Consider the following 105,781-nt stretch of genomic DNA (forward strand, 5'->3'; position numbering starts at 1 on the left):
CTCTGGACCTGGCGATGGGGGAGGTGCCATGCCGAGAAAGAATCCCCCAGCCCGCATGCCTTTACTGCAGTAGGGTTGGGTGCTGGCTGGGACCTGGCGATGGGGGAGGTGCCAATGTGGAATCCCCACCCTGCCTATACAGTCAGGTATGTGCTCTGGACCTGGAGGGAGTGGGGGAGCGCGTGTGCAGAATCCCGCAAGCTCGCCTTACAGTCAGGTTGGTGGCTGCTGGACCTGGCGATGGGGAGGTGCCATGCCAGTAATGCCTCAGCCGCTGCCTTACAGTCAGGTTGGTGCTCTGGAGCCGTGGCGATCGGGGGAGGTGCCAGAATCCCCAGCCCTGCTTACATGTAGGTTGGTGCTCTGGCCTGGCGATGAGGGAGGTGCCATGCCCAGAATCCCTGTCAGCCCTGCTTACAGTCAGGTTGGTGGCTCTTGCTGGCGATGGGGAGGTGCCATGCCAGAATCCCCGCCCTGCGCTTCCAGTCAGGTTGGTGCTCTGGACCTGGCGATGGGGGAGGTGCCATGCCAGAATCCCCAGCCCTTGCTTCCAGTCAGGTTGGTGCTCTGGACCTGGCGATGGGGGAAGGTGCCATGCCAGAATCCCCAATTTAGCCCTGCCTTCCAGTCAGGTTGGTTGCTCTGGACCTGGCGGATGGGGGAGGTGCCATGACCAGAATCCCCAGCCCTGCCTTCCAGTCAGGTTGGTGCTCCTGACCTGGTTCGATGGGGAGGTGGCCATGCAGAATCCCCAGCGCCTGCTTCCAGTCAGGTTTGGTGCTCTGGACCTGGCGATGGGGGAGGTGCCATGCCCAGATAACCCGCAGCCCTTGATTCCAGAGTTGGTGCTCTTGGACCTGCGATGGGGGAGGGCCATGCCAGAATCCCCGCCCTGCCTTCCAGTCAGGTTGGTGCTCTGGACGCTGGCGATGGGGGAGGTGCGCATGCCAGAATCGCCTCAGCCCTGCCTTCCAGCTCAGCGTGTGGTGATTTGGACCTGGCGATGGGGGAGGTGCCATGAGAATCCCCAGCCCTGCTTCCAGTCGGTTGGTGCTCTGGACCTGGCGATGGGGGATGGTGCCCCATGCCAGATATCTCCAGCCCTACCGCAGACTTCCAGTCATAGGTGTGGGTGCGCTTGTCTGGACTGTGGCTGGCGATGGGATGAGGTGCCATGCCAAGAATCGCCGCCAGCCCTTTTGTGCCTTCCAGTCAGGGTTTGGTGTTGCTGGAACCGCTTGGCGATGGGGGAGGGTTTGTGCCATGTGCCGAGGATAATTCAACCCCAGCTCCCCGGACCCTGCTTACAGTCAGTTGTTGGTGCTCTGGACCTGGCGATGGGGAGGAGGGATGCAGATATAACCCTACCCGCAGCCCTGCCTTCAGTCGGTTTGGTGCTGGTGGCGCTCTGGACCCTGGCGAATGAGGGTCGAATACCACCCAGCCTCCCTGCCTTACAGTCAGGAGGATTGGTGGCATCTGGACCTGGCGATCGGGGAGTGTGCCCTATGCCAGCCAGCCCTGCACTTACAGTTCAGTGTATGGGTGCTTGTGACTCTGCGATTTGGGGAGTGTCCATGCCTGAATCCCCACCAGTCAGGTGGTGCTCTGGAAGTTGGCGATGGGGGAGGTGCCATGCCCAGAATCCCAGCCCTGCCTTACAGTCAGGTTGGTGCTCTGGACCTCGATTGGCAGGGATGCCATGCCAAGAATCCGCCACGCCTGCTACTCTGCCGTCTGGGTGCTTTCTCGCCGGGCGATGGGGGAGGTGCCTAATGCCAGAATCCGCGCAGCCCGGTGCCTCGCATGGTCTTAGTTGTGTCAGGTTGGTGCTCTAATTCGTGGACCTGGCGAATGGGGAGGCTGTCCTGCCATGCCATGAATCTCCAGCCTGCTGCCCCTTCTATCAGTCAGGTTGAGTGTAGCTCTGGAACGCTGAGGCGTGATGGGGGGTTCCATGTCCAGGAGGGCTAGTCCCATGCCATGTAAGCTCGGGGGCCCAGCCCTGCGCTTCCAAGTGTTCAGTAGGTTGGTTGCTCTGGACCTGGCGATGGGGGGAGGTGCCATGCCAGAATCGCCCAGCCTATGCCTTCCAGTCAGGTTGGTGCATTTCTGGACCTGGAGATGGGGGAGTGGGGAGGTGCCATAGCCAGAGATCCCCCAGCCTCTGCTTGTGCCTTCAGTCGGTTGGTGCTCTGGACCTGAGTGGCGATGGGGAAGTGCCATCCGCAAAAAATAAAAAGATCCCTCAGCTCTCTGCCCTGCTTCCAGTCAGGTTGGTCGCTCTGGAAAACCTGGCGACTTGGGGGGAGGTGCCATGCCCAGAATCCCGTGCAAGCCCTGCACATTGCCACGTGTCTCAGGTTGGGTAGACCCCTGGCCGATGGCGGGAGGTGCCAAGCCAGAATCCCAGCCTGGCGTAGGTTGGTGTCAAGGTGCATTGCCAGGAATCCCCATGCTAGATTACCATCGAGTGCACCACCATGCTTTACCTGAGTCAGGTTGGTGCTCTGGACTGGCGACATGGGGGAGGTGCCTATGACGTCAGAATCCCCATGTGCACTTCCAGTAGTAGATCCCCAGAACCCACCCTGCTTCCAGTCAGGTTGGTGCTCTGACCTGGCCGATGGGGGAGGTGCCATGCAGAATCCCCAGCCCGCCTTCCAGTTCAGGTTGGTGCTCTGGACCTGGCGATGGGGAGGTGCCATGCAGAATCCCCAGCCCTGGCCTTCCAGTCAGGTTGGTGCTCTGGACCTGGCGATGGGGAGGTGCCATGCCAGAATCCCCAGCCCTGCCTTCCAGTCAGGTTGGTGCTCTGGACCTGCGATGGGGGAGGTGCCATGCCAGAATCCCCAGCCCTGCCTTCCAGTCAGGTTGGTGCTCTGGACCTGGCGATGGGGGAGGTGCCATGCCAAATCGCCGATACTCTCCAGTGTGGTGCATCTGGACCTGGCGATGGGGGAGTGGTGCCATGCCAGAATCCCAGCCTGCCTTCCAGTCAGGTTGGTGCTCTGGACCTGGCGAGGGGAGGTGCCATGCCAGAATCCCCAGCCATGCCTTCAGTCAAGGATTCCTTGGTGCTCTGGACCTGGCGATGGGAGGTGCCATGCCAGAATCCCCAGCCCTGCCTTCATCAGGTTGGTGCTCTGGACTGGCGTGGGGAGGTGCCATGGAATCCCAGCCTGCCTTCCAGTCAGGTTGTGTCTGGACCTGGCGATGGGGGAGGTGCCATGCCAGAATCCCCAGCCCTGCCTTCCAGTCAGGTTGGTGCTCTGGACCTGGCGATGGGGGAGGTGCCATGCCAGAATCCCCAGCCCTGCCTTCCAGTCAGGTTTGGTGCTCTGGACCTGGCGATGGGGAGGTGCCAGCCAGAATCCCCAGCCCTGCCTTACAGTCAGGTTGGTGCTCTGGACCTGGCGATGGGGGAGGTGCCATGCCAGAATCCCCAGCCCTGCCTTCCAGTCAGGTTGGTGCTCTGGACCTGGCGATGGGGGAGGTGCCATGCCAGAATCCCCAGCCCTGCCTTCCAGTCAGGTTGGTGTGGAAGAGGGCGATTGCATGCCAGAATCCCCAGCCCTGCCTTACGTCAGGTTGGTGCTCTCTGCGATGGGGGAGGTGAGGCCCTCCTCTGGACGCGGATGGGGAGTGCCATGCCAGAATCCCCAGCCCTGGTCAGGTTTGGTGCTCTGGACCTGGCGATGGGGGAGGTGCCATGCCAGAATCCCCAGCCCTGCCTTACAGTCAGGTTGGTGCTCTGGACCTGGCGATGGGGGAGGTGCCATGCCAGATCAGCCCTGCCTTACGTCAGGTTGGTGCTCTGGACTGGCGATGGGGGAGGTGCCATGCCAGCAGCCCTGCCGCCAGTCAGGTTGGTGCTCTGGACCTGGCGATGGGGGAGGTGCCATGCCAGAATCCCCAGCCCTGCCTTCCAGTCAGGTTGGTGCTCTGGACCTGGCGATGGGGGAGGTGCCATGCCAGAATCCCCAGCTGCCTTCCAGTCAGGTTGGTGCTCTGGACCTGGCGATGGGGGAGGTGCCATGCCAGAACCCCCAGCCCTGCCTTCCAGTAGGGTGGTGCTCTGGACCTGGCGATGGGGAGGTGCCATGCCAGAACCCCCAGCCCTGCCTTCCAGTCAGGGTGGTGCTCTGGACCTGGCGATGGGGGAGGTGCCATGCCAGAACCCCCAGCCCTGCCTTCCAGTCAGGGTGGTGCTCTGGACCTGGCGATGGGGGAGGTGCCATGCCAGAACCCCCAGCCCTGCCTTCCAGTCAGGGTGGTGCTCTGGACCTGGCGATGGGGGAGGTGCCATGCCAGAATCCCCAGCCCTGCCTTCCAGTCAGTGGTGGTGCTGGTGCCGACCCACCCACCACCGCCTTTTCTTGCAGATTCGCTCTGTGGACATTTCTTTGTCATCAGGAACTTGATTTGTCATCGTTGCGTGTGGTGCGTTTGTGTATTACAACTGAAAACCAGTGTTGACTGTGACGATCATCCCTTGCACAATCATTTCAAATGATCGATTAGATATCGAAAATAGAAAAAATAATTATGATTAAATATCATTGTATCTGGTGTAATCGCTACTTCTTCTTTTAATAGAAAAGCTTCAGATTTAAAACGAAACGACCAGAAGACTAAATGAACAGAAAGTCATCTCGTCCATTCCTTAACTTTCCTGTTTGACATATTTGTGTAGTAAAAGTTACATCCTGATGCATCTTGTTAAAGATAACAAAAACAGACACATTAAAAAGTTAAAAGTAAGAGACTTACAATTTTTTTCTTACTTTTATAGGTTTAATTGTTTACATCTGTATCGAGAAAACCTTTGATTGCAAATAACGTACCTACCGAAGTCTAGAACGTGAAGACCATAAACCAAAGACAAGCTGTATTTTCAATGACAACATACACCAGCTCGGCACAGCAGTCAAGTGGTACAGATGCTAAAAGTTCTATCAAAAACAAGACCTTCCGCTAAACATTCCATTACGCAAAGTGAACCGTTACAGTCCGCTAGTCCTTATCACGTGACAGAGACGCTAGGTGTGGTCTGTAGGTAGAACAACGGGTAAAAATCTGCTTTAGTGTGAAAGTAAGGAATTTCACACGCTATACGTGTTAATTTGTCATTAAAAAGTTTCTTTACTAATCGATTGGCATTGTCGCCTGACTTTCCGTATGTCATTGGAGCATGGCCCTCCCTGCCATCAGCCCCTCGCCGCGTGGACAGCATTAAGAAAATCATAGTAAAGGGAAATTTTTGTGAAAATGTTAGCTAAACAGGCTGGACGTTAAACGGTAACCAGAGGATTCAACAATACCAACTGAGAATTCGTGTAGACAAACTTACAGTCATGTAGCGATACTGTCGATGAAGTGAGATTTGGAAAAATTAAGAACAATTATAAAATTCTGAGAGACTTCGAAAATATAGGGCTAGAGAATTACAAATATAGACAATAGATGCTATGATAGAATCTAGCGTAAAAGTAAGACTTAGAAAATAGGAATACGACATTGTGAATGTCAAGGATGTACGAAAATATACAAAAGAAAACGCATCCCTTTGCTGTCTTTGTGTCATGAAGTTCATACGCATTAAACCACTTGTCGCCGCTTACACACCCGCACAAACACACACCCGCACGAACATACACTCGCACGAACACACGAACACACCAGTAGGAACACACGAACACATCCGCACGAACACACACCCGCACGAACACAAACCCGCACAAACACACACCCGCACGAACACACACCCACGAACACATACTCACATGAACACACCCGCACACCCAGCCAGAGGCGGGCCGCTGATTTATTTTGCCGTCTGCCGTTCCAGGTGTAGCTGTCTTTTATGTACTGTATACTATGTAGTGGTTGAAACATTCTTCCATGGACACTCCTTTTCAGCAGGATAAACAATAATGTGAATCTATCAATACTGTCAAAGGCTTTCGAAAAATCTAAGAAAAGAGTGCAAAAGCGTCCACCTCGTCTTGTCAAATATTTCTGAATCAGGGATTGGAGACATAATAAACCGTCTGTTGCACGAGCTGTAACATTTGCGGAGACCTTCTCTCTGTGTGTGTGTAATGCGTGTGTGTGTTTGCCATGTGTGTGTGTGTTTGCTCTGTGTGTGTTGTGTGTGTGTGTGATATACGTTTACGTTTTAAGCGGCAACTTTATTTTGGAAGGAAGAGATAGTTTTATTCAGTCATGATCACGACTGTTTTCATTGCTTATATACTTTTAGCAGCATTTAAATGAAAAAACAGTTAACTTCAAGTTTTTGATTAGGTAACTGCGTCAGCAATAAAACAGCTGCTTTGCTATGATAATACTCTGAGTTACTGGGCTTGGCGTAAACTTTCTTTTCCTCTTCATCCTCCATTCATTAATCTCTTTCTCCAGCATTATTGTTGTTTTCCTTTATTATTTTCCGCCTCTGGTATCAAGACTGCCTCCCACTAGACTGACAAAAAACAATTACCCTGTCTTTAAACTAAGATAAATACTAGAAACGGAAAACAAATCAGTTTGTGAATGAATTTATATCAAAGCGGAAAGTGGGAAACCACTGCGTGTGCACATGTCCTGTTGACAAAGGACTGATTTATTGTTCTGTTTATTGTTTTCACTCAGCAAATCACGAGCAGAGGTCTGCGCCTTTACACCATCTTACACTGTATGTGGCCTCACTGTGTGAAGAACTACACTTGATGGGGACAGCCTGTCATCTCAACACCATGTATGATGTGTGTGTGTGTGTGGGGGGGGGGTGTTTCTCTAAAACTTCCGATGTCCTGTGTCGCCTGTCCTTGTCTTACTGACATACATGGAGGGCGTATTTAAGGATGTACACACAGTTTCCCTCTCAGTGCGAGTGTGAGCTACCACCATGAACTTCGTGAGGCTGGTGCTGCTGGTGCTTGCAGTGAGTGAAGTGGAGTTATTAGGTAACATAACCTGAAGCCTTCTTCTTCTCCTCTTTCTCTCTCTCTCTCTCTCTCTTTCTGTAGTTTTCTTACTCCAGTTACCCGGGATTTTACGAAAAATGTCTTTTTTCTCATTTTTTTCACAAATTGTAAATTTACTTAAGTACTTTATGCCAGATTATTGTTTTTAGTGCCTTTGTTTTGTAGTAATGAAGTTTTGCAGTTCCTTTTTTGTTATATAGGGGGCTAAATGTAAGAAAAATGCATTATCTTTGTTTATTCTTACCCTTGTGAATGTATGTTTATTCCTTGTAACCCTTCGAGGTGCATAGTGTGAGAACAACACCTTGCCAGCGGACCCGGTATAGGGCAGCCCCCTCAGTTGGGTTCATGTGGTTCCCACGTCCCTTGCTTCGCTCTCTACTGTTCTTTTACAAGTTTTCTTTGGTCTCCCAACTCTCCTCTTCCCCCGAGGGTTCCAGTCAAGTGCCTGCTTGGCAATGGTGTCAGCTGGCTTGTGCAGGGTGTGTCCTATCCAGCCCCATTTGTGCTTTTTGATGTCTTGACTAGTGGCATTGTGGTTGGTTCTTTTCCACAGGCTGCTGTTGGAGATCTTTTCAGGCCATCTTACTCGAGAGGCTATGAGACTAGTGTCATCTGCAAAGTCCAGGTTCTCTAGCTGTTTGGTGAACCGGTGTTGTTGTCTTGAGTCGTCTTGCACATAACCCTTGTAAACAGATAACCTTGTCTCTCTCTTTCTCTCTCTCCGGTTTATTCAGTCGATAGCCTCTCCCCCTGCTCGTGACGTGCGGGTGTCTGGCTGATGACCGAGGTTCCTGTTTCTTTTCACACTCTTTGATCTCATCATTCTGTGAGCTAAGATGTAAAATTATTTGTAGGGAGTTAAGGTGGCTGGTAGAGATGACGGGTCCAATACGGAAAAGACAAAAGAAGGATAGTAGACAAGTTGACAAGACCTCAGGCGACATCACTGACGGCTGCGCACCTGACGAAAATTTAAATGGCGCACGTGAAATAAACTTCACTGAAGGGTCCTTAAAGATGCATTTTAAATAGAGTGTTAGAAAAGACAAATGTTTCAGCGAGAACATTCAAGATTTTAAATTTATTAACATCCTGAGCACATTAATTGTGTCTCAGTGAGACATAAGCTAGACATAAGTGTATGTATGTTCACGGTGTGCAAGCGCACGTGCTTACGGACAAGATGGTGTGCATGAGTGTGCGAGGGTTTATGTTGGTTTATTTTATCATGCATGTAATATTTCCTTCCACCACTGTAATCATTGTCTACGTTACATGCGCACATATTATAACAGTAATTCTTTTAACTTTTAGTCATAGTGGAGTAATTACTTTAATGTTTAGTAATACTTAGGCAATACTTTTACTGTTTAGTAGTACTAGAGTTATACTTATTAATGTTTAGCTTGACAGAAATATCTTTGAAGAAGTTTTCAAATAAACCGATTTTATTTTTGCTGTTTGCTGCCTTCCTGCGACAGAAACCTGGAATTACGAATCAGGATCCAATGGTAAGACTGTGTCTGTGTTCTTCCATATCAATGTATTGCATGTGTGTGTGTTTGAGAGAGAGAGAGACGGAGAGAGAATGTGAACTCGGACATTAGTGCGTACTTACATATTTATGTTCAAGTTACAAACTATCGTAACAATGACATCCTCTTGACATCATACAAAATAATTCACCTGTTTACACATTTTTGACCTGTACATTACTTCTTGTCTGGTTGTATTGCGACTCACAAGCTATGGTCATGTAGGTGTGGACCACTGGGTCAACATGTTCGAGTCGTGTCACGGCCAGCGCCAGTCGCCCATCAACGTGGACACTCGCCAGGTGGCGCTGGACCGCAGTCTCACCGACTTCACCTTCAGCAACTTTCACACCGTCAGAGGTGTCAGGATCAGGATGACCAACGACGGACGCACAGGTGAAAAAAAGAGTTAATTTTTTACCCACCGCGATGTCTCACCGACAACCTTTTACATCATCCCTGACACTTCTCGCCCCACCAAACGCGCTTACGCAAGTGTTTTTGTAAGAAGTTCCTTGCCCTACCAGCTTGCATTAATTAGTAATGTATCCCAGCATGGGAAAGTATGATCGTGGTGGATTGTGTGTGTGTGTTTTTTTTTTATCTGCCCTCTTTCGCTGTCGCTCTTCTCTTCCTTGGGACTCTTCCTAGTGTTTTGAGTAGAAGTGATCAACTACTGACACCGGAGCTAGTTCCCGGTTTCGTCTTTCCTTTGGTCGTCTTGTTAGGGGACATCATTTCTTGAAACCAGAAGGCGAAGAACTATAAAAGTTAACGAGAGCTAACTCTATTATTAAGTGACCCTACAGCGGCGCTAAGGAACTACTGATGCAACATTTCCACAAAAAGTAGTTTAAAAGTATCAAGACTTTCACCTGTAGTTTTCCCTCATCAACACCACAGACTTGTTTCAGTGAAAGTGGTGTATGAGAACGGGAACCTCAGCCTGCACTCATCTGGGCTGGCTGGCGACAGTGAGTACCGGGTGGCCGACCTCCACTTCCACTGGGGCAGCACTGATGACGTGGGGTCAGAGCACACCATCGACGGCAGGGCCTTCCCCATGGAGGTAAGTGGTCGCCATTTTCCGCCTTCAACCCTTGCTGACAGGTATTACACAAACACAATGGTTCCATAATTAGTGTAGAATATATACGGAAACACACGCACACATTTATTTCATTCATACATCTATAAACACACAAATTAGTGAGAAGTTCTCATTAAAAGATATTAGCAAATACTTTGAACTATCGTTAAAAAGCAGCGTGTAACTAATATGACCACGGTTGTTGCAGATGCACGTGGTGTCATGGAAAACTGCATACCAAAGTTTCGAGACAGCAATGGCGCACCCTGACGGACTGGCAGTCCTGGCTTTCCTGTTCGAGGTGTGGACCATTACAACCCGCCATTTTCTTATTCTGTAAATTACGGAAAATGCGATCATCGTCTTCAGTCTGGTGTAATACTGACTCTAGTGTCTATGATGTACTGTGGACACTTGTTTGAAGAAATTAAGGAACGCAGGCTTTAGCTTGATGACAAAACTTAATGATGAACAGTTGGTGCGGACCGCTGGGTCCAAGTGTGATGCGGACGTTGGTCTCAAGTAGTGTGTAATGTGAGTCTAGTGTGGTGTAATGTGAGGCACTGGTGTAAAGTAATGTAAAGTGGGTATTGGTGTAATGTCATGTGACCACTGGCCTGTTGCAGATTCAAGGTAGCGATAACCCTTCACTCACCCCTCTCATCACTGAACTCTCATCGATTCGATATCCAGGTACACTACACAGTTTGCAGATCGGTTTTATGTTTTTAATTAGTTGTCATAAAAAGACAACTAACATTGTGTCCTTAGGAAAGTAAGCTCGTGATTATCATGTGAAAATCCTCTCGTTTGTTATTTACACGTTAGTTCTTCTGCTTTGCTTTACCTCCTCACCCTTTCCTGCTACCCGACAGTCTGCAGGTGGTTGTCCACTCCTTGTGCCCCGTGTTAGTGCCCTTGGTCATTTCTCCACTCGGTCCGCCAACCACGTCAACCGCTTGAGTAGCCTAGTCACGACTCACTAATTACCTCCCGACGCCACGCCCACCGGGTTCCACCGTTGAGACGTCGCCTCCACCACTGACGTCATTAACGTCTCTGCTGGGCTCGTTCTAGCCGTTAATTAAGGCCGTCTATGCTGAATAATGTTTGCTTAAACGCCTGTATACAAAACATTTTAAATAAGTGGTCTTTGGTTGAGGGCATGCGGTCAATTTTAATTTAGACCATTTGTGACTCGAGACAAAAAAGTTCCTCATGACAAAAGGTTTAGAACTATTATTGGTTTCGGTCATTTTTACCATCTTGTTAGTTAGGACTTGTTTTATCGCCAGACAATGATGAAGACATGCGGGCTTTCCCACTGACGAACATAATTCCCACCACAAGCAAGTACTACAGGTATGAAGGCGGACTGACCACACCTCCTTGTAGCGAGGTTGTCGAATGGGCAGTCTTCAATGACACCATTAAAATTTCAAAAAATCAGGTAAAAGAATTACAGTTGTCTGTATATTTATACGTTTATAAAATATTCTGTTTTGTGTTTGCTTGCTCATTTTTTTAATCAAATCAATGCTAGTGTGTTTATTCTGGATAGACAAACTAAAGGATGAATGAATAAATAAAAGGTTGACAGATCAAAGGACTGCTTGATATTTCAAAACTCAATGCTAAAATTATCTCCAGCATGATCTTGAATTTTCTTATTGCTCGAAAACACTCTTCACACTAGGAAAAAAACTGTTCATTGTTCTGTCCTTGTGAAACCCTTCCTGTCTCTCAATAACCACCTCATTCGATATTTTCACAAATGCTAACAATTTCGCGACTGCCACGTGATCCTTAGTCTGCTCAGGTGCGTGTATGTGTATCTATGTCTCGTACATTGAGAGCACCTCGCCTTATGTATATGTACATTTTTCTGGTTTTAGATGAGTGCATTCCGGAATCTGAAGTCGTCAGGTCGAGATTCCATGGGCAGACACAAACCGTTAGTCGACAACTTCCGACCTGTGCAGCCCAGCAGCCACCGGAAGGTCCGAGCAAGTTTTGAGCCCTTCTGACCGAGGCTGGAGTCAGTCTGCGAAGCTCGAAGACGTATTCTTCATTTGACTTCTGGATGTTCTTCGATGAAATTCTGTTTTGAGTTGATTTTTTTAATTTGAGAGGGGAAAATGACTCCATCATAAAAATAGGAGCCCAAGGTTCATAGGTTTCAATAGGTGTAAAGGAAAGGATTACTTCTCCGTTTTGCTGCAGGACTCTGTTAGTATAGAAGGTGGTTTTGTTTTTCATTTGTTGCTTCCTGCTTCTGGCTCCGAAAGGTTTACTGCCGACTGTGTTGGCGATCATTGCTGGTTGTCAGATCTCTGTCCAGCACTCTTGCTTTTCTTGGAATTTTGTTTCTGCTTTGTTATTTCTCTGTACATTGTTATTAATATACATTCATCTCAAATCATCATTTATTCAGTTGACGTTAATTAACTGTTCTACTTTTATACTAAACTTAGCTATTTGTTAATTTAGTTAATGTGTGTTAAAAGAAGCCCCCACACAGTAACTTTTTTATCAAAAATAATGGTTAGGGCATGCTACTTTCTAACGGTATCTTTATTTGTTATATTAAAAGGCATTAGTGTCTTAAACATTTTTTCTTTGATATCTTTGAAGATATATTTGTTGTTTACCCGTTTTGGTTATAAACTGGAGTGGCTTGTCAACATTTCTACTACCAATGACAGTAAGCATTCTGTCTTTCCTCTCAATCTCAATAAATACTGAATTATGGTCATGAAATTAAAGTGTGAGTGTGTTTATACGTGTATATATATTTAAATATATGCTGTCACAAAGGAAACGAACATTAACCGTACATGTCCTTGTGTACTTGACATCCAGCCGACGATGAATGGAGATAATAATTTTCCTAATTTTCGACGTTTATAAAGAAACAATGATCATTTGGAGCATTAACAAATTTACATGTAACAGACATTGAGTAACAGCAGGACCTACAGGTTGTCGTCTAAAGAAAGCAGATCCTGTGGTTACCAGGTGAGAGATGCGTGTGTTGCTGACTCCTCTCCCCTTCCTTGTGAATGAAAACAAAACCTCCAACCTACCCTCCAGCCCTTCGTGTATGTGATCGTGACCGTCAATCCAACTGGGAAACATCAAATACCACCACACTACTGAATTCTTCTCTGTTACCCGATATGTCAGTGTTTATGACCTGACTATGTGTGTGAACACCTGTCTTCTTTACCTTGTACAGCCCATGGAGCCTGCCACACAATGGTCAAAGGTCAAAGATGCTTTAGTTTTTTTTATATTAAAATATTTAGATGAAGCCTAACAAAATGCAGCCTGCAATTTTAAATTAAATCCTGTTTTTAAAGCCTTAGAGAACACAAAAGATTGAGACCTCTGCTTTCAGATGATTATATAATAGGATGAGCTCTTCCGGTATTTCTTAATTTCCAAAGCACCAATGCTACATTAACCTCTGATTGGTAAACGGATGGACAAGATAACGATGTTTCACAGCAGGTGCATAAGTAAAGGCAATGTCATTGTTCATTGTTCATTGGTCAATGTTTATTGCCAACAGTCACCGATTCATTTTGCCGTTTTTAGAAAGGTCATGGGAATGTTGGATTGAAAAAAAAAACGATAGTAACAAGTATGTTATCATGGGACATCTCTAGTAGTATACACCTTTAATAAAAGTGATACATAGATTGTACAGCGCCTTTCCAAACATTTGCTTAGAGCGCATTACATAAATAATGTAAATTGACTGAATCACCAACAAGCACGCACCTACATTCATATATATTACTCCCCCGCTCACTCCTACAACATAAACTCACTCATACACAAAGTACATTGCAGACACACTTTTTCACGCATGCGTATAGCCTCAAGAAGGCAGAGGTTTGAAATAAACTGTAATGGGGGGCACTGGTCTAACACATGTGTGTGTACCTGGGGCACTGGTCTAACACATGTGTACCTGGGGCACTGACTGAAACATGGCGGAACGTTGGCATCGGCTTGATGTGTAATGACTTTAATTGTTTGACCAACACAGAACAAAATAAGTGTTTAGTATGTAGACAACACAAATCACATGTCAGTTAGACACTAACATCAGTAATCTCACATATCAGTGATGTGACACGTCAGTGACGTAGTTTTCGTGTATCTAGCGAACGTAGAAAGAAAGAAAAGAAGTTGAAAAAATGTGAGTTGGGTTGTACTTATAATGTTCAGCCTGCTGCAGGTTGCAGGTGACGACAACCCTGTCTTTACTCGTCATCTCAACGCTGAACGGGATTCAGAATCGAGGTACGCAAATCAGCGGTTCTCAACCTTTTACTTGTGACGCCCCCCTGACGAACAAAGGTACGTCCACGCGCCCCCCCTTAGCCAGCAATGTAAGCTAATTTCACTAATACCGGTATAAGAAACTTTTAAAAAATGACCACCTTCGCGCCCCCCTTGTAAGCTCGTCGCGCCCCACAGGTTGAGAACCGCTGAGCTACAGGTTCCGGAGAAGGTTCAAACTTACCCGCTAAACCTCAGCTAACCAAGTCCTCCCTTGGTTTTCTAACCAAAACAAAAGCATGTCTGTCATTTATAAACACTCGTGTTACAGCTTTTACACGTGTTTATCTTTCACTTACGTGCCGTCCTACAAACACGCGACTTGGTGTCTTCTTTTTACAAAGCTTTATATAGAGGGGGAGAGAGAGGAAGGGAAACAGGCCTAAAGGGAAAGAACTACGTTTATCAGAAACTTTTTTTCTACACGAGTTCTCTCCCTCAGACCACGTCAGTCCCTTGTTCACGAGCCTTTTTTTTAAATTGCGAAAGTCGTTTTTAACTGAACAAATATGGACAAACATTTGACCATTTTTGGCGATGTTGGTATATAGCTATATTGGAAAAAATTGCCAGTTTTGGCAAACATTTCCCTTTTTTTTTCCAGTAACATGGAATAAACTAGGTCTTGGCCATGTCCTTTGACACACATGGGACGCATGATAAACCCGGATACCTCGCATGCATGCGATGACGTAGCGTTGCGCCGACTGGTGTAACACCCTCGCCAGTTCTTACTGTCACAAAACGTTTCCGGTAAATACAGCCAGGGTTACATCCTAGTTGTAAATATAGGCTGGACTATATCCTAGTTGTAAATATAGGCTGGACTACATCCTAGTTGTAAAAGGGAGCTTAAAACATATGTTGAAGATTTCCTCTAACGAACACAATTTTTTGCCTTTATTAAACTTCTTATTTCATTTCTATACTTAATTTTTCTGCTAGATAAGCTTTAGGTGCAACCTGACGCGTATTGACATGAAGAGCAAAATCTCCGGGTAAAACTGTAAATCCTCCACTTGAAGCAGCTGAGGGAAAGAGTAAGAAAAAGGCTCCAGAACTTTCTACAAATTATGGATATCAGCAGAAAAGGGTTGTCAGTTTTTCTTTGTTAATATTTCTCTTTGCCCTCTCCGACTCCGGACTTTTTGTGTGAAATACCTTTACTTCTCAAGTTGCGCTGTCAAGAATTCTAGGTATGCAACCATTTACTTTGGAGGGGAAGGGGTAGTTCTACGAAAACAGGAGCATGATTGTTTTCGTGGCTTTTATATTTTTAGCAGCGATTACATGAGAAAACAAAAAGTTTGAGAACAAGTTTTATTGATACAACTGTATTGGAAATAAAACCTCTTCAACTCTTCAAACTTTCATTGAGAGGTTCTTCTTTCAATGTGTTGGCCATGTCCACAGAAGCGATAGCTGAATGGTAACAGTGTTCTTTGATAATGATGGTTAAGAAATTTGTGTAAAAAATGGGTTTCATGTTTTAGTAGTTCACAGAGACACAGCGGACCGGGCTCTTTTTTTCTTTTTTTTTTTTTTGGTTATTATTTTCTACCCTTGGTATTAACAGTACTTCGTACTAGACTGAGAAAGAACAATTACTCTGTCTAGCTAATACTAGAAACTGAAAACTAATAAAATATAAATTTGAAGTGTTCCAATCTCGTATAAGAAAAGTAAAAAAGGTTAGAATACTTCAAATTTATATTCAAGCTGAAAGTTGAAAGCTACTCCGTGTGCACAGGAAGCAACTATTGTGTGATCTCGTTCATGGCATTATTTGTCTACTGATCTGCTTACCTCCAGAGTACATAGTCATTATTTTACTTCTTTGTTTAGGTGAAAATCCCCTTTCCTGTCTTTTTTCAAAGGGACTAATTTGATCCTCCCTTACTATTTTTATTCATCAGATCATGAGTAGAGGTCTACGCCTTTACACGGTCTTACACTTTGGTTTCACTTTGTGAAGAATTACACGTGATGTGAATAGTCTGTCATTTCAACATAATGTATAATGCGGATTTTTATTCTCTCCGGCTCCTCTTGTCCTGTTCAGCCTGTCATTGTCTTACAGGAAGGACCAGCTTAAAATACACACACAGTTTTCCCCCTCAGTGCGAGTGTGAGCTGCCACCATGAACATCGTCCGGCTGGTGCTCCTGGTGCTTGCAGCGACGGAAGTGCAGTTATCAGGTAACATAACCTGGTCTTCTTTTCTCTCTTTTTCTCTCTTCTTTCTTCTTTTTCCCCTCAAATTTACTATAGTTTTTTCATGTATTCTTTTGCCAGATTATCTTTCGGGGTTTTATTCTGTATGTTTGAATATATCGTTGTATACTCTGTTTATTATTTTTTACAAAGCAACCTACTTTAAAATTAACTAACCTGGTTGATTTACTGATTCTTCCATTCCTGTCTTCCTCTACAGAATCGCGATTTTCTCAGTTCTTGCTTATCGGTGCCTCTTTATGTTTTCTATACTTGTCTTCTATTTGTCGTCAGTACTGTTTATTTTTTTCGTTCCTCTTATGCTGTATATATCTGTTCATGTATCATTCCTGTTGAAAGCGCTAAGGGCGTGTTAATAATAATAATAATAATAATATGTTATTATTATTATTATTATTATTATTATTATTATTATTATTATTATTATTATTATTATTATTATTATTATTAAGAAGTAGATATTCCTGGTGTCCTACCAGTGTGTCGATCTTGTTTCGTACAAAGTTGTTTATTGTCTGCTCTATATGATGTTAGACACACTGTCAAGACCTCAGACCACATCACTGACGGCTGCTCACCCGGCTAAAAGTTAGAGCGTGGAAATGAAATACATTTTACCGAAGAATCCGTTAAAGATGCATTTTAAGTAGAGTGTTAAAAAACACAAATGTTGCAGCAATAATTTTAATGTGACGGAAATCATGAACATCCTGGACACAGCTGTGCCTCAGTGAGTGGATGATGTAAATTATTGCTGGGATTTCGTGCCTGTGTTTGTGACTGTTTGCATAAGTGTGCAAAGTTTTATGTTTCTTTGTTCGTGTAATATTTCTTCCCACCACTGTAATCAGTTTCTACATCACATGCTCATATATTGTCAGAGTAATACTGTTAACACTTAGTTGTAGTTGAGTAATTATTTTACCGTTTAGTAATCCTTACTTTAACTTTTAGGAGTACTTGAATTATATTTTTCGTGTTCAGCTTGACAGAGATATCTTTGACTCTGTTGTATATATTTAAAGAGCTTTTGACATATAAACGCATTTTATTTTTGCTGTTTGCTGCCCTCCTGCAAGATAGACACCCGGAATTACGAACCAGGAATAGATGACAGGGTGTGTTTGTGTTCTTGCATGTAAATGCACGCATGTGTGTGTGTGTGAGAGAGAGAGAGAAAGAGTAAGAGAGTCTGTGTGTGAGTGCGTGCGTCTGTGTGTTTTTTGTACATAAGTGCATGCCTACATGTTTGTGTTCGAATTACAGACTTGCCAATGTAATAACGACATCCTCTTGTCGAGCACAGTGTCAAAAATAATTTTACAAATTCTCTTTGTTTTGTACATTACTTCTTTTGTCTGGATGGAGTAAGACACAAACTCTATGATCATGTAGGTGTGGACAACCACTTCGACATGTGCGAGTCGTGTCACGGCCAGCGCCAGTCGCCCATCAACCTGGAGACTCGCCAAATGGCGCTGGACCGCAGTCTCACCGACTTCACCTTCCATGAGTTTCACCCGGCGAGACGACCGATGATCAGACTGACCAACGATGGACACACAGGTTAAAGAAAAAATTAATTTGTCCACCCACAATATCTCTCCATCTCTTTTATATCATCCCTGACACTTCCCGCCCCCAAACGCACGTAGTTGCCTAAGAAGTACCTTGCCCTACCATCTTCCATTAATTAGTAATGCAAACGAGTATATTCGTATCTGAATGTGGTCCATCTGGGGTGTGCATGTGTGTGTGTGTGGTTGCCAGCACCAAGCCATAATGGTGTATTATTATTTTTACCTGTTGTTCTGTTAATTAACAACAACCCAGAAATTGAGCCTGAGAAGCCAGACCAGTTTTCTTCATACTTCTTATGTAGAGGACCAGTGGCTGCAATTGTTTTCTTAATACTCAGTAAGGCTTAGTGCCAGATGCTGTTTTCAATCTGAGTGAATATCGTACTTTTGTTTTCGAGATATTTGTTTACACACGTCACCATGCAGAAGACAGACAACCTTGACGTCACGATAGTGCGTGGATACGTTTATGCTGTCAAGCCCGTAAACAAGGAGAACTGAGACCATACTTAATTTGTGTACAAACATGACGTCACGAATTCGACCGCTTTCTGCACATCAATATGTTTGCTGACTTGTACCTCTAGAACTGAAGAAATTCTGAGTAAGCCAGCAATATTATTTTTGTAGACTGCATCATTTCGACAAAAAGTAGTTCAAACTTCAAAAGTATCAAGTCGTGCACCTGTAGTTTACCTTCAACAACACTAAGGACTTGTTTGGGTTTTTTTTCAGTGAAAGTGGTGTATGAGAACGGGAACTTCATCCTTTACTCACCTGGGCTGAGTGGTGGAAGTGTGTACCGATTGGCCAACATTCACTTCCACTGGGGCAGCACTGATGACGTGGGGTCAGAGCACACCATCGACGGCAGGACCTTCCCCATGGAGGTAAGTGATCTTCTAAACCCATACTAACCCTTTGTTGACAACTATGATACAGATACAATGGTTTGACGTTGAATATATTCATACAACATATACAAACAACACACGGATAAAGATATATATATATATTCTTCTTTACTATTCTGACAATAGTATCAAAACATCGGAACAACGTTCCAACATGGGAAAATCAGTCGGGAAATAAATAAATCACACAAATTTGTAAAGTCGATTGAGAACAAACTACTGAGTACTCTATTGTCTTATTAAACAAAGTATCTATAGAGTCTAGAATTATAAATAGTGAGAAGTAATCGTTAATAAATATTAGCAATTATTTTTAAACATCCTTACGGAGCAACGTTTACCTGACATGACCACGGTTGTTGACAGATGCACGTGGTGTCATGGAAGACTGCATACCAAAGTTTCGAGACAGCAATGGCGCACCCTGACGGACTGGCAGTCCTGGCTTTCCTGTTCGAGGTGTGGACCATTGCAATCCGCCATTTTCCTTTGGTCTCAAGTAGTGGGTAATGGGAGTGTAGAGTAGTGTAATGTGGGCACTGGTGTAATTTAGTATGTAATGTGAGTGTAATGTTGTGTAATGTGGGCACTGGTGTAATGTGATGTGTAATGTGAGTGTAATGTAGTGTAATGTGGGCACTGGTGTAATGTGATGTGTAATGTTAGTCTAGTGTAGTGTAATGCAGACACTGGTCCTATGTAGTGTTAATCTAGACACTTGCCTGTTGCAGATTCAAGCTCGCGATAACCTTGCCCTCCATCCACTTATCAGACAACTCTCATTGATTCGATATCCAGGTACACTACACAGTTTGCAGATCCATGTTTTGCGTTTCGGCGAGTCGTTAAAACACAACTAACATTTTGGTGAAGGTTGGAGGTCAACAGCCGCCAGTGTATACAAATGTTCTTAAGATGCCACTAACTTCCCTCGTTGAAGGCTTGTTGGGATGCAGATGTTGTTAATAACTGGTACATCTTTAGAACGAAAGGGATTTTTACCTACACTGTGAGAAATATTTACTTTGCACTGAGCGTAACCAGGTCATTTTTTTCTGTTCTTTTGTTTTTGGGGTGGGAGAGGTCGCAGCACGCCGGTAACTCTGCACTCGTAAGGCCTCGTCTGCTTTGCACTCGATCAGTCAAACACAACTGCCTGACTAGCTCTAGATACAACTCACGACCGTGGTATGGGGGTGGGGGAGAAAGAGAGAGAGAAAAAAATGACAAATTATCTCCAGGTGCAACGCCGACCAACTTCGACCGTTCAGACGCTACATCTGCCACTGACGTCATTGACGCCTCTGTTCAGGCTTTGCTTATAAGGCTGAATAATGTTGTCCTTTGAGCATGTACACAAAGTCCTAAGTGGTCTCTAGTTGAGGGTACATGATCTGACCTAGAGCTGGGGGTGATTTTTGTCTCGCTAAAAGTTACCACGTGACAAAAGGTTTACTATTATTAGTTTCGATCATTTATAGGTTCTTTCCTTTTTGATTTTTTTTATCGCCAGACAACTTTGAGGACATACGGGCTTTTCAACTGACGAGCATAATCCCCCACACAAGCAGGTACTACAGGTATGAAGGCGGGCTGACCACACCTCCTTGTAGCGAAGTTGTCGAATGGACAGTCTTCAATGAAACCATTAAAATTTCAAAAAATCAGGTAAAAAAGAATTTCAATCGTCTGTAAATTTACATGTTTATATAAGTTATTCCGCTTAGTTTTGCATGCTTATTTTTCTTTGAATTACAGTTGAAATCTGTAATTCATTGTTTAGTTTTTGCATGTTGATTCTGGATAGACAAATTAAGAGATAAATGAATAAATAAACGGTTGTCAGCATCACAATAATCTGCTCAGGTGTGTGTGTGTGTCGTATAAAGTAACAGCACCTTTTCCTATGTATATGTTCATTTTTCTGTTTTCAGATGCAGGAATTCAGGAATCTATTGTCGCCAGAGCGAGATTCCATGGGCAGACACAAACCGTTAGTCGACAACTTCCGACCTGTGCAGCCCATCAACAATCGCAAAGTCCGAGCCAGTTTCGTGCTATTCTGAGCGAGGCTGGAGTCAGTCTGCATAACTCGAAGACCTTTTCTTCATTCATCTTAAACCGGAAACATAGTTCCTTTACTTAATTTTATTTGTACTTATTACAGTATCTAGGTAAAGCCCAACAAAAACGAGTTAAAATGAAGTCGCATCACCACGAAAAGCCAAGTTGTCGTGGGATGCTGAGGTCTTAGAGTTGTCTCCCTTTGGCGTCTTTCTGCAGGGTACAGCCACCCTGACCCCCTGGAATGTCGGTGAGACAGGAATGTATCTGAAGACTGAAAATCGCTTTAAAACCCGAGTTACCAAGGGAATGTCGTAAATACTTTCCACCAATGAGCTGCGTCGGTTGCTGGGGCTGTCTCTGTGGTTGTGGACCTCGGCTCCGAGGGGAGAAGTCGTGTGTTGCCATGCAGTGATGCCCCTTTCCTTGAGAGTACCTGTAACTCACCAACAATTACAGTTGTACATAACAGTGCGAAAGTCAGCACCTTGCACTGAGATTAATCCAGAAAGACAAATCTGCAATTTTTGAAGTTATTCTTTCACAGATGTAGCACAATAGCCAAGCGGTGGAGTGAGAGAAAGTAGAGAGAACATACCTGGGACAATGTTGTCCAGAATGAAGCCAACCATACCTCCAACAAACAAGGGAGTAGCCAGCAGCACGCTTAGCGCGTGATCAGCCTCCGGACTACCTGTGGACACAACGTTCTAACGTCTCACCTGTCTGTGACATGGGTCTGTTAGTGTGGTCAGTGAGTCTGGATGTAAATAACTGCAAGCTTGAACGTTTACGAATGTGTCTGAATAATAACAACATGGTCTGAACATGTGTGAACAAATCCGGAGCAACGCGTGTGAAAATTGCGAGTCTGGTATGTGTGTGTGTGTGTGAACGCCTGGGAGAATAGATTGAGAGGAGAGTAGGTATGTCAGATATATAAACAAGAACACCACCAGCAACAAAGAGACACATAGATCAAAGGAAAAGAAAACAACGAGGACAGGTGTAATCCATAGCGCCGTCGCCACATCTACCTGTGTTGATTCTACCCGGGGACCCGTTGACCCACTCCGGCACGGACAGGCCCAGCAGGAGCGCCAGACCCATGACCGTCAGGTTCCGCTGAGACGTCAGGTCCACGAACCTTAGGGTTGCTATGGCGACACCGACAAGCGTGCCTAGCAGCATTGCATTGAGACCACCCAGAACAGGGTCAGGGATGAGCGACATCACGGCACCAAACTTGGTCACCACCCCCATCAGCACCAGGATGACCGCAGCGCTCTGAAACACCCTCCGACTGGCCACCTGCAGCACCAAGCAGATTTGTAAAATACATTTTGAAGACTTGCATGTATATTCCACTCTCAACAGAGAGGACATTAGATAAGTAGGGTTATTTGTTTGATAGCAAAGTGTATTCGCGAAGCAGTGATTTTGCCTTTTCCTGCGATTGTTGTGGGAAAGGGGCAAAGGTTGAGGAAACCCAAATAATAAGTAGAAAAAGAACTATCAATACTAAGACGAAGATAAAGAGTATTATTCAGGGCTTCTGCTAAGGCTAAATTCTTTGGGGTCCCAGGGACCCCTTCTTCAGATTTTTAAGGAGTCCCTGTTTTTCGCCCAAATTTGAATGGGACCCCATTGACAAAAATTGAAGGGGTCTTCCGAACTTTTAATGCGTACTGTACGCAATTTTTTGCGTAAGCAGAAGCCCTGATTATTGTATACGATGGATTTGAAAGGAGAATTCATGAACACGAAGAAAGAAAAGTAGACCCTATCCCACCCGGACACGATGCCCACCTCATAGACAAACATTTGACCCCCACCATGTCAGGCCACCCCTGCAAATGACAGAGTGACACCTAACGACACAGCACGCTGACCCTGGTGATGCTGATGGCAGCAATGTTGCCGCTGTAGGAGGTGGTACCATGGCTGGCTCCCATCATGCCGGACAGGATGCTGCTCACACCCTCTATGGCGATGCCGCGGTTGACGGCGTGGGGTGGCGGTGGTGGTGTCTCCGACACGCGGGCGCAGGCGTAGTAGTCGCCCACCGACTCCACGATGGAGGAGAAAGTCGGCACCACCAGGGCAACAAAGCCCGCCAAGCTGAAGGTGGGCAGACCAAACTGAACTGCCAGAAACACAATATGGGGCTTCCTTTATTGACTTTAATAATAATAATAATAATAATAATAATAATATAATAATAATAATATAATAATAATAATAATAATAATAATAATAATAAATATATCTGCAGTATCGTTTCGGTGTTGAAAGAATTTGTGTTGTTGATATCATGTAATCATTTTCTTCAAAAGGCAACATTTATTTAAACATTCACAGCATACAAGGACGCTGAAAAGATAAATCTTATCACCGCAGACGCACTGAGCATGCACAGTTCATTTCAAATAAACGCCATGACATGAGAAAAGTGTTTTATTAACGATGTCTCCTGACTATAATGCAAGAGGTATGGTTCCTGGATGAAGTAACAGGACTACAAAAAGAGGGGAGGAGGATGCCAGACAGGGTGAAAAGATGGTGGTTCGTGTCTGGTGGCTCACATGGATAAGGGAAGGTGAACCAGGAGGTGCTGTCCACAACATGTAGGTTGATGTCTGTCCGGGCGAAGTACGCTGGTGACGTAGCGTTGGTGGGCAGGAGGTCGGCAGCAGTCAGCACAAAGCACAGCAACCATCCCAGCCCCACGGCTAGGAGCACCTGAAGCATGTCAAAGGTCAAGTTTATCAACGACACTGAAGGTTAGACACACCGTTGGCTTTATGCTGGTTGTCCTGCTTGTTTGTCATGTCAGGTGGTGTGCAAATGTCACACAGATTAGTATACGGAGAGAAGTTAGAATGAGATGTATGTCATTGATTTGATTACAACAAACATGCGAAAACAAACTTCCGTTCTCAAGACACGATCCAAAAGGAGAAACTTATGTCTTAGCACGTCCATGGTTACGTCTGATTAACAACTACTTCCAACGATCCTAGTGACTACACCGCTGATGGTGTAAACATATTCATGTGCATGGACAGTCTGTGCAGGCTTTCCTCGGGAGTAGAAGCGTGATTAATTATTCATATCTTGGGAAGTCATATTATGAAGTGTCAGTCAGTCCAGTTATTTATTGGGATTAGCATCTGATAAACTTCTTAGTATGCCATGGTAGCATCTTCCAGCGAGAAACACATTGACCATGGCTCTGTTCACTGTCCTCGAACACGAGAAAAGTAGCGACTATATTTCAGTTTGTAGCTACACGACTCCACTTGTCTTTAAAACAATGTATTCAGCAAAAGGTTATTTTGTGAGCAGTAAACTAAAAAATTATAAATTATCTAAAAAAAAAACAAACTATTACAGATCCCGCAATGTTTATCGTGAGGTCACATGGGAAAAATCGGTTCCGTGAATTTACACACATTTTATCTCAAACATTTAATCTGAACACAAAGGCCTGACTTGATGAATCAATCCGCAAGGAAGCCGGCATTTAGATGAGTGGTCGGGGACCTGTCTCCAGTTAGTGACGAAGATGAGAGGCCTCTGTAGATGATGCTAACGAACATAGAATAAACTGGAGCAGCTGACGAGACCCTACCCCCGTGGCTCGCACCTGCTACTAAGCTCACCGACATGAGGGTGAAGAAGGGGAAGCGGATAACATGACACCCGCGCTGTCTGGAGCAGGACGGTACCGGCAACAACACTTTGTGCATCCATAGTGAGCACACCAACAACACGCCTGCCGTGCTGCAACAACATTTACATCTTCTAACACAGCAAGAGATGGTTAGGCTGTACTCACATCGTCATCATCGTCGTCGTCGTCGTCGTCGTCATCATCATCATCGTCGTCGTCGTGGTGTAATCAAGTCTAAGATCAAGCTTATAATCGATCCTTACAAAAACTCTGGTTTCTCCCAGTGCACTTACAATGCAGCTATTCCCCACTGCTTTTCTGCATAATGGTTGACAGCAGCTGAGTAGAAGCCCAGGCCAATGAGAGCAAGAGTTGGGGCAACGGTCAACGGACCAACGAAACGCATGGCAACGCCCACCAGACCAGAACAGCCTAACAGCACCTGGGTCAGGGAGGCTAGAATCAGGCCGCCTTGGATCTGTAACATAGGTACATACATCATACAGTGGTATAGTCAGAATGTTAGTCAGTACACTAAATAAATAAACTCGTTGGTACTTGTTCTAAGGGCTTTCCGTGCATTGTATCTGACACTTTTTTTGTTTACTGGCATGAAGCTGGACAAGACCAATCGTAAAGACCTAAGTCTGTAAAAGATAACCGTAATGTGTAATGCCGACCGATACCATGTGATCACGATTTCCAGACTGCTAAGCCAACAAAGTTTTGCCTGGAAATCCAGTGAACTTAACCATGATGGTCCTCCTAGCACTGCCGTGGACTAATTACCCACTTCATACACAAGGTTCTTGATGTTTCCTCTCAAGTCACGACACATGCTGATTAATTCATTCAAGAAAACATGTATAATTATGTCAAGCCAACCCACCTCTCGTGTCCGGGCCAGCCAAGGTTCTTCGTCGTCAGGACCAACTGCAACAGAAACACTGATTCATTCGTCGCGGTCTTGAAAGAGGGCATGAGGTCACAACCCTCATGGAATATTGAACACGAATGTGCTCCATCACATGGTGTTGTAAACATACCATAATTAGGAATTCTTGCTTCGAAGTCACGTACAGGTGTGTGATTTGTCACTGTATTTCTGCTCGCTTGTTTTGGGGTCAAAATCTCGGACGTCATTCACCTACAAAGAAGTCCTTGACTCAGTGACTACAGATTGTCTCATCTTTCTTTCAAGGACAACACAAGTGCTCAGCAAGAGTCGCTGGGAATGAAGCATAAAGTATTACAAAGGGAATATTTTATGACGAAGAGGGGCGAGAAATATTATATATTTCTTCTTTTAATTACACCTGGATTTATAGAAAAAACAGAAAGTGACAAAAGGTTAGTATTTCTAAAAATAGCATCATCTGCATGAGCTGAATACCAAGAGGAAAGATGCCATCCTCGGTAAAAGAAAACAGACCAGGATACAATTTGATGTTGCTGTATGTTCTCATAGACACCCGGATGGAGTTTGTACTCATTGAGGAAATCCTTAAGATAATGTCAACAACCATTAACTTTAGTCAGAGATATAATTATATAAATCTCTGTTTTGTTCAAACGTGCCTTCAGAGCTTCGTCTCCACACCGTACTCAACAATTTTCTTAAGCATTTTAAAATTGATTGTGACAAACGTATGAGGAGGTTTGATTGTTTGTTTGTTTGTTTGTTTGTTTGTTTGTTTGTTTGTTTGTTTGTTTGTTTGTTTGAAACCTAAAATCCACAACCGCAGCGACTACTGGGAACATAAATGTTATTTTGTAAGTAATTTGTCTACCTTCGTCTTTTGCAGGACAACGCCACCTGTCGAGCTGCATCATGACGATGATGGGAGGTAAGAAGGAGTGCGACCCTCCCTGGATGATGGGCAGCCTAGTGTAGCAAGAGAGAAAACAATCTGGAGCATGCGCAGATTCATGCTTGCGAATACAGACATACAGAAGCTAGCACCCACTCACATCTCACACACCTGTAAATACAAACCTCCTGCCCTTACCTGACTCCCACGGTCGTCTGCAGCAACGTAGCCACGCCGCACATGAAAAACGTAATGCTCATAAGCTGCGCACGCACTTCCGGAAGCTCTTGCGCACAGATGGCGTTGGAGACGATGAACGGCACAGACATGGTCCCCAGCACACACATCAGTGCTTGCTGCGCGAGACAAAGTCAGGTTCCCATAAGCATTCGCTCTCTCATACAAAGAAGCCATTAAAAGGCATGGATGGGTGAGTAAATACACGTTCATGGTATAACATAATAAACTGTTTTCCGAATTTCCAAATTATATTATGTATAGAGAAGGAGTGTATACAAAAGGACATAAGACATTGGGACAAAAGTTCGCCTGTGGCATACAGTGGGACGTAGATGACTTACATCTTTTTTTTTTCTTGGTTGAACCTGAAAATGATGAATTAGAGTTTTAGGAGATAGTATGATCACACTGGCCTTCTTTGTGTTGTTGTTGGGGTGTTTGGTAATGTTTTTTTTAAATTTATTTATTTATTTTATTTATTTATTTATTTTTTTGCTGCGAAATGATCATTCTTCTGAATGGATACCTGCGCATTACAAATAGACATCATCATCATCATCATCATGGTGTCTTTCAATGCGAGAATTGCGTCATCGCTGACGAAATAAAAAAAGATCAGCGAATGTTGCGTCACGTTTGACGTCAATTCTATTCTCACTACAAAATTTCGACCTTTCGGGTCGCACCGAAACCTTTCACCTCACAAAGTTCTACACTTTCCACACTCAAAGTGTTTGTCAACATGTTGCATCAAAATATGAAAACGATCTGAATTTATACTAACGTGCGCCATGGTATTTGGTCCCGAAACTTTGATCACCGAGTTAATCGTGTTCGTTAGTAGAGCAGTATTAGTAATTCTTAAAAGTGTTCTCACCTGCAGTCCGTAAACAGCACATGTATATACAGGAGGGTCATCTCTCACTCCGTATATCATCTTTTTCTCGTGTTCCTCCCTAGTGATCTCATTCCACTCATCACTGATAATGCCATTGTCTGCTGTGTGTTGGCTGTGTTCCTTGCGTGCGTCTTCACTCCTCATGATCTTTTTTGCCAACTCCGTACAAATGTTCATCTGCATCAGATACATCAAAGATCTGTCACACACTTTCTTTGATACCTTCGATACTGAAATTTATCTTGCTTTTAAATTTTTTTCTTTAGGAAGACTAAAAAAAGAAATCGTAAAGTTAAGAATTCCTTGTGCATATTTTAACTACCTGAACAAAAATTAAATATTGTTTACTCTGGGATTCAAGTCTACTGAATGTCTCGAATTCATTAGTGGTGTCTTGTCTTTGTTTCAACAGAAAACTAAAGAGTTACAGCGAGTTCCATTTGTAACTAACCTGTAGGCCTGCAAGACAGTATTGTGACAAGGTAACAGCCGCTATATATGTATGTATGCCTGCACACGTGACAAGGGAACAGTCACTATATATGTATGTATGCCTGCACACGTGACAAGGGAACAGTCACTATATATGTATGTATGCCTGCACACGTGACGTAGCAATCAGTGTCCTGCCCTCTGCCCTGTCCTTCTTGCCTTTCTTGGTGCCTCCTTCTACCGCCTATCAGTCACTCCTGCGCCGTCACATCAAGCGGTCACGTGTTCCAAACAACAGCTACACAGCAGCCCAGGGATGAGATGCACAACACGTTTCTAAGTCTTAGAATCATTTTTAGAAGCAACTTTAGAAGTGTTTTTAACTGAAATTAACTGAGTCGCTTAAACGTGTTGTACAATCGCTTTAGATTCATTTTAGACACGATTTTCTCTTCTAAAGAGGGTACAAAGTTTTACTCGGAGACTGCGGTGTGAGTACCTCACCTCTTACCTAACGATCGTCACTCCGAATGTCCAATGACATTTCTCACGGTCCCTCGTGATGAAGACAACACTCGCTCGTTCGTGTACATTCCTTAACCCTTAGCATACACTGTGTTAATTCCCTAATATAAAAATAAAAGTTCATTTCATGACACAGTGCTCGCTTTGCGGGCTTGTTACTTGGTTGATCTTCCTGATGGTCGACATGGATGAGCATCTAGTGTTTTGTGGGCGTGTGATGCACCTGTTTGATAGAAAGTTTTCTCGACTGATCATTTTTGTATTAAAAGGACAAAGGTAACAGTGCTAGGCACCTGGTCAAACTGGACTGGCATGAGGTACTTAGCTACTCGCTATAGTTGGGTACCTAGTAATGACAAAGGTGTGATGCACCTGCTGGATACAGAGCGGCTAGAGAAACAGTCTACCTAGTATGCTCGTCTCTAATTGAAACGATAAAGATGACAGATAACTGTATTTTTGATGCACCTTGTCAACATGGACTGGCTAGAGAGTATAGTTATTCAAATTTGTCATTTTACATGGAAATGTTAAAGTGGTTTTTCCATGAGTACACATCTCTGCTGCTACCAGTCGTGACTCATGTGCACTCAAGGATGGCGAAACGACTATCACGGACTGTTCACATGTCCAGCTTTTACATCTCTCAGGCAGAACAATTTATCTAAAATACTTGTATCGTTTATATCGTGTATGAGGGACAACAAAATTCTAAATCGAACAAAATTGTTTAATTGTTTTTCTTTTAAACATCGCGAATCAATCATGAAGCTGATATATATAGAACACGACTACAAACCATTTTTTTAAGTTGTTTAGAGTTTTTACAGAGTTAATATCAGTACCAAAAAGCCCATGCAAACACAGCAAAAAGAATATTGTTAATCTGTTACAGGTGTTATTATCCGATGGTCTTGACATTTTGTTATATGTGACTTATGTCATTGCTATTTTGATATTGCGCCCCAAACACACTCCCACGGCGATTAATGACAGGACTTAGTGTCAGTAAGTTGATACAAACTGCTAAAAGCAAACGAGCTCTGCCGAGAAGAGGTTCATTTTTAAGAACACGACAGCCAGGCATATCAAAAGGAGGTCACACTAAGTGGGTCACCCTAAGTAGCTAAATAAGGACTGAGAGCAGTTCCGTTTCCTAGAGAGTGTGACTCAAAGGTGTGTCCACCTAAACAAAACTTTTCCAACAACAGTCGCGAGGCAGAAAGTATTGGGTAAAGATTTCTGGAGACGAAGTTTTTCTGTTAACTAATAACTTTTTACAAAGGGAACAATGGTCCTCACCTTGTGTTTCTGTCTGTCTCTGTGTACATGAATGGCGACAAATTATTTCCAGACTTTTACACCCCTATTTGTGATGACAGCTCTATAGTCTGACACCCTGACATCCCTAAAGGATTGTAGCATCAGCTAAAGCGGCCAAAACTGTTTATTTGAACCTGTTTACAATTTGTTTTCTAAATGATGTCAATGTTAGACAAAAAGAGCGAGGGAAAAATAGTTGACAGTTATGTGAGTGGGTGAGGTAATTGTTTCTAATTCCATCTGTAAAATTATTACTGTCACTGAACTTCTAGAGTGTGATATACGTATTTCTCTAACATGATAACGAAGCTGATGAGACTTCAACATCGGTGGCCTAACAATAACAAATCACGAGTCTCTGTGTGTGTTGGGGGGAGCACAGTCAAAATGGGTAACGATGACTCATGACTTGATATCAGAAGAGAGATAACTGTTATCCAAAGCATTTCGTGACGTAATCAGCCACCTCACCTGTCGCTCCATCCCGCGCGCGCGCAGGTGGAGGTATTTGCTGTCATCTACCTTCACGCGACAGTTGTGGACTTCTGTCGGATTCTCAGTATTGCACAAAAGGTCAACAGCCTCAGCAGCCAATCATCGGTGCAGAAGCAATAAATAAATGAAAACCCCAACGCTTCCTCCTAAGCAAATATACTGGTGACAGCATTTTTCGCGGAACTTTGCAGTTTTGGAGAAACAAATGTAGATATCTGTATAACTGCTGGTCAAGGTGGACCACATTTTATCCGGGAACAACGGTCGAGCGACACGGTTTCACCAAGGCTTGTACAAGGTTTATGACAGTGGGTGACATATTTCTACAAAGTGTCGGCACTTTCACGTTAATCTTGCTTGAGGTAAGTAAAGAAACCGTTGTTCATTGACCATCTAGGGTCAACTCTACATTCCAGCGTCTTGCTAATATCCTGTTGGTTAGTCATTTTTGCTGTTGCTCGTTCAGTGGCTTTTTTCCTTCGAGCGGATGTTTTGGTCTAAAAAAAAATACGTTTTCTTACACTAATTTTGCTTGGTATTTATTTTATTTTTTAAATGTTGAACATGATGAAATACAAAGAAAAGTAGATGTTTTAACCATTTTGGGGCTCATTTGGTGACAGACATTTGCTTTGAGTGTACCTGACCTCCAGCTCGCAGTATTCAGCCCATAAAGCGCTATTCTCAGTCTTCGGGGAAAGTGAAAGTGTGGGTTTCTACTTTCGGTTTCGTGTGACCTTTGGCTAGTACAACCGCACTGTGTCCGCTGTGCCGCACCTTGTCCCACAGTGTCCTACATGGCGTGAATATTATGGGAGGGTCAGGCCTCAGATCTTTGGTGTAGCCGATAAATCGTTACTGGCAAGGTAGGTGATAATTACATCTACATCCATGATGTTCAGCTGTCTCATTACCACACACACACACGAGTTCGCTAACGATCTGCGTTTTGCCATGTTGATCAATATCCGACAGTAAATAAATGTAATATCCTCCCAAACCGAAATTAGACCAAGACAATAAATAATGACTTCTAAAAAACCTTTCTACACAAAACAGTTGGTGACACATGCTTGTAGATGAGACTAAGACAGCTTTACTGACTTTCCAACCATCTCTGTATGTGAAAAAAATAGAAGAATATTATTGCATATCGGGAAAAAATCTCCATCTTAGCTGTTGTGTTGAATCCGGTGGTTCCGGAGAGTCAGTGTTTGACAGACTCTCACACTCAAGTGAAGCTAGTCACCGGCAAAATATTCTGGCCAAAAGTAATTCACAAAGTCAGTGTCTATCATATAGCACAATTTGCTTCTTCACTTGCCTTTACATTTAAGTTTTATTATATAAATAGATCCCACCGCAGCTGAACTGTGCTGAAGATTCACAAGAGGTCAATGACTTTTTTCACCTTCTCGGGGTTAGCTCAGATTGAGTTCAATTCTGATCTTGTCCGCCCCTGAAATCTGTTATAGAAGTACAAGTACAAAAACATCATCATAAGGTCTAATATAATAAATATACACTGATATCCAAATCAGCATGTGGTCCCAGTAATCACAGTGGTTATAACTTTTCAAGAATACGCTATTCAATGTATATTCAGTATACAATGGCGGGTTTCCTTTTTATCTCTTTGCGAATACGGATGTTTGTAGGATTTTATCTCCTAATCAGAGGGACTATTGACTGTACACTATATTTTGAGTTGAGACTAAGCTCATCCTAGTGATTTGGAAAAAAAATGTCTTACACTCTTATGAAATTTTAACGGCCTGGACATTATACAAGAGACAGCGATTTTTTCAGTAAGGACTTTTAGTTTTTGGTTAAATGAATTAATTATGTCATGGTAGGTAGAGTGTGTTGTGACTTTGAATTTCAATTGTCTCCACCATTTGTTAAAGGAACGTGTGGACTTTCATTCTCCAGATCATCATATATCTAATGACACAATAACACCCAGCAACTATCATATAATCTTGGTTTTAAGCAAAGTCAAAGAACTATTAAACAATCGCTATTGAAAGTACAGCGAGACCAGAACTTTCACTCTTAAGGAACTATTTCTGTAATTACAACTGATAAAAAAAATTCAGCTATTATTATTTTTTTTAAAAAAAAGAACTTTCAGCGATCATATTCTCGGCACTGTTATGTACAAACTTTTGTCTAGGTATTATAATGCCGCCTAAAAGGGGAGGTAAGTCGGCGTCATCTAGCAGCAGCAGAAGAACAGATAACTCCACTCCGACTAGCGCAGGCCGCAAAACATCGACGACTCCCAAGCCTTCCTCTGCACAGCAACACCCCAGGGGTAACACCCGGTCCAGTCCACCCCACCACAGACCTGACAAAGATGGTACGGCACAAACCTCGTCTCAGAGACCATCATCGTCAGCATCGAGCAGGCCAAGTCAGAGGAGGGATTCGACGGCCTCAGTAAGTTCCATGTCCAGCAGGTCTGGTCGCGGGAGATGTTCGGACCCTGCACCACATGGATTGCCAGTGTATGGAATGGATTCTTCAGGATATAGCAGGCCGTCGTCCGCCCCCTTTCCGTTTGTCCTGCCTGGTCACACAGGCAGTGAATTCGACAGATTCTTTGAGTTGCTTCAGGGACAAGCAGGAGCTGTAGGACTAGGAGACGGAGGAAGAAGAGGAGACAGCGTTAGACAATTTTCTGCATCTTCGTCCTCTTCAAAGAAAGAAACGGGAAGAGGGAGACCCAAACTGTCTTCGACTACAACATCCACAAGACAAAAAGAAAATCCCGATTTTCGTCGTTCATTTGAGATGTCGATGCCACTTTTTTCACATGATGCGACTACGCCACAATATCAAGAATACCCTGCTTTCGAAGGACTAACAGGCAGAGGAGGAGTATTTGGAGGAGAATCATTAGACGGGGGAGAAAGAATGATGAGAGTAGGAGGGTTTGGAGACGGAGGAGGAGGAGGAGCGAGAGCCAGACTATCGGCTTCCACCAAGAGTATGGGGTCCGGTGTCAGCACAAGTAGAACAATGAGCTGTAGAGGGACGAGAAGTTCCGAGTTGGACCTTATTAAAGAAGCCGATGAAGTGATGAAAGCAGCTGAGATAGAGAAGTCACCAAACCCCACAAGGCAGGGCAATCAGTTTTTTGACGATGAAGTGAAGCTGGGAGGCGATGAGAAGCGTCATGCAGCACATGAGTTCTCGCGGCTCCGCAACAACCTGCTGGAGAGCCTGGACACGGGCAGTGAGTGGAAGTGGGAGGTGCTCAACTCCGGGTCTTCATACGACGGTACGAAGGTACAAAAAGATCTCCAATTTTGTCTTCGTTTAAAGACCAACCTGAACGGTTGTCTTTTTCACATATCAGTAGATATAGGCGATCTAAAAATAACCTGTAAATTTCAGCCTCCAAAACCCATCTACCGATATTTGCAAAAAAAAACCAATCAGGTTGGTCTTTAAATCCGCGGATATTACTCAGACGAGAAAAAAAAGCAAATGATTCCATAAATCTTCCTTTGCTTTTTTAGCTAAAGTAAAAGATAATCTTTTCTATCTATACAGAAACTGTATGGTACTTTTTCTGAATTTCTGCTAATTTTTTTAATGTCTGTTTTCTCGCAGGTGACCAGGCCGGACGAAATGGACTGCATGTTTTTTCCTGGAAACATTTCTGAGGATTGGATGGAGATTGACTTCCATGGCGCGCCGCCAGGCTTCTGCTTCGTTAAGCTAAAGAAAATCAGTGAACTCGACTCGAAGTACGAGGGTCTCAAAGGTCTTTGCGAAGACAGCACAATGCGGATCAATGCCACCAAATTCAAGAAGATGACATTTAAGCTTTTTAAGAAAGGAATTGAAAACACACGTAACGCTAAAGGTAAGGTGTTCTCGATGCCAGGCTCTTTAACAGTTCATCGATGTAACAAAAGATCCTAAAATACTTTACACACTAAAGTTAGTGTCATATACCGTTCTGGAGCTCAAAAGTATTTTTACTGCATTAAAATGTTCTTCTACTGCACACCCTTCTTGCATCAGGACATTTTTCTCTCCTCTAGCTTTAGTATTAAAATAAGTCTCTGACTGGGCCACAGCTTGTGCCAAGCTTTAATGCCAATAATGTTTGAGCCAGTGCCTCATATACAGTATTGACTACACAACAATCACAAGCTGTGGTCCTTGAAGACTGAGCAGGGTTTAGAGCTAAAACGTGTGTCATCCAATGTAAAATGGAAATTCTGACAATAATTTAGATGTTTGTGTTGGTAATTTTGTGGACAACAGCTGGACGTGCCGGCCCGGGAGCTGCAGCGTTGCCAGTGGAGTACAGGGTGATTCCTAGCTCTGTAGGCAAGGGTTTGCTGCCAATGTCTGTGGACCTAGTCCCAGCCCTGCGCTTTACAATGTGGCCAAAAAAGTTAACAACTCTCCTGAAAAAATTACCACCCAAAGTTGCAGAAGGCGTTGAGGAAGCTGGCCTTCACGTTGTTCCCAAACCATGCCTCGACGGTGAGTCTAACACTCCTGCCATAATCTTCATGGTAGTGTCACAGTGTGTTTGATTGTGTGTGATCCCACTGTTTAGCAATTTTGTTACGATTTCGAATATTTTTCATTGCGAACCGTTTTACATGTGAATAATGTGAGTGAAAGACAGATACATAGTAGACAAGGGGAGAGCACATGAAGGGACACACGCTGCTGATTCTATGTTTTCTAAAACAACCTTTTACCCCGATACACTGTATCTTTTCATAACAGATAGATATGAAGAGGATCGAGACTTCCTCTGGCGTCTGAGTTTCTCGGCAGCAGAAAAAGAGATGACAAAGTTTCTTGACGGGAAGTATCGCAACCCCGCGGCCGGGACCACGTGTCGGAAACAGGTTCTGCGCTTGATGAAACGGATCCTGGAGATCAGTAAAGGCTTCAAGAACTCCAAGACTAAACGGTTCTGTGCCAATGCTAAAGAACTCAAACTGGCCGTGACAACTCTTCAAAAACGACGAAAAGTCACGATCAAACATTTTAGTACATTTACGGTAAATATTAAATTTTTTTTTTTTAGATAATCATGGAGGGAATTTCGTTTTAGCAGGGTTCTAGTAAAAGAGTACTTTTAATTAAATATTCTATATTTGAATATATTTATTTGAAGTCTAGTTCTCCTGTCCAATTCTGAATACACTGTCCCATAACGTGTCTACGTAAATACGTCATGTTTGTACTCAGATTCGCACGGCCTTGTGGGACAGTTTCTACGTGCAGCACCGCGATGACGACCACTGGCACATCAGCAAGAAGCGCAGTCGCCTGCTGGACACGCTGGAGCTGCTGAAGAAGATGTTGATGGGGCAGACGACTGTGTCGCAGTTCTTCGTGCCCGAACTGGACATCATGAGCAGCGTGCCCGTGGAGGAGAGAGAATTTCTCTACATCATCTTCACAATTGTTGAAAAACTTTTCTAGAAGCCAGTCCCTGACACTTTTGATGACTATTAAAATCTTGACGATGATCACGAGACTCCAGGGCATTGTTGCAGTCTGACATAAGAATAGACAAAATGAATGATTACTTATTAATCATGCATTTCAAAGTTTAAAAGAAACTGCTCAGCAATAAAATATGACGAGAAAAATTAATAGGAACAAATTCAGAGAGTAGATCATGTATTCAAATGTACAGTATTCTGAAATGATATTTACTATTTTGTTGTGATAAATAATGGATCTTAATTTTTTAAGGGCTGTTTGTTTATCTAAATATGCTGCTCTTTACAGGCGGTATTTTGTGAAAAATATTCTGATTATATGGACATAATATTTTGTTTACCTTTCTGTACATTCTCTAGAACCGTTGACTACTTGTGATATATTACCACAACAATGACTAACTGTACTTATGCAAGAGATACTACAAGGTAACTCACAATAATGGTAAAACTAATGAATCCACTTGTTGTCCACTTAAGTGTTCGTTTTGACTAACCCTCGTAATTGTCTAAAAAAAAAAAAAAAAAAGCCACGTGAAGCAAAAATAGCCAGTTTCTACCGGATATAAAAGGTCAGATGTAAAGACAAATCATTTAGATGGTAGATGGCTCAGCAAACAAGATATTTGGGATCAATGCACATATCCAGATAATATTATCTGCCACAGTATTCCTACATCAACAAATTAGTTGAAGGGGAGCACTTCTATATTAATCAAGTGAAAAAGTAAATATTTGAAGAACAGCTTAGTACACCTCTGTGGTTTGGTGCTGAGAGCTTTCCACTTACGAAAAACAGTATTCTCATCTACCCTGATGAGTACATCTGATATATTTCAAATATACATCTGATGTATTTCAAATTGTGTTTGTGAGAACATCGTATGCATACATGTTAAAAGAACACATGCTAAAAGTTGGAGCGCTTTGATGAAATACAAACGGAAAACAATGAAGTATTTGTACGAAGGTTGTTGTTTTAAATAAACATATGAAAATATTTTGGAAATAAATGTTTAAATATATGAATCATTTTGAAATTAAATGTTTAAGTTTATCCTTTTACTTTACTGATAGAGCAAATGTTTGACAATTCTTACGAAACTTTAATCACAACAAAGAGAACGAACATTGATTTTAAGTATCATGTTTACTTTTTATTGAGAAAATAAATAAAAAAGGAAGAAAGCTTATTTAAAGTTTTCGTGATGATGTCGACAGACAAAATAAGACACGAAAGAAAGAAAGATTAAAGATATCTAAAATTTTGAATTTGTTTTTAATGATCATGGCCTTTGTAGACATTGTCACATTTACAGGGTGAGCTGAACTACTTAACTTCATACGCACCCAGTCACCCACTCAAACATCCACCCGACTAGCCATCCACACCCCTTACACGCGCGATGAGTCATCTTGAAGGATACCTATACACTGGATGCACTGTATCATCAAAAAGCTTCCTCTTAAAAACTTTCGTTTTCCTCTGATACCGTCGATTCTTTATATGGCTCTATCCATCTAAAAATGAGAGTTTTCATTTGAATTATAACTCCTTGAACTCCTGGTTCAGTCTCCGTGCTTGATTGCTCTTTTGATCCTTCGTTCCGAGTCAGTGAGCTCTCTATACATCCAGGATTTATCTTTATAACTTTGTTCAAAAATAACAGTGTCTTTAGTGCATGGTGGAAAATTTATCCCAGGTAGCACCAACTATTTAACTTTATTTTGTTTACCTTTGGGTTTGTCTAGTGCAACACCCATATCGCTAACATACAAAATCTTTCACATTCATATACACTCTCGAACACACACACAAACACACGTACTCTCTCATGCGTTTGATGGCTCAGCCTCGCTCTGCACAGCGTCACTGACATCATGACCGTGGATGCAACATGCGCGCGCATGGGATCGAGTAACTGTGCAACATTCCCCAACCTTCCTACATCCCCCCCCAGTCTATAAATAACTTCCTCCTCTCTCCCCCATCCCCGCCCTGGGTTCAGATCTCGTCCTGGGCACACTGATCTTTCTATACCTCTGACATCTGCTTACAGGGCTGGCTGCCTTGCCGTGAGATATATACAATGAGAATTTGTCCTTTGTCCTGTAGCCGCTGGGTCGGCGTAAACAGCCAATGTCACCTCGCCCCACCCCATCCCCACCACACACACACTTATCCTACTCAACACATTTTACTCTCACGCAGTGGCGCAAGAAATTGGCGGGGTGGGGGACAAGATTGGGGGGTCAGATACTGAGAAGACAAGTGTGTTAAGGTTGCTAAATGTCAGCATGGAGTCCTCCCCTCATATTCCCCAAAAGCCGGGCACTTTCCTCCGCCAGTGTCACTAACCCTATTTCCTGAGAAATGAGTAATTTTCGGAAACGGTCCAGCTGTGGAATTTGTAGTTTCATTGGCATTCATACGTAAACACGTTGAGCCAATCAAATGAAGCCTTACATACATCACCCAGTTATATAAGTTCACACCATGGACGTGTAACACAAGTTCGTGCTCACACCTATCCCAGTGGTGAATTTACCTACACAGGGTGTGAGGGCGACAAAAGTCCCAGGTGACTGATTAATTCGTGATCATCTCTTTCTCGGCCAGTGCAGTCTCGCTGATCTCTCGTCATCATCATATCCATCGATGTCGCAGGTTAGTGTTTGTTGTCCTTTTGATAGATTATCTGTACCATGTCCTTCAGATACCAATAACTTATTAGTACTCAAGAAGTTTTCCAGAAATAATTACACATAGAAGCACAGCTTTCTTTTTTGAGTATAGGAAGCTGATTATCTCAGTTACCTTGCGCTTGCACATCTTTATAACGGCTCAGCAAACCTGACTGATTGGTTCAGGAACAGTACAAAAGTGTGACTAGAGCAACAGTAATTTCCATATGATGATCGTCATCATGATATGAGATTTGATTATAACGTAATGAAAGTGGATTTGTTTATTGTTATTGCTTTAATAAGAGTAATGCTCAACTCTTTGCATTTAAATCATTTTGCAAACAAAAATGACACAAATATCATAATAACTAGGATTGAAGCTACAGAGTTAACTCCACACCTTGAATCCCAGTTTAATCTTCTCAAGCACACAAGGACACGTAGCTAACCCTATCTTCTGTGTAGCCTATGAGTATGTTCACTGTCCGTTCTCAAGCTAAAGGGTAATCCCAACAGTCCTACTTTCGATTTCCTTTGCTCTTGACCTTTGTGTCCTTTTCCGTTGAAGCCCTTCGTGAGTCACAGGCGATACAAACAGATATACATTTAAAGAAAAATTCAAGACACTATCCCAGAATGGACATTCACCTCCTTCAATTTCGAAATATAATCCCGCAAACATCCCCATACAAAGAAAGAGGTTAAACCTATAATGTCACAAACTTCCAGGGTATTCTAAATAACATGCCATCATATATATCCCACTAGCTGCTGCTTGCCTTGAATGAAGTCTGTAGCCTTGTAAGAGTTTTCATAAGTATTCTTCCTTTCAGCGTTCTTGGTCTTTTTCTGTGTATCGTTTGTAGGCCTATGTAGGGAAAATACTGATCCAACCGTAGGGAAATGCTCTCTATGACGACTCAAACGTCCAGTCATTTAAAAAAAAAAATTCACACGATGACTTTTAATAACTTTGCATCTTCATTATCATTTTGAGAACAGCACGATAAGTAATCACCATAACTGTCGATCATGATATTAGATACCTCAGGTGTTTATAATGTCACATGAATTAAGCCCTACTAAACACATTCACAAGCTACATCTGGAGAAAAAAGTTTTACAGCAGTCTTAATAACTCGTATAAACACATCCTGGTGGCTAGTCTGCTCCCGGTGAATAAATCAGCTAAACGCCCTATTCATGCCCTCTTGCCTGAGAGCGGAGTTCTGATAATAACATTCATTCAAAAAGTACATAAACCTGCTTTAAGTAGCTCAACAGACCGTAAGCGGTTTTTGAGGTGTCACATTCAGAGAGAGGTATGTCGAAACCGAGATAAAGAAAACAAATAACACGACACTTGATTCTCACTGACGTGGCAACATGTGCTTTACACACTGCGCCACCAAGCGCCCCAAATAAAGTGGACAAATGTAATAACAGATAAGATAACTCAATGCAAGTTTGATTAAGTTCATATCCTAAACAGTAATCAAATATTGCAGTCTACGTGATGCCCTTCAATGTCTATCTGATATTAGCTGGAGAAACATAGTAACAGCGACTTTCCACAGGTGCTTTCTTTTTTTTTTCCTTCACTGGTATCTTGTTTTTGCTGCGTGAGACCTTCATGCATGTATGATTTTGTTTACTCTTCTTTAGTTTTTGCTGTGCCCTAAGGATTACACCTACTCATTGTCTCATGACTCAGGAGTAAGTTTACGAAGCATCAAGTTTAGAGCCTTTGCTTTACAACACTTGTCTTTCATTTCAGATATTTAACAAGATGGAAACGAAACACAAAGAAGATTCGTCGCCATCTCTTCCTCGATCGCAAAAGGGCAAAGAAAATACACCACATGCAGGCCGCAAGTCTTCTGCTGCTTCAAAACCTCCTTCAGCAGGACAATCGCAGAAAGGAAGAACCAGCCAAAGCGCCAAGGGACCTAGAACTGTACCCCTGGAAGCAAACGACACACCTATAATGGAAGAAACTGAAGGAAAAAAGTTTAAAGGAGAAAATTCTCCTACACCAACATCAACCCCAAAGTCGAAGAGAAAAGGGAGGCAAGGAGCAGACGACAAGACTAAAACCACTCACACTGGAGAAAGATATATCGACGGAGGAATTCATCCACCATCTCAAACATCATCCCCCTCCGAATCCGCAAACTCAGAAAGAAAACAAGCAAGGGGGGCAAGAACTAAACATTGTGTTCCATTGTCGTCGATAGGACCGGAGGAAACTGCAGATCATGAACCTGAAGTTTCGAGGGTCCAGAGACGAAATACTAAGGCGTCTTCTAATTCGAAGTCCACAAGCCTAGACAAATTACCAGGTGAAAAACAAAATAAATCTTCTAACCTGAAATCAACAGGAAAGAAACATCAAGAAACTGCAGATGAGCCCCAGAAGTTTTCGTCAGGAGAGAGTCTGTCTTCTCTTTCGACATCTACATGTTTGGAAGAAATAGCAGATGAAGAACAAGAGGTTTATTCTGCATCAGAGTTGAATATGGAATCAGAAGCAAGGAGTAAATTTTCGTCTCCTGGAACATCCATACTTCAAAACGAAATTAGAGGTGGAGAACAGAAGCTTTCGTCTGAGTCGACATCAAAGATGTCAAATGCAAGAGCGAGGGGTAAAATTTCTTCGCCTTTGACTTCCAAAAGCCAAGAAGAGTCAGCAGATGATAAACATGAGGTTGCCACTGTGTCGACATCAACACTGAAGAAACAAGGAACCCAAAGGAGACCTAAGCTTTCTACTCATTCGACTTCTACAAGTCTGGAAGAAATAGCATGTGAGAAACATGAGACTTCTTCAGTGCCAACATCAACACCCAAGAGACAAGAGAAAGGCAAACATCCTTCGACATCACAAAGCTTGGAGAAAACAGCAGAAGATGGATGTCAATCTCAGTCTTCCTCTACACCACAGAAAGAAGAAGAGACTCAAGTTTCTTCAACAACTTTAAAAAAGAAAGGAACAGGAACGAGATCCAAACCGTCTTCTAATTCGACATCCACAAGCCCGGAAAAAATTTCCAACGAGGAAAATGAGTCATTGTCTCAGCTGACATCAACAAAATCAAAAAGACGAGAATCTGGAGCCAAAGAAAAGCTTTTTTCTCCACCGACATCCACAAACCATGAAGACATAGCCGGTGAGGAGCACAAGGTTTCCTCTGCGTCGACATCAACTTTGAAGAAACGAGGGACACGAGGAAAGTATGAACTGCCTTCTCCTTTGATAACCGAAACTAATGACCAAATGTCAAATGAGGAACTTGAAGTTTCATCTGAACTGACATCACCATTAAACAGTGCAGCAGAAGCTACAGGTAAATCTTCTCCTCCAACATCCACCATCCACTGTCATACAGAAGGTACAGAACATGAGGTTTCTCCCGCGTCAACAGCAACATTAAAGAGAGGAGAGACGAAAAGAAAGGGCAAAAGTTGTCCTTTGGCATCAAAAAGCGGGGAGGAAACAGCAGATAGGGAACTGCAATTTCCCTCTGATTGTACGTCTACACTGCACGAAAAAGGTGGAGAAGATAAACTGAAGCACACTGAAATAGTGAAACAAGGAGAAGGAGCCCCAGAGGGGATGTCTTCTGTACCAGCAGCCGAAATACAGGAAGAAACAGAAAGAGAAATAATCTCACCTTCCACACTAATAGAGCTCAAAGCATCTAAAGAAACTGCCTCGTCGACTCAAAAACCAAAACCTTCCAAAAGGAAGATAAACGACTCTCGCGAGATGAAGCTCATCAAAAAAGCCGATAAAGTGATGGATAAAGCCCTCATCGAAATATCTGCTAATCCCACAAGAAACGGCAACGATTTTTTCGATGAAGAGGTGAAATTGGAACAGAAGGAGAAGCTGCACGCCTCTAGTAACTGGCAGACGCTGTGCCAGCAAATTCGGGAAAGTCTAAAAGAGGGAAGCGCGTGGAAGTGGAAAGTGCTCAATTCCGGGTCTTCCTACGATGGAACGAAGGTGGGAAACTGTTTTACTTTCTTACCGACTTTCCGGCTTTTTTCGGGTCACACGCAAAATAGACCATAATGACATTAATTCAGTAGTAGTAGTAGTAAAATTATCATTATCTAGAAGTTCATCAAAATATTGTTTCTTATTGTGGTCAAGCCCCCGACACAGTCTAGCAAATAAGAAGGAATAATATTTGTCTTTCGCAGGTGGCGAGAGCTGATGAAGTGGACTGCATGTTTATTCCGAAAAGCATCCCTGACGAATGGATGGAGATAGATATTAGTGGCGCACCACCAGAATTTTGCTTTATTAAGCTCAGAGACCTTCCCATCAGTGATCCAAAGTACTTGGCGTTCAAAGAGCTTTGTGGCGACCAAGGGATGGTCAAGTCAGCGCTCTTCAGGACCAAAGCATTTGACCTGTTCACCAAAGGAATTGCAAAAAACAGACACGCAAAGGGTAAATTTATATATATATATTTATTGAGCTAAATTAACAAATGTCACAAAATTCAAAACCTGGTTAGTACTAATGTCGTTTTTAGGAACAAATTTTAAAATTTATGGCATATGATCTAACATAACATTTGACCTCTTTCAGAACCTCGTAAAGAGTAAGAGTAAAGAGATGTAAAGAGTAAAGACTTCCAGTCTCTTGCGCCTTATCTGCAATATTCCAACATTTTTGCAATACTAGAGTATTGTCTTTACTCTGGAACTAATCCAAGATACTTGAATAAGAAAAGCTGTTCAAACAAGGACGAATTCCACATAAATCACACAAAAAAACAGTCCATAATGTAATTGTGCTTAAAAAGAACATGCATGTGAATATTCTGGTGTGAAGAGAAACACATTGCACCCAAAAAGTACTCTTCTTTAAGTCATGAAATTTGTGTCTATGTGTTTACAGCTGGACAACCCTCGGCGACTGCGGCAGCGTTCCCAGTGAATTACTATGTGATTCCCACAGAAACCCAAGGGATGTTGCCCATTTCACTGGATTTAGTGCCAGCCCTGCACTTCACTACATGGCCAGAGAAGCTGAAAGGTTTTCTCAGCAAATTACCACAGGAAAAACGAGAAGACGTCGAGAAAGTTGGTTTTCACGCTGTTCCCAAGCAATGTCTAGATGGTGAGTATAATGATAACATTCAATCCTTTTTCCTATAAAATGTGTTTGTATGTTTTTGTGTGTATTTCTATAATTTCGTGTCATAAAAGGGGAAAACAGAAAAAACAAAAATGTGAACGAGAAAGTAAACAAAAGCGAAGAGGAAGGCATGGGGAGATACCGCTACACATACAGACATAATAAACGAAAAGCACAGAAAGACATGATGGAAAGAAGAGTGATGTAGAACAGGAAGCCTTCTAGTATTCTGTGGAATAACATTTTATACACTATGGCACTTTTTTCTTGTTCAAAGCGTCAGACTATGCCGACTGTCTCTGGCGACTGAGTTTCTCGGCGGCAGAAAAGCAAATGACCAACTTTGTTGATGGAAGAGACCGCGATCCCTCGTCGGCAGTCGTGACCACGTACCGGAAACACGTCATGCGCATGGTCAAACGGATCCTGGAGCTCTGTAAAGGCATTGACAACCCGAAAAGGAGTCGGCGATGCCCCAGCGTTCAAGAACTGAACAAAGCTGTAACAACTCTTCGGGAACAAAAAAGCGTAGAGATAAAATATTTTTCTACGTTTCAGGTAAATGGTGGATAGAAAAGTGTACATTGGTATGTGTGTTGCGTGTGTGTGTGGGAGTGAATCACATTAACACTAATATTTGTGTGTAATACGTTTTAGCAAACCCAACTCTTCTTACCTTCCCTGATAAATCAGAAATCACCTAGGCATCCACTGTTCTCATCCACAAACATAAAATAATATATTCATTTTATAGATGTGGTATTCAATGTCAAACATAAAGTCTGATTAATGTGAAGCATATATATATCTGAATCTTTGGCAGATTCGAATGTTGTTTTGGGACTATTTCTACGTGCGGCTCCCTGAAGACGTGGACTGGGAGAGAAGCAAGTGGCGCACGAGACTGCAAGAGACCTTCAGAAATTTGAGAAAGATGTTGACTGGCGAGAAGCAAGTAGAGCACTTCTTCGTTCCAGGCCTGAATACCATGGAAAACGTGCCGATAGAGGAGAGGGAATTTCTCTACATCATCTTTTATATAGCGGAGAAAATATTCTGATGGGCCCGCCAAAAACTTGGAATTAAAGGAATGTGCATAGGGCTGATTAAACTTTCTTTTACCTGGCGACATGACCGTTAAACACTATCACATGTTCCCGACATAAAGACGGGTGCACTTTCATTATGAATGTGCATTTATACGTGTCTTTTTTTCTGTGTAATTTTTATATGTATATACATGTATATACACATACAGCTATGTATTTGGCATCTGTTTACAGGACCAATTGTTTTGTCATATTTTTTACTGCTGTCTTCAGGCTTCCTGCATTAAATGGCATTCAAACTTTTAAACTAAAACTTTGCCCAAGTTTCCGGACTTGTTTAATTAAAAGGTTAAGGTTAGTTCAATGATATTTTGATCGCTGGGGAGTGAGTCGCATTTATCTTGGGGCCAGTTTTTTGTGAGGGTGTAGTCAATCTATTCAGACCTTCTCATCGGATTCTCAGAGAGAAAGGAAAAAGAGCCATAATCATGAAAGATATATAAATTCCTTCCATTAATACTATTACATTCCTACTTAATCATGTTCACACAATGGAATATTATCCTAGTAATGATGATAATAATAATGGAATGATCAATTAACTGATAATTGGTTGCTGTTGCCAAGGTTTGGAATGAAAAATATGTTTGCAAACTTGGACTGCAAAGTGCATATAAAAATATAAAAAGTCACAAAACAATTCATTGAGTTCATTTTGTGTACAGACATGATTTTGTTAAATGTCCTGTATATATATATCTCAGTATCTATGGCACATCTGAATGTCCTATGGGATGACTTTCAAGTCGGGATCCTGCACAGGATGGATGGGAGAAAAGTGAGCAGCGCACGATCGAGGCTGTAAGAGACACTGGGAAATTTGAAACAAAGTCTTACTACATTTACTGAAACGCTCAATGTCAGAATTGCACATATCTTTTAAAAAATCACACTTGATTCTTTACATCCCTCTGAATTTAAGAAATACTTTTGTAAGAATGTCAGCACATTGTGCTTCCCTATAAGAAATGTAAAAAAAAAAATCAATCATAGACGTATTTTTTTGAAAATCCACCAGTTAAACACAATCAGCAAGTCATTCAAGCCTCCAGAAATTTATATATTGTGTTTGTGGACTTGAGTTTACAACTTGCAAATTGATGCATTGTTCACACTCTAGATCTCTATAGTTTGTGTAGGTACACACATAAAAGCAGTATCCTCAGACTTGAAAGTGGTATGTCTCACATTCATGCACTTTACAATGTTCAGATGAGTAAGCTTGAACAAAAATGGTTACAGTGTACATGTTTGGAACATCATAAAAATATCTCACTTTACAAAATGACAACATAAAGTAATTTAACAGTAGAACAGATGGGGACATGCATAAAGCCCATTCAAAGTTTTGAGTGACAAATGTAAAATTGAAAACAAAATACAAAGTGTGGAGTAATGTTTGGTGTACATTTTAAATAGTATTTCAAATAACTATAATGTTTTACTGATATGTAACAATTCAAGTTTCAAAAAGATAAACTTGACAATTATAAATAAAGGCAGTAAAATATTTTTATATACATGTGAGTGTGTATGTCTATAAATATACATACAAGTAAAATGTAGGAAATATATCATTATACATATTTATGAGATATATGTATATAATTTACAGTGCCATCAAAGCTTTCACGCTGTGAGGAAGCATGGTTTTGGCTCCAGGTTTTGGTCGAGTTGTAATGCGAAAGTGAAATCCTTCCTTGCCCTCTAGAATGGACCGCTCATGCTCCCAGCTGAACAATGCAGCATCAGTTGTCACCAAGAAGGGATTGATTTCAATCACCCACAGCCTCTGATCTGTGTTGAGATAGAAAAGTATTTCAAAGCCAACCAATCAACCAATATGAGGCTGAATATTCCAATAAACATAAGTTCATTATCGTTCAACGACTACCCTTTTTTATCAAATCAAATCAAAATCAAAACAGACTTTATTGTCTGCCCAGGAGGACAGAAATTTGTCTTTGCTCACATACCCATACAGACATTTAACACACAGTTAGAAGTAAAAGTGAGGAGTAAAAAGTAAAAAGTGAGGAGTGAGTGAGTATACTTATTTGTATATAAGTGACAAATATCCTATATACTATACGTACATGGTAAAATGATGTATTACCAACAAAAGGCTAATAATGGGAGATAATTTCATCTCGGTTAACATTCAACTCTTTTAAACAATTATTTCCTCAGGTGACAATTAAGGTCCTATCTGCATGAAATACACAAATAAAAGCCTAACAAAGGAAAATAGAAAACAGTTTTGTCCTTACCTTTTCTTCCTACAGCAAAGTCAATAATAAAAATTTTTTCAAAGTAACTTGATTCCAGTTTTGGCCTTATTATTTCTGCATAAAATTTTTCAATCCTAGCTTGAAGAATTTCTTTCTGCTCAACAAGCTTTGGAGAGAAGATTAGGTAGTTATATTGTGATACTGCAGTAAGCACCCCTTGAAACACAAAGCCACGAAACTCCATGTCAACATCGATGTCAACAAAAGTTCGCACCACAAAGTTCTCACAAAACTTTTCTCTAAACTCTAAAGCAAGGGTGAGATCTTGGTGGATTCTTTCACTGCGCATCATCATGTCCATGACCTCTGAGGATGATCTAACTCTCATAGCCATGAATGCTGCTTTCAAAAGGCACATAACCTTGATGTTTTCATTTCTCTCTGCACCTTCAGTTTCTTTTGAAAGAAGATCAAGGTACATCTCTTTAAATCTTTCCTGTGCCAGAGGTGCATCTTTAGCACTTCTGCTTGATGTTTTCACAAATAAGTAATCAGAATCTGATGTGAGGAAATTATCCATTACTTTCTGAAGGCGAGATTCCATTTCTTTTACTAGGTCCATCTCCGCTGAACTTAGATTTTGTTTCCAGTCGACTGCAGCTTTTAAAGAATCATCAAGATTCTTGTACAGACGATCATATACAGCAACAATCGTTTCTGCTTCTTTTAAATACAAAGGGCAATATTCAGTGGGAAATGTTATATCTTGAAGAATTTCAAGCCACTTTTCCGCGTTAAAATTCAGAACATTTTCTTGATACTCTCTGATCTGTTGACACATAAATTAAAAGCTCTTTTTTCATTGGTGTTCTTATATCTTTCACCATGAACAATGAAATGTTTCACTTTTAGTTAATATTTATGCATACAGATAAGAGGACTTTAATTACCGGCTAAATAAATATTTATATTATAAATTACATATATATATATGTGTTAACTTCATGAGCCTAAATTTGAATCTAACAAAAAGCTTTCAAGAAATCTTGTCTCATTTTATATATGTATACACATTTCTACATGATACTAACTTCACTGGGCAGAAGAAAACCAGCGGTCTTTGGATTTGAATAATCTCTTGTAGGTTCTGAAGGCTTTCGTAACTTCACAGACTTCAACAGCTGTTTAAGATCATCCATCTGAAAAGGCAATGGTTAACTTTCAGCAGTAGGTCAATAATTTTATTTATAGATGGTTAGTGATATGGGAATGTTACGTGGGCCGGATTGGGGGTGGGGGATGAGAGAACATGTAACAACCGTGTCAAGAATTTAATGCTTATATTGCAGTGATGACAATTATATGAGTATTTTTTCTCTGCCCCAAACCTAAACAAAATGTATCATTTGAATCAATAAGGTAAACTGAACTGAACTGAACTGAAATGAATTCCTGTAAATATCCGGAAATACATGTCTATATAATACATTTTCTCACCTTCTGAGATGTATTTTAGCTCGTCTCAGAACAGTCAAGTCGTCCGCCGATTATACATAGAAAACATAACTGCCAGGATTACATGAATGCCAAGATTAAGTTAATAATATAACGTGCTTGCCATCTGAAGTTACTGAATTATTTTAAAAAACCACAGAAATTTAATTGCTTGCTATCAAAGAGCAGACGATGTGCCTGACAGTTTTGGCTTGCAAATGTTTGGGAATCCAGAACAAGGTACGCTACTCTTATAGCTTTGTGAAAACGGAAGTAGGCCTAACTTTCTCTTCTGATGCGAGATGGACCTGGATATTTGTGTTTTAGGTCGCTTGTATTGTTTTTATTGCAGGAATGAATTAAAGAGAATATTTAGAAATTTAATGCTGGGAAAAAATGTATCCTATTTCTTTATGTATTAATGAATTAGTGTGGACGAAAACAGCAAAATTGCAATAAAAACTGACAACGATCGATTGACTTGTTGACAGAGCGAGATTGAACCCTCCTCGATTTTTTTCAAGAAAGGAAAAGTATTTTTGTAATTAAGTCATGGAAGACACTGGTGGTTGTGGAGTAATTATGCCATGGTAAGCATTGATAGACACACGTGCTGTTCTAACCCAGTGGTATTCTTTGGCCATTATTAGTATTACTACTGTACTCGCTTAAAGTCGTTATGTCATTGAATAATGTCAGGAAGAAATCATCACATATATCGCAAATAAAAGACGATTTGGGTGGGTTTTCTTTAAAAGGAAAACACATCAGAAAATTGGGAAAGTTTTCTCACTGAAATGAAATTAAGTGTGGTAGAGGAAGATGAATCGTAAGTATAAGCATAATCACGTTTCATGTTTTTCGGTCTTTGTTTTTTTTTTCTCTCTCTAACAGGAAAGAGCCCATAAATGGAAAGAAAGCTTTTTTCTCAGATGAAGTTTTTTGTCAAATTGTTGGACCAGAACCAAGTCTTGAGATGAAAGTAAGCAAATTACTTGATGACCTTGGCTTTGCACCTGCTCCAGGGCAACTAACTCCACTAAAGAATAATTCAGGTGCATGTAAAAAACAGCCACCTAAAAATTCTGACTGGCTAACTGGTGATGGAACCCAGTCATCAACTTCTGCTCCTCAACTTGGTGTTGATACTAGTGGAACTCTGCCAGGCTGCAATCCCAGAAATCTGAATAATGGCAGAAAGTTTCCTGGTAAAAATGTGATAGCTTCAAATAAGGGGAAAAAATTTAGGTAGGTGTTTGTTAGTGTTATTGTGTTATATTTTTCTTTCAGAGATATAATAAAAAATAAATGTATACTTTTATAGCATTTACCGCAGCATTAGGCCTAAACTGCTAATGAGTCGCATGAACAATATGAAGGAAAAGCTACAGAGGACGTGGCATAGTAGCCAGACTGAAACTTGTGGCCTAAAGCTCTAGATGTTTCTTGTTCTTGGTATACTTATTTTTCGGTCCTTTGAAACTTGTTTCATTTATCGTATGTAGAATTTTGAATCTTTGTAACTGAAGGAAAGGTTTATGATTTAGTAATGTATGCTTTCAAAGTATAATGATTAGGTTTTAACATTTCACAACAAAATGTTGTTTTTAATGTTAATCTCTAGAAGAGATATTCAAATGATGTTCAATGAGTCCATGATCCTAAGAGTCAGGTAACTGTCAATGAGACATTAAAGTATATTCGTACAAATTAATACAAAAGCATTACTTAGGTGGCATGCATGCTAACGTTAAGGTGCTTGGTATTGGGTACAATCTAATGAACATAAGGGAGTGGAGTTGAGCAGATTGAACAGAGGGTAGCTGGGCATGGAGTAGCGTGTCATTAATAAACTGTCTTGATGAAATGGACTTTCTTTCTAGCAAACATTTTAAATAAAATTAGCCCTTATAGGTAAGGTTTATATGTTGCATGCTACCAGAGTAACATGTTCCAAAGTATCTTCTAGTATTGCTTTGATGTGCTTCAGATAATTTATGCAGGACCAAAATTTAGCAAAGAAACTTAAAAAGCAAAATAATCTAGCCTTGCAAATTTATTACACTCTATGTTTCTTGAAGACTTAGATGCTAGCAATGTTTTATATATACAGATACGGTGTTCACCCTTGTTTTTCTGTTTGTTGAATGTCTGATTTCTTGTTATCCATTTTGTTTGTTTAAGACATGGACTGTCAAAGTCTATTCTGAATTTTGTTCAAGCTAAACTTGGTAATATAGATTGTGTAATTATCTTACCATTTCATATCAGGATCATTGGACTGGTAAGGTTATGATATAACAATATTTTTTTAATCTTTAGTTTTACCTTGGTTTTGTATTATCCTAGCATATGCCTTCTAAATTTATTTCACTAAATCTCTTATTTTGAACACAACTTGATCATTATTTTTAGTTCATAAAGCATTTTATTTTGATATGATTTCTTTGGGGCTATTGGTTCTGTTATATTTCGTATCTATGCAAGCTCTCTGAACACTATTAATGTTGAATCAGTTATTAATAAATTGCAGATCAGAAAATGAAGCACAGATGTCCTCTCTCCAACATGACCAGCACATTAAATATCTGAATTTGTTCAAGAAGTGTACCCAGCATTTCTTTAATGGATTTGCCAAACCACCTACTGAAGAAGAACTTAAAGAGCTTAAAGAGTTTGAGGTATCTGTATGACATCATCATTCACATAGCTATGCAGGCAGAGATAACTTTTTCCCATAATTTTCTGTTTAAAAATGGATTTTTGGATCATGGGGATGAATATAATAGTAATGAAAGTCTGGGGTGGCGGTGGTGGTGATGTGTGTTTGTGTGTGCAGTCTTTGCAGATGATTGTAGCAAAAGAGCAGGAACAGTTTCAAGCCTATCTGCATCAGATGGCTCAAGCCAATTCATCTCTCTATAACTTCCTCCTACCACATATGGAGAAATATGCTTCAGTAAGTTTTGCTTTTTTCTTCAGAAATTTTTTATTCTATGATTTACTCCATAACTTAAAAAGAAAATTTCCTCAGATGCCTAATCTGGAATGATTCCATCTATTTTTCAGAAGTTGCAAATTATTCTGGAATTTTTAAAATGCGCATTATATTTACCTTAAAATCATTTTGCTCAAAACTGTGTTATATTATTTTTCCTTTTTTATGTGGCTTAAAATATTTTCTTTAAGAATTCTTTGAGTTATCTTTTGGTTCTACTTTTTGTAAATAGTTTGCTTTGCTGTTGTTAATTTATTTGTATTAAGGCTTGCCAATGTTGGAAAGTCTTCTAGTTTTGATAATTTTAGATTTTGTAGTAGAAATTTTTTTAACTTGAAATATTCTGAATTTGCTCCAGAAAATAGTTTTATCCCTCACATATACCTTTTTAGGAGAAGGAGCAGAGTAGCCGGAAAAGGGCCGAGCTGTACCCTCGCCACTACAATCAGCATGGCATGATAGCTTTGACAGTAAACATCACTGAGCAACCTCAAGTTGCCATGACATTTATTCAAACACTTCTCACAGTTGTAAGCCATTTTTGTTTTACATCTTGCTGTTTTCATAAAATAAAATATGACTGGTACACAGTAATAATTAGTAGAGCCTTATTTACTATTAATATTTTTAATATTATGTTAAATATTTTGATATTCATTCTTGTTCATTGTCAGCATTTTGGCCTTGTATTAAAATTGTAAAATGAATGGAAATTATTTAATAATTACATTTTACATGAGTTTTACATGAAAGTATGGCTTGGCAATGAAAATGAGCTACATGAGAAGAGTGAGGCTTCAGTACTTGGCTTTACTGTTCCTTTATAAATTTTACAGGGACAGAAGTCAAAAGTGGTTCTGCCAGAACTGAAATCCAGTCCTAAGTGCATCATTCCCTTTGATCATGACAAGATAAAGGCACGCTTTCCATCACAGTGCTCTTCCAGCAGATGGCATGATTCCTGGGATCACCAGGTATCTGGCTGCTGATTTTATTTCCTTCATTTTAGGACAGATTGATGAGAAATCTGCCATACAACGTTAGTAGCTACATTTGACTCTGCCCACCTTAACAAAATCAGAGTAAAGTAATTGTAAAATAATGGTCTAAAAGAGGGTGAATGAATTTATGTGTGTGTGTTTGTGGTGAATATAATAACATTTTGTATGTTAATGTATGTAATCTGTGTGTGTGTTTGTGGTAAGTATAATAACATTTTAATACGTTGATGTATGTAATCTGATGTTTGTGTATGTAGCCAGTAACTAAAGACAAAAATGTTGAGAGCCTTCTCCAGAAGTACTCATGTCAAGTGGTGACCAGTGCCAGTGTCCTGACAAGACTTCTGGATAACCATGCACCAGACTTTGCAGCTGCCTGGGAGATTCCTGTTGTTGTTAAACACAGTGATGAGCAGGGTGTGTTCTGTATACTTGTCACCAAAGAGTTATTTTACTCTAAAAAATCATTATAAAAGGGATTATGTTTAAAAAACATTATTTTAATAAACTTGTGGAAAATGTATAATGCAGATAAATGTAAAGACTAATAGCAAGTTATCAGAGACTGAAATGGTATAAACTGTTAATGTCTAAGAAGATTAATGAAGATTTTAGAATATTCCTACTCTGCTGAGCATAGAACCCTTGAGACCTTTTATAAAGTTGGTGCTAGAGGTCTTTTTCTTGGATTCATTTCAGTTATTTGTGTTTCAGGAAAAGTGGTACTTCTTGACAAGCCTCTGAACCCTAAGTGTTTGCATCCATGTGAAAAGAAAACTTTGTACCTACAAAAAGCTTTACGTACATTCCTGTGCCACCCTCAGCAGGTCAAAAAAACTTTTCGGCAAGATGCCAGTGGGCAAAGTGCTCAACAGCACAAGCCTACAAGCAAGCTCACAACTGCTGGAGAAAGTGACCTGTTTGAGCCAGATTTTAGCATGGAGGACCTAGAAACTTTTGGTTCTGACAATTTTAGCCGTAAGTCTGGCAAAGATATGGACAGATGTTCCCTTCAGTCTTCTCTTGCACAACATAAGCCTTTCATGGAGTTTGGTGGTGCAGCAGGAGAAGGAACATATGCAAGGTGTGCATTTCAGAAGCAAGAAACACAAAGCACTTCAAGTAAACCTGGTGGCATTGATATGATTTCAGACTATGTTAAGTCTGAAGGGAATGTTGATGATTCAGATTCAGCCAAAGAAACTGTTAAAAGTTCTAACTGTAGGCCACAGATGTCTGAACAGGAAAGTGAAAAAGATATTCAAATACCTCCCAGGAGTCTAGAGCAGATGGCTTCGATGGCGACTTCAGAGACCAAGAAACAGAATCTTTACTGCTTATCACAGCCAGATGACTTGTCGTCAGATGATGATATGCTGGTTATTGCACTACCAGAGAGTAAAGATAATCCAAAACCTGCAAAGACATCTTTACAAGAGGTTACTCTTGACTTGCAGGCTGCTGCCCCAAATCCTCAAAACTTACCAGATAACTCCAAAGTTAGGACAGACTTTGTGGAACCATCTGTTGTTTCACCCACAGCATGCAGGGTGACACCTTCTATGATGAACCATCAGAGTGATGCAATATCAGAAGGTGATAGTGAAGCTTCAGTGGCATCTCAGAGAGTTCAGGGTCAAAAACGAAAATTTTCATGTGAGAAAACAGAAAAGCTTCAAAAGACCCCTAAGTTGCTTGAAAGAAAAGATAGAAATGGTAAATATTTACATAGATTTAATTAACATATTTCAACATCTGTAACTTTAGTATAGGCTTCTACTTATAAGATTTTGGAGATCCTTCTTCATGACACTTTTTATTATTTCATGTGAAGATCATGTTTTGCATATTCTGGGTACAATTTTATATTCATATTTATTTATGTGATTGATTTACCTGACTTAGCTGAATTCACATAGAGCCAAACACTATTCACTATGAAAAAGGCCAGAGAACAATCATTTTATTTGTGTCCGTAAACAGGAAAACCATAAAAGCATTTTGTAAAAACATTTTATTAGGTGTTACAAGCTGTCAGTAAATTTTTTACCTTTAAAACATAGCATTCGAATCCTATCCGCTGAAAACCCACGGGAGATGACATGTCTAGAAAAAAATATGCTAATATGATTTACAATCATCAAAAAGTAGGTGCTTCTTACATACTTGCAACATTTTTTGTTATATTTGTTCTGGTGATTGCATGAACATTTTGTTTGAGGGAGAAAATGGTCTGTGATAAACCCATTTAGTTGAGAAATACTTTGAGTTATAATTGTTACAGTTTGTCTATGTCTGCTCCCAAGAAGAAAACATTAAACAATGTGTGGCATCGTGGTTACAGAACCAGCCCAAGCCATGAACGCTGCCTCATCTACTTTAGACTCCATCCTTCAGCTGCAGAGGGAAATGCTTCCACAAGGGGAGAATACTAAACAGGAGCAAGGTCAGTTGTTATCCATCTGTTGTTCCCCTTTGTGTGTGAGGGGGTTGTTGCGCTACCGGGTATGAAACGTGTCACTCAGTTCAGACTCTGATCTTAAGCACAGTATTCTTTCTCTAAATCTGGTGCTGCTTACAAGGCCGCTGTCTTGCCTTAGTTCCTGGCTTATTGTAAACAGTTTTCCCTTCTCAGTAAATCAGGTGCCCCTCTTTCACCCATCTGGGCAAAGGTAGTTTTCAGGCTTTGGTAAGCATCAAACCAGTCGTCTATAACTCTAAAGCCTCTTGCCTTTCCTTATGTAAGGTACCCATTTGCTGTTGGAGGCACGTGAGCTTTTGAGTTTTTAGCAAGAGTAAGCTTGATACTATTGGTGTGTTTGGTTGGGGGTTTTTTTTTAATTTGGGTTTGGTTTTTTTGGGGTTTTTTTTGTGGGAGGGGGGTTTGAAGCACACTGACTACATCCCTTTTCATTTATACAAAGTAATAATAATAAACATGTGATATATGAAGTGCATAATTATGCTCATGAAGGAGGATGCTCTCAATGGTTAAGACATGTAGGAGACATGGACAGAATACCAAGGACGGAATGAGAAGAAGTTTTGCAGACAGGTAATAAAAGAGAAACATAGAAAACACAAAGTACCTTGTAAATCTGAAGTTTCTGTGCGATTGATTTTTTGTTCTTCATTTATCTAGACTTATATATTTTTGTTTCATGGCTAAAACAGAAAATCCAGCAGAGTACCTGCATCCTGCACGTCCTGGGGAAAGTGTCAGCTACAACATGTGGGACTTGGCAGGTATAGCTCTCTTGGTGCGAACCTCCAGCCATGGATTTCTTAGAAATATGAGACAGCAGGTAATATGTTTATGGGAATCTGTTTTGCTGTTTGTTATCAAGTTTTTGGTCTGTGTCAGTTTGGTTTTTTTAAATTCAGCTTGATGCGTTGTCATAGGAGAATTTTAATTTGAAAGTAAAACTGATTTCATTGTTTTATATATTTTGATCCTTTCTTTGTAGACAGCTTTGTTTTCTAGGATTACAAAGTTTTCACATAGACTGCATTGGTGTCTGTGTCAACCAAATTGTCAACGGGCTGTTTATTTGGTTTCCGTTAAACTTTGGTTAAAAATATTTTAGTTCTGTACGATAAGGTTTTTTTCTGAGTGTCAAATGATTATAAAGAAAGTGATTTTGTACAAACTGCAGCAGTGCCCAGTGTACCTTGTTGGGAAACCAGAGCGACAAGTTGAGCATGGACTGGAGCAGCTGACTCGCAGTGAGACTGTCAAGTCATGGCTGGGCTGCTACCTGCGGCCTGGGTCTCATCTTGTCCGAGGTAGGTGCAAAACAGCAGGTGTATTCTACTTCACCTTCATATCATGGTAACCACCCACACCACATCCTGCCGCTGCAGCCATCCTTATCATCTCCGTTATCTCAACATCAACATCATTAATAACAGCTATTACAAAGGCATTAGGTAGCAGATCTTCATTAGGCGAATTAAAAAGTAAACATTGTGCCGGAAAAATCTTACCATGGAGACTTGGAAAGAAAAAATGCTTAATACTTAATGAAGTAGATCAAATGTTATGTGCATGTCATTTGTCCTCAGCGCGAATCAACATGCAGAATAATCAGATCGTGCACCTGGAGGAGGTTCCAGCAACACAGATTTTGCAACCGTCACTAGGTTTCAAGTGAGTGTTCTGCTGTTATTTTTGCCTCCATGAGTTCGTTGACATAGAAACCAGAACAAGTTTCCGATAGTGAAGGAAAGGTTTTTGAGACATGCCTGTGTTACCCTGCTGTGGGAAATGCAATACGTCATCAATACTTGGCGTGGATAAGGAGTTTGTTGTTAAAACAAAATGTTTAAGATTGTTTTTGGTAACAGAACATATGTAAACAGCTCTATTGCTATACACTAAAATCAACAACAAATCAGAAGTAGAGCTTTTCTATGACCGGAAAGTATTATTTTCCAGTCGTGGAGATTCTCGATAGCTAAAGACGGTGTGGCCACTTGATCGAAAAACTGAAGTAAAAGGAATAAAGATAAGAGTGGCCGTGCAGACGCTCACCCGTTTCTCAGACTAGATGATGCACGTGGATGTCCACGTTCGATGATTTGGTAGAAAGTTTCTTTATAGTTTTGTAAGCCGTCTCTCGCGGTGGTCGTTCATCTTGATAAAAGTTGTCAGCAAAGTGCTCAGGGCTGTGGGCAGTTGACGGCACCGATGAATTATTGCACTAGCTGTGATCACCACTAGGTTACTTTTGCTTGATGTTTGCTTAACCTTCATCTGTCATCTTCTTTTCCCAGTGGACAAGCCGCGTTCGCCTTGCTGAGAACCATCTTCGAGGAGCTGAGAACGTAGGTTTTGTTGTTGTGTCAGCATTTTGTAGTACACTTGAAATTTAGTTTCTTGGTGCCTTAAATTACTTAATCATGCGACACTTTTATCTGTAAGTGCGTAACATCCCCTCCACTCCCCAAAACTAGAGTAATCGCGTTCTCTCAACTTCCAAACCCTGCATTCAACCGATGTGCACAAAGTGGCAAAAGTTACCCTAGGAATATACACGCGCTTGCTGGGATTTCATTATAATTACTGGGTTTTTTTTTTAAACTGCTGTCAGTCTGCTTTATCCACTATCTGCAGATTCTTACTAGTTCTTTTATTTTTTTTTTTTTTTCATTCATTTCGTCTTGATACTACAGAATACTGCTCCGTAATCAAAAGTTTTGGGTGAATTTTTTTTCAAATCGACATTCCCGCTTTGATTTCTTCATATATTTTTAATTCACTCGAAAGTAAACAGTCAATTCGCGGTTTCTTCAGAACTAAATATCCTTTGCGCTTGCGGACAGAAAAGTAGAAACTGTCCTGTACGTTTCTTTGGAACTCTGAATCCCTCTCATGCTTACAGTTTATTATGAATGTTTTGTTTATTAAAGGTTAACAAGAGTGCAGTTCTTTTTTCTAAATGGTTGAGCTGAATATGTCCCAAGATTCTGGTTGAATAATCTCAAGTCTGATTTCTAGATTACAGGCTTGCGAACATCAGAGAAAGGCCGCACACATCACGAGTGTAGTACTAGACACGCTCACACTGCTTACACTTCTTACACTTACATTTCAAAGTTACAGCCAGTGGGAGACCTGGGTCAGATGTTATCTAGACGAATCCAGGGACGCTCTTGTTAAGGCTTTGACCACTTTGTGGTGTGGTTTTATTTTTAATTGACACTTGTATGTCGGGAATGGAAGGAGTTATTCACTCATTTTGTAGAAAGTCGAGTATTGCGCTGAGCTCGATCCAGTGATTAAAATAAGTGCATGCTCTTGGTAGACTTTGCGTGCCTCAGATTTTAACGAAAAAAAAAAAAAAAGCAGCGTACAAAACTAATTTCCTGTCGTTACTGTCAGGTTACCAGCAGGAAGCTACCTCCTTTCGCACGACCCCGGAGCTGACTGCATGACACTGAAGGCAGCCAGCGGAAACAAGAGGTTTTTGCAATTTTGTTTGTTCGCGGCTAATAAAAGGGATGAATTTTTGGCTCGCTTAATATTTATGAGAGTAGTTTTTTTGTTTTGTTTTGGTGGAACGTTTTTTTGTAGTAAACATATTCATCTGTTGACGAGTAGTAGTAGAGTAGTAGTGGTGCTTTGAATGATGTGCCGTGACGTCAGTAAAGAATTAGCTGTAACACTCAGGTGTGTGTGAATCAGGTGTTTAGAGGCCTGAATTTCTTCTTTGATGGAGAATAACGTGATTCTTACAGTACTCACGAAAAACCTGCATCGGAGGGCTAAAGAAAATAGCTATTTCCTACATTAAATTTAGGCAGGGGTGGTGGTGGAGGGGAAAAGCGAAGGCTGAACACGAATATTACAGATAGGTTCACCCGCAGTGCCATATTCCACCCGGAATCGTCAATTACTTCTTTTTCATTTTGTCTTGGGCTTACAGGTCAGGGTATGATCTTCACTTTCACTACATGGGCTTCAGCATTGTTGACCAGAATGACCGGACTGTACCCTGGGTACCTGTAGATCCTACCATCATCCTGCCACATCACTGGCAAAAGGGTGTCATTCCTGCTACCTTCATGCCTAAAGGTGAGACGCTAGCTTAGAAAGGTCTTGTGGATATTGAAAATAGAAACAAGAGGAATTGAGAACAGAACCACTTTTAACTAGACGCTACTTCATTTTTTTTTCTTTCATTCCTAAGCAGGCCACTTCTCTTATTCCTCCCCAGTCTGTAATCTGTATCGGTTGCAATCAGCCTAGGGTGAACTAATTCTTGCATTTGTGTGATACCAGATTTTGATGCTGGTAGAAAGAAACTACCACAAAGACAGTACAATCAGCAACAGCGAACCCAGCACAAGAAGAAGAAGAAAAACAAGAAGACAACATAAAGTGTTAATGTATTTCTATCAATAAAACTGAAACCCTGGGTTAAGTGAGATTCGTCATGCAAGCAATTTTAAACTATTCATTTTTCATACTCGTCATTTGGTCGTCTGGCAGAAGTGTACAGAGAAGGTTTTTTAAAGCTCAGCACAATAAATTGTTTGAAGATCGTTTGGTCTTCGTTTTCCTCAAGATCATATTAATGAGATCAAATGTATGTTTAGTACTTTTTCACTGAATGCATGTTCTGAATGTACACAGCCTCGCTTTTTACTAGATGATAGTTTCCTAATGTTTCGCGCCCTGAGTCTAGCCAGGTGTGCATTTTTAAAACGCAGCTTTTATTTGTGAGAGTGCAGAGCACAATGAATTTATCAATGAACTTGGAACTCATCTACACCAACAGGGGCGGCTGTAGGTTTGTGGAGGTCCTGGGCAGAGAAAGACTCAGTGGACCCCGCTCCCGCCAATGTCAATAAAACCAAGTGGCGGCCCATTATATTCCCACTACGGCAAAACGTTATCATATCATAGCTGACTGCTCCGCCTCTACCAACAACATACTAAACAGCATACTAATTAACAAAAAACAATGTTTGTCGGCCACATTGCCGTCAGCTGTGTCGTTATTTTCTGTTTCTGCTTTATATTCAGACTTCAACCCTTGAGGCAAACATTGTGTAATTGCTGTTGCTCCGACATCACTGACTCAGCAGTGTTTGAGCCTATAAAGCCTCGCTCACTTCGGTCATACCTTGATGGTGTGAGCACAGAAAATGCTCGAGGTATAGAAAATGAACACAAACTACACATCGGGATGTACGCGCCACATCAAAGCAAGAAGCACAGAAAATAATGCAGTCCGTTCCTAGAGGCTAAATTATTTGAATTTGTTTGCGTGCACCGAAAGAAGAAATACAGGCATGCGCAAACGCTTTCATATGCACTTGCACATCATGCTTCATCTTATCCCAAGGCACTTCTTAACTGGGCAAATGTTCAACGCTTGGAAAGTTTGTCAAACAAATTTTGCTGTGATCGTTAAAAAAAAAACCTGCCAAACGTGACCACATGTTCGTCCCTCTGTCCGAATTAGGAGGACCGTCTTAACAAGTCACATACTTATGAATTATGCGAGTATGCTTGGTAAAGTTTTGCATGATGATCATACACTAAGTCTGCCGAAGATAGTCGTCATTTAGTGTCCTGTACCCATCTTCACGCACCCGTTCATTCATGCTTCTCCCTGTTCATGACACCAGCGCGCTCGCGGAAATCGAAGAGTAATAAAGAACTGGTGCAAGTTTGCGGAGACAGGGATGATGGCCAATTTGAAGACGAAGATGAGCGAGAATAGCCCAGACCCGGGCAGTTTGCTTGGAATAAAGCCCGGCAAAGCTCATTAGACAGCACAAGGCCGGCACCGGGAGAGGGTAGAGGGACGTCTTTGCGCCACCCGTACAAAAGCTGATGGGATGATTTTCCTCCAACAGAGTGACTCTTCACTCGAGTGGCCGGCGACCGATAGAAGCTGTAAATGTTGTCCAGCAGAGGATGTATGGGTGTGGGGGAAAGGGGGTCGGTTGTGTGATGACTTGTAGACTTGATGGCATGATCACTGTCTACTCGTCTACAGTCACATAGCCAGACTGTTCACTAGCTCCTGATAACTGTGGTAAATCTTGTCATCAGTATGACAAATCTTATTTTGCTATTCACAAGTCATAATAAACATTTCACAGATTTTGTTAATGAGGCGTGGGGTGAGAGGATAAAATTAAATGAATGTTGTGTGCAAGACCTTACTATGGCAACTTGTGGTTGGGCCAATCATCACGGATTCCTTTTGCACCCAAAACCCTTACTCATGATCACACACACACATACATCACATATCTTGAGAAAAAAGAAGTGCAAGAACTTTTTTTCTGTCGATTGGTGCCGGCACTCCCTACCTTGTATTAGACGTTGATGTTGCACATTGTGGTCACTTGTACAATTTGGTCTCCTTGCCTTCCGGCAGAGGCTGCGGAGAAGGATTCTTGAATTGTTAGTCCAGGAAACGAGGGCACGGGCTCGGTGAAGATATTACAGACAATTTCTCATCATCTCGCCTCGTTACGGCGCCAAATTGACTGCTTCATTTCTTGGTGTCGCCGAACAAGCCGCCCAGGACAAGAGCGGCTGGGCCCCAACCAGTCTTGGTGCGACAGAAACCAACGTCGATTGAGGACGTGAATATAAGGGCGACGGGAACTAATGGTGGCGTTTCTATGAGACAGCATACCCGAGGAGAAGTGTGTATTTTTAGAAAAAGCTGCTTATTTTTATTTCTGTCTAAAGACATGATGGGTGCGAACGGCGGTTTCAAAAGATTGATTGATTCTCTCTTTCTCTTCCCCCACCACCCCGCTTCTTCTTTCTCCACCCTGATTGCTGTGTCTGCCAACTGTAGTGCCACTTGACTGCATGTCAGTCGACTTTAATCAAAGATAACTTGTGTCAGTCGACTATAGAGACAGTTGATTTGCGTGCCAGTCATCTATAGTATCGGGTAACTTGCGTGCTACTTGAAGTGTCAGTTGAGTAGTGTGCCGAAAGCTGACATGTCGGTTGACTTGCATATCAGCTGGCTAGTGTCATTTGACGTGTGTGTCAGTCGACAATAATGTCAGTTGACGTGTGTCAGTCGAGTACAGGGCCAAACGCCTCATTAACAATTATTATCTGATGCACGATTGGCCTTAATTACAATAATTTGACCGCCTTGTGTTAATACTGATATTAGTGAGTCGTGTCTCCAGTTCGTTCACACATATAATTATCATCTTTTCAAAAATCAGATTTAAAAATAAAAACGTTCGTTCTGACAGACCGTTAACAACGGGCGGATTCTTCAAACAGTGGAGTCGGACAGGATGCATCATTCTACTCCAAGCCTCTACCAACGTTCTTCGCATTCCGTGATCCTCGCCCATGGCTGTAAATAAAACGACGGCTGCATGTTAATTAGTCAGCTCTCTAGTGTCGACTACTAATGAACGCGCAGAATAATGCGCGAGACAACATTGCTCTGGTCTTGTGCACGGGTCGCACTCGTGCGCGCGCATCTGAAGTGTCAGAGGTCACGGTCCGCCTGCACAGGTTGCCCCCGAGGGTAGTCACGTGTTGTTTGTCTCCTGGTTACCTGAGATCTCCTCTACGGGGTTAAATAAAAATAATAATTAAAAAAACGTGATCAGAGACTTCGACCAAAGCGAAAGCAAGAGAGTTGAGGCAGGGAGTGGAAGGAGTGAAGATAAAGGATGGAGAGGAGGAGACAGTGGGATCCAACAAAGACGTCATACAAACTTTGTTTAATGTTGCAGTTAAAAAAAGACAAATAAATACAATCAAGCTTTGCAAGAAAATGCAGCCAAGACTAGGGTGAAATTCTAAAAAGTGCTGCAGAGAATCTGAGAAGTTTTTTTTTGCCTTTTTTTTCGATTCTCGCCATGACGTGTTGGCTAATTTCTTTTTCTCCTCTCCTCTCTTTTCATTCTTTTATCTTTTGTCTGTCTTCTTCATTCTTTTTTTTTCTCTCTCTCTCTCACACACACACTAGCATGCATATACATAATCACTAATAACAGCATACATCGCAAACACGACGACCTAACACTCGTACACGTCCACACAGACACATGGCACACACTCATGACACACTCTCAGACGCACACTCCTCCACACACTTGTGAAAACACACAAGCGTACTCACGGAACCACACTCGCATTATTTTCATTTTTAAATAGATGTCAGCAGGAAGTCTTGACGAGGAGGCCATTTTGGTTGTGTGTTGTGTCCCAGACTAGGTGTCGCTGTAGGAGACAGTGGGGGATGAGAAGGTCAATACTGTACATCTTGATCAGAGCATCCCGAGACAGACAGTTCACCCGATGCGCAAGGCTGTAGTAATCCGTCTCACGACATTGACCATGGCCTGAAAATACAACAGGCCACACCATTAGTTGCCCATAATCCTGCGTGCCTACACTTGTCCCTCGTCATCTGTACTTACCCTTTCCCCTTCAGCTTCTGTACTTACACTTACTTTTGGTGTGTACGACAATCTCTTGTTACAACAGTCCCCGCCACCGTCGTTGTAACCTCCTTACTCCCACCTCTCTACCAACTCTTTTCTCTTTGCTTTTGTGACAACTTTTTTTCTCCATCTCTGTACCAACGCTTTCTTCTCTGCCTCTTCGTAGTTTTTCTTTCTACCTGTTCACCTACTCTCGTTCCTTGCTTATGTACTTATTTGTTCCTTACCTCTGTACCATCTCTTGTCCAGTGCGTTGGTGCTCACTCTTGCCCTTTCTCTATATTCATCTCCCAGATCGTGGTTATCTTGTCTTTCTTTTTGCAGTCTTCTCCACATTACAAGACGAAGTCAGTTTTGACTTGAACATATGTCCATCCAAGCAACCGTTACTGATTCCTTCTCTGCTCTGGACAGCTTGAGACAGCAGACATCTCAATTTCCAATTCACTTTCTCGTGCGGCATCGCCAGGAATATCCTAGTTTTCTCCGATGAGCGTGGAATAGTTGGGTTTGCTGCAGCGCCAAATGAAGTTTCATTCGATTCTTCGCGAGCTGCTGGGATCGCGAGTGTGTCGTATGAGAACAGGATGACTCGGTCGCCGATGACTGAGTGGCGGAAAGCATTTTCCTTTTATCATCTTGACGAATGAGGATCTGACCTCCTCCTGCCCTCTCCACCTCCATCCCTGCGTATTTTCTGTTGACGATCTCGCCGTGCTGTGGTCGTGCCAAGTCCCGGTCATCGTCCTTGTCATCAGTACTATCCATGATGATGCCATCGAGGTAGTTGACTCATAAATATTTAGGTACTATCTTCGATAGTAGCCATGATGTTCCATTTATTATGTTTATGAACACTGACATGATCCTTCATAAGAGCCAACAACGCCTGTATCTCATACGGAAACTCAGATCCTTCTCTGTCAGCTCTTTCATCCTCCCTTGGTTCTCTCTGTCTTTCATTGAAAGTCTCATCACTTTTTTTCTCCTCTGTTGGTTCCATTGCCTGTCCCTAGGGAACTGGAATAGTCTCGTCTCCCTTGTTAATATCTGTTAATAATAGCATGTAGTTCCATGAGTAAGGCAAGAAGAAAGGCTCGTTGAAAGTTGTCTGCCATATCATTCACGCTTAAGAGAGGAACTATGAGGCGGTCTCTAAATTTTCGGGTAAAGTAAGAAACAGATCGTGGGTCACCGATTACCTCCCCCCTCTCCTATATATATATAAAGAAAAAAAAAAAGAAAATCCCAAAAAGTTCTTGACTGTTTTGTTTGTTTGTTTTTTTAAAAAAGAAAAAAAAACATTTCACTGCCTGAACCAGGTTCAGAACTGGAAGACTGCCTCAGTTAAGATTTCAATTCATCTGAAAGCCATTGATAGAGCTCTGGAATAATCAATCAGGTCACATGACAGCCAACATGATATTTCCGGCGGGCGTTATGTATGTCGCTAAGACCTGTAGGTTCGTGATGCAAATCATGCAGAAGCTTCCAGAGGACGAACAGGAGCGGGGGAGGGGGCAGTGCAGTGCGAGGCAACATGGCGACTCCTACTGTATGACGTCATCACTCAGCGCACGTGCGATCTCCACAGTAACCTTTGCAAAGTTCGCGACGAAAGAGCCGGGAGCATGTTTCTAACACTTAAAACAAGATGATATTAGGGATACGTTTCAAGGAAAACATCGAGAAAAGTTTTATTGCTGCAGATCTCGAATTGCGGCCTACGTCACATCTGATACCTGAGGTAAATCACTCACCTGCTCCCTTCTACTTTTTTACGTACATCTGGCCAAACATACATGCGGGTAAACAGATGTACATGGCGCTCATAACAATTATTGTTTACAGGAATCAAATACTTGCATTTATGAGCAGTTTTAAATGGAAAAAATATTTAAATAATTAAAATTATTTCCTTTGTAGACAAGTGCTTGTGGAGGACGTTTAAAAGCATTGTAGTTCTTACCACCCTCATTGTCAAATGTAACCCGTCGGTGAGAAAAGAAAAGACGGGTGTTCAAGCTCAGAAACCCTGTGTGCCGGCATCCTTTCTTGTCTGTCAACCTTTGAAGCTGGCGATACTTCCAGATCAATGCAATTTCACTCACAATTTTTCGGGGCCTGTTCCTTGCTTTTCGATCGCAAGGGAGGGTGTGTGTGTGTGTTGGGGGGTGGGTAGTGGAAATATTTGCTCACCTTGTCCTTCTGTTCAACTTTTTTGTGGGTGGGATGGTCCTAGTCAAGTCTCTTCCCTCGCATAGACACTTAAATGCCAGAAACTCCATCCTGCCATGTTTTTATCATGACACCACAGACGACGTTGTCCTCAACTGTAACGGTTTTCCCGGTGGAATAAATTACCGCCTTGTCTTTCTTGTCTCAGATAGCGTTTGGCTTTCCTTTGTTTTGAGGCCTCCGTGAACCTGACACTGATCTGTATCGATCCCTATTGATCAGTGTTTCGGCAAGAGTCGCCTTTTTCATCGCCGCTTAAGCAGTTATTTCCAACGGTTTGCAGCACCTTCTTGCCTTAGTGTCCGTCATGGGCAGAGCTTTAACGTGTGGTTATGCATGTAACAGAGCTTCATTGTGCTTCATTAGTCCTGAACCTCCCTTTTGCCCGAGTATCTGTTTGACAGAGTCATCTTCATAATTCTCTTCGCAGCATCACTTTAACAATTTTCTGATAAAATATGGATTTTTAAATTTTTTATTTATTTATCTTTTTATTTATTTTTTTATTATTTATTTATTTATTTTTTATTTTTTTTTTTTTGGAAATAAGAACAGCTCTGCTTCCATTATTTGACAGAGGACAAACAAATTTGAGCAGCATTCTCTTTCGCCCCTTTAATATTTGAAGATGGTAGCTTCCTATTTTTTCGGCTGGCGATGCAACGCAGCGTGGCCAATGCATCATGGCCATTTTTGGCCCACGTCTAATCGAGGCCTCCTCCCCTGTCCGCGTGTCACGACGGACTAGGCAATAAAAACGTTTAGGTAAATTGGATCATTTGCAATAGAAGAACATGAATGCGCGATACGCCACGGCCGCGACGCCTGGATAACAACTACAAGTGCCTTCCGCGCCCGCCATGTAAGAGCCTCCAAGATGCTTTTCACTCTCAGCAGGGAAGCCCATTAATTTGGAAAGTTTCGCTCAGTCCCACAGGACCAATTACAATACGCGAGGATGTCCTTTAGAAACGGTAAAAAAATGTGAACAGTCATTACGGCAAGACGGCGAGTATTGGGGAAGAAAGCCAGGCCAGCAGCAGCCATGTTGCAAAGAGTTGTTGTGCTCCCACGATGGTGCTACAAGACGCGACAGGAGGCAGCGGCGGCGACGTTTTGCTGTGCGAGGAGGAAAAGCATTGGATCGCATCCCTTTGTCATGGTGACGAATGGAGATTGATGGCATAACCGCCACAAAAGAGCGATGCATGCATGAATGTTTAGTTGTGTGCTTGCGTGTGTGAGTATGCGATGCATGTGTGTGTGTGTGCGCGTTTATATGACGGTGTGTGAATTATGTGAATGTATGTGCGTGCTTGCCTGTGTGTGAGTGTGCACGTGAGTGTGTAATGTGTATGTTTGCCAGCCAGTGCGTGCGTAGGAGTATGCGTGCATGGAGTGTCCCTGTGTGAAAAATTAAGAAAACTACGAGTAGAATCCTCGAGAAATCTTTCTAAACTAATTTCATAAAAAATGTGCTGAACTGCGATGCTTTTCTGACAGCTGCATTGAACCAAACACCTTTCCCACAATTCCTGGGGAGCTGAGCTGGCGATTCTGAGTTTATTCACGTCCGGCAAAAACATTTTTTGCTCTCGCTTTTCTGAAGTGATCTTACAAAAACTTTCTCTCTTGATGGAGGCGCTGTTAAACAGCATGATGATATTTTTATTTCCAGCGAAACATCTTCTGCTCTTGAATAGCAAGTAATTAAAATCACTTCTTAGTAATGATGGAGGAGGATATTGAGCAAAACGAAAGAAGATGATGATGACGACGACGACAATGTTCAAGATGGCAAGGATGGAAGAACGAGGATGAGGTTGTCGTTGTGGTCGCTGTAGTCACTAGTTGTTTTCAACGATGAGAAATCGTCGTGGTGAGGCTCGTTTGTTTTTACTTTTGTACCCACGATATAATGGAATCTGCTTGATTTAACAAGAACCCTTCCTGTGAAAATGCTGATACAAAATGTCGACTGCATGATGTTGAGCTTTGCTGTTAACACTCAGTTTTCTCTTCATATCACTTATAACATACCACAGTTTTCGCCTTCCGAGCTTTTAGATATTTACTGTTTGGAAGGTAGATAATACTAACTTTTCTCATGAGCTTTTTTTGCTGTTGCAGCCGTTTTTAACACAAGGATGATCTTCTTCACCCGTCTCTTTACGCTCATAGATGTCTCGGTAAAAGCTTCTGAATGGCAGCACAGGCTGACCTCTCGCATCCACTCCCCCGAGCAGCGCGTACTGCGCATGCGCTGAATAATTGACGAAACAACCTCATTCAGCATTAGTGTCAAACGGAAAGCGGCCTGCTCTAAATCTTGTGGCTTTTCATCGGCGAAACGGATCAACCACTGTCCCTGACATTAGCCCCGTGGAATTTGGACACGAAGGTCTCATTGAAAAAAATCATCGTGAAGATCGTTGGTCTTAGAGTCTGCCGAGCGAGCTGGGGGCGAGGTGACTCCACACACGCACAACACGCTCAATCCCATTGGATGGACGACACGACACGACGACCACTGGGCCACAGGTCCACAAGCTGACAAGCGCCTTGTGGTCAAACCGCATGGCAGGTGATGTCAAGAAGAGTCACCGACGGTTTGGAGTCTCCTGAGAGCTTGGAAGAGAGTGGGACCATTACTGATGGACCAGTAGATGATACAAGGCAGAGCTGGTACTGTCATTGGGGGATGGATGTAAAATTTGTTTCATACCTCACGTCCCTTGTCATACAACCCAGGGTTCTGTCAACAGTGGGAAGGATAAGTGAAGGTGAGGCCCGCCATCTGGTCACCTCCTCCTCATGTTGATTAGAATGATTTCTACAGAAAAAAATGCTGCTTTAACAAGCTGGTCAGTCTTCCCCGTAGACCGGTCATTTCCAATATCGGTTTTTAATATCCATAGACCCAACCACTTCAATAAAAAAGTAATATAAAATAAAGTCTTTTTATTATGAAGAAAATAACAAATTTACTACATCTTAAAAGTCACCACATTATGTCATATTGTCACCATAACACCGGCAACAGGAGCAACTCGTCGTCATCGTTTTTATCATCATATTCGCTGGCGTTATTCCTAAATACTTCATATAGTCAAACTGAAACTGGAAAGTGTTTGTCATAATCCACACTTCGGTCATTCCTTCTTTAGGCTATTGCTCTTTTGCATCACAAGCAATCACACACACTCCCCAACACACACACAAACAAATGCATGCCGCGAGCACAGCCCTCTTCTTGCACTCTGCTTTCTTCTATAGCAATTCTTCTATCTTGAGAAGAGTAAAAAATTTTGAGTGTTATTTGTTCAGCTTTCCCCGTGTCCTGTGCCATGCAACTGAGAGAAATGTATCGCAGCCACCTCACAGCTACAAAAAAAGATATCCTTAAACTTCAAGCAGAGACTGTAATTTGTCCGGCGATAGTCGCCGTCTCGGCAATCATTCAACGCCATTTTGTCAGCGCCTCTCTGGTGGTGATTGTTTAGGAAATGTTGCATCAAAAAGAATGGGTTTTTATGGGTAAGTTTTTTCCTGATGTTTAAAAATAAGAAATAATTTTTGCACACAATCAAGAAGACTGGGGACTTTCTTGACAATGACTCGATTCTAAAGGAAGAGTGTTTCTACAAACGTGGTGCTGTGTTGACTGTTCACTCTGAAAACGTGTCCATCTGTCTATTGAACAGTAAATTGAGCTTACAAACGTTTGTCCATTTGCCGAATAACTTCAAAGATCCTGCCATGTCCTTAATTGAAATTACGACCACTCTAAACCGCTAATTCAGGCGAGATTAACCCCAAAATAAATCACAATCCAACTTGTTGTGTGAGAGTAAGTAAATGATCTTCTCATTCAGTCCTCAAGCTCTTTCGGGTCGAAGCAGCTTCAACGATCAGCCGCGATTTCCTTTCGAGGAAACACAATTATTCCTCGAGCAGTCGTCAGTAAAGCAATCAGACTTTGCTTAATTTTAGGCTTTGCTGATAGAAATGACTCATTTGCTTTGCGATGACAGAATGTGTGTCAAGACCATACAGCAGGTCATCGCAGACCTGTCATGTGTTCGTCAGGAGAGACCAATGTCCAGACCTTGGTACTCTACACATAAACAAGTTCCACGAGCCATTTGCTCCGCTTATTAACTTTTTACAGAAGAGTTATGAACCTCCACGTAGTTAATTCAACGTGATTGTCCTGTTTACATAAATGACGATTCCATTCAGGTTAGGTTAGGTGAGAGAGAATACCAGCACTGTTACAAGAATCTGAAAGAAATCTTTGTCTTTGTCTTTAAAGAAAGAGTGACAAAAAGACGGAGAATGATTTTTTTCCCCTAATATTTACCAGTTTTATTTTTTTCTTGTCGACATTTGATTTTAAACTGAACAAGCATCTTTTATAAACCGTTTTGGTTTTTGTGTAAGCCCATCGTTCGTGGTGACACCCTGCTAATAGAAACTCTGTCATGACATACTCTCCATCGTCGGTCTTATCGAGTGTGCTAACAACGGCTCCCACTCTCCGTCCAAGAAAATGCCTTATGACAGTTCAGATGGCCGGGGCCGCAGAGTTCAATGACAGGTTGACAGGTAGAAAGCTTCTGGATACTCGGGAATGTAAGACAGAGAGAGAGAAAGAAAAAAAAAAAAAGAAAGAGGAGGAAGCGAGAGAAAAGGGAGAGGAAAGAGAAAGAAGGACAGCCGTAGGACTAAATGTGGAGTGCAAAGTGTTCTACAGGCCCGGTGGTCCAGCAAGGAGTGCGAGTGAGAATCAATCAGGAGAGTGTGAGTGGTCAGAAATTGGACGTCGTGCGAACACTGGTCGATGCTCTTTCCTGGACATTGACTGCTTTCCCCTTGTTCCTCAGACCTTTGCGTCCGGTGCCTGGTCACTCTTAAAATTTACTGGTCTTCTGATGTACATGCCTGCCCTGCCACTGACCTCACGCTCTCTGTATGTATGTACGTATTATGTATCTACTTGTCGGAAAGTTACATTGACTTCTCGCCATCGTTTCACAAAATTTTCACACACCTGGCTGTTTTTACAACTCCTTGCCTACAACTTTGTATTCTTCTGTCTCTATAGCTTTTTTGCACGTTACTTTCCTCTTGTTCCAGACTTTTTTTCAAAAGTGGACTTGTCATTCTAAGGTGACAGAGGAAGGTTATGTCAAATCAACGTAAAGCGGCATCGCATCAAAGAAAGGTAACAAGTTCATGTCCTGGCAACTGTCAAGATAACAGCATTTCAAGATGACATAAAATGACAGTCATGACAAGGCGAGGTAACAACACTTCAATGAGATGTAAGAATGTACTTCAAAGGCCGTTTGAAGTTTTTTATACCCCTCATAAGATCGATCGACGAAAGATTTGATGTGTGTGTAGAGGAGAGGTGGTGGTCCTTCGACCCGCAGACATCGCTGCCTTACGACTTCTGATAATCCGTAGAACTGTAGTGCTCTCACTAGTTCATTAGTTTTATTTGTAAATGATTATTGTAGCAGCATACCTTATGCTAGAGTGGGAGATAATTATATATTAATGCACGCAAAATCCTGCACACGTCACTCACGTATCCACGCGTCTGGTTCAGTTCTACAGGTTCCAGGGTACGTTAGTGGTGTTAGCTCATTCTTGCCTCGTGGAAATAGTCACCCGGATGTGAGAAGACACACAGAGACACATACAACCCTCCTGCCACAGATTTCTTCCGCTTTCACATCCATCCTTATATTGGTCGTGTTCCAATGGGCGTAAAACTCTAATTTAAGCACACCTTGTACCTATTGGTCAGTTTCTTTTTCTCACGTTCACACACACACAAATAAACACTCACGCACCCACAGATTCAGAATGAAAGCCGCGCATGAACGCACACAGACGTGCATTGAAAGCCGCATACATCAACAAGAAGCAGTTATCGAGTATACACATCTATCTACACATCCTGATGGCAGGCAGTGAAGACAGCTGAAAGGGTGGAAGGGTAGCAAGGGGAAGTCACTGGCGCAGAGTCATTCTCTGACTTCCGCTTACCTGTCCCGACTTGCAGGTGTCTGTCTTGCGCCCTTTATGCTCGAGCTCACGTGTGCTCCTCTTCCGTTCCTCTCTGGAAACGAGTTCATTAGTTCCTGCTTCCATCTTCTTACAGTTACTTACCTTGGCAACGCTTTGTGAACGCTCGTAGATGCTGACGTAATGCGAACAGTTTAAAAACATTCACAGAAAATACTCTAAGCTTTCTCCTTGGCGGCGTTGTCAACCTTTTTTTCTGCTTTGTTCGAGATAAGTGTCAACTGATAAGGCTACTTCTGACGCGCACCGATACAAGAGAGTGAGTCAGGGAACGACAGATGTTTCTGACGCCTTGATGCTAAATTTAGAAAATAATAGACTGCAAGAGATGCTCAGTAGATTGCATAGTAGGAAGGCTATTGCTACTTTATTCATCCTTCTCTCATTAACAGCTGTTTCGTGCAGGAAAAGCTTTGTAAAAGTCAAATTACTCCTTGGGGTAAGCTTAGTTATTTGTTGTTTTTTGTTGGTTTTTTTTTTTCTAGCTTTGTTTTGTTTTTGTTTTGTTGGTTTTTTTTTTTTTTTTTTGGTTTGTTTGTTGGTTTTTGTTTTGTTTTTTGTTTTGTTTTTTTTTTTTTTTGTTTGTTTTTTTGGGTTTTTTTTTGTGGGGAGACGGGGAGAGAAATGCAGGTGTACGTTCAAGAATTATTTTTTCCCGCATCTTTCTCTTTCTCTGTCTCTCCATCTCACAGATAGCAGCGCTTTACGTTTCTCGGGGAATCTGCCATTAGCAAAGCACGCGACACACGCTAGTGCATGAAAACACAATAAACGCGCACGCCGGAGCAAATCAGGGGCGATAACGCTGCCGTGTTTCCGGTGCTGCGGACAGAGGGCGCTGTAGTTGTTGACTAGGCTCATGGCGAGTGGTAGATCGGGCAGCTCGCTCCAATGTGGAAGGTGATAGCACTTACACGTCACGACAAAGACATCCGTGTTTACTGCGCGACTGCTCGGCTAGTCTCGTGCTTTCCTGACTAGTCTCTCGTCTGATTTCATTGTCGTTTTTATCGATGTCACAACTGGAGGTTGGAGCAGGAACCCTAAAGAAATGGAATGCAAAAGGCGTACAAGCATCTCGTCGGCGGCTGGGGTTGTTTTGTTTTGGTTTTTTTTTTGGAGGGGGAGAGGGATGTTTAAAAAGTTTATATCAAGACACCAGCAGACATTCACATGCATACTCGCTCATTCCCTCTCATTTATACATTCAGCTAAAAAATAAGTAAAAAAGAGGAGGAAAAAAAGGAGAAAAAAAAAAACAATTAACAAAACCTACATTGGCGTGATAACCAAATGTGACTTGTCCACTTATTCAAACGCGCACATTAGTATGAAACAAGAAAAAACCCATGTCGACATTAATAAAGAACATATATAGCATTATATCAACATATTTTCAAATTATTGCAAAACACCAGCATACATTCACATACATTTAGCCTACTTACCTTGCCACCCGAGTCAGTCAGTCTGCTTCTCTCTGTGCCACTGATTAGTCGGGACAAATTTAGCAGACTGATTTTTAGGTCCCACTGTTTTCAATTCTCCTTCCCTTTAAAAAAAAATATCTTGCATAATCAAGAGTACTGTTCCGACCGCTCATCAATTCTTCCTCCACGTACTTATTTACTTATTTTTGTACTTTTTTATGGTAATATTTGGTTGTTTCTTGTATAACTGACTGGAATTTGTGTTTTTCGTGTTCAGCGCAATGTTGTTGTTGTTCTTGTTGTTTTTGTTATTGTTCTTGTTGTTCTTGTTATTATTATTATAATACAAACTTGCACACCCTAACTTATTCCTTTGGCTACAGTAAAGGCACAAATATATAAAAAGGAGAGAGATGGAAAAAATAAAGATCCTGACACAATGACAAAATATAGTTTGCCCACTTCTTCAAACAATCTCATATCAGGGCAAATAAACGTACGAGTTTTGATAAATCTCGGACTAAACTAACTGTACGAAAGCTTACACAGGGGGTGGGGGGTAGATAAAGAATGTCCTTTATTGTTCATCTTGTTAATGCTGTCTATACCTCTGTATACGGGGAGTACATGCTCATAGACGCTTTAGCTTAAGGAACTTTTCAATTTTCTTTTAAATTACTTTCATTGGCATCTTCTGCCAAGCAAGTTATTCTCTCTAAATATTGACCTAACTACTAAGCCATAGGACACAACCACATTGTACATAGGACACAACCACATTGTAACTGGACCAGAGCAGAGTAACATGGCGCAGACGCAGACTAGCATCACTTTGCGTAGTACGCTGTATTCACAGGCAGATTAAATGCCTAGAAAAGGCCTCCAGCAGCAAAGATCGAATGCATGTTCGCGAGCATGATCAAAGGACGGCAAAATCAGCTTATCACTCGCTTATTGAAATGAGAACTTTTTTTTCAGACTATCATGACGGTCGATAGAGGGCGCTGCACGAAAGATTTTGTCACGTGGTGCGATTGTAGGCGGAAGCATAAAGGTCGCTTGTAATTGTCATTCTTTGCGAGCTTTGAGGTGAATGCGATACGAGTCTAGACTAATAGTGTCATGGATTCACGCACAAATTTAGAACGAATGAATGAATGTACAGAATGGATACGTGTATGGAGATTTGTTATGCTTTAGATACAACAGAAAACATTAACACTCGTCCCTGACCTTTTCAGATCGTTAGGTAAGGAGTCCCCCCTTTTCTCGGGGCCAGCTTTATTTGAGGGCGATGCCCATCTCCTCCCCTCGCTGCCTTACCTTACCCAACCCTCTTTAGAGTCAGGTACCCGTTCCCGCCAACAGAGTAGTGAGAGGGGAAGTTTGCTGCACTACACAGGTATCGAACTGGCGCTCCTCTCAGTTTGGACGCCAGCGCTCTAACACTCGGCTATCCGCTTCACCAGATACAACGAAACTACAATAAAAGGAACAGAAAGCTATTTGTTTCTCGGTAACAAATAGAAATCATCCCGAATCTTCTAGAAAGCTGCATTCGGCGCTGTATAATGTCATTAGAAGGTCGACCATGAAGAAGATTAAATCCAGAAAGTCAGGTTCATATAAAGCCTGAGGCTTCAGTGCACACGATCTAGTGTGTTCCCGCTAGACGATGCACCTGACTGAGGTTATCTTGGTGTACAATAACTAGGCAAGGAGGAGGATATATCCACACACCAGCCTCTCGCTTCAGGAGGAATGCCCCTTGCTTAGCAATCGTAATTTTCCTTGCAGACGAACAAATTCGCTTTTTATTGCCCAAAGGGACGGTTGCAGAAAATTCCGGTGCAGACGGGCAGTTTGGAAGGCTGGTGTTGACGTCCATGTCGGCAAGACGGTAACGTGGTCAAGAAGGTGGCATGGCGCTGTGTGGGGCATGGGGAGAGTTGGCACAGCGGGGCTGGTCCTCCTTACATCAGCGCCGCCTGTCGCCCACACATACAAAGTAAGACGGATATTTTCTTTTTTACTTTCGCCTCATTGCTTTCGGCTTGTGGTCCTCAAAATGCCACTGGCAACCACGCAGTGATAAAAAAATCAGAAAATGATATAGAATTTACTTATTACGTAATGTTATTTATTATTACTACTAAGGACGTAGAATTTTTTTATTACGATACAGTCTTTGTTTATTTCTTTTTATTATCTTTAAATTAACACCCTTTCTAAATCATTCCTCACAAAAATCATTTAAATTTTTCCACGCGGTTTGAATCCTTTTGTCTCGTGTCTTGATAGTCAAGATGTATTTTGGTCCACAGGTTGGCGCCTGCGCAGTAGCCGCGTGTGTTGTAACGGTTAATGATTTGTCCTCATTCCTAGGATGGACGGCGGCCTGGAGCATGCGCAGAGCCACCAGATGATAAGCTCACCAACCTCCCACTGTCGAGCAAGTCGCCGAAAAAACCCAACAGAGACCCAATTAGATTTAAAGGCTATCTCGGCTTCCGGGCTCAGGGCACACTACAGCTCCTCACCCACACCTTCCTATAGGAACGGCGGTCTTGGATATGTTATTACTATTAGAGAACAGGAGCATGGGCTGTGATGAACAGAGATATATGCAAATTAGTTTCTCTCTCTCACACACACAACCTACACATACGCGCATACACACAGTGGAGTAGAGAGAATAAATGTTGTCACCTGTAAGACCAAAGGAAGAGGGACTGAGTCAAATATGTCCAGTGTTGAAGTCTTGTACTTGTGGACAATGCAGTCAGGCAGTTAACTCGCTGTCTCAGAGCAGACAAACGCGGCAGTTATTTCCCTTCTTAGGATCCAACTATGCCGGGACCAGGGTCAGACCTCGGGGTCGTCAACATTGCACACTAACCCTGCAATATCGCCACTATCACTTGCGGTCTTGTACAGACTAGTCCTACCTCTACACGATCGCTTGCCATTCCATTCCCAACAAACATTAAACATCTCACAGTCCCCCGAAGATCAATCTCGTCTTGTTGTTTTGGAGCAACAGTTAAAAACAAAAAGTCGGGAAGAACAAATGGATGGACCAAGAGAGCTGCGATCAAGCAGTGTGCTGGGTGAACAAATGTCTTATCCTTGCTCTTTCCAAACCTGGTGGGTGCCTTGTCAGTCGTAGCTAAACTGAATTATTTAGCCTGGTGAGTTGATGTAAGCCATGAGTACAACAATTAACTAATAAAAACTGACCCGAGACAACATGTCAACCAATACTGCAATGATTCACCGTTCTTCTTTTCACGCCTTCGGTTTCATGCTCGGAATCAGGATTGCTTGGTGTTTTTAAAAATGTTATAATCAAATTTGATTTGCGGTCTGTAGTTAGAACTATACACTTTAGATGAACTGTCAGCACATCGAAGAAGACAGATAAGTTCATATCGTGGCAGCCATGTTGTTTGAGAGCGTTACCAAGTCTAGACATACAAACAATCATACAATGAATGTCACGCGGCATTCATATTATTGTCTAAACTAACACTGTTGACCTTAAAGTATTCCTTTTTTCCTTCGTTCATTTGAAGTTTTAAAGACCATTTTTTGTTCTGTTTATTTATCTGAAGAACCTGAAGTAGCTTTTCCTAATAGCTTTTTATTTGCAGTGCTCAAATATTCTTCGTGTTCGTGTCTTTTCCTACAGAGCTGCTGTTCTTCTGTCTTCAAAACCCCTTCGCTGGATACTTCTTCCACAAACACCTTTTTACAAAACTCTTGAGCGAAGGAAACTACATGGTTCTAAAAATGCAGCTTAATTAGTCCATTGATTGTGGTTTCCAGGGAAGAAATAACAGACAAGGAAGACGAAGGTTTATTTTTAAAACCATGCTAGTCAAGTGTGTTTTCTTGTTTGTGTTTTGTAAAGAATATTTTGGAGTAGTTTACCTTTTCCAACACAGTTGAGGATTTCATTCAGACAGCGAGTTAACTTCCTGAAAGAGCTCAATAATTCTTCTCCTCAATTTTGAAAATCGCCGTCTTTTATTGCAGGAGCATATCCGTCCATGGTGATGCCTTTCAAAAGGAAGGACACAATCAGTGAAGCGGTCTTCTCTGTGTTTCGGTCACTTCGTTGCCGGGTGGAAATGAAGCCTGAAGAAAAACAGCAAAGCCTCTTTCTCTTTTGCAATCTTTTCACCGTGGGGGGCAAAAAAAAAAGGTATTGGTGGAAAATATTTAGGAGAGGACGCGAATAATGTCTGTTCCACCTCACGATCATGTATGGAGGCCGCTCTGCTTCTCTGATTTCTTTCATTGCTTTGTTGACTGGCAGGAAAACACGGACAACATCACTCTGCAGAGCCTCTGTCACGTGACAGGCTTGACATGACCCTCGACCTCTGCACTCGGTCGTAGGAAGGCGGAACTCGATTCTAAGCTGATAGAGAGTTAACCCCGAGAATTGAGTGGTAAAAACTCCAAGTTCGCCATCTAACCTTGTGTTAGCGGGGAGAGCTGAAGCGACAACCCATCGGTCCCTTAAAGTGGTCAATTTCCATAAAGAAGGAATTGGGGAGAACATAACTTTTTCAAAAGAAACCCTATGGGCAGATAACATTAATGAACTTTTCAGAAAGAAGGTGTGAGCGTACGGGCCGCAATTAGCAAAAACGCCAGGCTGTTTCTGTAAAAATTGGTGAATTCTGGAACTACAAGAATGTCAGAATTACAGGGAAGCGCGGAAATTAGCACTAAATCTGAAAGTAGAGAAAAGAAAGGGTACCTTTCGATGAGTTTTGCAAAAGACGACTTGAAACATCTTGTTTCCCGAAATTTCCAGATTTGCTCACGTCTTCGTGTTTAAAAGGGAAGAATTTTCTCGAACATTAGAACTTTCTACAGCATAAGTAAGAACTTGCCTTGATTGCTTTTATAGAATTCACAGAGTGACAATAAGTTTATCACGAGATAAACAAGCTTTGATGTAAACATACATCTGTATAGCCATGAAAGCCTTTTTCTCATCGCTATCCTCTTCCTGTTTACCGCGGTATGTTTTCTTGTTACGAAGAATATTTTCGTTCGATTAATAATTTATTCGTCAATGTTCGAGGAAAAAGAAATTTACCCAGTCAAATATTATTTGCATTATGCTTAGAATTCTTTTTAGGATATCTGACTTGGGTCGGCAGCCTAAGTGACTCACCCTTACCTCACAAGTCAAGTTAATTTGAGAGGAAAGGTGATGCAATGTCTTTGTAAATTAAACCCTTCTGACTATTTCTTTAATTTCTTCTTCTGGAAGTCATTCTTATAACATTAAAATTGTTATTTTATTGTCTTCACAAATATCACCATCATGGCCCTTGTGGATGAAATCATCAGAAACAACAAAAGAACGGGACCGGCGGTATCAACGACTCCCCCAGCACGAGCCTCTGCAGCTGTAGAAATCTGTTTTTATTGGGAAAGTCTGGACGAAGTCTCATCCTAATCCCATTTGTCTAAGTTACAGGCAAACGAAGCAGGATTTACTGGCACTAACTGGTCTCTAAGGACATTTTCAAAGGCTATTTCTTCATGACAGACGGCACGAGCGGGGTGAAGATCGTGAATTTATGACTTTTCGCTCAATTATAATAATGCGGTTGCATATAGCTTCAAGAAATTAAAATAATGATGTTTTTACTCTATTATTTATGCCTCAGATGTCAGATTTACTTGGATATTTTATGACCGAAACTGCCTTTCCAGGAACAGCAGCAACATCTATATCAACAATATTTAGCGGTCACATTTCTTCACGCTTGGATTTGTCGGTGAACATTTCTTGTTTCATATTTTCAGTGTGTGGTGACATGATGCCCTTCTGTTCAAAGAATGCGCACGCTGTACGCTGTAGTTTCTGCATTTATCTCCCCTATCAAAAAAAATTCCTGTTCATCTTTGGGAAGATAAAGTTTCCATCTGACATGTGCTGATGTCATTTGTAACCCCGTCCCCCAACCCTGCCAGGCTTTGCTGAGGTTTGGTTCCGGCCTGAACAGACTCAAAGACTCACAGACTCACAGACATGCATTCATCTGGTCACTCCGACCCTCCGCTTGTCGCAAGCTGTGATTAGTTTGTCAGGCCTTGCCCTGCCCCCCTACAAGACAGCTTCTCTCAAAAGAAAGCTCTAGATGCGAAATATTCTGGTAACTACTCTCCTGTGTCCATCTTTTGAAAGTCTTTTTCTTCCTTCAAAAGCAGATTGCTCATTTCCGATGCTCTGTGAGCTTAGGTTTCAGTTTGTCTTTCAAGAAAAAGCAGATGAAGCTAGGATCCTTTATCTTCTTCATTATGGGGCTTGTTGACGTTGCTGTGTTATTAATGAGTGTTGGAACTCTATGTAGAGGTCAGCAAACCCACTGGTGGTTGTGTGTAGTGTTCCTTTTTTCTTAAGTACGACTTAGTTAAGGTTAGCTAAGGACTAGAAGATCGCTAAGCAAAGCGCTTCAAAGTAAATAGAGCACGCGTGTGCACACACACATATCACAGAAAGACATGCATACACAAGTTCGCCAGAAAGAGATGAATACAAAAGAAGCGTTAGAAAACACTGGTCCTTTATGCAACAAATATTAATTGCCATCTTTACCTTAGTACCGTAGACTATTTCAATGACATCAGTATTGTTGCCAACAGTACTGATACCACGCTACCTTGCTCGCCAAAATTTTGCGGTTCTTCTGACCCCGAAGGTTAGAAAACAGTAGCTGCAACTTGAAACGTTCTCTCCATTTCACAGCAATCTTTTTAGGAATTGACTGTGCATAGTATTCCGTGTGGGCATCTGTTTTCTACTTCAAACAGCCCTTAGAAGAGCACATAATCATGGTGGACACCTGAACGTCCCCAGGCGGTGGAGTGTGTTTGCTGGTTCGGAATTCATTCGCACCGACAGGTTCGATTACTTCCTTTCCCGTCAATCTTCAAGAGAGGAAAAATAAGCGTAGGATATTGCTGTGGCGAGTTAGCTCATAAAAAGGAACTGATTGCATCGAACAGATTTTAATTAAAGTATTTTTTTAAATAAAGCTCACATAAAGTGATCAGGAATGATAGCTCGTAATAAACTGGCACAGATTTAAATTCCGAAGCCTGTGACTACAGGTGGACCAAAGACCATGGGGCTTGCAGCCGATCACGTGATCATGAAGCAGGTGTAGCAATCAATATGGCGGACATTTTGCACGGCAGGTCGAACGATGGCTTTTTACGCTCCACTTCCTCTAACCAAACGCTTTCTGCAAGACGTGCCAGATAATTGGAGATTGTTTTGTAGGAGTCACAACCCCAGCAGTGAGTGTTTCTCCTAGTTATTCAGTCCCGCAATTTTCAGGTTCGATCGCTGGAACCAGACTAAATTGTCCACAAATTTGTCCTGAACCCTTCCTTGGAAATTCTCCGGCAATCGCATTGCTTAGAGAATAGATGTTTGTGATAACGATGTGAATAGCTCCTTAAATTAGCAATCAGATCATCGTGAGTGTTTATTTACTCATTATTGGCTTTTTGATTTCACAACTTTGGATGCATGTCATATATAACTCAATCTGAAATGACAAATAAACACCAGCTGAAAAATTTGACCAGATCAGTATTCTTTTGGAATCGAGTCATTCACATTTCTGTCGTCTCTAACTTTAATGAACTATTGTGCCTTCGTTGTGACACCGGCCTGGGTTAGTCACCGAAGAGATGTACTTAAGATGTAGCCGAGGCTTCCATTTCGCTGACAGAGTGAAGATCAAGCCGCACTTTGATGTCAGACAGCAGAAGGACAACTCCCGCTGAAATTTAAAGGGAAGCATAATGGAAGGCCGTTGTTTTGAAAACCAAGACGAGCTGCTAAAATGATCGAAAGCTAGGTTTGATAAGCTAGCCATTGGTTGTATTACACACACACCTCCACTAAACCAAAGAGCGACTGTTTGTTCTCAAAGACTTTGATGTACAACCCGTTAATGTGCCATTAGCCTCCATCTACTGCACTAATCGAAGGGAGGAGTGGTAAAGAATCAGTTTTCTGTTTGTTCCATCCTGTCTTCAGATTGACTCCGCGTGTTATTTGAATACCCGCTCCGTCACTCTACAGCAGCAAGCGTCATTGAGTAGGTGTTACCCAACGTTAAAGTGAATAACCGACGCCCAAGGTACCCGCCACTTCTCTGGAGACTCGGCGGTCCAGGCTTGCAAGCCGACAACAATTGTTTGCAGCTGAAGAGATGCAGGCTACTCTGTTACGACCATTGATTGGGCTGTCATGCAAGGCGTCGGAACTCTCAGAGCTGCGCGCCATTCTCCTGACAATTTGCTGCGAAATAACGACGTGGCCGATGGCGTTGCGGAACAGGCATTTAAGGCCAGCTAATGGTCTGCTGTAGTTCTGACAGTGGTAAGGCCCGGTGCTGGACACGTCCTTTTGTGCCGCCTGACGCAAAATGGATCTGCCGGCCCGCTCCAAGACGACAGCCAGGCTCGCCCATGAAACAGGCCACGACGGTTAGTGATGTCCGATGACAAGACCTAACATCTTCTTCCGCTGCTTCCAGGAAACAAAATTCCGCTGGATGAATCACTCTTGTGCCATCTGTCTTCTCGTTTTCACCGTTTTAACGAGTCCCGTTGCGTCTTGCGTTGATGGCCTCAGACTCGTCGTTATTGCTTCGGACTGTGACTGGCTTTTGAAATCAAATGCCCTTTAACAATGATACATTTGGTTTCAGTGTTCTTTAATGTTAATGAGCTTTGATATTAATACCCTGTAAAGCATTGTCATCAGATACCAGTGTCCTTTAATATTAACGGTCATTGATGTTTTGTCGTTTTGACTTCAAGGCTGTGGTGTCGCAATCATTTACCAGCACACGTCTGCTTTATTTACTCCCGCCCACATATTCTTGTTCTTTATTTAGAGATATAAAATACTCCTGTTGTGGAGGTCATCCACCAGTGTGATGTTTTAGAAGTGACGTAGCAGTAAAGCATGACCCCTACAGTGAAGGGGTGTGGTCGTAGTTGTGTCCTTCGAATGCGTGAAGGCCCATACTACGAAGCTAACATGTAATGTCTAGGGATCCTAGCCAATGACACTATCCTGATGGAACTTACCTTTACATTTCTTTCTTTATATGTTTTTTATCATTATTCCTTGCCTTAGTCTCGATCGCTCCATTTTGGTCACCCATATGGTGTTTACCTTCATGTACTCTTAATTATACTTCATGGAAACTTTTAGGGATGATGTGTCATAAGAGATGAGTCAAAGATATCTCTTTTACAGTGCAGATGGAGGAAGGGTGGCTTCTACAGTGCGTTTTTCCAAATGGTGGATTTACACCTCCATGCTAGTAAACATTCGCTAGAAAACCTCTAGTCAGTCAATGGACGCAGGAAATAGTCGGACTCTTCTTTTCAGCTCAACTTGTCTTAATGTTCTTTGATTAGTACTGAGTTCATTTCACATCACAGTCCTCACAACATGCAAGAGCACACGCCGTACTTCTTTGTGAAAGTCTTTTCCGGAAAAACCAACAAAGTTGAATCTTCTTCACGCTTAAAATGCGAAAAGAAAAGAGCAACAGCGCTACCCGACGGAAGGAAAGACAGGCCGTCTTTGAAGCCCCGTGAAATGCGATTATCCATTAACCTTTTGAATTCCTCCTTTTCAATCTGCTCTTTGAGGCAAACCATTCTAAACACTTTTTATTGCAGTTTTTTTTTTAATTTGTCGCAATCCTCTTTCTTTTGTATCGAGAAACTGTTAAAAAATATTAAATTATAGCAAGTTGGTTCGGCACTGGAAGCGCAAAGCGTCTGTTAGTAAAAATCTCGTTTCACGTCTCCCGCTTGGGGGCGCTGTGCTACGAGAGGTGAAGGCCATTCCACCGACCATTCTCTCTGTTATTGTAGCTTACAAGTGCGTGCATCGTGACAGAGAATTATGTATTAATATGTCTGTAAACAGGTCCTTGACTAAGATATTTATAGTGGTATACGTGTAGACAGGCCCTAGAATGTGAGGTTTCATATAGCTATCTGTGTAGACAGGATCCAGAATGTGAGGTTTATATAGCTATGTGTGTAGACAGGACTCAGTAGAAGCCAAATACTCTTGATGGAAGGAGCGCTTGGTACGTACGGTAAGATTTATCTACGATGGAATGTTTAAAACCGTGAAGACAAAGTGAGTGAGTCGCACCTGCTATTTATTCCATTTTTTTGTTTGTTTGCTGCTTTTGGAATTTCATGGCAAGACCACATTGCACTCTAGCCGTTACTCTTGGCACAGAGAAGGTGGAAGAGGGATAGAAATGTTCTTGTATCATTGCGATTGCGAGCACATTTGCCACACGAGAAAGACCTCATCAATATGACGGCCGAGGCGGTCACAAGACACTGACCCCTGATTGTGGGCTGGTAATTCAGCCCCGGCCAATTCTAGCTTCATCCATGTAAGAAATCTCGCCCTTCACTTGAGACTGAGGTCACTATGTTGATAAGTTTATACTCGCACTCCGTCACGCGCTGATGCATGTCCTCCGTGACCTTTGGTTTTTTTTGTAAGATACGAAGCAACAAAGACAAATGCATGTGACAGATGTTATTCCTGTACTTATTTCGCCGCACAAACTTCTGACGGGCCCAGTAAGAAGATCACTACTCTCTGAACAGCATTTTTTTTTTCTTCTTTTAAGCCTTCACTATATTGTCTTCTCTCTCATCTTTGATGTCTTCTACAATTTTTTTCTAGTGTCACAGTAGCTAAATATATTGCTGGGTCTATCAAGACTGATTTCTGTATTTCTAAAATACCTTTCTCAGTGGGTTGTATTACCAGTGTAATACGACAAACGTACACTTACCTTTCATACAGACGATGTATTACACACACAGCACAAACGCTCGACGATGACGATGAAGATATTTGTAGGTCAATCGAATCGAAGACGCACAAGTTCAGAGGAATGTCACTGAGAGAGTTATAAAGAAGATGGCGGACGAAGACCATTGTTTTCCCGCTCACTTGGCTATTTGTAGAACAATTGTTTTTCTCTTATCTATGACGTCTTTTTCTGCTTCAAAGTGACGTGGGACAAATGACGCACACAAGACGTCAGACACAAGACGTCATTCGTACACGAGACAATACGAGACCTGCCACTACTCACTACAACTAGCTTGTGTAGTGACAGTCTTTTCAATGGGAGATAAGTCTCCTCTATAGGGGTGAGAAGACAAGATATATATATAAACAATTCATATAGCCAAAACATTAACGATGCATAAAGGATGTCTTAAGCGAAAAATGCTGGGCAAACGTTTGGCCAAGTTTCGACATGACGATTATATAAAATCTTTGCCACACTAGGGCAAATGTCTGTCCATATTGTCTGATTAATAACGAACGGAAGAATAAGTTGAAGAAAAGTTTCTCAGCTTAATAACCGCTCCGCCCCAATTTTGTGGAGCGGACACAGAAGACAAATACTCATTGTGGCTGTCGTCTATGTTGTAGTGTCATTACACAGATGCTCTAGCGCCTTCATCGACTGGACCTTCTGCTCTCAGAGTCCACTGTGCACCAGTAGTCTCCTTCTCCGGATTCTTCTGGACAAATACCGCGAACTCTAGACAGCTTACCTCTCTTATGGCGCTCTCCACAGTCGGAGAACAGTGCCATCCAGTTGCGGGGAGTACAAACGCTCAAGCACCTTACTTCTGTCTGCTTGTTTACTTGCCTGCCTTACTTTCAGTATGTCTATATATCTCGCTCTTTGTCCACGTAGTTCCGCAACTAACGGAGAATACGAGGGCAGAGCTCAGCTGCCCACTACTGTGGGCAAGAGATAAAACAGTACTTTGCCCTGAGGTTGTTAATACCTGTCCTTCTTTCGTCTTCATAAGACGATGCTTCTCGGCTCTTGCAGCCACTCTATGTAATCTTCACTTTTTCTCGGACAGGCTACTAGAATGGAAGAAAGGATAAAAAAGACGGGAAGGAAGGGAGCAAGGAAAAAAGCGATAAAGAAAGAAAGAAAAGAAAAAAGAAGATAATTTGAGGTATCTTTTGGCGCAATTCCATCCTCTTCTGGAAACTTGATTAGTCTGCCTTTTTTTAATTTTAAACTTCTCCTTTCGAGCGCCTGGTCAGTTGTCGTGACCATGGTCAGTGGTTGGTGTTCCTACTCCCTCCACCCTTAGCTGGTCCGTGTTGCAGACATTCAATCAGTTGACCCTTTCAGGCAGCCCCCGGAGTGCACGTTCAGCAGGGCGAAACGAAAGGGCAAAAGGGTGGACTTTCTGTCGTTAAACGACATCGCCGATGCCTGTGCACGAAGTGCATACGAAGGGAAGACTGTCGGGTTTCCCGAACTGCAAGACCGGCAGGAGCCAGCAGGACACGTGGCTGCACCGACGACCTCTTTCGTCGGGATGGCTAGACGGGATGAAAATGTATGAAGGGTGTGGATGTTGTTTATCCTTGAAGTAGGTGCTGACAGTCATGTTGTCTTCTCGTACCATGGACAGTCGTGTACTGAGACTATCGGACGAGCTGTTTACCTTTTTGTACCAACTGACAGCAACACTAACACTGATCACTTCATCACTTCAACATCTGGAGCTGAACAGATCAAAGACAAAGCAGAGCAATTTTGACAAATTAATTAAAACAGGAAGGCAGTTTTAGATATTACGAGACCAAGTAATTAAATCTGGATGAAAGAGCTAGAAAGAAGAGAGATAGCGAGAGTGTGTGAGAGAAGAGAGTGAAAGAAGAGAAAGTGAGAGAAATGTGGAGAGAGGTTATCCATCGTGAGACCAGCAGCAAAGGTTCAAAATGGCGATTGCGTTTAAAAACTACTGTAGCTTTCTTTCTCTGAGTCCCAGCGGTCTAGTCCCGTGCTAACAGCAACAATTTCATCCACACGAAGTCCCCACTTACACTTTATTAATGATACTGATTCCATTTTTAATAAATTTAATTCTCTTGACTCAGTATGTTTTCAGAAACACAATCTACGTTCATCTAGTTTTGCACGGTTGCTGTAAAGGATGTTTGTTGCCCAGCACAGTGATAAGAAATCATTAATTTAAAAATGCACTGAAATAACAAGCTTTGTTGGATTTATTCTGATACCCAACTTTTCCATCTTTTTTAACGAAAACATGTTCTGCGGGTAGTCTTTCCATAGAGTAATATTTTGTCACATGGCTACCTGCTCCACTCTGACACTTTTTAAGTTTGTGGTGTCTGCAGATGAATATGAAAACTGTTTACTGATGACTGAATGAGTAAACAGAAGAGTGGACGTTGCCTTGTGAATGTCTCGGGAGGATTACAACACCAGCCTGTGGCGAGGTAGTCTTTATTTCATGCTGACGCATGCAGCAAGCCTGCAGCAGTCCCACGACCGACGCTTCTGTCCATGGAGTGCAGCACTCTGTAACGCTGTAACGTTGTAACACTGTAACTCTGTAACGTTGTAACGCTGTCTGTAACGTTCTAACGTAATGCTGTAACGCGTGTCGTGTTAGCAGTTGGAGCTCGGTGTCGTCAGACTGTAACGCAAAATCCGCTCAGCTCTGTCGTCCGGTGGCTTAACTAACAAAAAAAGCATATTAATTAGACAACATATAAATGGATTAATGAAGCGTGTACATAGCCAGCCGCGGAAGGTCACGTGTCCTGGACTGAGACTGACAATATGTTCAGAAAAGTATTACAGCTAGTTTATCAACGACAGATGTTTACTACTGAGGTTGTATTACCCACATCTGTGCACGTGACATGGGAAATACGGGAAGCGTACGAAGTGCGCGCACACATTTCACAAACACACATATGATATCTATATATATAAAAAGTCCTATAGACTGCCGGCCATAAGGGCAATGGATGTGAGTGGTTCACCGTGCCTACAGCACACGAAGATGGCGAAACCTACCCCATTCCTTCCTCCGAATTTACTGTCCGTGGTAAATCTAGTCGCTGAATGGATAATACGTTGCAGGGGGAGACTTTACAGCCATAATCCCCAGCAGGCCTCGAACACCCTACTGAACCTACTGAACCTACTGTCTCCGTAATACCATGTAATCCAGTGCAGCAAGGACCTGGTGTGATGGTACAAGTGAACTGACGTACGTGTTGTCCAGTCATTGAATATGAACGAGCAATGTCAGTGAACTTTATAATTAAATGTAGTTCACATATCTATTCGTACAAATATTTATGCACAAAAATAAATATATAAAGTACATCAGTAGATTTTGGCTTTCTCACAATATCGTACTGCTCCTATTTGTGTATATAAATGTTTTCAGAGTGTTAATGTTTCAAGACAGCTTTCCTGGGCATGTCAGACGGAATAAAAGAATATTAGTTGGGGGAGGTGTTTTGTTTTTGTTTATTCATTCCCGAAAAAATTTCTGCTCACTAATTGGATTTGCTTGTAACAATATTTGATGGCTTTTCGAAATAAATAAAATGAAGCCGACTGAGTTTCATCTCGGTTTTTGTTTCTTTTCATTTATTCCTTTCATTTAGGAAGGCTTGTCAAGAGACAATAACCCGGATAAGCCTATTACAGCTAGTTATTTCTATTTTGTTTATCCTTTCGTGCCAACAGAAAGAAGGCACTGATACTGAATATAACCGAATGGTTTTAAAATCAAACCTTTATTAAAAGCTGATGTACATCAGTAAAATGTTTAGAGAAAAAGACAGTAAACATGCACTAAATGGCAGATCGGTTATTGAAAATGCAAGTATTGATGAAGAAGTCATGATTCTGTAGTTCATCTAAGTATTACATCTTGATACTGCATTAATTAGTGGTAACTTTAGAATGCCTGTGACAACGAGGTAAATAAATAAAGTAAACAGTCTGTATATCAGCTCTAAGAAAGATGGCTACTGCAACTCGTGACATCAACATCTGTAGAAACATTACACAGAATGAACAGAACTAAAAGAAGAAACTGTAGAGTAGAAGACTCCCAGGACCTTTCCTTCTAGCGAAAAGTTAATAAGATGTTTTTCAGCTAACTTTAGAAATAATTTTCCACTTCATAAAAGCTAATCGGTTTTCAGCACTGCCCTTCATTAAGCAGATAATTTAAACAGGAAATGATGTCACCAAAGGCCAACAGCAAGACATCCGCAGGAGCGTTTGTCGGTTTGTTCTCGCCACCTGTCAACGTAGGCGTTAAACAGAATCGTGATGGCGCCTTCAAGTTGTCTGCCCACTGAACAAAACGTGCAGAATGAAAGTTGATGGGATTATATCATGACTACTTAGATGCGCCCCAGGTAGGCTCAGGTATGCTGCAGATCAGTACGTGACACTGGCTGGGACTAGTCCGCTTCATTGAATCCTTTTACCTGAAAAAATGGTACAGCCTTTGATGTCTACTTCCTCTTTACTTCCCTCTCTCGTTCCAGAGGAGGTTGTGTGTGTGTGTGTTCTGTAGTCTGTAAATGCAGCAACTCCGCCATTCCAAAGAGTACCATCAGAGACGTTTAGCAGGAAATCCTGTTTCGCGACCTTTTCGCCAGAATAGTTCTAACCAACAGAACAATTAAGGAAGATTCTGAATTTCTCACTTAGTTCTTTGAAGTCAGAGCCTGCTTGAACCTCCGGAGTCCGGAAAACATGAGACACTACTCTTAATAAACGAAAGCGCGGTATGATCTTACTATACTTAGTGACCAACATGTTCATTATTACTTTTTTTTTAATGGAAAAAATGACAAAAATAATTGAACAAGTAGCTATGCCTGTTCCTACAAATAATCACTGCTGTGAAAACAGTTCCTCTGCTGGGCAACCAAAAGCATCAAAAAGAAAAGATAAAAAGAAAGAAATAAAAGAAAACTTCAGCGACTGAGGAGAAAAAAAACAGCGGCAGTTGCGTTAGATGATTGTTCTATTTTAACGACGAAAACGTTGATGCTTTTTTTCGCTTGCTTGGAAACGCGTGCGACCTCTAGCTGGGGCTAAACTGCAAAATCCATCAGGACGTCACGAACTGCGCGAGAGCTCGCGAGAATCTCACGGCGCTCGCGGCTCTTTGTTAATATCCATCGATGCGGACTGTCTTACTATCTCTGACGCCCTGATTACAGAGTCTTCTGCAAGTTGCTAATGAATGTGCTGCCTCATAATTTCATTTACTTAGCGCAGATTGCAAAACTCGTCAAAGTCTCAGTCCTTTGATCAACAATTCTTTCGTCGTGGGTTACACGACCGAATTATGGAGGAGCTGGGAAACCGTAATTTGTTTCTTGAAGTGTGTCGCTCTACACTATGGTAGTAAAGGGCAAAAGGTCGCTAATTGGTGATTAGGCTTTTATGCTGCTTACTTAGTTTTTTGAAATGTCACTGGGCATACCAATGTGTATAGTGTGTGTGTGTGCGCGCGCGCGTGCGGGGGCATGCAAACACGTGTTAAGTAAATGCTTCTAAATGAGTGTTTACACCTATAAATAAACATCAAATTTTTATAATGTTATATTTTTAATTATATAAAAGTAATTAGCAGCAGTCCTTTGTAAATATTAAATAAAAATACGGCGCTGGAAATTAACCATCTATCAAAAAAAGTTTCTCTCAGACAAACAGACATTTGAAATGTATTTATATTGTAATAACAATAATACACACGGAAAATATTAACTCAAATGTGTCCATTTAGTAACACAGAATCCATAATACAAGGTAGAGTGCAGTGATTGTGATTGTTGCCCATTACATTTTGGTCCAGAGAAGATTTATTTACTATTATGTCGAGTGAATTTCGGTTTGAACCTTTTAATATTTTAGCTTCATTCGAAACTTTCTAAATAAAGTTCTAATCTGTAGAACTGTATTTCAAAACCAGCTGTTCTATTTTCTGGGCAAATAGTTGCTTCTTGAACAGGACAATCAGAGTAATGGTTCTTCATTTGACTCCAAGACATGAATAGAGTGAAATGAAGCCACGCTGTTACAAATACTACTTACACCCAACAGAACTCTCCAGTAAAGGAGAGTAATTTTTTCTGCTTTCCTAGTGATGGGTGAGAATGCCAATGTTTACAAGCTTATAGCTTAAAAATTAAAAGTAATTATGTACTCATATTTTGAAATCATTATTGAAAATGAACTCAACCCGATCAAGAAGAAAAATGCTGCGCTCGTGTTGCCCTTTAAGCATTCTCTGACACTCTCTGCATAACGGAAAGGGCCCGGACGTTTGCCTGTCATTGATTCTTTTATTGAACATCTCCTCTTGGCCGATGTTTTGTTCTGTTTGATCTACAAAATGGACTGCCTAATGCTCTTTTTTTCTCTCTTGTCATATTTTTGCTAGTCAAATCCACGGGTTCACCCCTACCCACTGTCAGTTTGAAAATCATTTTGCAGCTGCATTTTCGTCATCCTCCATTTTTTTTCTCTGATGTTCACCGCCACAGAAGCCGCGGAGTTGTCGTTTCTAGAAAGAATCGTGCAAGTCTTACTCCCTGGAACAGGTTCTGGGACTCTTCAACGGTTTCCGAGTGCTTGGATAAAGTGCAACGACGGGACTAGCAAATAGCAGTTGTATTTTCTGGTCGATCGGTTCATTATCCACTGATATCTGCAAAGGTATTTCTTTATCCACTGCTATCACTGCAAAGGTTGTTTTTCAAGTCAACATTGCAAGAGGAAACAGTAGGACTACAAGAGAGTGAATGTGTGTGTACCTGAGATAGGATCCGATGTGGCAATGAAGATGTGTGTGTGTGTGTGTGAGAGAGAGAGAGAGAAAATGTGCATGCTGTTTTTCTTATGGTATATTCAATCTTCTAGTGCTAAACATCGCCCTTCTTAATTATCTCATATACTATTGTCTCCCTTTTCAACTTCTTCCTCCTCCTCGCTCTCTGCATTTGTTTTTGATGCTTTGCTCCTTCCTTCCTCTTTATGTCTTTGTCTTTGTTTTGTTCCTCTTCAATTATTCATGTCTTCGTTTGATTTTCATCTTCTTTCGTATTTTTTTGTATTTTCTATTGTCATTTGTCGTTTTTTTTTTTTTTTTGTTATTTATCTGTCTTTTCTGGTGTTATACCGCAACTCTCCCTCGCCGATTCCCCTCTTTAACACTGTCTTTCTTTTTGTGTCTTATTTACTGTTTCCTGACAGCAGGATTTGTGATGTGAAAGTGCATCTGTTCTGAGTCATTGGGCTTGTCTCAATTCCTTATTAAAACCAATGTCGCTACAACCGATTGCAATAACATCCATTAGTATCTAAAGGCAGACCTGTTATAACACTTACACTCCTGCTGCCCGTTGAGGTCGACGTGTGATGGCAGACAGTAAAACAAGTTAGCAAAAACTGTTGACTAGCCTAAAGAAGAGCTATTATTTCCACTTACACAATGGGCTAGTGCAAATATGAGCTTCTATTTCCACTTGTGCAAAGTAATAGTTAAACCTTCATCGCTCCAGCTTTTGAAAGACGTCAAAGAAACACAAGAGAGGAAATGTTTCCTCCACCTTTTATGCTTCTCAAATTTAGTTTCTGCATGATTCAACATCGATTTATTCATAGACAGCTGACAACTAACATTCCTAATTCCTCTGTTAAAGTAAACAACCAAACTGCTCCGCTACTGAAATGTAAAGGGCATAAAATTTTGTAAAGAAGAGGGCCAACTTTGTTGACCTCCTCCATCTGCGCGATCTCCTTCTCTGATGTGATTAAGAAGAAGAAGAAATGCAACATAGTCCTGAACGAGAGTATTTGCACTATAAATTTTACATGGGGAGACCACTTCAAATATAATCGTTTCTTTCCCGGATCCTTGACGACGTGCAACTCAGTTGGATTCAGTTGGGCTTCTGCATACACCGGGCAACGAGACGTTTGCTTTGGTGAGGCCGCCGCCGACTGCAATACCAGGACATTGCAGATACCAGGACCTTGCAGATACTAGGACATTGCAGATACCAGGACCTTGATACCAGGACCTTGCAGATACCAGGACCTTGCAGGAGATGCCGCCAGATGGGATGCTCCACTCGAAGACGTTTCTTGATGTCAACCGTCTGTGATTGGTCATTGCACATGACAGTGGTGCTGAAGCTGCAAGTTAGGTAATGTTAGTATATAAAAGATAAATAAAGACCGCATCCTAGCGTGATACAATGACCTCTATGTGAGTCTTCATGTCTAGGAGACAGCATGTTGAATCCCGACCTGTTTTTCACACCCCAGACCAGACCAAAATCGAAGTCTGTTCCCTGAGGAGCCAAAATTAAAACTTCTGATTAGTGTTGTACAATTCTTTTTTTAAAATACATTTTTATAGTGCAAATGCTGAATACTTGAAGATAGCTCTTCTTTTACTTTCACACACCATCCTTCCTTCCCGAAATCACGTGTTTTCAGAAAGTAAACTCGCTATAAGCAAGTGTTTACACCTCAGCCCATTTTGCCCGGGTTTGGCTGTTGACATCTTCGTGGGTCTGGAAGCTTCCACCTGTCCTGGAGTAGCGATGAGTGTCTGTGGATCTTGGTGTTTTCGTCATGTCTCTGTCTCCTCTAGTGCGTGTGTATGAATTGTAGTTTCGTAGTTAGCGCCATCTTTAAGAACTTGCGTGCGCGTGCATTGTGGTCTATAGTTAGCTCTGTGTCTTTAAGTAAGCGCGTGAGAATCATGGTCTAGAGGTTGTCTGTGTCTTTAAAGAACTAGTGGAGTGTATTTTTTTTTTCTTATGATTGGATAAAGTTATGTGCAAGATATTACTTCTGCAAATCTGGGTAAATCTCCCCTTTCCATTTTAGAGATGCACGCCTACAAAAATCCCCGTTTACAGAGAGAAAGGTCAACAACACAAAGGTCAGGACCGTGCAAGAATATGTTGAAGTTGTGAATGCATCAGCCAGTTGGAGGGTTTAAATCATATTTATGTTAATTTGGCATGTCGCGAGGTTCACAATTTTTTTTAACCACTTCCTGTGTTTGCATGCATTTAATTTTGAGAACGGAAGTGAGAATATTCGTCCAGCTTGGGAGAAATACTGCGCTGTACAGTGATTACAAAGCTAATGCACCCTGCTAGACCTTTAAGTACAGACTTTTAACAAACCGGCGTCTAAGTGTCTGGCTCCTTACCGTCTCCTCCCATCTCTCTCCTTATCTTCCACCCTCCTTCCTCACACCATTTCTGCTTTCTGTCTGCACGCACATACGAAGGCGTGTACAGCCTGTGCGCGTGTTTGTTCATGCGCGTGTGGGATGGTGCGTGGGCGAGTGCGCATCTCTCACGTCTGCAGGCTCGGGGAGTGACACGCACTTTATTTGTCAAGAGAAATCGCTTTGTGTTTGCACTGCAGAATTTAAAGGTTTGGGTTTGAAACACTTCTGGATGTGACAGGAGACGAAGACACCATTTGTGAGTTAGGATGCTTGTTTTCTGGGCTGAATGGGACGTCCCATCGGAGTGAATCGGAAGTATGCCAACAAGACAATAGTATGGCCAGGCCGGGCAGACGACTGCACAACAAAGACATAACGGAACTTTACACCCACCGAATCGATTTGACAACGGAAAGGTTGAAAAAGACTGGCTGGATCACTAGTTTCAAGTAGTTTTACTGGCTGAACGAATTATCATCATCGTCATCATCGACAATGCAAACACAAAATACGGTTATTACTGATGAGATGTCGTTGAGATTTTCTTGTAATGACTACCACATCTTAAGCAAGCTCTGGTACTTTTCATAACTAACACATGCAGATTTAACTTCAAAACAATTTTTCTGGGTTTTCTTTTTACCTGAACGTATTGTTTGAGTTGAACCACATGGTCAGGGTTAGTCAACCCTCTTCATGTTCCTAAGTTGAGCACACTTAGAAGCAGAAGAAAGCACTTGTAAGAGAGTAACATCAGGTAGAAAGCAAAACAAGAAACTCTCAAAGAGAAGGAGGAGCATAGAGTTGCTGGATGTGACCAATAAAGGACTGGCGGGCGGCACACACTCAAGACCTCGCAGCTTTAAAGGACAACACGAGCGCTCGGCAAACATCGCTGGAAATAGAGCATAGAGTATCACAAAAATACATTGCAGCGGTATTTTATGACGAAGAGGCACGAGATATTTTATGTTTTTCTCTTAATCACACCTGGATTTGTCGAGAAAACAGGAAGGAACAAAAGGGTAATATTTCTAAAAATAGCGTCATCTGCATGAGCTGAATTTGAAGAGAAAAGAAGCGATACTCGGTAAAAGAAAACATGCCAGGACACAATGTGATGTTGCTGAATGTTTTCTACGACACTCAAATGGAGTTTGCACTCATTTGGAAATCTTTAAGATACTGGCAACAAATTTCTACACCGTCCACAAGTAACATCGTGACACAGTCACAAACACACCATCAGTCGTATCCTTATCCAGCACAATGCTAAAAACAACTGACAGTGTGAGGACACCATTGATGTGCGTTCACACTTTAACATGGAACTAATCAAAAAATTAATTGGGATCTGAAAAATCCGCAAGCAAGCCTCATCACTGATTAAGTTGCGGGGTTTAAAGCTGGGGACAAAAGTCGCGGCTTATTGTCCGAAATTTACGGTGATTATGTAATCATATTTTGGGAATTATTATTGTTAAATAAATTTAACCCGATCATAAAGAAAAACATTTGCACTCGTGTTGTCCTTTAATTTGTTTGTTTCCTGTTTCCTTTATGACATTCATCACCAGTCTCTTGAGGCATTCATCTCGAAAGCCTTAATCTGAACCTCTCCATTTCAAAACAGGATCCACGTTTAGCAGAGGACAACATGTTGGGAACGACCAGGGACTTGGAAACTTGAATTTCAAGGAGTTGATACTCCTGTTGTCCCATATCGTGCTCAGCCTTGTCATTGCTGTCATCGCTGCTGTGGTTCTTTAACAAATGTCCGCCACACAACTGCCGTCCTTTGAGAGACTTTCTTACCGGTTCAATGATTGTGTATGAAATTAACTTTTTTCACAAAGGAAGACATTCTAAAAATAACCGAAGATAACAACAAAACTTTTAATTTCGTTTTAAATTGTCCTTAGAGATTTCCCCTGCATTCAGAAAAAGTATGTGAGTGGTGATACAGACCACACCTCTTAAAGTATGTTTATATCTTTGAGACTTCCTAGAAAACCGGAAAGGTGGAAGATAAGACACTGTGCACGTAAGGAGGGTCACAGAAATATAGTTCACAATTTTGAATAAGTACTGATTGCTAATCTCTGCTCTTCACAAGTCCTCTAATGCAAGGAGACAAACAGAAAGTGAAAGAAAAGAGAAGGAGTCCAGGGAAAAGGCAAAAACAACTAGAGTGGAAAACAGAAAGAAGATAGAAAAGCGGCCTTTTAGCTTATGACTAAACGAAAGAGAATTCAGAAAATTTAATGAAGCCATCGGTCCTCGCCCTTAAAGTCAACCAGTGATAACATAACATATAACAAAATAACAAAACACAAATGGAGATGACATAAAGTTCACTCCAGTACGATATACACGTTGTATATGCATACAAACACAATGCCACGATCCCTCCAGAGATACCTCCATAGATACCTGCCTTACTTTAAAAGCATGATAAACACTGCCATTGATCATTTTCTCAATGTGTTTTTATTTTGCCAAAAAAAAAGAAAGAAAGAAAGAAAACACTGATTCATATTCATGAGCAAAATACTTTCAGGCATAAAATTCTCATTGTGTAACGTTTATAAAGAGTGAGTCTCGTCTTCAGTTTTACCCAGACCAGACTGACGAGCAGGTAACAAGTATCTTTACAGAAAAAATACAAGCAGACAGGGAGGTAGAAGGAGAGAGAGAGAGATGGAATGAGGTAAATAAAATATCGTGACTAATCATCTGAACTCAATCTGTTCGTCTACCTCCGCCCCTTCCCCATCCACCTCCCCGCTAAGATTTGTTCTTTCTCACCTATCCCACCTCGCACACCTGTGTCTGCTGTTCGCTGTTTTTTATTCATTCGAGTCTAGTGTCGGCGAGGATCTGATGACCGTTGTGTGGACCCTGGCCTTGTGGTCGTCGTGGTGGTGGTGGCCGTCACTCCCAGACGTCTCGCTCCTCCTCCTTCAACCTCCTCCCCTCGTGCCACAGACCCCTCCCGTCATACCGTCTCGCTGTCTGGTCACGTACTGCTGTAACAGTGTAACGCCAGGCATTCTGGTCACGCTACTTCGTAATGCTGTAATGCGAGCGGCAGACGAACCAGCCACCCAACTGCCCAGAAGCGCCTGAACTTGGAGAAGACAGACTTTGGCCGAGACATGTGCGAGGGTAACTCGGCACCAGCCACTCAAACACAGATCTTCCCAAGTATTGCCACAAGTCCAGACTTCACGTTTCCACTCTCCCGGCCTCCTGGACCGGGGGATCATTTTTTTCACCAGATTGCCTCCACCCTACAGACCAGTGCCGAGACCTTTTCAGTAACCAATGGCCGGGCTTTGGATTTCGGGGTAGAAGCTTATCTTGCCGGCAGGCAAAGCTTTTTCCATTACAGCATAAGTGTTCCTTTGATCCTGGGAGTACTAGTGACGAAGGCCTTTGGGAGTGGAATAAGTAAATGTTTAGTCTTTACAGGCCAGATTTTTCAAATCCCCAGGACAATAAAGATGGAGGAATTTTTTTGACCATTATTTACCTTTAAAAAATATTTTTGTCCTGGAGCATTCACCTATTTAAATTCTCTGAACGCCCGTTGATTTACTGAACGGAGTTTCTTCCATTTCAAATCGGATTTCTTGCCCGCCATCAAAAGGTCTAGAACTACAAAGTAAACAAAACAAGATTGGCATGTGGCGCGTTGGTGGTGGTGCCAGGCCTCCATTTCTTGTGCAGGTTCCCGAGGGAGGCAGGGAACATTCTCCCCCAGGCAAGCCCCTGCATACGGAGCAGCCGCAATACGATTGCACCACTGATGCCAAGACATGACACCACAGCGAGCAGAGACACACAGCTTCGTGACAGGCCAGATGTCCATCTGTCAGGACGTGACAGTGCGTGCAAGGAGACTCAGACTGTCATGACATCCAGAGCGGGCAATGAGAGTTACCGTGTTACCCTACAACTAGTCAGTACCGAGCAAGTTCAGGCTCTTACATGATCCTACGTTATCATGTCTTTGGTAAAATGTATCGAGGGTGTGAGGTCAGAGGTCACTGAATGAATAGGGTCAGCCACATGTCTTGTGAGATTCGCTAGTCAGAGGGTTGAGGACGACGGTTGGAGTTTTGATAAGCGGTCACATCTCTCATCCAAGACCTTTACTGCTGACAATTAAAGGTTTACAAAATACTGGTGAATTTACTGCAACAATTAAAATCACATCTCTTCTCTTTATAAAACACACACAAAAGCCAATTTCTACGCACCCAGATAGTGGCAGAGCTCATCCACGTGTCCAACAACAGGTTATACAGGAGATAATGGACATTTCTTTTTTAGTATTATTATTCACGTTCATCCCCACAACTATTTTCTGATTGCACGTGTGTAATCTACGGTGTAGTGCAAACAATCTATTTCTTGTTTACAATGACAGACTGGCGGTTATTAATTAAGTCCTGTGTTTTTTCCATTACCAGACACACACTTTGTACCGCACGATCGCCGCATATCATCATCAGCTCGCGCTTTGCTCCAAAACTTTTCTAGGAATGGAAAGACTAAGCAAAAGTAATCAAGCATTGTCTAAACCAAAAAAATGCTCAAGGGAAAGAATATTTTGGCAGGAAAGGTCGGAATGTGATCTTCCGGCATTTACATTCCCAAGAGATATCAGGAGCCAAGGAAGTTTTTCCCCAAACACCTGTCTCTCTCCTTTCATCTTCTTTCGTACTTTTGCAAGGAAAGCGTTGGAATGATTGGATTAAACACAGAAATATTTTCATGTGGTAGGCAGATTCTGAAAATTTTATTTTTTAGCTTGTTTGGTATTTGCACGTTTGCGATTTAATGACGTTCTGACTGCGGGCCGATGTTGGCGAGGGTTTAATCGTCTTTTGTGTCGACTTGCACAACTCGTGCACGTGACCTATAAGCAGGTATGTTCAACATCATTTGCGGACTCTGTGCTCTGTCAGAGTATCGTGATTTTGCAAAAGGAAGACGAGTAGGAAGTAACAATAAGTGGAAAAGAGGGGAAAAGAGTGAAAAAAGGACTAGCATTGTGTGGACTGTGTTCAGAGTCATGCTTTAGGGACAGGTGTGTTTTCAAAACATATTTAAAGGATTCAGTAGTGGGCGACCCATGTTATCTGTGCAGATAAATAAAGAATGATCAATTTTCAGCTGCACAGATTAACGATGATTACAATTTAAGCAGACATGATGGATGACACTCAAACACTCAAGCCATTCTTAAACTTTTGCTCTTCACTCGAAGCTGCCGACGCTAAGTGCAGCTCACAACTCTAGTATCTATTATAGCGAAATGAAAGAACACGATGTGTAGGACTCATCATCTCAGACTAAACAGCATTTCCTGAAAGAATTACAGAAATTATAAGCGTTATCAAAGGCCGCGGCTGCGCATGCCCGAGACTCACTGCCGACGTCCACATCACAAGCGCCATTGAGCAAAACATCGTCTGTCATGGCGGATGGCGGTTGGCGAAGTTTGTTTACGAGTTCTCTCATCCCCACACGCTCTTGCGTAGTAGAAGGTTCTGGAGCAGCTGTTTTGTGTTCACCTTCAGAGGCTGTTCTACCTTTACCTGTTGAACCACAGGCAGAGAATGGAGAGAAAAATACAGGTTACAGTTATAAATGCTGTGGACTCACCTGTGGGCAAAACATGAGTATTTACAAACAACCACTCATACCTCCTCACCAAATACCGTAAACAAGAATCCTCTTTGTTTATCAGGTCGCGCTCGCGCACACACAATTTCGATTTGTTTGTTTAGCAAGTCTTGTGGTCATCTGCTTTTCCCGTCATTGTCCTCGCGTCATCCACCCGTTTCTCGTTTGTTTCCTCTGAAAAGTGGAAGATTCTTGAATTATATTTATTTTCTAAAAATGACTCTCAGTCCCAGGGCTTGATGACTAGGACATACCATGTCCAGCAGTTATCAGAGCGCAACGGATGAAGACGAGCCTATAATAACCAATCTATTCCCAAGGATGGCCTCATCCTGTTTCAGATGTTTGCTCGTCATCCTCACTGTCGTCGAACTGTCCAAGCGAGCAGAGATAAAATCCGGAAGTGGGTAATGAACTTCCCGTGGAATATGCAGCCATGGAGTCGCGTTTTCCGTTCACATTGCGTTGTTATGTTGCGATGCTGGAGCCAGCAAGAAAACTGCAATGTAGTACCCCGGATGATGACCACTGCCCGCCATGTCATGAAAACCCAGACTGCGATTCGCAGATAGCTGACGATAGAAGAAACTCTGGCCCGCACCACCAATCTCCTTGAGTCATGTGTCTGAGGGCCTGAATCGTCGGACAGCGATAACTGAAATGACTAGCTATAAAGTGCTTCCTAAAACCTGGCTTTGCTTGTTGATGCCTTCACAACCATCGACGATCCTCGATACTCAGAGTTCATGGACGAGGTTTTGGGTTAGCTGTACTTTCAGACTTGTAAAAATGAAAGAGTAATGTCACGTCCTCGAGTTGTTATCTGCGTGGAGTCGTCGGGTCGTGCTAAATACTTAAGAGCTATGACTTTCCAGCAAGTTCCCAGAGATTTTCGAGGAATTAAGACCTGTCCATCCCGCCAGTTGCCGCTAGAGCTAGTCAATTTTTTTAACAGTCTTATTTGTGTTCGAGAGCCGCCGGTAGTGACGTCATTGCACGTAATAAAGGGTGAACTCACGTGGCTAGGATAATGCGTATCACACGTCTCTCTACAAAATGCTCGTTTTGTTGGGTGCCCTCGACGGGAGGTCGAAAAGTTTCGGAAAATATATTAACAAATTATTTATGAAGATGTGTAACATTATTCTCTGAGTTCTCTGAAAGCTCGACTGAAGTGGAGTTCTTTACTAGAACGAGGCAACTAAAAAAATCACCTACCGACTAAAGTTCGAGCTGCTTACAATAGTTTCCCTTTCCACCCGTTATCATGACGCTGCTCCAGTCTAATGACTGTGTGTCTGTCTCATCGGCATTTCGTCTATGAATGTCATCCAACCTGGCATTCCCATTAACTTCACAGAGCCGCAAGAATGGCTTGTGTTTTTGTAGTTGTAATGGAGAGCCTTGATTTGGGTAGGATACCGCTTTATAAGAGCTCACACCATTATTATTATTTTATTTTTATATTATTATTAATCATGATCGAGGTTATAACCGAAATGTGCGATCGCCTCTTTCTTTCTTTTCGTAAACATTTACATTGATATATCAAGAAGCGATTGAAGCTTATAGCCCGCGAAGATAAGCAGTTTGAAAAAATATGCACCACGACCTTCGCCCCGATGTCCGTCAGATGAAGGGGATGATGGGATGGCATGGCAGGCGCAGTCTTAATTAGTTTGACCAAGGGGAGGGGGATGCTGGGCTGGGAACTCGCCATCCGTTAGACGGAGCGCTGGTCGAGTCGAATCTCTGTGTGTCAAGAGAGGCGCTGACTGTTGACCAGTGAACTCCGCTCACTCCCATGCAGCTTCAAGGGGATTAACAACCTGCCATCCTTTGTCTTGCTGCTGTTGAGTTCCATCTCAAGGCGCTTATTTCCACGTTAATCTTCGGGACCATGGCCAAATTCTCCACAAAATTCAACTTAAGAGGCGTTTTTAGCCCAAGGCGGATCTTTGATATTTCAAGCAAAAATTGTAGACTTTTAAAAATGGTTCCCGCAGGACAAAAAAGGGTATTTAAAGGAGAATGGCAGCTTTTGAAACAGAAACCATTTAGAACTGGCAGCTGTATGACAGTTTCGTGAGTTTTTCGCGAATGATTGACTCCATCCTGAACCGTTCTTCAGAGTTAGATAAAAGGGGAGCTCTTTTGTAGCGGAGTCTCAGAAGATAAAGAAATTCGCAGAAAGTTTTTCTTGTGAATGGTAAATCATCACCCTTCACTGAGTTAACAGCGTTTGTAACTCCAGAGTGTTGAATCTCCGCTAATGTTCCCTAGGGTTCTCAGCTCCCTGCTGAACCTCATTCAAACGTCATTTCCTCGAGGACCCTCGTTCTTTGCCCTGACTCCATGCGTAAACTTTCAACCTTACTTGTCTAGTCCTTATGTGTCTGTACGTGCGAAAAGCACCTGGATTGTGTGGCTTACAATTTTCTGAAGCTTCAATTTTTTTTTATTTCTCTGTGCTTTATTTTTTTAACGCAGATTAGCCTTTCGTCCATCATATTTTTTGGCCGCAATAATAATGTTCGCGGATTGACTTTTTTGTCTTAAATTGGAAGAGGGATGCATGTCCTTCCTCAGAGTAGAGCTGCCTGTAAACTTCAGGGGCTGTAGTTAGGAAGCGAAGGTAAGTCCCTGCCCCAGGGAAACCTGTAGAATTCAAGATAAGTGTCTTGTTTAGAAAGTTAGAAAGTGGTGTCCAGACCCTGTAGATGTTGTACCCTAGAGCAGTAGTCATAAAGTGGTGGCCAAGGTGTCATAGGGTCCCGATACCCATTTATAATTTCGGAAACAAGACGCTTTTCCTTACGTTTCCCATTTTGCCCTGGGGAAACAGTTTACTCTCTCTTTATAACTACGGCCCTAAAGGTGAAGTGGGTCCTATGAAGACTTACTATTTTGAGAAAAAGGATTGAAACGTCCATACAAATCGACCCAAGTGCTTTCAGTTTTATGTCCTTTGGTAGTCTCTAACGAGTGATAGCTGTGTATACGTGCCCCTGCCACTGAGCCATCAACCTGAATGGGGTTTCCTCTCTTATAAATATTTCAGGCTCCTTTTTAAGAGATTTTTTAAAAATCGAAATACTTTCTTGACTTCTTTGAAGTCTACTCTTTTTCGCTGTTTGAACTGTGGTGTGTGAGCTTCCCCGTACAATGGCCGCTGCCTGTTCCCTGTCTTCTCAGGCTGCACTTGAGGTGTGGTGTCCTGATGCTGCAGCTTTACAAGCCAATCGCCACACAACATAAAGTAATTACAAGCCGCCTTCAGTGCTTCTCCCTTCTGCGCATGCCCAGGGAAGGAGAGGCCGGTGCTGATCCCCGGATGGCAATAGCGCCGTGATGAATGGCTCCCAGCGCTGTAGCTGCAAGGGCAGGACAGCTTAGGTGAAATAAAATTCAGCTACAGATGTTGATGAGATTATCGCCGTGAAATGAACTCTATTCACCAAAGCGCCCTACAAGAACAAAAATCGTCCGTCGTATCATATCACGTGATTGAACCAGGAACCTCCAGTCTACATCACAAAGAGAGAGATGAAGGGTTGTCACGGTGAAAGTAAACTTTTGTCTACATTTTATCACGATGCTCTGTTTTATTTTGCAAGATATAGACCAGAATAAATGGGAAGGGAGTCTGTTAAGACTGACAATGATGGCTGCATCCCGTTGTATCCAGCATCTCACACCATCACTTTAGCCCTCTCACCACTGCAAGCTGAAGTGTAGCAGCACCTGTCAAAGTAAGTCCCCAGTGAATGTATATAACTGTCTTTACATGCTCATCAAAGGTCTTTGCATGCCCACTACCAGTCACATCAAAATTGTGTAAGTAAATTGTGGACACGTTGCTCTAACAAGCCAGTGACATTGCTTGTCCAGCAACAGTTAAGTAATAGAGTTATCTGCCCACATTGCTTCGTGTTCTTGAGGTGGGAAGTTCTACAATTAAATTGTGTTTCTTTGTGATTGACTGAGTCGTTTATTGTGTTTCCAGTATCTTCGGCTTTCCCGTGGAACACCAAACTGTGGAGTTTGCTTTGAGTGGGATCAAGGAGTCGGGAAACGTTTTCTTTGCCTGACTTTGTCCCGTCTTCTCGAATTTTAATAAATAATTAAACAGAATGGTGCTCCCGACATTGTCTTTGTGATGTTATAGGCAAAAGCATCTACTTCTCTGAAATGATCAGCATTACCATACTAGCAGCATCAGGCAAGCTACTCTGACTCCAGACAGTAACGTGACAGGCACATAGAAATACGTGACAGGAAGCATGGGATCCAAAGCAGCAATACCATAGTTGTCTCCCGGCGTATATCTTGAAAATATAGAAATGGAAGAACATACACGTTTTAGAAGCAAATGGCTTCTCCATCTAGTCAAACGTTTCGGCGAACTACCAGTGGAACCGCAAAAGATGGAAGGAATGTTAACAAATCCTATCCAAGGACTAGTGCTAGACAGGATGACATCAAATGGCACGACAGAAGCCACAGACCACAGCTCCACACTTCAATATCTGCGGGGACTCAGACGATGAAAGTCTGCAGACAAAACTCTGAGGGGCAATGAGCAACAACACTAAGCGATCCGGAGTATTAAAAGATACTTGCGAATAGCAGAGGGAACAGTAGAGGCTGAAGAAGATGAGGACAAGAAGTCCTCAATCTTTTTATTATCGCTAAAGGTATCGTTGTGGTTGTCGTTATCAATATCGATATCTTTATAGTTTTTTTTTCATTTCGTAAGACTTTTTCCCATAAGGCTACGAAAGCAGACAGAATACTGAAGGTTAACCTCAGGTTAAAACTTCTGAAAGAAAAAAAAATTATTTTTGGAGCCAGTGGACATCAAATTTCATATGAAATGAATTGTAATCTATAAAAGTGTCGCCAGAATAGCCATACCAAAAAAGCTTGCAATAGTTTATTTTCTCATATTCTTCTGCTGTTTCATTTTTGCGATCGTCAGGTATTCAATACACCTTTACCGATTTCAGTTTAGTACAGCTCTAAAAGATTATTTTTCTCCTTATGTTTACAAGAGAGACTGGTTAGTCTAATAATCCCCTCTTTTAATTCCTGTGATTGCTTTCAAAACGATTTCACCGTTGCCTTTAAAACATCATTTCGTTTTTAACATCAAAGATGGAGCTTACAAGTATCTCTACTTTGTCGTCAGTCTGTTCTGCTATGAGCGATAACAACAGGAAATTAATTTCCAACTGTACACACATTTCCATTTCCTGATGTCTCCTCCATGCTCTTGTCGCTGTGTCTTTCGACAGACACTAAAAGTAAAATAAAATATATTATGTGCACTGACGAAATGATGCATTGTAACAGGTTCGTGGCTGCAGCCACAGGCCGCGGATGAAGACGGCGGTGAGTGGGTCCGGACCTGACGGCAGTGGTGGCACGGCACGTGCGCTGGGTTGTGCCAACGAGCCCCGCAATTAATGTGGAGGAGTCCGGCCTGACGCTTGGCACTTCTCCCCCCACTGACCAATCAATGTTCGCAGCAAGCGGCACGTGCCGCGGGGGGGACGGGGCCTGCCATCAGGGTGCACGGAGGACCGGCTTTTCCACCAGAGGCCGCTGCAGCGACTGATGCGTAACACAAACCGCACGTTCCTCACTTCTCACAGATCGATGACGCCACTGGCCGACACAACGGCCAACGGCCGCTACAACCTCCTTACGTCACTGCAACCTGCAGTCTTTTGTGTCTGTTACTTCTTTGGTCTTAGTTGTCTCTTTATGACCGTGGTTATGTCACTGAAAGTATTGTGCATCTGTAAATTCTCCTGTGTTCTTATGCATGTGTGTGCTGTTTGTGCATGTGAATAGGAGTATTTATGATAATTAACCTCTCGTCTTTTTATATTAAAACTTCCACATAAGGTTTAGTTCTTCACATACAAAATCATGCCATGAAAATCTCATTCTTACCCAAGTAAAAAAAATAAGCAAAATTTGGTAAGAAATGTAAAAAAGAAAAAAAACAACACATTAAAGACGAGGTGAGCACAGGGTCAACAGCAGGTAGATGACCTCCTGCTACTCGCACCTCTAAAACAAAAACTTGGATCAAAAAAATCTTCGTAGAGATCATCGGGCGGAAATGACGTCACCAGAAACTATGTCGGCTAGACGCAGTCCATTGGTCTACGATGGTCGTTGGCAAATACAAATAACATCAAAGACGACCTCAAATACCTTGGATGGTCTTCTGGTTGGCTGGACTTCTTGGTCAAATATACATTTATAAATGTTGATACTTTAATTATATTCTTTGACGTGTCAACCACGTGATCGATATGACCAACAATATCAAGGTTTTAATAAATAACAAGACAGAATTTTCGCAGACTTTATAACTACGTGGGACATACTGTTCATAGTAGATTATTTCTTCTTTTTTAAAAAAAAAAAAAACTCGAGTATTTATGGATCTTCTTTCGTACAAAGTACACACGTTTAATATCAAAGAAAACAAATGAATGATCCTCGAACACTTGGGTTGTGACTTTTCCAGACTCAACTGCCCAAGTTTACAGGACGATGCTGCTCCTAGTACCACCGGCAAAATGGTCTTTCAATTTTGGTGGTCGAGAAATTCTCTTGCGTTTTGCAGGTCCAGGGGCAGAGCACGCTGGTCGCAGTCTCCGTGGTTACTCAAGCGGACCGCACCGCCGACGGGCTTCTGGAAGCACGTGGAGGGACCAAGCTGCTCCTCAGAGCGGACAGGCGGCTGTTTGAAATCGATCACACAAGTCGCCGCCAACACAAGGAGGATTGTTATTTCACCAG

At 42.0% G+C, this 105,781-nt stretch overlaps 6 protein-coding genes across 8 annotated transcripts; 4 read left to right on the forward strand and 2 right to left on the reverse strand.

Annotated features, from left to right (window-relative positions):
- The first annotated feature begins 6,822 nt into the window (after window positions 1-6,822).
- On the forward strand, window positions 6,823-20,801 carry LOC112563989 (carbonic anhydrase 15-like). Its single transcript, XM_025238493.1, has 14 exons — window positions 6,823-6,968; window positions 8,474-8,503; window positions 8,753-8,923; window positions 9,442-9,596; window positions 9,826-9,918; window positions 10,244-10,310; window positions 10,913-11,067; window positions 11,513-11,642; window positions 17,601-17,771; window positions 18,521-18,675; window positions 19,066-19,158; window positions 19,431-19,497; window positions 20,213-20,367; window positions 20,634-20,801. Exons 1-14 carry the CDS (start codon window positions 6,911-6,913, stop codon window positions 20,763-20,765), a joined length of 1,632 nt encoding a protein of 543 aa, XP_025094278.1. The 5' UTR covers window positions 6,823-6,910; the 3' UTR covers window positions 20,766-20,801.
- A 31-nt stretch (window positions 20,802-20,832) lies between these two features.
- Window positions 20,833-27,895, reverse strand: LOC112564289 (solute carrier family 23 member 1-like). Its single transcript, XM_025238996.1, has 12 exons — window positions 27,840-27,895; window positions 27,368-27,565; window positions 26,449-26,606; window positions 26,230-26,324; window positions 25,329-25,372; window positions 24,733-24,917; window positions 24,429-24,549; window positions 23,349-23,505; window positions 22,656-22,909; window positions 21,801-22,074; window positions 21,362-21,457; window positions 20,833-21,199 (listed from the first exon to the last, which is right to left on the reverse strand). The coding sequence occupies exons 2-12, from the start codon at window positions 27,563-27,565 to the stop codon at window positions 20,895-20,897; spliced, it is 1,887 nt and encodes a 628-aa protein (XP_025094781.1). The 5' UTR covers window positions 27,840-27,895; the 3' UTR covers window positions 20,833-20,894.
- A 2,311-nt stretch (window positions 27,896-30,206) lies between these two features.
- LOC112564288 lies at window positions 30,207-36,695 on the forward strand. 2 transcript variants are annotated; one of them, XM_025238994.1, is made up of 6 exons: window positions 30,207-30,525; window positions 32,340-33,457; window positions 33,785-34,040; window positions 34,448-34,672; window positions 34,925-35,205; window positions 35,396-36,695. In XM_025238994.1, the coding sequence occupies exons 2-6, from the start codon at window positions 32,348-32,350 to the stop codon at window positions 35,630-35,632; spliced, it is 2,109 nt and encodes a 702-aa protein (XP_025094779.1). In that variant the 5' UTR covers window positions 30,207-30,525; window positions 32,340-32,347; the 3' UTR covers window positions 35,633-36,695. The 2 variants fall into 2 exon arrangements, with proteins under 2 accessions (XP_025094779.1, XP_025094780.1); XM_025238995.1 differs by lacking the exon at window positions 30,207-30,525 and adding an exon at window positions 30,608-31,029.
- A 1,375-nt stretch (window positions 36,696-38,070) lies between these two features.
- On the forward strand, window positions 38,071-45,247 carry LOC112564284 (cell wall protein DAN4-like). The gene is made up of 6 exons (XM_025238983.1): window positions 38,071-38,323; window positions 40,121-42,352; window positions 42,553-42,805; window positions 43,259-43,480; window positions 43,776-44,056; window positions 44,322-45,247. The coding sequence occupies exons 1-6, from the start codon at window positions 38,315-38,317 to the stop codon at window positions 44,556-44,558; spliced, it is 3,234 nt and encodes a 1,077-aa protein (XP_025094768.1). The 5' UTR covers window positions 38,071-38,314; the 3' UTR covers window positions 44,559-45,247.
- A 144-nt stretch (window positions 45,248-45,391) lies between these two features.
- On the reverse strand, window positions 45,392-48,548 carry LOC112564292. Its single transcript, XM_025239000.1, has 4 exons — window positions 48,336-48,548; window positions 47,930-48,037; window positions 46,878-47,667; window positions 45,392-46,404 (listed from the first exon to the last, which is right to left on the reverse strand). The coding sequence occupies exons 2-4, from the start codon at window positions 48,035-48,037 to the stop codon at window positions 46,217-46,219; spliced, it is 1,086 nt and encodes a 361-aa protein (XP_025094785.1). The 5' UTR covers window positions 48,336-48,548; the 3' UTR covers window positions 45,392-46,216.
- A 76-nt stretch (window positions 48,549-48,624) lies between these two features.
- LOC112564285 (little elongation complex subunit 2-like) lies at window positions 48,625-59,378 on the forward strand. Of its 2 annotated transcripts, XM_025238985.1 has the most exons (17): window positions 48,627-48,659; window positions 48,824-48,922; window positions 49,227-49,580; window positions 50,866-51,013; window positions 51,172-51,291; window positions 51,723-51,860; window positions 52,167-52,304; window positions 52,589-52,748; window positions 53,046-54,047; window positions 54,676-54,777; window positions 55,506-55,636; window positions 55,988-56,117; window positions 56,397-56,481; window positions 57,108-57,158; window positions 58,216-58,296; window positions 58,760-58,908; window positions 59,116-59,378. In XM_025238985.1, the coding sequence occupies exons 2-17, from the start codon at window positions 48,885-48,887 to the stop codon at window positions 59,211-59,213; spliced, it is 2,925 nt and encodes a 974-aa protein (XP_025094770.1). In that variant the 5' UTR covers window positions 48,627-48,659; window positions 48,824-48,884; the 3' UTR covers window positions 59,214-59,378. The 2 variants fall into 2 exon arrangements, with proteins under 2 accessions (XP_025094769.1, XP_025094770.1); XM_025238984.1 differs by having other exon boundaries at window positions 48,625-48,922.
- Window positions 59,379-105,781: the final 46,403 nt, after the last annotated feature.

This window comes from Pomacea canaliculata, linkage group LG5 (genome assembly GCF_003073045.1).
Source record: "Pomacea canaliculata isolate SZHN2017 linkage group LG5, ASM307304v1, whole genome shotgun sequence".
Taxonomy (NCBI): domain Eukaryota; kingdom Metazoa; phylum Mollusca; class Gastropoda; order Architaenioglossa; family Ampullariidae; genus Pomacea; species Pomacea canaliculata.

Coding starts and splice junctions, on each gene's coding strand:
- LOC112563989 (XM_025238493.1), top strand. CDS start 6,911: ATGAACTTCGTGAGGCTGGTGCTGCTGGTGCTTGCAGTGAGTGAAGTG. Junction 8,924..9,441: donor GACCAACGACGGACGCACAG/GTGAAAAAAAGA, acceptor GACTTGTTTCAG/TGAAAGTGGTGTATGAGAAC. Junction 9,597..9,825: donor GCAGGGCCTTCCCCATGGAG/GTAAGTGGTCGC, acceptor CGGTTGTTGCAG/ATGCACGTGGTGTCATGGAA.
- LOC112564289 (XM_025238996.1), bottom strand. CDS start 27,565: ATGAACATTTGTACGGAGTTGGCAAAAAAGATCATGAGGAGTGAAGAC. Junction 25,373..26,229: donor TTGTCCTGCAAAAGACGAAG/GTAGACAAATTA, acceptor TTTCTGTTGCAG/TTGGTCCTGACGACGAAGAA. Junction 22,910..23,348: donor GTTCACCTTCCCTTATCCAT/GTGAGCCACCAG, acceptor TGTTTCTGGCAG/TTCAGTTTGGTCTGCCCACC.
- LOC112564288 (XM_025238994.1), top strand. CDS start 32,348: ATGCCGCCTAAAAGGGGAGGTAAGTCGGCGTCATCTAGCAGCAGCAGA. Junction 33,458..33,784: donor CTTCATACGACGGTACGAAG/GTACAAAAAGAT, acceptor GTTTTCTCGCAG/GTGACCAGGCCGGACGAAAT. Junction 34,673..34,924: donor TCCCAAACCATGCCTCGACG/GTGAGTCTAACA, acceptor TTTTCATAACAG/ATAGATATGAAGAGGATCGA.
- LOC112564284 (XM_025238983.1), top strand. Junction 42,353..42,552: donor CTTCCTACGATGGAACGAAG/GTGGGAAACTGT, acceptor TGTCTTTCGCAG/GTGGCGAGAGCTGATGAAGT. Junction 44,057..44,321: donor AATATTTTTCTACGTTTCAG/GTAAATGGTGGA, acceptor AATCTTTGGCAG/ATTCGAATGTTGTTTTGGGA.
- LOC112564292 (XM_025239000.1), bottom strand. CDS start 48,037: ATGGATGATCTTAAACAGCTGTTGAAGTCTGTGAAGTTACGAAAGCCT. Junction 47,668..47,929: donor GTTTTCTTCTGCCCAGTGAA/GTTAGTATCATG, acceptor ATGTGTCAACAG/ATCAGAGAGTATCAAGAAAA. Junction 46,405..46,877: donor CTTTGCTGTAGGAAGAAAAG/GTAAGGACAAAA, acceptor ATCTCAACACAG/ATCAGAGGCTGTGGGTGATT.
- LOC112564285 (XM_025238984.1), top strand. CDS start 48,885: ATGGAAGACACTGGTGGTTGTGGAGTAATTATGCCATG. Junction 51,014..51,171: donor AAGAGCTTAAAGAGTTTGAG/GTATCTGTATGA, acceptor TTGTGTGTGCAG/TCTTTGCAGATGATTGTAGC. Junction 55,637..55,987: donor TTAGAAATATGAGACAGCAG/GTAATATGTTTA, acceptor TACAAACTGCAG/CAGTGCCCAGTGTACCTTGT.